Source organism: Cannabis sativa, chromosome 2 (assembly GCF_029168945.1).
Source record: "Cannabis sativa cultivar Pink pepper isolate KNU-18-1 chromosome 2, ASM2916894v1, whole genome shotgun sequence".
NCBI classification, from domain to species: domain Eukaryota; kingdom Viridiplantae; phylum Streptophyta; class Magnoliopsida; order Rosales; family Cannabaceae; genus Cannabis; species Cannabis sativa.
Window position 1 is genome coordinate 32157428 of NC_083602.1, and position 120810 is coordinate 32278237.

The 120810-nt window shown below is 33.2% G+C and overlaps 6 protein-coding genes, 1 long non-coding RNA gene and 1 other non-coding gene across 13 annotated transcripts in view; 4 read left to right on the plus strand and 4 right to left on the minus strand.

Annotated features, from left to right (window-relative positions):
- LOC115721099 (uncharacterized) overlaps positions 1-592 on the plus strand; it is a 1030-nt gene extending 438 nt beyond the window's left edge. The window contains exon 1 of the mRNA XM_030650346.2: positions 1-592. This exon is cut by the window's left edge and continues 438 nt beyond it. Coding sequence (XP_030506206.2) covers positions 1-250 — 250 coding nt within the window. The 3' untranslated portion in view covers positions 251-592.
- On the plus strand, positions 432-592 carry LOC115721460 (U1 spliceosomal RNA). The gene has a single exon (XR_004012482.2). It is a non-coding gene; the product is annotated as a U1 spliceosomal RNA (small nuclear RNA).
- A 1018-nt stretch (positions 593-1610) lies between these two features.
- LOC115720025 (uncharacterized) lies at positions 1611-7100 on the plus strand. 2 transcript variants are annotated; one of them, XM_061110456.1, is made up of 3 exons: positions 1611-1860; positions 6001-6081; positions 6622-7100. In XM_061110456.1, exons 1-3 carry the CDS (start codon positions 1843-1845, stop codon positions 6832-6834), a joined length of 312 nt encoding a protein of 103 aa, XP_060966439.1. In that variant the 5' UTR covers positions 1611-1842; the 3' UTR covers positions 6835-7100. The 2 variants fall into 2 exon arrangements, with proteins under 2 accessions (XP_060966439.1, XP_060966438.1); XM_061110455.1 differs by having other exon boundaries at positions 1614-1866.
- A 19133-nt stretch (positions 7101-26233) lies between these two features.
- Positions 26234-27203, plus strand: LOC115720851 (uncharacterized). Its single transcript, XM_030650036.2, has one exon. It carries the CDS (start codon positions 26483-26485, stop codon positions 27011-27013), a length of 531 nt encoding a protein of 176 aa, XP_030505896.1. The 5' UTR covers positions 26234-26482; the 3' UTR covers positions 27014-27203.
- Positions 27204-27911: 708 nt separating this feature from the next.
- Positions 27912-35381, minus strand: LOC115719002 (serine/threonine-protein kinase EDR1). The gene is made up of 13 exons (XM_030647848.2): positions 34586-35381; positions 33383-33805; positions 33182-33285; positions 31507-32684; positions 31111-31151; positions 30669-30737; positions 30258-30358; positions 29822-29900; positions 29643-29741; positions 29056-29124; positions 28889-28938; positions 28380-28556; positions 27912-28272 (listed from the first exon to the last, which is right to left on the minus strand). The coding sequence occupies exons 1-13, from the start codon at positions 35060-35062 to the stop codon at positions 28134-28136; spliced, it is 3006 nt and encodes a 1001-aa protein (XP_030503708.2). The 5' UTR covers positions 35063-35381; the 3' UTR covers positions 27912-28133.
- Positions 35382-50468: 15087 nt separating this feature from the next.
- On the minus strand, positions 50469-79965 carry LOC115718676 (uncharacterized). The gene is made up of 44 exons (XM_061110462.1): positions 79636-79965; positions 78902-79087; positions 77773-77862; positions 72384-72447; positions 72125-72287; positions 71814-71928; positions 71583-71638; positions 68451-68505; positions 67841-67897; positions 67598-67699; positions 67401-67481; positions 67236-67288; positions 66949-67018; positions 66025-66088; positions 65562-65710; positions 65341-65471; positions 65139-65196; positions 64743-64840; positions 63975-64059; positions 63758-63823; positions 63622-63681; positions 62561-62647; positions 61673-61859; positions 61400-61443; positions 61199-61327; positions 60968-61108; positions 60829-60881; positions 59846-59894; positions 59663-59721; positions 58923-59062; positions 58677-58828; positions 55844-55972; positions 55681-55766; positions 55413-55528; positions 55203-55315; positions 54656-54779; positions 54312-54433; positions 53786-53972; positions 53091-53319; positions 52518-52842; positions 52179-52318; positions 51243-51367; positions 50935-51139; positions 50469-50849 (listed from the first exon to the last, which is right to left on the minus strand). Exons 1-44 carry the CDS (start codon positions 79738-79740, stop codon positions 50753-50755), a joined length of 4947 nt encoding a protein of 1648 aa, XP_060966445.1. The 5' UTR covers positions 79741-79965; the 3' UTR covers positions 50469-50752.
- Positions 79966-94742: 14777 nt separating this feature from the next.
- LOC115698772 (uncharacterized) lies at positions 94743-96636 on the minus strand. 2 transcript variants are annotated; one of them, XR_009686238.1, is made up of 4 exons: positions 96262-96636; positions 95700-95871; positions 95122-95522; positions 94886-95010 (listed from the first exon to the last, which is right to left on the minus strand). It is a non-coding gene; the product is annotated as an uncharacterized LOC115698772 (long non-coding RNA). The 2 variants fall into 2 exon arrangements; XR_009686237.1 differs by having other exon boundaries at positions 94743-95010; positions 95700-96636.
- A 6255-nt stretch (positions 96637-102891) lies between these two features.
- Positions 102892-111165, minus strand: LOC133034925 (cysteine synthase-like). Of its 4 annotated transcripts, none has more exons than XM_061110464.1 (11): positions 111019-111165; positions 105457-105552; positions 105258-105367; positions 105061-105118; positions 104529-104792; positions 104313-104450; positions 104152-104203; positions 103679-103758; positions 103514-103573; positions 103344-103424; positions 102892-103230 (listed from the first exon to the last, which is right to left on the minus strand). In XM_061110464.1, the coding sequence occupies exons 2-11, from the start codon at positions 105493-105495 to the stop codon at positions 103141-103143; spliced, it is 972 nt and encodes a 323-aa protein (XP_060966447.1). In that variant the 5' UTR covers positions 105496-105552; positions 111019-111165; the 3' UTR covers positions 102892-103140. The 4 variants fall into 4 exon arrangements, with proteins under 4 accessions (XP_060966447.1, XP_060966448.1, XP_060966446.1 ...); XM_061110465.1 differs by lacking the exon at positions 111019-111165 and adding an exon at positions 110964-110981; XM_061110463.1 differs by lacking the exon at positions 111019-111165 and adding an exon at positions 105782-105921.
- Positions 111166-120810: the final 9645 nt, after the last annotated feature.

Consider the following 120810-nt stretch of genomic DNA (forward strand, 5'->3'; position numbering starts at 1 on the left):
TTGGGGCCAAGGAGTGGTCACCAAGGCCATGAAAATAGCAGTTGATCAACTATTCAAGGACTTTCCTCACTTGGTAAGGCTCGAAGGTTTTGTTGATGTGAAAAATACGGCCTGTCAAAAGGTTATGGACAAAGTTGGGTTTCGAAAAGAAGGTCTTCTTAGGAGTCATTATTTTCTTAAAGGAAGACTTGGAGATTATTTTATTTATAGTATTTTAGCCACTGATTTTCTTCCTGTCTCAAAGTTATAACTATATGTAATACTATTATTGTTATAAAATAAAGTGTAATAAGTATGCCACTACTTCTCAGTCTTTGTAATAATTTTATTCCGTGTTGTGTAGGATGCAATATAAGAGTCCCACATTGGAAAAGTATAGAAATGGGTTGAAGAATTGGATGTATAGATAGAAAAAATGGAAACTGATTAACATACTTACCTGGACGGGGTTAATGGGTGATCAAGAAGGCCCATAGCCTGAGCTGGTGACCTCCATTGCACTTAGGAGGGGTGCCTGCTTATGGTCTCCCCAAGTGGGAGAGCCAACGTCATAATTTGTGTTAGCGGGGGCCTGCGTTCGCGCGGCCCCTCTCCAACTAAGTTAAATGACTTTAAGTTCTGTTCTTTATATCGATAGAATCATAGTACATGTTTGGCATCATAACTAAAAGACTGTTTTTGTTGAATTTTAAAAACAACAAAATGTTGTTTTCTGTTTTAAAAACCAATTCACTTTTGGTCAATATTATTTTTAAAAATCACTAGCCAAACGTGACTTGTGTTTTAAAAACTTCAAAAACTATTTTTTATTCTCATTTCTAAAAACAATTTTTTAAAACAAAAAACAGAAAACAATACCAAACATGCTCTAATTTTTTGAGTTTTTCATTTTTGTTTGATTTTAAGTCATTAAGATTTAAGAGTGTCTTCATTTGGTGTTAGCCTTAAATGCAGATGATTTCTTTGATCGGAAGATGGGGATGGTAATCAATGAGCCAAATTTCTCTCAAAAAAGAAAGTCTTTATTTGTGTTTTTATTTTTATTTTTTGAATTTCAGTTGTGGCTGATTAAAATTAAGGTTTAAAACCTTACAAAATAAAAATAATTAAGGTTCAATTATTATTTATTTTGACTGAACTTTGCAGTTCTTCTTTTTTCTATAAAGTGCTACTCGCTCATTTGCAATCTATGTATAAACCCAAGTTTGAGAAATTATAATTCAGTTGTTACATAAAATTGAGTTATACATAATATTAATAAAAAGCACGACAAATATTCTAACTTAATCATTCTCCTTAACGACAACTACAACAAATGCTGTGGAGTGGACTTAATTAACAATTTCTTCTAGTACAATACAACATTTCAATTTTTATAAAACAAAAGCTACTTAAAAAGTGTATGAATTTTTTCTATTTCTTTTCTTTATTTTCTGAAGAATTGTGGTTCTCAAGAAAATCGTTCTCATTGAAGTTGTCGTTTCAATCAATGCTGTCGTTTGCATAACATATGTCGTTTTCATAAATACTATCATTTTCACAAATACTAATTCATTATCATTTTTTACAGAAAGTATTCTTTCCAAATAAAGAGAAAAGAAAAGAAAAGAAATTAGGTGGTTACCCACTTTATGTTAACCATTTAACTTCTAATATTATTTGATTTCTACTCACCTAAACCTTTAAAATGGATTTTCCCCATTTCTGCAGCCCAAAACATACATTATTACGCTTTTTTAACTCTGTGACGCTACAGTACCCATCGTATTCTTCTTCACCCCCACTAAATACTAATCCCATCCATCGGAGGATTCTGAGCTTGTATTCGGCAGTGTATTCATCATGGTTCATCCCAACAATGTCAGAGTAAATATATATATCCCATATTTCTTTACTCTTCGTTCATATATATAAAACATTTTTTGAATAACTTGTATTAGTTTTTTTACTTTTGTTTGTTCACCTTATTTTGTTAACTTCAGCATTGAAAGATTCAATAATGGTTCGGTTTGATGGTTTGCTTGAGTTGATTGTCATGCCCTTATGTGTTTGATCAAATTCCTGAACTAAACTTCATGTGTTTTTGCTTCTTCAACACTACGAAAGATGGGTACACAAATATATGTATGAACATAATGTTTTCATGAATTTGAATTTTGGGGTGACCTTGATCGATGGCTGCTATTGGTTGGTAGCAAGTTTGTTGAGACAAGTTTCTCCTTAAATATTTCTTTTTAGGTAATGGAATTTGAGTGGCATTTCAGAAGTTACTGCATGTTTTCGTTGATATTTTTTTTTTATCAAGAATAAATTTTCTATTAATCAAACAAGCCAATTACATACAAATAGAGAACACTCCCTCAAAACTAATTACAAATGCTTACAAACACTTAGCATTTCTAAGAACAATCCCATCCAAACTAGAAAGCTTCTTATCTTGAACAAGACTCAATCTAGTTTTGAGGTTCTCTTTATTGCTTCTATCTGTATGCAATGGAGCTAAACATTTTCCCTCAAATACACACAAATTTCGATTTAGCCAAATCACATAGATTGCACTTGCTAGAATGGCATAGGAAATTTCAATAAACAAACCGCTCGGCCTTTTTTCTTGCAGCCAGCCAAGAAGTAATTGAAATGAATTAGGCCAAAGCCACTCTCCCAATCCCTTCTTGATATTTTGCATCACTCTCCAAGAGAAAGGACAGTCGAAGAATAAATGCTCATGGGATTCCAAATCCCATTCACAAACCAGGCAGTAGGTACTTACAACGAGTACATGCATCTTGACAAGATTGTCTCTGGTAAGAAGATTAGAGTGTACCATTTGCCACGTGATGAAACGATATTTTGGTGTCGAGAGCTTGCACCAAACAGTTGTCTTACTTTCAAAACTTGTCCCATCCAAAATCAGGAATTCATAAGCTTGCCCAATCGAAAATCTGCCATTAGTTCCAGTTTTGATGATAGCTTCATGAGAGAAAGTCTCTTAGCCTCAATATTTTCCTCCAATACCAACTAACATCCGCCTTCAGCTCAAGAAATCACACCTCTTGATCTTTTATCTACAAGTTGTTCACCTATTTTACCCAAAGCACATCTTGCTTTGTAGTGCTAAACCCAAAGATACTTTGCCAAGGTCGCTTTGTTCCATTTATGACCTTCTCGAAATCGTAAACCACCAAGCTTTCTCGGCAAATAAACCAGTTTCAAGTGGCCATGTGAAGCCTACTCCGATTTTCTTTTTCTCCCCAAAGAAAATTCTTGCAAATTCGGTCGATCTCTTTGGCTATTTTTTGAGGCAATTGAAATATGCTCATCCATTAACATCTGATTCCAATTAAGACAGAGTTTATTAGAAGAGCTCTACCTGTGAAGGATAAGTGACGGCTTGCCCAAATATGCAATTTCAGCTTTAGTTTCTTTAAGATGGTATCACAATCTTCATGTTTCCACTTGATAGGTCTAAGAAAAATCCCAAGATACTTGAAAAGAAATGTACCAGTCTTGAAAAAAACAACCTGCTGAATGATAGATACTGTATCACCTGGTATCCCTGCAAAGTAGATGTTCGACTTCTCTTATTAGCCTTGAGACCTGAATAGGAGCTGAAATGAGTTAAAGCCTCCAAAATACATTTAACCGAATCCCTATTCCCTTTACAAAATAGGATTAGGTCATTAACTAAACATAAACTGGAAAGTTTCAATTTTTTGCACATTGGGTGAAAAGAGAAGGCTTTGTCTCTGACTTTCCATTTTAGAGTTCGGGTAAGGTAATCCATGACTAGTACAAAGAGAAGGGGAGACATACGATCCCCTTGTCTTAAGCCTTTTGCACCTTCAAACTGTCCTTGTATTCTCCCATTCATCACCAGTGAATAGCATGAGCTTCGAACACAAACCATTATCCATTCCACAAAAACTCTCGGGAACTTGTATGCTTTTAAAAGACTTTTCAAAAATTGACAATTAATTGTATCATAGGCCTTGCTCAAATCTATTTTCATTAGGCACCGAGGAGAGATTTATTTTCGATAGTACCCTTTGATTAAATTCTGGAGTATCAAGACATTGTGAGCAAGTGAGCGATTTTTGATAAAAGCTCCTTGATTATTACTAAATAGACACAACAAAACCTCTAAAATCCTATTACAAATCAGCTTCGAGATACATTTATAGATTGTATTACAGTAGACTACCGGTTGGTAACCTACAACCTTGGAAGGATTCTCCACTTTAGGAATGAGCATAAGTAGAGTTTCATTTAAGTGCTTTGGCAAGACACCCTCCTTAAAGAAACTCAAAATAGCAGTAGAGAAATCCTAGCCAAGCTCCTGCCATAAACTTTTAAAAAATCTCGAACCAAAACCATCCAGACCAGAACTTTATAAGTTAGGAATTGAAAAAAGCAATTTTTTAATGTCTTGAACTGAGAAGGGTTGAATTAGTTTTACCTGCTACTCCATGGAAACCCGACTGCCTTCTTCAATACAGTGGGGATGGATTGTCTCTGTTGTAGCACATGACTTTCCCATGAAGCTTTTGAAATGAGATAAAAGAATGGTGAACAACTTCTGGATAATCTTCAACTAACATCCCCTGCTCATTAATGAAAGAAGCTATTCTGTTAGAATCTCTTCTATTCTTAATGCATGCACGGAAGTAAGCAGAACTTTCGTCTCGAAATTTGAGCCTATCAACTTTGCTCTTTTGTTTCAGCAAGCTGCCATATAGATTACTACATTTCATTTTCTTCTCTCTAGCTTGGTTTAATTCAATTTGTAAAGACTAGGAATGGGGATCTAAGTTGGAGAGAAATGTGAGTCTGGTTGTAAGTATCCCGATCCAATTCATAGTCCATCTTGACATCCCCAAAATGAGAAGAGTTGAACTTTCTCAAAGCTGGCTGCAATCTTCTCAACTTGTAACACAAGGTTGCCAAGTTACTACCCTTAGCATCTTTCCTCCAAGATTCAAGCACCTTCTCCTTAAATTGGAAACACTACATGTTGAAAAACTTAAATGGCATATACCCCAAGTTTCTCGAATTCAGCTGCTTAATCACACAAAAACAGTGATCTGAGACATCCTCCCACTGAAAGTAAGCTTCTGTGTTAGGATGGAGATCTAACCACTCCTCATTCTTAAAGAGCCCATCAATCTTCAAATAAATTTTCTCTTCTTTACCTAGATTATTAGTCCAAGTGAAGTGAGAAACACTTCATTTCATCAGCCAAACCTTGAGCAAGCCACTGGTTCGTATCTTTTAATTCTCCAGCACTTACAGGTTTCCCTCCTGTTTTGTCACTGTAGTTCAAGACCGAATTAAAATCACCACATAGAATCCATGGTTTGAACGACATATACAAGTTAGCCAGTCTTTGCCATAATAGATTCCTTTCAGCTAGAGAGTTACTACCATACACAAATGTGAGACAAAAAGATTTATCAAGCCCTGCCATCTTTATTCGACCATGAACAAATTGCTCAGATTTTTTCAAAATCTCAACACTTACAAGCTTATTCAACCATACAATTTGAATTATTCCTTCAATTTTGGGACTAGGAAAATGGTCCCAACCTTGTAAGGAAGAAGCCATAATGTCTTTAACTTTATTGCCTCTAACTTTAGTTTCCAAGATTGCTCTAATTCCTTTGCTGCTATCTAGATTGGAGTAATTAAAGAATATAATTGTCTTACTATTAATTCATTATATAAATGGTCCACTAGCAAAGCCTTCCACCTAATAATATCCCCTCTACATAATGAATTCCTAGTAGAAGATGGGAACTGTAGCATTCTATTACATATGGAACTGGGTTTCAGGGTTTCTAGTGAAATAAGATATCACAGCTCCCATAGATGTAGATATCATTAAATCATGCATTTTTTACTTCTTCTTGTGTTTTACATTTTTTTAAGCCAATAGTTTCCATGTAAAATCTATTGTTTGTATTTCGTTTGTACTTGTTAACAATTTAGATATTCTTCTTGTAGGTTATGGAGACTAGAATTCGGATCGTGAAGAAAAAGAGGAAATCATCAAGTTCTCATGAGAAAATATTGGATGTTTTGAAGGTAAAATGCAGAATATTTTTCCTTATCTTAAATAATTTGTTTGTAATCTTCTTGGTGGCTTACCTTTCATACCTATGGTTTACATTTTCAAAAGCATGACTTGCATTTCAGAATTTGGCGATTACATTTTAATGCATGTGATTATATTAAATGCTTCTGTGGTTTACAATTCTCAATGCATGGTTTACATTGCCACATATTTGATTTGTTATTTATTTTTGACAATTGTGGTTTAAATTAATTGATTTTTTACTCCTAATTTGTTTTCTTAAAATAAGTTGAATTTGTATTTTACATTTTAAAACTGTGGGTTACATTTACAGTTTAGAATTAATGATTTAATTTTTACAACATTTACATTCCAGAATTAGTAGTTCAAATTTGAGAACCCGTGTTTCACATTTTAGTATCTTTGATTTACATATTTTGACTTGTGTTTTTCAGTATAGACCAGTAGTTTATCATATGTTTTTACTTGTGGTTTACATATGCAGTTTAACATATTTTTTTTGTTTGTGTTTCTCCTTGTCTATTTTTCAGGAACTTAAAGAAAGAAATGCTGAAATAAGGAGAGATGTTGCTGAAATAAAAAACCAAATAGTTGAAAGTAGAAAAATTATAGACAATGATATGACTGAAATTAAAAATGATTTGAAACATATTGGCCAACTTCTTCAGTCATTTTTTAATCAAGCTTCTGTAAGCAAGGTCAACACTTTGGGAGAGGAAAAGAATAATTATGTCTCAAAATGAAGTAGTGATAGAGGAAAGATGGTGGTGGTGACTTGTGCGGTGGGAGATAGGGAAGTAAATGGCAGAGATATGTATGTTTCTGAATCTGAGTAAGAGTATTACTACAAATACTATGGGAAATGCAACTAAAAAATGAGTATTATTAAGCTAAATGTTTTCAGTAGGTAATTTTAGTCAACTAGTCATAAAAGTGGGTGCTTTTTCAAATTGATGCAGTAGATTTTATTGTCATTTCTATAATTGAAGAGTGGTGGTGCTCTTTTTTCTTTGGGGCCTATTTTGTGTTATATTAATATCACCAACTCTTTATAAAATGACATTTTCCTCTAAAAGAAAGGAAAACGTGCCATATTAATATGGAAAGAATCTATTGACAAGGGTAAAAGCGATAAGCGATATTAATAAATAATAAATAGCAATAAACGGTGTTCCTGAAATACTCAATTCAATTTAATTTACACAATCTAATAAAAATTTTAAAAGTGTGAATTAAATGTTGATTGACATGTAAAATTAACAGATTCAATTTAATCTTTAAATATTTATATATATATTTTAAAAAAATTATATATACAATTAATATTTTAATAAAAAATAATAAATTAAAAATATAAAAAATTTTCACGTCTATACTTATTGAGTAAATAATTATATATTAGTGAAAAAATAATATACTCAAATCCTAAAATCTATTATTATATATGAGTCCATCTAATTGTATTATGTTGAATAAAATATTACACACTCTAAAACTACTCACTATCACCAACAGTTTCCATGTACATAATTTTGTTAAAATTTACATAAAGATCAAGAAAGCAACTTTTATTATAATTTTACCTCTATAAGAGTAGAATAATTTTTATCCCTCTTTTTTTATTTTATTTATCAAAATACATTTTGCACACTCATAAATACCTTTAAAAGAACCTTTACTGCGTCAAGAGAGAAAAAAAAAATAATCAATAAGTGAAAAGCAACCAAAGAATGCTAAAAAAAAAAAGAGAAAAAATATTCTATAGGAATTGGTATCATGATAAATTCAAATAAAATCACCATCTTGAGAAAGCCATAGAAATAGGAACTACAAAAACTTGGATTACACCACCAATAAAAGAAAGATAATATAAAATATTGCAAACCATTGATCCAGCTATAGCAATATCAGATGACTTAATTGTAAAAACAATATTATGAAATCAGAAAAGCAATATTATCTAGATCAATTTCAACATATATGAAGATTAAACAGAATTGTCAATGCAATAAGAAATATTTTAGAACTTCATATTCATGTGTCAAATATAATATTAATAATATTTTATGTTTCTGTAATATTTTAGATATGACATACAACCTTAAAATAACTATTATGCAATTGATAAGTTTCTCATTGAAAATGAGGTATTGTTGGTTGTTGTTGTGTTGTTGGCTATGTTCACACACAATGGATATATTGTGAAGTCGGGTTCTTTCAATTTTTGTTGTATGTAAAAGAATAGGTTCGGATCGTCCTTTATCCTCAATGGTTAGTAACCTTATTTCACTTGGTCTTTCGATTGTTGTTAAGTATTTTCTTGGTTATATTCCAGCACTTGCTTCAATATGTGCACAAGTTCTTCATTTTTGCAATCCCTTGAGATGAATTCGCCACTAGTTTCATAATTCATATAATTCATTATTTGATCAAACTGCCCATTAAATTGTATGAGAAATGAGATTGATTTTGTTTCTTGAATTTTTGAAAAATTCAAATATGGTCAGCTAACTATAAGAAAAATGTAAACAAATTGAAACGCAACAGAGCATTGAAGATACATGTACAACATCAGCTATATATATAGCACATATAATGTCAGGCATCTATTTGACAACTTAAAAACAACTATTGAGTTTCCTCTATACGAGTATGTATTGTCAATTCCGAATCCTGATTTATTACATAATAATATTTTTAGTAGCATAATTGTTAGGCAACTGATAGGCATCGTAGATACAACTATGTATGAACAATTTGCTTGGACATCGTTAAGAAAAAATTTAACAAAGTATTATTGCATTGATGAACAATGAGTTGTAGTTTAAGAATATTTTTGTGAGAAAGAACTTTAAGAAGACTATGAATCAACACGAACTCAACCAATGTTAAAATATGAACACACTGACTATATTGGAATTTTTTTTGAGAGCCTTGTGCTGGTTTGTGTATATGAAAGACCTGCAAATAAGACTAAAAACAGTGTAGCCTTATCATTGCGTTATTATTGATGCATCAATTATCAGGGCGTCAATAATGCAACTACATAGAACAATAAAGACAAAAAGACGTTGACAGATTCATGACACGAGATGAATGTAAATTTAGTTTATTTGTCACTATTGGAATTGCATAAATCTAAGACCAAAATTTCAAAAAATAATGTTAATGCAACAATTAGAAAAAAAAAATGAATTATACATGATTTGGATTGATCGGGAACTCGAGATCTGTTTCTTAAAAATCTACATCTTATTGATCTGTAAATTGAATTGGGAGGATTAGTTGTATAGAATTTGAAAGACTTTTCAGGGTTGAGTTTAATTTCAAATTAGTTTTTTATGCAAAAACTTCTATCAATCGGTAATGGTTGATTCTTGGTTCGATACTTTATTCTTGTCATGTGAATTTACCAGAATTAACAGTGTATCTTAATCTACCAGTGTCGATTCATCATTGCGATCCTCCTTCAATCGCAGGTTGGCTCTGGTTCTCTAGTGCGTGGAATGTGCAACTTCAAAATTAGAGTAAGAGGTATTTTTGTTAACTTTTGTTTGGTTGGGATGTATAAATGTTGATTAAGCCAGCCCATAATATATTTGTAATATTATCTCTTTTTTGGGTTATAACAGAAAAAAAAAACTTTACAATTAATACCACATTATACTAGTTTTAAAGATTGACATTATATATTTATATATATGTTGACCTCAGATTGATCAACTGATAGTAAAGCTTTATTTATAATTGACAATCACCACATGTAAATGATAAAAAAAAAAAAATAAAGAGATTGACACAACGATTTACAGAGGTTCAACCCCCTTATTTTACGAGTAATGACTTACTCCCCCCTTTAGTTGTATTGATTCTAGAGATAACACTACGCAGATTATAGGTTTTTACCTTGTAATTTCTAACTATGACTCTTTTTGAATGTCACAATGGTAAGAACTGAGTGCATGACAGATTCTGAACAAATGAGATGAGAAAACAAACTAAGTGTCTAGTGCTTAGGAGATCATGTGAGAGAGAGAGAGAATGAGGGTGCTCTAGGGTTTCTAGGACTTAGCATTCAGGTTCCTTTTCACTTAGCATAATGCTTTTTATATAGTTTAAAACTTACAAAAAAATCTATATTCAAATAAGCTAATATCACTCAAAAATAGGAGATATTACTCTTTTATCATATATTTAAGTTACAAAAATAACTAACTAATATTCCTAAAAGATAGATAGATAGTTTGAGATTGAATCCCTATTTTCGTAGGTTGTTGGAGTTTTCTCGTAGCTGAAACCGAGTTGTAACCTATCCAGGATGATGGTCGTGGACCCCATGTTGGAACTTATTTTACTAGGATCTTAGATCTACTCACAAGTATGTTGTTTAACACCCTAAATATGAACTTTCTAAAACGATAAAATAAACACATATAAAGTTAAGAAAACCTTACATTGATGCAGCAGAATTAATGTCTCCTTCCACTCAGATCTCTAACCCTTGTATCTTTTCTGTCGCAGAGTATAATCAAGATCTGAGCCCGAATGTCCTTCTTCTTTGAGTTTGATCCTTCACAGTCTTCCAATCTATGATTGAGTTACTGCTTGCTGTGTGTGGGCACTTACTCTTTCACTAGGGTCGAAATATAGAAGAGGAAAAGAGAAGAGGGTTTCAGCCAAGGTATAGAAAATAGGGAAGGCTCAGTTTTTCTGAAGAGAAAAATTTCTGTCAGAAGATGTTATGAAAACTTATGATTTGACTGAGCCATCACTTTCTATTTATAGGCAACTACTAGGTTTATGTTAGGAATTATTTGGCATTAAAATAATGAAAATATTAATTTGAATTTCCACAATTAGTGGTCGGCCATGGTGTGATAATGGACCCCACTTGATTTTGCAGTTTTAATAAATTTCATTTCTATTTTCTCAAAAACGCCAATTTTCCAATTCTAACCATTTAAATGCCAAAAGTAATTATTTAATAACTAAAATAGATTATTAAATAATACTGTCATTTAATTTAATTATTAACTAGACATATAAAGTCCATTAATAAATAAATAAACCTAGAATCTCTTTTCTTTACAATTTCACCCCTACTTAGTGAAAATTCACAAATTAGACATAGTCTAACTTTAGAATTATAATTGATCAATCACGAATCAATTAATGAGTCTTACAAGAAGAATGTTCTCAACTAGAATGGGGACCATGGATCTATATGTTGAGCTTCCAATAAGTGAACCAAATTTACCAAGTTAATTTTTACTTATTAATTCTTCGTTGAATCCACTCTTAGAACTTAGAATTGCACTCTCAGACTTATATAGAGCATATTATATGTTCCACGATATCAATATGCTATCTCATTTAACCATTGTTATAATCTTATTGTGATTTAAAGATCCTCTATATAGATGATTTACATCGAGATGGGATAAATTTTGTTGGAAATTATTTTACCAGGATCTTAGATCTACTCACAAGTATGTTTATTAACATCCTAAATATGAACTTTCTAAAACGATAAAATAAACACATATAAAGTTTAAGAAACCTTACATTGGGTGCAGCGGAATAATATGACTCCTTCCGTTCAGATATCTAGCCCTTGATTCCAAACTGTAGCAGAGCATTATCAATATCTGAACCTGGATCTCTTTCTCTGAATCTTTGATGCTGAATCTCCTTTGCTGATGATCTTTCTTCACGATCTTCCTCACTATGATTGAGGTATCACTTGCTGTGTGTGGGCACTACTCAAATCACTAAGGATTTCGAAATATTGAAGAAGAAGAGAGGGAGTGGTCAGCTAAAGATAGGGAGAGAGAAGGCTCAGTTTTTCTGAATCAGAAAGTCTGAAGAAAAGTCTAATTTTCCTGAAGCCTTCACTATCTATTTATAGCATTCCACTAGGGTTAGGTTTGAATTATTTGGCATTAAAATAATGAAAAAATCAACTTAAAATAGCTACATAGGTGGCCGGCCATAGCATTAGTGGATTGGGCCTTGGGCTTTGCAATTTTGCAATTTTAACACCTTTTGTATCTGATTTTCTCAAAAATGTCAATTTCCTAATTCAAACATTTAAATGCCAATTCTAACTATTTAATAACTATAAATAATTATTAAATAATATTTTCATTTATCATATTTATTAATTGAACCATACAAAGTATCATAATTAACAAATATGCCCCTAAAACTCTTTCTTTACAATTTCGCCCTTACTTAGTGAAAATTTCACAAATAGACATAGTCTAACTTGTGAATTATAATTGATTAATCAAAACCAATTACATGAGTCTTACAAGCAATATTATCTCAACTAGTGGGGGGACCATGGGTCTATATAACCGAGCTTCCAATAAGTAGATCAAGAATTTAGCACTAAAATTCACTAACTTATTAATTCTTCGTTGAATCCACGCATAGAACTTAGAATTGAACTCTCAGTATATAGAATGCTCTATATGTTCCACCATATAGACACATCATCAGTTATCCATTGTTATAATCCTAATGTGATCAATGATCCTCTATATGAATGATCTACACTGTAAAGGGATTAAATTACCGTTACACCCTACAATGTATTTTATCCTTAAAACACTTGACCCCGTATAAATGATATTTCAGCTTATGTGAAATGAGTACTCCACCATTTATGTTCGTTTGGTTAAGCTCGAAGGAGATCATCCTTTGCTTACTATTCGCCAGATAGAAGCTATAGATTCCATGTTTTTGATAGCGCTCCCACTCAATTGCACTACCGTGTTCCCAAAATGTACGTATCACCCTGACCTAAAAGTAGGCTTAACTAACAAATCAAAGAACACGAATAGCCTTTCAAGATTGAGCCTAATCATAACAGGATTAAGAACATTTGATCTAGGATCAACTTGGCGATATTGACTTGAACAGATATTACGGTAAGTTTAATAAATCTAAGTCAAAGTTCAATATCGGTCCCTTCCGATGCATACTCCATGCATCCAACCTGAGCTTTACTTTAACCAATGCTCTGGAAAGAACATAGCACTTCTCCAAATGCAAGTAAACTCTGTTGTAGATTATCATATCAGTAAAACCCTGTGTTTGATAAATCTAGGAAACTTTATTCACATAGTCATGTTTACTTTCCAATGTGTTGACGGCACAATAAACAGGATCAAGTATGTGAGAAGGGTTTCAGATGAATTTATACATTATGTACATATAATCATGAAATAAATCATGTGAACCATGCAACATTAAATGTTATTTCTGATCTATATTAATAAGTAAATCTGATTATATTGAAATGAGTTTTATTTAGGGCATAAAACCCAACAAATTTACCATTCTCACCCCTCAATGTATTTTTCCCCTTAAAACACTTAGCTACCTGTAAATGGTGTTTAGTGATCTAATAATTAGTCAGTTAAACAAGAGCTCATCCATTTACTTCTATTTGCTAAGCTCGAAGGGAATCATCACTTGACTTCTATACACCAGTAGAAGCTATAGATTTCATATTTATGTTCAGTACTTCCACTCAATCATACTATCATGTTCCCAAAATATACGTATCACCCTGACCCAAAAGTAGGCTTAACTAATAAATCAAAGAACATGAATAGTACTCCTGAGTTGAGCCTAAGCATATCAGGATTTAGATTCTTTTAATCTTAAGATCAACTACTGATATTGACTTGGAAAGATATATATAACGGTAAGTTTGTAATATCTTAACTTAGTTGCAATATCGGTCCAGTCCAATGTATACTCCATACATTCGAAACTAGTATACTTTACTAGTGTCCTGGAAAGAACATAACACTTACTCCAAGTGTAAGTACACATCCTCGCTGATTATCACATTAGTGTAAATCCAAAATACTGATGAAACAGGGACTTAGTCTTTTGATTCATATGATCACAATCACATTCTACTGTGTTGACGATACTGTAATTGTGAATAAACATATGATCTGGATTTAACTGATTTTGTGTGTAAATGTAATAAACATATTAAACCATTAGCATGTAAAATTCACGCAAACATTAATCACTTCAAATTTCTTATATTGATAACTAATCAGATCGTAAAGAGTTTTATTTAGGGCATAAAACCCAACAAACTCCCACTTGCACTAATATAAAACAAACTGTGCAAATAGGTCAATCTGATGTCTTGATCTTCAGATCAAGTGTAGTATATTTGAATCCACCCAAACTTCTGGAAACTAGTTCATAAATACACTTATGAAACATCATTTACTATATGTTGTACTCATCAAGGGAAACTGAAATCTTTACTGTTTTAAAAGTACATCTGAATTAACAGAAGACATATTTCTCATATTTTAAAATATGGAATTGAGATAATACAGTGTAGACTTTTCTTCAGTAATATAACTTTCTTGATATTTTCGAATTTACAAAGTTATAATTCTTCTCTGGTAGAGCTTGAATTATTATAGAATAATTCATCTACCCCCAAAGTAAGCACCATCTCATGAATTTCGAAATTAGATGGTGAGATACAAGGACAACTGATACACAGTTCCTTAATATCTAACATATAGATCACTTTCATAAATCTTTCTTGAATATCTTCTAATGTTCCTTATTTGATTACATCTCAGATGGCTCCTACTCAATAGCAGATGTCTGGTTAAATAATACTTTTAACCTCTTTATGTTTGGAGAGTTATCTAGTTGTGACTTTTGTATTAGTCTGAAACTTTAAGTTAAGACTAAGTCATCAACATAGCAGACTAGTATTTGAAGTGAAAAATACATGCCAGAGATAAAGTAATCAAAATTAAGATACCATAAAATTTTATGAGGATTAAGAATTCTTGGTTCAAGTCATTCGAATAGACTGAACTAGGGTTCTTTATCTTATTCTCATAATTCTGATAAGTTATACCTATCCATGTGTATGGTTAGATTTGCTTTTCAGTAGTGTTCTTAAGTACCTATCACAAGTATCAACCTGATGAAGATGGGTATAGAATTTTAAAATTCTCCCACTCAATTAAGGTAGTGGGAAACTTTATCAAAGAACTTTTATAGGTATCAAACTTTTACTTACAACAGTAAAACGAAATGGAACATACAATCAAGATCAAGGATTTATATTGATAATAGCTAACTCATTATATTACTTCCATGTTTAAAGAAAATATGTGTTACATAGGAAATTGTGGAATATATTCCACCCCTAAGTATATACATATAGGGTATTGTGGATAAACTCCACCCCTAAGTATATAGAGATTATGATCCACCCCTAAAGGTTGTAAAGATCATGATTCTCTAAGTGTGATAGAGTTTATGTGGAGTTGAATACTATCCAGAGTTCATTAGATATAAAAGATCGTTGAACTGCATAGTTTTCTTAACTTTTCTCCACCCCTATCAGATCAAAAGATCTTTTTATTAAACAAATTCATAATAATTGTATTAGAATGAACAATTATTAATAAACATAGAAATAATTTCTTGTTTATTTAATATAACTCTATGAAGAGTTGTAAATATTATAGAATTTGCCTCAATAATAAAAACACTTACACATACAAACATATAAATATAATGTGGTAATAATTGATGAAGATAAAGTATATGAAGCTCAATCTCATAAATTGCAATGGTTTGAATTCGAAAATTAAATAAATTTATTAATAATAAAAACAAATTGCAACAATATGAGAAAAACAGGGATAAATATCCCTAACTAAAATTTGAAATCCAAATTGTCTTTAAACTAAAACAATTAATTCAAAAAAAAAAAATTGAAGAGCTTCATCTTCATCTGGACGATTTCACCCTTGGTCCAGCTTTCCGATCCAACTCATCTGAGTTCAAGTAGCTTGGCCTATAAGAAGAAGGAAAAAAATAAACAAAGTTAGTCCAGAATCATAAATCCAATTGGATAATAATTCACTAAAACTCTTAAAGTTTATAAATAGAAATACCTTGTTTCTTTGCAAGAAGTTTAGGACACTGGGGTTTCCAATGACCTTTCTCATTGCAGTAGAAACACTTTCCTTTAAGTGTAGCATCACCAGAAGCAGCAGCCTTTTTCTGTTTCATGGCTTTTGCACGCTTCTTGGTGTTCTTCCACTTCTTCTTCGATTTGGGTTTCGAAGCAGAGGCAACATTTGCTTCAGGTTTCATCGTCCCATTACCATTCCCAGGATTGTGAGGTTTACTCCCTTTCTTCTTGGGTCCTCCAATCAAATTTTCATAAGTTTGAAGGTCATTGACTAACTCATGAAAGTCTATTTCCTTCTTATTCATGACATAATTTGATGTGTATGGTAGAAATGCTGGAGTCAGGCTATTCAAGATAAGGCTTACTTGAGTAGCATTATCCATTTCAGCACCATGATCCTGGGCTTCTTAGAAATAACTTGCCATGAGGAGAACATGGTCACGCACGTTTTGATGAGGTTCCATCCGTGCATTAATGTACTTCTTAGTCGCGTCAAAGCGTGACTGAAGTGATGCCTTACCGAATAGCTCATTTAACTTTGTCATAACTTCAGTAGCCTTCTCGGTTTTAGAAAACCGAGTTTTGAGGGTGTCAACCATGCTGGAAAGCATAAAGTAAAGAGCTTTGTCATTTTCTTTCTGCCAACGCTCATACTTTTCTTTCACAGCTTTGGATGGATTATCCCCAGGCACTTCAGGTGACGGCTCAGTTAAAACAAACAAGGCACTTTCTCCTATGAGAGCAATATTAATGTTCTCATTCCATTTAGGAAAGTTAGATCCATTCAGCTTATTTTCAGTCAACAGTGATAACATGGGATTCATTATGATAATACAGGATACTACAAAATAAAAGAAATCAACAAAAAGAAATTAATAATGGTTTAACACAAAATCAATTCAGAAATTATAAGCACATAGCAAGTAGGAATGATATGAGAAAATACTTAAAAAATTCAATCCTAAATAATTTCCAAGGTTTTTCAATAAACTGATATCAGTGTCCCGTTTAGGCGAGAGTCAAAGCTACCATCTATTGAATAGAGTTGTCAGCTCATCTAAAATGTTAAACATTCTAGCAACCTTTTATTCAATCAAGATTGGAATCTAGCGTTGTCCCGTTTAGGCGAGAGTCAAGACTATTCTATCTTATGAGCTTCTACCATTGTTTCGCAATTTGCAAGTCAAATATGGTCGCCACCATTAGGGTGATCCATACCATATAAAACACTTACAAACTACTTATCTTTCGAGATTAAACGGTGCGAAATTGCTAATGAACGTTCCTCCATTAGGGAGGATTACTCACTAAAACAAACGCGGTGTAAAACCAACAATGGAGATCGAATATCTTAATAATAATAAAGCTCATTCTTTAAAATGTATTTTCTTTATTATTCTAATAAATATATTCATTAAATTCGAATTTAGAATTAAAAATTCAAAAAATAAGAATTTAATATAATATTTATAAAATTATACTTAGATGGTGATTGAAATAAAATTAATTATTTCCATCTTAGTAATAATCTTAAATATAAATATTAAGAAAATTAATTTAAGTTGTATTAATTTAAATTAAGTAGCAACTTAAAAATGGGGTCTTTTAAATATTATACCTAAAATTGATTTTATTTATAAAAATACCTTTAAGAAAATTATTTGCACAAATACTGATTGCCACGTCAGCATAAATACCGAAATATAAAATAATTACCGAAAATTGAAAAAAATAAAAAAATCTCGCTTCCAGAAATTTCAGTGTTTTGCAAATTTTAAAAAAAGCAACCTTTTGGTTGCTTTTGATGTAAATAATATATCAATTAGTTACTTTTTATTAGAAAAAAATTAATTCAAGATAATTTTTTTCTCATACACATTTGGTTCCTTATTTTGATCAGACAACTTTAAAATTAATATATATAATAATTTTCATATTGTAACTAATTCTATTATGTTTTAGATACTATTTGGTAACTTTATAAGTTTTTTTATTAACATATTAAATTCTTTTTATTAAATAAATTTATTATTAGTATACTATATTTTAACTTTTAAATACAAAATAACAAAAGACTTTAAGTTAAGTTATGATGTTACTTGATATGTTAAAGTTTATTAAATTTTAAATTTTATTACTTTTTGTTACAAAATATAAAAAAGGAATAAAAAAGTTTCTTTTAACACTGATCGTCCTTTTTCGGAGTCACTAAAATGTAAGAGAGATATCTAAGTGTTAGAGGAAAAATAAAAAAACTAAGAGAAATAATAAATTTAGAGAAAAAGAATAATAAAAAAATAATAATAAATGAAGAAGATTTTTTCAAAAGAACAATTTAATAAATAAATGAAGAAGATAATAATGTCAGAAAAAGAAAAAGTAAACAAAAAGGAAAAAAAAAAGTAAAAAGATAAATATTGGAGGAGACTTATAATTTCTTGTTTACATTTTAAATTATAGTGTGTTATTTTGTTGTTTAAGAAACCTTAGTCTAACTTTTAATTTTAGTCATTTTTTTTTGTAGCAGAAAAATATATGCTTCTAACATGTCAAAATGATCACTTTAAAAAATAGATTATAATAGTGTAATTTTTGTGTCCAAATAATAAATTGCGTGGCTGAAAAAACTTTTGAAATAAAAAAAAAATAAAGAAAGTGAGAATAATAACAATTTGTGTCGTTTATTCACATAATTTTTTTTTTTTTAAAAAAAAAATCTGATTGTATATCAACTAGGAGAGTCAATAAAATGTAAAATAAAATCATATGATTAATTTTTAATTTTAGTAGGCGTGTAGCGGTATTTAAAACAATAAAATGGTCTAAGAAAATTTCATAAATAATTTACAATTCACGTTGATACATATAATTATTTTTTTCTAAAACTACTAATTAGATTAAAAAACAAAAAAGAATGTAAAATAATAATAAAAAAAAAGAATAGAATGTAAAAAAAAATATATATTTGATCAACCTAGTTTACTGTTATTTTGAAAAAAATAAGATTTTTATTAAAAAAAAAAAAGCTACCGTCTAGAAAAAGAAAAAAAAAACTAGCATGTAGGCAGAGTTTAGGAGAGAGAAGCAATAAATATACATTAGTATACCTATCAAAAAGAAATGCCTAAATTGTGAGTATTAAAATAGGTAAGGGTAAATTCTTAAATAATTTAATAATAATAGTTGTTGGTGCAAATATTTCCTTAAAAATTTCCTTGAGAATATATTTATTGTATTCGAAAAATAAAGTATAAAACTATACAAATTTTCGAAAATAATAAAACTTAGAAAAAAAATACTTCAAGCAAAAATATCACCTATCTAGATTTTCCTTTGACTAATTAATTCAATTTCTAATAATAATATATATTTTAAATTTTATTATTTTAAATTAATCAATATATGAAAAAATCATTGATTTAAGTTGGTCCAAGAATTAATTAAAATAAATAATTAATTTACAACTCAATCTATTTTTCAAGATAAAGTCAAAAAAAATTGCATAATTAAAATGCAATTTTCGAAATTGATTAATAAAATAAAAAAAATATATATTTTGAAAATTATTTAAAATTAAGTTGAAAAATAAATTTCAACCTAAAAATAATTTTCTATTTAATTAAGTGTCATGAAAAATAAATATTTAAGTATCATGATGAGAATCAACTTAGATATTTAAATTTTTCAATTTAATTAAATGTATTAAATTCAAGAAATAAATAATTAAGTGTAGAGAAGGCTTAATTATTAATTTCTAGTTTAATACTAGGAAAAATATACTTAAATAAAATTGTACCAAAATTAATTATTTAAATAATTAATTTCACAATGTATAATATTTTTCCTATTTAAATATTAGAAATAATAAGTAGTCTAGAAATTAACTATCTAGAAAATATATTATTTGACTAAGTATCTTTTCAACAAAAAATTTGAAAAATATCTAATTTAAGTTCTTTAGAAAAAAAAAATCTAAAACTTAAATAATTTCAAATTTAATTTTAATTAAATATCAAAAATTAAGTTATAACCACTTAATTTGAAAAATATCCCATTTTAAGTTTAAAACTAACTTAAAAAATATCTTAAGAATCTTTAATAACTAATGCCTAGGATTCGTCAACTTAATTTAAAATTTAAATAAAATATTCAAATTTAAGTTAGATAAGAAAAATCAGTTGATACAACTAATTTATAACTTAAATAGGAATATTTAATTAAATAAGTTCCAGAAAGAATCTAGTTAGTTAAATTTTTTTATTTAATTAAATACAAGAAAAATACAAATAGTTTTGTCTAGAAATAATATCTAAAACTAAAGGTGTTTTTCTTAAAATTAACTTGAAAATATTAAAATGAAAATAAATTTTCACATATTTTAAAAGTTAATTATGTTGCTAGTTCAATTTTATTAGGTCAAACTAATATAATTAACCTAGTACAGTTATTCAAATCAGGCAAATGGGTCTTCACAATTGGGGTAGTTCATGTGGGGGGTGCTGGGTTCAGTATGTCGTACCCACTTCTATGGCTCCCAACTCTCACACAAGGCTCAAAAGAGAGGAATTTAACCTTAAAATAAATAACTGTTATTAATTTAATAGGTCCAAGAACTAAATGGACCTAAATAAAATCTATCATGGTGTGACATTTTATTTAGCAACAACTTATATGCATCTATATAATAAAATAAACATATAGGCTCACACAGGCACACAATTGGATGGGTCCTATCATGTTGCTAGGTCATACACAGATGAAAGAAGATTGTAAAATTTACCTGTTACAAATTATTAACTTGACCAAGGGAGCCATGAGTTAAAATCAGATCATTGGATCTGTCAACAAGTTAACCATGACTATTTGCAATCAAGTAATAATAGGTTTTGAAAACTTATAAACAAGCTAAAACCATATACTCCTGCAACAAGGTTAGCTGGATAGTTGGAAGTAGGATTTATTTAATTTTAAATAAATAAATTTCGAAAATAAAATAATTAAATAAATAAATAAAATTAATATTTAATTTTTCGAAAAAATAAAATAAAAAAATTTATTTATTTTCGAAAATAAAAAATAAAATAAATAATTAAAATTAAACCTACAATTTTGAAAAATTAGGTTTCAACTAACCTAAATATCATTTCTAAATTTGCTAACTACTTTTAAAAAATTAAATGTTATTTTATAAATAAAAATTAAAAAAGATAAATAAAAATCTTTTTCAGATTTTAAATTTAATTTAAATAAATAAAATAACAAAATTTAAAAATTAGCAAAATATCTTACATCTATTTAAAATTACATGATTATAGTTATCTTATTTTAAATTTAAATAAGGTCAAATTATTTATAAAAAAAAAATTAATTTAAAAAATTTAATATCTGACTTTAAATTTTAAAAAAAAATAAGATATAATCAAATTTAAAAATAAGACAGATAATTAAGCAAAAAGATAGATATCTACTAATTTCAAATTCAAATTACACTAATATCATTAATTAAAATAAAAAAATATTAAATAAATTAATTATGATAATTAGAATTGAATTAGGAATAGTAAATATATAAATACATAACTACACAAAAAATCGGAAGTTAAATCCATGAAAAAGCATGAAAAAACAAAGAAAAACGAAAAAAATTGTGAGCTGTACGGACGGGATGCAGCGCATACCCGTCCGCGCGCGCACACAAGGTGCTGGGCCGAGAAAACTCGGCGGAATGGGGAACATGCAGGATTTCCGCGCGCGGGGAAGGGTGTCTTCAGACACTCGTGCATGTTGCTTCGGACAGGATGCTGTCCGAACACGCGTGTGACAGAGATGCACTCGGTTCCGCGCGCGCGTGTGTGTGTCAGCATCCTTATCTTTTTTTCGAATCTTCAAAAAATCATAACTAATTCAAATTAAATCGAAATTGAATTCTGTAAAAAAGTAAATTGCTTAATTTTTTTCATACTATCCAATAAAAATAATTCCAGAAACAAAATTTCAATTATTTTTCACGAAAATTCACAAACATCAATCAATCATCATATAACACTCAATACAACATGAAACCATCCAAATAACAAATAATCGTTTTAAAGTCCAAATTTCTTGCAAGAAAATCAATTACCATGGCTCTGAGGCCAGTTGTTGGAACTTATTTTACCAGGATCTTAGATCTACTCACAAGTATGTTGTTTAACACCCTAAATATGAACTTTCTCAAACGATAAAATAAACACATATAAAGTTAAGAAAACCTTACATTGATGCAGCGGAATTAATGTCTCCTTCCACTCAGATCTCTAACCCTTGTATCCTTTCTGTCGCAGAGTATAATCAAGATCTGAGCCCGAATGTCCTTCTTCTTTGAGTTTGATCCTTCACAGTCTTCCAATCTATGATTGAGTTACTGCTTGCTGTGTGTGGGCACTTACTCTTTCACTAGGGTCGAAATATAGAAGAGGAAAAGAGAAGAGGGTTCGGCCAAGGTATAGAAAATAGGGAAGGCTCAGTATTTCTGAAGAGAAAAATTTCTGTTAGAAGATGTTATGAAAACTTATGATTTGACTGAGCCATCACTTTCTATTTATAGGCAACTACTAGGTTTAGGTTAGGAATTATTTGGCATTAAAATAATGAAAATATTAATTTGAATTTCCACAATTAGTGGCCGGCCATGGTGTGATAATGGGCCCCACTTGATTTTGCAGTTTTAATAAATTTTATTTCTATTTTCTCAAAAACGCCAATTTTCCAATTCTAACCATTTAAATGCCAAAATTAATTATTTAATAACTAAAATAGATTATTAAATAATACTGTCATTTAATTTAATTATTAACTAGACATATAAAGTCCATTAATAAATAAATAAACCTAGAATCTCTTTTCTTTATGATTTCACCACTGCTTAGTGAAAATTCACAAATTAGACATAGTCTAACTTTAGAATTATAATTGATCAATCACGAATCAATTAATGAGTCTTACAAGCAGAATGTTCTCAACTAGAATGGGGACCATGGATCTATATGCTGAGCTTCCAATAAGTGAACCAAATTTACCAAGTAAATTCCTACTTATTAATTCTTCGTTGAATCCACTCTTAGAACTTAGAATTGCACTCTGAGACTTATATAGAGCATATTATATGTTCCACGATATCAATATGCTATCTCATTTAACCATTGTTATAATCTTATTGTGATTTAAAGATCCTCTATATAGATGATTTACATCGAGATGGGATAATTTTACCGTTCTCACCCCTCAATGTATTTTGCCCTTTAAAACACTTAGCTACCTGTAAATGGTGTTTAGTGATTTAATAATTAGTCAGTTAAACAAGAGCTCATCTATTTACTTCTATTTGCTAAGCTCGAAGGGAATCATCACTTGACTTCTATACACCAGTAGAAGCTATAGATTCCATATTTATGTTCAGCACTCCCACTCAATCATACTATCATGTTCCCAAAATATACGTATCACCCTGACCCAAAAGTAGGCTTAACTAATAAATCAAAGAACATGAATAGTACTCCTGAGTTGAGCCTAAGCATATCAGGATTTAAATTCTTTTAATCTTAAGATCAACTACTGATATTGACTTGCAAAGATATATATAACGGTAAGTTTGTAATATCTTAACTTAGTTGCAATATCGGTTCAGTCCAATGTATACTCCATACATTCGAAACTAGTATACTTTACTAATGTCCTGGAAAGAACATAACACTTACTCCAAGTGTAAGTACACATCATCCCTGATTATCACATTAGTGTAAATCCAAAACACTGATGAAACAAGGACTTAGTCTTTTGATTCATATGATCACAATCACATTCCACTGTGTTGACGATACTGTAATTGTGAATAAACATATGATCTGGATTTAACTGATTTTGTGTGTAAATGTAATAAACATATTAAACCATTAGCATGTAAAATTCATGCAAACATTAATCACTTCAAATTTCTTATATTGATAACTAATCAGATTGTAAAGAGTTTTATTTAGGGCATAAAACCCAACACCCCACCACTCTACCAGGCCTCTTTTGGTGCTCTTAATATGTGCTGGCCGACCTACCTTTTGTTTGGGGCTGGCAGGTACATAGCCATTTTTGGCTGGCGAGGGTGTGGTCCGGCCAGACTCTCCTGGTTGGTAATTTTCTCGTATCTTGACTTGCCCGAGTGTTTGGGTCCTTTGGCAATTAATATGTTGCGCATAGTGACTTTGTTTACCTATTGACACGTTGTATTCTACCTGGCTCTGGTCTTGCCTACGTGAACATGCCACGTCATGTGAACAAAATTTAGAATAATAATAATATATATAATATTTCAATATTATTTTAATAATACCTATTGTAATACTAACTCTTCTCAATATCAATCAAAAAGAGAAGACAAATCTAATATTAGTGGGACAAATAATTACTTTAGGTACTATTTAGTACTAGTAGTAATTAAACTTAAAGCATGCATGAGTAGATACTAATTAGTATTTTTTTATATATTATTTTTATTTGGATAACAATAACTAGTTTACCTAAATATAGATACTAGTACACAATATGATACCGTTAAATGTATAATTACATATTATTATTTTGAATACTAATTAGCATCAAATTACACATGATATTAATATCATAATATAATAACAAACAAGTAGATAAATAAAGAAAAGATTTAGATAATAGTTAATTAAAAAAATAAAATTAAAAAAGAAGATAAAGTAAATGCTTTGAAAAAAAAAAAGTAAAAGTTATTGATTTAAGTAGTTAATGGTATGATAAAATAGTTATTAAAGTTTAAAAGTTGGTTAATTAGGTTATTTAATATTAACATATGAGTATAATAAAATTTGTCTTATATAATTATTTGTATTTTAAAGTGTCTACAAGTAAATTTCTTTTTGAAAGTTTAATACATGTGATATAAATATATTTTAAAATTTAATAAATTAAATATATTTTATTTTTATTTATAAGAAAAATATAATTTAAAATAAAATTTATATTTTTTACATACAATTTTTTTTCTTCCTTTGACTTTATTATTTTTTATTTTATTTATTTTAATTTATTGTTAGAGATATTATACAACAATTTGTTTTATTTTCTTAGTTATGTGAAGAAAAAAAATATTTTTTTAATAAATATTAAATAATAGGATTTTTACACCACATACTAAAATTTTCTACTTTTTTTTCTTTTTTATTGTGGGGCGGAATTTTTTTCAAAAATAATGTGTATTTTTTATACTGTACATTGTGTTAAGTTTTTACTGTTGTTCTACGGTTATTTTTTAGTTGTTCCACTGTTATTTTAATTGTTCTATTTTGTTGTTTTACGATTATTTTATAAAAAAGACAGTATTATTGTAAAAATTTTGTTTGCAATAAAAGTGTAAATTTTTGCCCAAAATCTAATATTTTTATAAAAATCTCTTAGGGTTTTACACCACATACTGAAATTTTCAATTTTTACTTTTTTACTTTGGGACGGAATTTTTTTCAAAAATATTGTGTAAGTTTTATACTGTGTACGGTGTTAAGTTTTCAAAATTGTTCTACGGTTGTTTTTTAATTATTTCGCTGTTGTTTTACGGTTGTTTTATAAAAAGATAGTATTTTTGTAAAAAAATTCCATATGACAGTAAAATTATAGACTTTTAATCAAAATTTAATATTTTTGTAAAAACTCTTAAATAATTCAATAATAAAAAATAACTAATTTTAAATAATTAATCCAATCAACACTTTTTGCATATTGAATTTTAGTTATTATAAAAATTGGATTAGATTCAAAATATAAAATCAACAATTCACCTCAATCGGATGAACACCCATTGCTCTCTATACATTTTTTTTTATTATAAATCGAAAAAATATTATTGTACAATTTAATGATAAAACCAAGAACTGAAGTTTCTTTGCAATTCCACTCATTATTATATATGAATATATTTATATGAAAGATTCAATGGCTGAGAACCTACTCCACATTATAATATAATTAATAAAGTATTATTAGTGGTATAGTAGTACCTTGTAATTACTTAACTATATAGAATTTAACCACTTGAGGCTAGCTCAAAAAAGATGCGTGTGTGTTGAAGGTTTTGAGTTTGAGTCTCAAATTATGCATAATTGTAATATATAAACGCTTAAATAAATAATAAAAAAAAAAATTATATAGAATTTAATATTTAATTACACTAATAAAAATATTATACTGATACATTTTACTAGCATATCTGATTTAATAAAAGTAAAGTCATGCACAATTTAGTAACAAAGTTTGATAAAGCTGTATTTTTAAAGTATAACATAGAGAACTATATTTCTTTCAACTCTTAACAATATTATTAGGTATATTGTCTTTGGTGAGAGTATATGGAGATCAATCCATCAAAAGTCACACTCCGTCCATTCAATCTAACGGACGTGGATGATTTGATGCTATTTGCAGGCGATGATCAAGTGACTCAACATCTTCGATGGAACACGTTGACCTCAAAAGATGAAGCGTTGACTTTCATAAAAGAAGTTTGTATTCCTCACCCTTGGCGCCGCTCCATATGCATCGATGACCGTTCGATCGGCTTCATTTCGGTCTTCCCTGGTAGAGATGAAGACATGTTTAAGGCCAACATAGGCTATGGTGTGACCCCCAACTATTGGGGCCAAGGAGTGGCTACTCAAGCCATGAACATAGCTGTTCCTCAAGTTTTCAAGGACTTGCCCCACTTGGTAAGGCTGGAAGCTTATGTTGAGGTTGAGAATAAGGGATCTCAAAGGGTTTTGGAGAAAGTTGGGTTTCAAAAGGAAGGTCTCCTTAGGAAAAATACTTTCTTTAAAGGAAAACTCAGAGATTTTTTTGTGTATAGCTTTTTATCCACTGATTTTCCTCCTCAAAAGCTGTAATTAAATGTTTTCCAACAGTGTGAGGACTTGGAATAGAAGAGGAAATCTTATGTTATGAAAAATTCGTGATTTGTCATGAAAAATCTTAGAATTAGCCACTTCGAAGTTCTTGCCAAATCATTTGCTCGGATTGTACTGTTGTTATAATTATATTTTTGTTTCCAATGAAAGAAAAAGAGGTTATAATTAATTAATGGTATTTCTTTTAGCGGTAATGAGGCAAAGGGGTATAAAATGATAATACGATTCTACTTCAACTTTACCACACTCCCATCTAGCCTTATTAAGCATCATAATTTTGTTCTTTACTATCAAATCCTAGCATGGAGAGTTTGTGTCCAAGAAGCCTATAACCCCTGTAGAAATTACTCTGCGAGTGCGACCAATAGCCCTAGTGTGGAGAGTTTATAATTTCTTGCATGGGCCAGTGATAATAATGTGGCACTCTACTATCAATAGAATGCTCATTACTGCCAGGGACCATGCTGTGGCGTTCCTCAGGCAGGTTATTGATCCCACTATTGACCTGTTTTAATGACTGTCCGATCAAATCGATCTACATGCATCCCGGAAAAAACTGAGAGGAAAGGCTTGGCTGTGTGTGCAAAGTACTGGTGTTGGACTTGCAACAAAGCTAGACAGTAAAGTTCCTAGTTGGCCATTTAATGAAAGCTGGACTTGGGGTACTGAGTATTTCTTTAAGGTCTAAAGTCAAGATATTACCATGTACAAGGACTTGTATAGGAGAGAACTTGAATCCTTGATGGAATATTTAAATTGCATTATTCTATGAAGCTTTAATCTTCTTTTTCTTTTCAATAACAAGTCGGATTTTGCAAATTAACGAGGCATCACAAGGTTACGAACAAAGCATAAAATGAAACGCAGAGATCATATGTTGCAGTATAAAATAAATTTGTATTTGTATTTATATTTATATTTGTACTTATATTTATATATATGTTTATATTATATATGAGGTATAGACACATGGGTTTATAAATTATGGACAACTATACAAAAAGGCATGCTGCAACGCTTTGGCAACACAAGTAATTACATATGTATATCACACATTCATAATTGTTAATCACACTTGGGAGAATCTGAGGATGGAAGTTCAAGGTGTAGAATTTACTGAGATTTCTTGTGGTAGAGGTGAGCTTGGCTGGTCCTGATTGGATGGTACAGCAGCAAGTCGTTGTAAGGGCTTGAGAGCTACTGTGAGCTGTGCAAACGAGGGACGCAAGTTTGGTTCACTTTAAAGCAACAAGAGAAAAGGAAATAGTTAGTTGGACTAGATATTTGGAACATAATGTTGTAGTATAATATATACTAAGACTTATGCTTAAAGGATTTCACTTACGTCTGCCAACATTCCCATATTATTCTTGCAACCTTTGGATCAACTTCCACAGGGATGTCGAGGCGACGATTCTGGAAACCAACAGCACCAACAACTTGCATTGGGTTCATCCCGCTCCAAGGCAATCTAAGTGTAGCGAGCTCCCACAAAATTACTCCAAAGCTATATACATCGCACCTACACATTTCATAGAATACATGTTAGTTTTAACATTCAAATCATTTGGTGGTGGTCTCGTAGATTGTCACACATTATCAGGTAAAAATTGGATAAATCAATTAGATTATCAGAGAGAGAAAGGAAGGGGGAATGACTGAGCAAAGCAGTTTTTAGCTTCTTGTTAGTAATAAGGTTTTCAGACAAATTTATAAGAAAATTCTACAATCGCCTTCTTGGCGGGCAGATAAATCATGTACTATTATATCAATGAAAAATTACAAACTGGTATTAATAGCACAAGAACAGAAACATACAATAACCAAAACAAAATGCAATACAAGAGTACTTACTTCTCATTTGAAGGTTCGTTGCGGAGGACCTCAGGTGCCATCCACTCAGGCTAAATACACAAAAATGAAAATACATTACAAGACTACTTGATATGGGAATCAAGAAATACTCACGCCTCTATTCTGTCATTCTGTGGAAACTACTAAAAGCTTTGAACAATTCTTACCGTTCCTGCAGTTGACTTGGATGACAAAAATGTATTATGCTTCAAGCGAGACAGTCCAAAATCACAAACCTGTACAATTAAATTACATATTTATATTAAAAAGACAACCCAACCAATAACAAATAAAAATGGTACATTATTCAACTGTCAAAGAAACGCTTTGTATTCTGATCTTACAACACTAATAATAAATCAAAATAAAAGGCATGAGCAAAATTCACTAACTTTTTAGGCAAGCTAAACTTGCCTGATAAGGTTAAATAACTAGTTGCTGGCTATTTATCTGTTTCATTTTTTATTTGACACTAATCCCTAAGTTCCCCTATGCTTCAATCAGTTGGCCTAAAAGTGAGAGTCACTGAAAAATCATAATACAGCACAATAAAGTGCACAAGTAACCAATAAGGTGCATGCTCATTTACAATAATATGTTTTATATATGAACTCATTACTCATGAGTTTCCATACAATCCCCCCCACTCCCACCCAAAAGAAAAAAAATCCCAAAAACAAATAACCAGGGTTAAGAAATTGTAATAAATCATCATCTGCCAATCAACTCCACCATATTGACAAGATATATTTACCTTCACATTCCAGTTTTTATCAACCAAAAGATTGGGTGATTTCAAATCCCGGTGAACAATTGTGGGTATGCTAGTATGTAAGCAATTCATACCCCTGGCCTGAAAATTATACATGTCAATTAGCATTTATAATAATAGAATGTGGGCTGACAAAGAAAATACAACGAACTAGCTCATACCACATCAAGAGCCATCTTAATTCTACGTTTCTCATCGATTTGACAAAGAGGGCGGTGGATAATCCGGTATAAGCTTCCTCTGAAAAACCAATGAATTACTTGATGAGAGAGAACGATGCATGTAATTATGCCTAAAAGCAAAGATAATACTACATATAAATTTTGAAAAAGAGACAAAGGTCAAAACTTGACCTCTTCCCAAATTTATTAGGGAACCTCACTAGCGGAGGAAAACCGTGATAACAATATTGATGTGTTAAAATTTAATACTATATTTGAATAGTACTAAATCAAATTTAATGATGTACAAATGCAAGAAATAGATACCATATTTAAATAGTACTAGACATTGGATCAGGAACACCACAGAAACACACACAGCAAGAAATTATTACTTCAGAAAGGAATAGGATAAAGATGGAGATGAATTTTATACCTAGGAAGAAACTCAGTAATAATAGACAGGTTTGGTGGTCGAGTAACAGCACCCATAAAAAGAACAACATTTGGATGCCGTAACCTACGCATAATTCGTACCTGACAAGATATACAAGATTAGCAACTTCAAAGCATTAGAATATCAATAACAGCAGGACCAATGCCATTAAATCCTATTCTATCCTCACTGACACTTCTGCCACCAGAACAAGACTACTAATCAGCATATCAAACTACCAATGTCACAATGTTCTGTGCATTTTAATTCCTTCCTAATTTTCACATAGCTACCTTATAACTGTACAAGGCCTTCAATTTTTATTATATTTTTCAAAACAAATTTTCGCAAATATGATTGGCCAACATATAGCACAATATTATTAATCCGAAAGACTAACTTATTGCTTACTTCTCTTTTAAACTCATCCAAAGCAGCGCCTGAGAAATCCTGATCCAAGAACTTCTTTACAGCTACCTCCTGCAATTCACCAACACTCCTATTAATTCACAGTCATTCTTTCCTTTATTTCCTTTTCTTTCTTGTTTTTTTTTTTTGTTTTTTTTTCCCTTTCCTTTTCTGCTTATTAGTTTCGATCACACAAATTAAATCATAAATCAGAAAAATCATTCGCTGAAAATGAAATCCTCTATAAGTGAAATAAGAAAAATCATATAAAAAATAGAGCTAGTCATATAAAGCAAGAATTGAGCTATTCTTTCTGACAATAAAGTTTTCTACAAAAATAGATCGTCTAAAAATATTTCTCTTTATTCTTGGAGAATAGTCTGAACCTAAAACGAAATAAAATGAAAAATTGCATAGAGTGAAAATGAGATGCAAAGAAACTCACTGTTCCATTCCAATCTGCATGGTATACTTCCCCATACGAACCTAAAAACCAGAATGGAAGATGGGAAAATAATTAGACTCCAGCATGAAGCATATTTCTATAGCTATACAAAGAGATAAGATTTAATATTAAGAGATAGATTATCATGATTAGAAAACCTTTCAAACCTTACAAAGATCTTGAAAATAACCGATAACATATTTAAAAAGATAAGAAACTATGTTCCAGATGCGAAATATATTTCATATTAAAATAACATAGCACCCAAACAAGATAACGGTCATGCACACACATATGTATTGAACCAAAGATGGAGAATAAAGTTATTAGCTGACAAAAAAGGAAAAAAAGAAAAAAGTGTGATCACTGTTGCACTTGCCAAAAATATTGCATTACCTAGACCAATCCTTTCACCAATAACTAGATCCTCCCAAGGAATTTCACATTCACCTACATCTACATCATCAAATACTTGATCCATCCTATTTCTGGTAGAATTAGCTGCTGTGGAAGGACCTTCCGCGGCCTTCAATTTCATACTGGTCTCCATGAATCTGTCATGTGTGCCTTTTCTACGGTTTTTTAACACATTTTCATTGTTTTCACCTTCTTTATTCACGTATATCCAATCAGTCTGCAAATCTTTTGAATCTCTGGGTTTTTCTTCTGCAACACTAGTGTTTCGATCATCTCCTGAAGTCATTGTTTTGAATTCACTTGTTTGTGCCGCCGACAGTGAACTTGAATTAAACGCAGAATTTTTTTCATCATAATTGTCCTTACTTGGTGTACTTGTATTACCAGATGACTTAAATCCACCATTATTGACCTTTTCAGTTGAACTGCTGGTAGAAGCTGCTAATGATGAAATATTATAATCATTAGGTTCACGATTAATTCTTGTAGAGATACCCTCCAAATAATCACTCTCTTTCTTCTTAGGCACTTCATTACAAGTATAGCGACTTTTCCACATCAGTGGCACAGGAGGACGGCCAGGGACAACATTATTCCTTGCTCTTTGAAGCTCATCAGCTTTACTCTCTCCCGGTTTGTTATACACAGAGTTCTTTCCCGGTCCTTTTATTTGGAATGGATTAAGATCTGCAAAGAGGTTCTTAGGATCCTCTTGGTTTTGATTATATGGAACTACATTAATATTCATCCTCACACCACCATCAACAGCATGAGCTCCACGGCTGCCTTTATAGTGAGTATTCCCCATGGCTGATGATGAAAAATTATCCAACTGATTAGAAGGACTAGCTTTATTGGATACTCTAGAAGGACCGACAATGTTTTCAACACTTGAATCTGAAAATGCAGGCACAGATTCAATTGGTCTTGGTCTTCCATCTTGTACAGAACTATTTTCAACCATAGGATTGTGGCTGCTGCCCTCATCTTGGAAAGGCTTTTGTGTGGAATAAGACAGTCCAGTATTGTTTAAGGAATAGCGAGCTGGGACTTTGCTTATGTTTGGATTGTATGGTCTATATATAGAATCTTTTGCATTTGGGACGTCAACTGGTATAAGTGTTCCAGGATCTGCCATGAGATCAACCAAAAACTCCCTGAAGACAGAAAGTGAATGTTTAAATTCATGTAGAAGATAAAATTGAAAGCAAAAGCAAACAATTAGGTACTGACAAAATTGTAGAAGCTTATGTGCATGTCTTCATCTATATCAGTGAGTTCTAAGTATTAGGGTAAGACTTGAGCACTTTAGGGGCTAGATATAAATAACATATAATAGAAAACACTTGAGATAACACAACAACTAAATCACCTTGAAACCAGTGAACAACTTAAGGTTATCAGTTTAAAGCCACTGATCAGCATAAAATGGTAAAAGAAATGAAAAACATTCTAATTATTATTTTTTTCTAAAGAAAGGTAATTTATAAGACCTGTGAAAATTGAAAGTTAAAAAAAAAAAAACTGTATATACTATATACACAAACAAAGTATGAAGGAAGATAAGCTAACCATATTTATAATAATAAACCAATAGAATATACAAAATCTACCAATAATAAAATTTCCAAGTAAAAAAGCACAAATTTACAACCTTCCATCCTCCAGCTTTATTACATTCACAGCACCATCCTCAACACCTGTATAATGACTGCCTTTCAGAAGTCTACAAGGCATTTTGATATTGTCCGCTAATACCTACATTCTCAAAAATGAAAAGTGTAAGTATACAAGTAGCAAAGACAGATAAAGTGTGGTGAAGAAGCAAAGTCGCAAATAATAAACTGCAGCTTACCTTAAAAAGTAGAGCACGGTGTCTTGAGAGGCCAATAGTTATAGACCCAATAGGCAACACACTTGTGTGTAGAGATTGCCTTGACTCCATGCTTCGTTCCATCCACCTAGCCAACATGACATTAGCATCCTTAACAGGACCACCCATATGACCCGCAACAAGCTCAGCAAGCCTCGGAACCAAAATCCCAATATCACTAACAGGACAGTCTACAGCAATGCATTGTGTAATTTGAATTAACTCTTCAAGAGCCGGATCAATTGTTCGATTAACTAATAAAACTTCAAAGCCAGAACTCCCAATGCTTGTTTCAAGATCTGTTAGAGACGGCATCTTTCCTTGAATTGCTGTTTCTGTGGAGAGTCCATATACATCATAAAAACCATCAACCACTTTCTCTTCATAATCAAGCACATTGTACTCCTGGTAATAAAAATAGCCAAATATATAGAACTTTCAGTGGAATTAAAAGAAAACAGTATCTTTGTTTGAAGAAAAAGTAGCTAAAGTCAGAGTACACTTGGAAAATACTACAACAATGCAGACTGCTATTCAAAATGTCTGTCTGCTAAATGAACCCTACCACCTAGATTCCACCATGCCAATAATAAAAGGAACTGAAGTAAGTAATTAGTGGATCAAATACCAAGGATAAGGGATTACAAAATTAGATTAGTGTTAATCGCACTCAGAAGGTAAGAAATCATACACTACCCAAGGTCTGAGCATTTGGGTGGAAATGATTCTAAATAGTAGCTGATGCGTGCAAAAGAACTGAACGTCCAAGATTGAATTCTATTCACTAAATCAGTACAAACATGTAATGACCAAAGACAACGTAAACGCTTGAACAGTATCAGTTCTAAACTGAGTAATCTCAATCGCAATATTGTCAAAGTAGGAATAAGGTCACGTTATTTCTACCCAAATTAATCAAGAAGTCGAATTTTATGGCATTTCTTGCCTATTCAATAAACAATTCAATAACGACGCCAATGATAAATAATCACCAAGTTAAGTTACACTGTCAAAACTAGCCCCCAATTTATCAGCAGCCAGCCTAATCAACTACAATCCAAAAAAATAATCGGATCAAAACTAGTTAGAAGTATGGTACCAGCAATAATCAATCGTAAAACCCTAAATCACAAGTAAGACCCAAATTCTATTGAATTTTCTTTACAATAATCAACTAATTCTCACCCAGTAGTGCTTCGACAGAGCCTCAGCAGCAGCCTCACCCTTCTCCCTGGCCGACTCGATCTTATGATTGCCCAAGCTCAAGATCGTCGCGGCTCGGATCTGATCATTTTCAGGATCATCGCGAACTTCTGAATTCGAAGCGCTGATCGCCAGGGCAAGTTGAAACTGGAACTCCTCCTCGGACGACATATAATCAGACCGAGCCGTTGACGGTGGAGTGGTGTTGGTAGTGCTCACAGTGTTGACATTGGTAGACGGCGACGGGGAGGGGGAAGATGAAGCACTCCCGGGAGAATTAGCGGATTGCTGAGTGGAGGCGTTGCGATGATCGGAAGAAAATGATGGCGGAGTAACCGGAATCGATGGCGAAGTAGCTGGAATCGAAGTCGAAGTCGAAGTCGAGGTCGAACCTTCGGTGGACGATCGATTGGGCTCGTGGCTACTCCCTATGTGGAGCTTCTTGAAAATGTGTTTCATCTTTATTTACTTGGTTGATTTTGTGAGATTGAATTTTCAGTATTTCACTAGTTTTCTGGGAAACTTTCTCGGCAAATTTCTATTGCACTTTCTCGGCTGAGTTCTCGTTTTGAAGTTTATAAAGACCAGAGTCAATCAACGCTGAGGAAAGTGTTATGTGTAGAAAGGAGGGAAAACTTAAGGGAGTGATGTTATATGGTGTGAACTGTGAAGCCAAGCCAATTAATTAGCCAATTATAATAAAGAAAGAAAGAAAAGGCTTGGTTTTCAAAAGAAACCACAACAACAATGACATAATCTCTTTTTTATTAGTACTCTAGAACTAGATTGACACGCTTTTACTTTGTAATATTATTTATTTTGTTCAGAATTTTCACTTGTAAATATTTTGAAATTATCTTCTAATCGAACTGCCATGCTGGCATTTTATGTCAGACATATTTGCTTACATGGCCTCTGTTTGAAAAAAAGGCATTTTATAAATTAAAAGTTAGACCTCACGGTCAGATATGGACATCACATCCACCCTACCGAAAATAGAGTTAATACAAGCCTACCTAGCCACATTATGAGCCAAGTAATTACAAGTTCTGGGAATAAACGAAAAATTACAACTTAACATAAAAGTAGAAAGTTTTTTACAATGATGCGCATAGTTATCAATTCCCCAACAGGAACTAGTTCTCGTCATGGCCTTGATAACTGTTTCTGAATTACTCTCTACCAAAACAAAACGGTGGTGCTGAGAAACAGCAGTCTCCACAGCTAGCAAGACAACCGCAGCTTCTCCAACAAGGGGGTCCGAAAAGTTGAGCAAAGATGTAGCCACCCACAAAATGGTCTCCCTATGATCCCTAGCAATGGCCACAGCGCACATGGAGTCATAACCAATTCTAACATCACAGTTGATCTTGACCTAATCTTCAGGAGGAGGAACCCAAACAAGAGACCCATCAACCTTCGAATGATTAAGTAAATTAGAGCCATAATCTGCGTAACAAAAAGAGATAGTGTCAATATAATGAGTGATGCTACCCAGACCATTCATATGTACCTTGTCATTGCGCGCTCTCCAAATCGTACCAACCACTATCGAAGCATAAAGGAAAACTTTGTCAATGTCCACCCCTTTAGACTTTAAATTCCACAAGAACTTAACCCAATCTCAAATACGGGCTCCAGAATTCACTTCAGGCATGAGTCCCCAAGGAGAAGAACGCCAGAGGTGAAAAGCAAAGTCGCAATAGAGAAAAAGATGCTCCACAGTCTATTTTCGCCATCTGTCCTTGTATAAGTTTATTGGGTGTTTCATTTTCTTGTGTGAACTCTAAAAAATGAGTGTACATTTATTTGTTATTTTTTTAAAAAAATAATAGAGTACATTTTAGTTCATATTTATTTGTTCTTTAAAAGAAAAATGGAATTTTATCAATTTACTAATTCAAATAATAAATAAGACTGTAAATTATATGAAACGGAACTCTAATTGAAAATTTGATCTAGAAAAGAACAAGATGCCCTAACAAAGCTATGAGCAACCATGTTAGCAGACTGCTTAACAAAAAATAAAAAATATTATCAATAGAATGAAGAATTTTAAAGCTTAACCACCTCAAAAATAGAGAAGATATTTTTTTTATCAAGAAGAAATTGCTTCATTAATCACAAACTATTACAACCAACAAATCAACCAAAACAAGAGGCCACAACCGGCTCACTTACAAATCATCTCTATGTATACTCTCTCATAATCTTTCAACTTTCTATTTTTCAAGTATTGCAATCTATACAAGACAACTTTCTTCACTACATTTACAATTGCTCTAGCCGAATAAGAGTAAGAATTGTATATGCATCTATTTCTATTGATTCATAAACTATAAATCACAGCAACCAATATAAAAACATGAACTCTTTGCTTCCTTCTCGTCGACTGCCAAGCTAGCCAACTCCTCCATCCTTCAAAATCTGTAGGCCAAACTCTGCTGCCAATCCAGTTATGCACTAGATCAGTAACCTTTCGCGACAGATAGCAGCTGAAAAACAAATGCTGCTGAGACTCATTTGTCAACCCGCACATAGGGCAACTGTTGACAACCTGCGAACCATTCGCTCCCCAAGAGCCGGTGGTGAAGTCTCAAGAAGATCTATTAGACATGTCAAACCAAAGATTTACAAAGACTATGTTGTGTATTTATTAGAATTTGATATTGGAATTAGAAATGATCTAGAATTATTTTTACAAGCTATGAACAGTAGAGAATCAAAATTGTGGTACAATGTCATGGATGGTGAAATGAATTCTATGAAGTGCAACAAAGTCTAGGAACTTGTAAAATTGCCTAATGGGGCGAGAGTCATTGGATGTAAATGGGTCTATAAAACTAAAAAAAAGACTCATTAGGCAACATTGAGAGATACAAAGCGATACGTGTTGCTATAAGATTTACTCAAGAAGAAGGAATTGATTATACGGAGACCTTTTCTCCTGTATCAAAGAAAGATTCCCTCAGAGTCATCTTGGCATTAGTTGTTCATTTTGATTTAGAGCTGGAGCAGATGGATGTAAAAACTACCTTTCTGAATGGTGATCTGGAGGAGGAGGTATACATGAAACAACCAGAAGGATTCTCCTCTAGTGAAGGTCGGGATTTGGTATGCAAGCTCAAAAAGTCCATCTATGGATTAAAACAAGCATCCCGCCAATGGTATTTAAAATTTCATGATGTCATCTCTTCCTTTGAATTTGAAGAGAATGTCATGGATCAATGCATATACCTGAAGGAAAGTGGGAGTAAGATCTGTTTTCTTATTTTATATGTGAACGATATTCTTCTTGCATCCAATGATAAAGGGTTGCTACGTGAAGTGAAAATAATTTCTTTCAAAGAACTTTGAGATGAAAGACATGGGTGAAGCATCCTATGTCATATGCATTAAGATTCATAGAGATAGATACCGAGGTATTTTAGGTTTATCTCAAGAAGCCTACATCGACAGAGTTTTAGAAAGATTTTAGATGAAAGATTATTCATCGAGCGTTGTTCCAATTGTGAAAGGTGATAAATTGAATTTGAGCTAGTGTCCAAAGAATGATTTTGAAAGAGAAGAAATGAAGAACATTCCTTATTCTTCTACTGTCAGAAGCTTAATGTATGCCCAGGTGTGCACAAGACCCGACATTACTTATTTTGTCGGAGTGTTAGGAAGATTTTAGAGTAACTCGGGAATAGACCACTGGAAAGCTGTAAAGAAAGTAATGAGGTGTCTTCATGGTACTAAGGATTACAAATTAATGTTCAAACGAACTGACAATCTAGAAGTAGTTGGCTACTCAGATTCAGATTTTGCCGGTTGTACTGATTCACGTAAATCAGCATTTGGTTATGTGTTTATGTTTGTTGGTGGAGATGTGTCCTGGAGGAGTAATAAACAAACTTTGACTGCTACTTCTACTATGGAGGCCGAGTTTGTTTCTTGTTTTGAGACTACATCACATGGTGTATGGCTAAAGAGCTTATTTCAGGCCTTAGAGCTGTTGATTCCATAGCAAGGTCGTTAAAGATGTTCTATGACAATTCAGCTGCTGTTTTCATGGCTAAGAACAACAAAAGTGGAAGTCAAAGCAAGCACATCGACATTAAGTACTTAGTTATTAGAGAACAGGTTAAAGAAAATAAAGTGGTCATTCAACATATTAGTACTAAGTTGATGATTGCCGATCCTATGACAAAAGGCTTGCCACCTCATAAATTTAAGGATCATGTAGAGAACATGGCACTTGGTTCCCCTATGTAATTTGTACAAATAAAGTTATAATTAATGACACTCTTATTTGATATTTTCTCATATTTATGCGTATCTTAATTTTACATTTGAGAAAACTTTAGAGGACCTGAATAAACATAAGATTTAGGGTTTATTTGCTTAAGTACATTGCCACATAAAGTATATTGTTATATAGTAAATATATTATAATACATGAAAGATAATACTCGACTCATAATGAGGACATATCGCTATGATTCGTATGTTTATTATATAATGAAGAACTTGGGTTTGAATATTTTAGTCTAAATACTGATCAAGTGGGAGAATATTAGAATATTTCTGATTATGGAATAAAATAAAGATTGATTTGAGATAAATGAATATTTTATATTCATTAAATCTGGACAAAATTAATTATGTAATATTCTATATATGGTCAGATTTCGATATTCATTATCCGATTTGATTTCTTAAATTAATTGTCAAAATATTCTGATAATTAATGTGGCGCAGATACTGATGGAGTATCTCACTTATAACTATAGGGTCTTAGTCCCCGAGCTCTTCACTCATTTTGTTAAAAACAACAAAAGTTCATCTAAAAAGAGTTGAGAGAGCGAGGAAGCCTGAATTCCCATACCAAAGTTATCGTAGGGATTGAAGCTCAAACATCAATAGCTGGAGATATTTCAGTCCTTTCATCGCATATACGATTTTTATATGTCTGTAGTTTTTTCGCATTACATATCGTTCATATATGATTTATGGTTCGTTTTATATTACAGTCTAACATTGTCAACAAGGTAAAAATCATATACTTCCCTTTCTGTTGTCTCAAAATCGTGACAGTCAACCTCTTGAACTTGTTCATACAAAATTTTGGGGCCCCTCTCATGTTGCATCCAAGACAATTATAAGTATTACATAATATTTGTTGATGATTAACAACAGATTCTCTTGGATATTTCCCCTTACCATCAAGTCTCAAGCTTTTGAAACTTTCATTTAGTAAAAAAGATCTAGTTAAAAAATAATTTAATTTACCAATGAAAGTTGTTCAAGCTGGTGGGGGAGGTGAGTGCAAGCCTTTTGAGAAATTCTTAGTGGATTAAAATATTTTGTTTTAGCATCCTTGTCTACACATACATGAACAAAATGGGAGAATTAGGAGGAAACACATGCACATTACAGATGTTGGTTTAATACTTTTGGCTTAGTCTGGATCAATTTGTCATATTGGTAGTATGCCTTTCAGTGTGATGCATACTCTATTAATAGAATGCCTACTCCTGTGCTTCGTAATATCATCCCCTATTAGTGCTTGTTTCAACAAGTTCCTAACTACAAAATCTTGAAATCATTTGGGTGTGCTTGTTTTCCTCATTTAAGGCATTACCATCATCATAAGTTGGAGTGCAGATATGAAAAGTGTATTTTCTTTTTTTTTGGATATTTTCCAAAACACAACGGACACTTCTGTGAAAATGTAATTGGCAGGTTGTTCATAGCTCAAAATGTAGTGTTTAATGAGCTCTCATTTCCAGCATCCAGACCTAAACCTATTTTCAAGTACATTCTAGTCTTGATACTTGTCCTACTGTTCAACTCTTTACAAATGTTGTCCATACTCATGCTAATTTAGTTTCTTCACCTAGTGTCTCTATTGTGTCTCTTGAGCTTCAAACTCATTCTATAGATGAGTCTACTTCCACACCAAATGCATCTTCACCTATTCTCATGGATGCTCCTAGTGCATCTCCATCATCTACACAAGGATCTCCACTGCCGTATCCAATTCCTAAGATGCCAGCATCTCACTCTCCTCCTACTGCAGCTATGGCACCTGTTGATGAGCCTACTTCTTCTGCTGCTGTTACAGTTCCTAAGCCACAGAGAACTCATAATATGGTGACCAGATCTCAAAGAGGTTTCTATAAGCCAAAGACCAATATGGCTACCAAGCATTAATTTCCTAAATGCCTACTTCCTAGTGAACATAAATCAACTAAAGCACCTCTTCGAAATCTAGCTTTGAATGCATCTATGCAAAAAGAGTTTAATGTCTTAATTGTTAAAGGAACTTGAACTTTAGTTCCTTATGAATCTCATATGGGTCTTATTGGCAACAAGTGGGTTTTTAGGATCAAGTTAAAGGCAAATGGATCATTAGATAAATTCAAGTCTCAATTGGGTTCTAAAGGGTATCTTCAACATCTAGAAATGGACTATGAGGACACTTTCAGTCCTATGGTAGGTTGGTGCTTACCTTGGTTGTCTCATCTAAGTGGGAAGTGAAATGATTGGATGATGCATCTGGTGCTTACATGACACAATCACATGGTTTTGAAGAACCAAATCATGCTACTTATATATGTCAACTTCACAAAACCATCTATGGCTTAAAACATGCACCTCGTGCCTGAATGAGAAGCTCAAAACTACATTACTTACCTAGGGATTTACAACAATTCTAAGGTGGATGCTACATTGTTTGTGTATGGTTCAAGTAATAATCTAGTCATCCTACTAGTCTATGTAGAGAGCATCTTAATTGCATGGCCTAATTCAAGTCTAATTCAGAAACTATAGATGTTGATATTTATGATTAACACTCCCACTCAATTGAAATGATAGTTTTTTTTGAACTTGAAATGATAGTTTCTTTTGTCCTTACCTCAAAGAAAATACATCGCAGTTTTATTAGTCAAGGTTCATTTAGAAGGTGCTAAAGTTTGTTCAAGTCCTACCATTAGCTCTCATAAAAGGGTCATGTTCAGATCAAGCATATACTTGTAATACATGAGTCTCGACTGTTAAAGGAATATTCAAGCAAGAGCATTATAATCACTATAATTAAATATTAATCGAATGATGCTCTTACAACTCTCCAAGATCCAAGCATTTATTTAGAGCATTAATGGTTAAGAAAACATACCTCCCATATTGCTCATCCCATCATATTGAGCCATTGTTGAATATCTAAGTCCAAAACACACTAACAATATGCTAGAGAGTGAAGAGTAATCAAGAGACAATTGTGGAGCAAACCCACTTATGTCTAACCATCAACCTTAACACAAACTATCCATCCTTAATATGTATATATATATATCTCATACCCAGCTAACCCTAAAGGGTTATATAGCTTATTGGGTTAATAAGGATTAATTGATGGTGGACTATAACTCAATGGGCCAATTATTGTCATATGGGTGCTCTCATGTGCCTCTTAATAATTAATAGTTGTTAACCATCCCATTATGGTTGTATGAGAAATATTAGGCACATAATTAATGATTGTGATTATGGTATTATATTAGTCCACAAATAAATAATTCTAACATTCTCCCACTTGGACAATATAATCAATCACCATAACATTGTCTACCACACATAAGGTAACCAATTAAAAACGTACATAATATCATATCAACGGGATACATATATTATGTATGAATTGACCTTGAAGACATTTTAATTCAATAACAATCATTAACAATCAAACCAAACATGCATGAGGTACAACAAAATTGAGACTATGCGCATTCATCTCCTTTTGTACCTGTCACTTCGATGAATAACACATATATGCACACATATGTCAACAATAACTAGAAGTGACTACAATATCATTATGCATGTTCAAAACATAAATCATAAGCATTCCATACAAGATACTTGCATGTCCGATACATAATAATAAAACTCCCACTGAGCTCAACAAGCTAGGCTCCTAACAATCCCATTCGAGCAACATGCTCTAAAAATACACATATGGGTAAGCCTTTCGTTAGTGGGTCTGCTAACATGCAGTACTGGGCGTGTATTCAATAGAAATAAGAGACTCTGTAACTTTCTCTTTAACAAAATAGTACTTGATGTCAATGTGTTTAGAACGGGAAGTACTTCTAACATTTCTAGAGAAAGCTACTGCTGCGGAATTATCACAATATAATTTCAGCAGCCTCAAGATAGAGTCCATAATACCCAATGCTGAAATGAAGTTCCGCAACCATATTGCCTGACAAGTAGCCTCATAACACGCCATATACTTTGCCTCTATTGTTGAGGATGTTGTGAGTGTCTGTTTGACACTTTTCCACGAAACAGCTCCTCCAGCCATCATGAAAATGTAGCATGATGTGGATTTCTTGTCCTCCACGCATCCTGCATAACCGGCGTCACTAAACCCAACTATATCAAGAGTGTCAGCTCGCCGATAAGTCAACATATGATCCTTGGTACCCTGAAGATACCGCATGACCTTCTTAGCCGCTTTCCAATGGCTAAGTCCAAGATCACTCAAGTATCTACCCAACACGCCAACAACAAAAGCAATATCAGGGCGTGTGCATACTTGAGCGTACATCAGGCTACCCACAACTGACGCATAAGGAACCACTTTCATTTCATCTCTCTCTTTATCGTTTTGTGGACATTGGCCCTTTGAGAATTTATCACCTCTTACTATTGGTGCCTTTCCAGGTGAACAAGTGTGCATATTGAATCTTTTCAAAATCCGATCAATGTAAGTCCTCTGAGACAAACGAAGAATACCTTTAGTTCTATCCCGAAGGATCTGTATCCCAAGTATATACGAAGCCTCACCAAGGTCTTTCATATCAAAATGGTCAGATAACAATTGCTTTGTCTCGGACAACAGATTTTTATCATTAGAAGCAAGCAAAATATCATCAACATACAGTACCAGGAAGATGAAGTTGCTCCCACTGACCTTCATATATATACATTGATCAACTTTATTCTTGATGAACCCATTTGCAGTGACAACTGCATCAAACTTACAACTGTCTTGATGCTTATTTAAGTCCATAAATAGACTTATTGAGCTTGCAAACCATATGCTCCTTGTCGGGCTCCTCAAAACTAACAGGCTGAGTCACGTAGATATCTTCATACAATTCTCCATTTAAAAATGTAGTTTTTACATCCACTTGTTCAAGTTCCAAATCAAAATGAGCAACCATAGCCATGATGATTTGCAAAGAATCTTTGGTAGAGACAGGTGAGAATGTTTCTTTGAAATCCATACCTTCTTTCTGGCTATATGCTTTAGCAACAAGTCTAGCCTTATACTTTACTGGCTGCCCACTTGAATCATATTTGATCTTGTAAACCCATTTGCACCCAATGGGTCTACAACATTTCGATAGGACAACTAAATTCCATACTTTGTTTCGTGACATGGAACTTGACTCATCTGTCATTGCATTCAACCATAGCTTAGATTCAGGACTCCTCATGGCTTCCTGATAAGTAACTGGTTCAGAAGCGTCTCCCACATTATAATCATGTTCTTGCAAATAGACAAGGTAGTCATCATGAATAGCAGGTTTGCGAGCTCTCTCTGATCTTCTCAATACAACTTCACCACCCTTAATATCAGGATTTTCATCTTGCATATGATTCTGAGGTTCATCATGAGCTTTTGTTGGAATTTGTTCAATCACAGGATCAATAGTAGGAGCGGAAGCGGAAGCAATAGGTACAAGGACATAAATACGTTCTTCCCTGAACACAATTTCTCTTGACCCTTGACTTGAACCAAATTCATCTTCAAAATAGACAGCTCTATCTGATTCTATCACTCTGGTGGTGTGAGAGGGACAATAGAATCTAGAACCCCTCGAACCAATAGTGTAGCCTACAAAATATCCACTGATAGTCTTCAGATCAAGCTTCTTAGATTGTGGGTTATAGGGCCTTACTTCAGCTTTACATCCCCAAACATGAAAATGACGCAAACTCGGTTTCTTGCCTGACCACAATTCGTATGGTGTCTTTGGGACGGACTTGCTAGGCACTTGATTCAAGATATAAGCAGCAGTCCTTAATGCCTCACCCCATAAAAATTCTGGCAAGCTAGAATGAATCAACATACAATGTACAATGTCAAGAAGTGTGCGATTCCTTCTTTCAGCAATTCCATTTTGTTGGGGTGTCCCTGGCATTGTATATCTTGCATAAATACCACATTCCAGCAAGTATTTGGCAAAAGGCCCGGGGTTCCTTCCAGTTTCATCATAACGCCCATAATACTCTCCACCTCTATCCAAATTGACAGCTTTAATCTTCTTTCCCTTTTGAAGTTCAACATTCGTCTTGAAAATCTTGAAGCATCTAAAGATTCAGATTTTTCACGAATGAGCTCAACATGACCATATCGGGAAAAATCATCAATGAAGGTGATAAAGTATTTATAACCACCCATAGCAGGTGGAACAAAAGGCCCACAAATATCAGTATGAATAAGCTCTAACACATTTGCAGACCTGTCTGACTTACTCTTTCTAACCTTGGCAGTCAACTTTCCTTTTATACAATCAACACAGGCAGTAAAATCAGAAAAGTAAAGATCCTGAAGCACACCATCTTTCACCAATCTCTCCATTCTATCTCTAGAAATATGGCCTAAACGTTTGTGCCAAAGCATTGAAGATTTCAAATCTGATCTTGCACGTTTAGAACCAACAACAGCATTAAGAGAAGAAGAAGAAGGACAAGAGGGAGAAGTAACAGGAACAACATCAAGTAAATCAAGCTTATATAAGTTTCCACACAAAGTTTCATTCCAATCAACATAGACTCACGATACAAAGTCAGTTTTCCAGTTCCAAAATGAAGACTATAACCTAGTCTATCCAAAATAGATACAGAGATCAAATTCCTCCTAATAGAGGGTAAATAAGCAACATCATGCAACTCCAAAATGCCCGGTATTCAAGCTCAGATTAACAAATTCCAGAAAAATTCAACTCTGACTTTAGTATCGTCTCCCATGTATACATACTCCTCCAACCTACTCGGCCTTCTTTGACTTGTCACTGCCTGCAAAGAATTCGTAACATGAATTGTAACACCAGTATCTAACCACCAAGTGTTTGAGGGTACATCAATAATATTGGATTTCAAACAAACCATCACAAGACAATTACCTTTCTTCTCTAAGTGAGCTTTGAGCTTTCGGCAATCAGCTTTCCTATGCCTGAAGCATTGACAAAAGTTGCACTTCCCTTTGAAAAACTCATTCTTATGACCAGTTGAAGAAGAGCTTGCTTGTCCATTTCCCCTAGAATTGGTGGCTTTCTTCTTATGAAACCTTTGGTCACTAGAGTTGTTGGGAGTGAACTTTCTCTTGTGAGAATTGTTTGGATTGGTCACCATGGAGATAATTCTTGCTCTCCCCTTTTTCATGTCCTCTTCTTCTTTGGCAAGAATAGCAGTCATCTCCTCAATGGTCCACTGCTCCTTTTGAGCATTGTAGCTTGATCTGATCGAATCAAATTGAGAAGGAATGGTTTCCATTACAAACCACACCATGTAATCCTCACCAAGATCCAATCCCATGCCCTTAAGCTTCTAGTAACAACCCATGAGCTTGTCGATGTGAGCTCTAATGTCACCTATATCAGCATAGTTAGTGCGATGGAACAAAGTTAAGCACTCATTTTTCTCATTCTTTGAGAACTTCTTATACTTTTCCTTAATGGCAGCAAGAAAATCTTTTGCATTTTCAGTTTGAGGAATACTATCACGAATGGAATCATCCATGTGATACCTCATAACCATCAAACAACAACGATTGGAATGCTCCCAATCCTCATAGGACTTCTTGTCCTTTTCAGTGGCATCATCAGCGGGTTTAGGCGGTGCATCCATTCTCAAGGCCAAGTCCACTCTCATGAGAGTCAAATTTAGCATGAGGGATTCAACCCACTGCTTGTGGTTGGTTCCATTTAGCGTCAACATGGCAGTCTTGGAACGCTTAAAGCTGAATGAGAAACAAGAGCAATAACTATTAAATGCATGTTATAACAAAATTATGTCATTTGTGCTCTTTTCTCATAAATGAATGATCGCAAAATAACAAATGATCATCATGTATGCTAGAGTTCTTTAGACAAAACAATAAAATAGAATTCATACACATGTAAGAATAATCTATTCAATATTATAATCAAATACATTAATTTTCTATCGAAAGGATAGATAAATTGTGATTCATAATATTTAATAAATTTTCTTCACAATAGTAAGCATCCTTAGCAAGCAATTATTATTGATAGGATAATTAAATACTTATAAGGATCTTAATGAAATTTTGGAGGAAATTACAAAATTTAAATAAGTTAATATTTAAATGTTCCTCATGACCAAACAATTCCATGCTTAATCTTACGATAGGTAAGAAAATAAGCACTAATTGTTAGAAAAATAAATAAAGTTTATGCCACAATACAAAAATTAATGACCAAATATGAATAAAATTCATGAATTAGTATTGTGCATACAAGTAAATGATAGAAAAATTAAAAAATGGAACAAAATGGTGAAAAAGGGCCCAAAATAGGCTGTGCACGCGCCACCACGCGTCTGCTCTTTCTTTCCTTTTTTTTAACTTGTGTCGTACGACATGTCGTTTTTGGTAAACGACATGTCCTTTGAAGAAAAACGACACGCCATAGGGTCCAAACGACCTGTCGTTTTCTCGGCTGGAGGCTGAACAAAAGATTTTGCGAACGACATGTCGTTTTTGCCCGACAGAGGCAAACGACATGTCGTTTGGTGTCGTCCCTGTCACCCAAAAACCCATACGCGAGTCCGCGGGTCTGCAACCCGGATCGGCGCGACCCGAATTGTGACCCGGTCGAATAAACCACCTTCGGCCATCAAATCCGACGCCGCTTGAGGGGTTTTGTTCCATTTTCAACCCTCTATCACAATCCAATACCCATTAAATCCAAAACATTCAAAATAATGACCAAGGTACTATGAACCCGAAATGGATTTTCCTCCATTAATGAACTCAACAAAAAATTGCAATCTTACAATACAAACATGCAATAACCGTCCAAAAACTTGAAAAAAAAAACTCATTCTAAAATTTTAATCTCAGATTACCCATTAATAACATATTAATCCGAAAATTTGTTTTTGAATAAATGGGTTAAGCACAACAAATATTAAGCTCTAAAATTAATAGCTTTGGCTCTAGATACCAATTGTTAAAGGAATATTCAAGAAAGAGCATTATAATCACTATAATCAAATATTAATCCAATGATGCTCTTACAACTATCCAAGATCCAAGCATTTATTTAGAGCATTAATGGTTAAGAAAACATACCTCCCATATTGCTCATCCCATCATATTGAGCCATTGTTGAATATCCAAGTCCAAAACACACTAACAATATGCTAGAGAGTGAAGAGTAATCAAGAGACAATTGTGGAGCAAACCCACTTATGTCTAACCATCAACCTTAACACAAACTATCCATCCTTAATTTATATATCTCTCATACCCATCTAACCCTAAAAGGTTATATAGCTTATTGGGTTAATAAGGATTAATTGATGGTGGACTATAACTCAATGGGTCAATTATAGTCATATGGGTGCTCTCATGTGCCTCTAAATAATTAATAGTTGTTAACCATCTCATTATGGTTGTATGAGAAATATTAGGCACATAATTAATAATTGTGATTATGGTATTATATTAGCCCACAAATAAATAATTCTAACATCGACACGACACAAACACGACCTGCAAACATAAATTGTCATCACTATCCCCAAGAGGTTATGAAGTGTTCTTAGGGCCAAATTTAATTTCTTGATCTGCAAAGAAGCAACAAGTAGTTGCTAAATCATTAACTGAGTCTAAATTCAGGGCCTTAGTTAATACTGCTGCTGAAATTAAGTGGCTTTAGTCTTAGTTTATTGAGCTCCTTGCTACCTTAGTTGATATTCTTGTTATTTGGGTTGGCAATAAAGGTGTAGAAGTCGTGGCTCTCAATCTTATTTTTCATGCTCGCTGCAAGCTCATAGAGATCGATTATCACTTTGATAAAGATAATCCTCAATCATGAACTTTCATTCGATGTGTCCCTTATGTTGATCAAGTTGCAAATGTGTTAACCAAGTCCTTGCCTAAGAAAATCTTTACTACTTAAAGGCCAAACTCAAAGTGGTATCTACTCTCCTTTCGTTTGAGGGAGATGATAACTAACAAACTAATTAGTTAGTGGGTAGTTAGGCTTAGTTGTAATCTTGTTTCTTAATGTTTGTTTTCATTCGCTTGTAACATAACTGTATGGAGAAGTAAGTCTAAAAATAGTGAAATAAAATCAAAGGCATGCTATGATTTTCTAGCATCATTTTGCAGCTCTCTCTCTCTCAAAATTCCCTCCCCTGCTTCTACTTTTTCACAGGGAACTAGAGAGGAAACCAAACTACAAAAATCTAGTTGGATTGAATCTCCTCATCATAAGTTAAAAGCTCACATATACATGCCAAGTCCATTTTTTGGAGTCTACATTAATAATATGTAAAAGCTTAATACTATATATAAAATACATATTCTGTAAAGATAAAATGTTGAATTCAAATAGTTAACATTGGGATAGCTTAAGTGGCCATGGAGGGTATTGAGGAGTGTGGGGAGATCATGGAATCCAATCAAATATGTAAATCTTCAACTAATATATAAAAAGATAAATATTTATATTTATTTTGAGATTTGTTAACATTCATTTATTTTATGTTTGCAAGTTAAATTTTGGTAGGGAAAATAATATGAAAAATAATAAAACCAATACTCTCATATTTAATATGAAATGAAAAATTGTATGGAAAAAAAAAAAAAACTTAATTCAACCAAAATTTTCATACCAAACATGATGAATTGAATTTTCTTTTTATTCTCCATATTTTTCTTTCTTTTATTTTTTCTTCCTCGCCAAAAATCCAACTTACTAAAGAATTATTAAAAAATAGAGAATTTATCACTAAACTCAAATTACGAATACTTGATTTAGTTCTATCAAGGAAAGAGAGTAACAATTTCAGTAATGATGTTCAATGGCGCGTTTACTAAACTGTAACTGAAATCAGAATAATCAATAGGAAAAATGAATTGGTTTAAAATAGAAAATAATCAGAAATAATATTTTATTATGCTATTTACTAAACTGTTCGGAAAGAAAACTAGAATCATATTATTTTATTTACATAACTAGAAAAGACAATCGGTAGAACATGTGATTATTTTCTGTTTATAGATTTTTAAAGAGCATGTCTTTTTTATTTTTAATTAATAAAATTAAAATTAAATTAAATTAAATTAGAAAATGGAAAAATATTCCCTATAAAAATAGGAGAGAATCTTGTCCTTTATTTTCTCTTGGACTCCACCTTTCTCCCTTTCCAAAATCTAATAAACAGTTATATGGGAATCAATACCGTACCATTAATTCTCAATCTCTTTAAATAAATATGCAAAAGTAAATAAATAGATATGATATTTTTTTAATTAATTTAGTATTGATAAATGATTTAATATGGATGGTTAGATTAAGTTTCATCTAGGCCCATAATGTGTTTAAAACAATTAATGCAATCATGTAAATATTCTAAATCTTGTATAACCTAAACTACCTTCTATGATATCTACAGTAGAACAAGTTTATGTAAAGACAAACACACACAACACCACCAAAAATAAATAAATATAGTGAAGAGAACAGTACGCTTTGGATACGTATACCATCTATGCATGTTTGTATGTCATGTAAAAGTAAAACTACACTACCAAGGCAGGCCCCAAATGTTTATATTGAAAGTAATAACAACACATTTTATTGCCGGGCAGAAAGGTAAGCGCATATACACCTTATCTTGTACATGAAATCTTCAACAAAATGGAATAAAGCATTGGCACAAGAATCAAAATTGACACAACCAGAAAAGCTATATGGCTAACAACAGAAAGATAATGTACAAATTATTTACTCTCTATCTACTAGAGGATTAGAAAATAATCCACCAGTAACCCTTGTACAATGAAAACATTAGGATTGGTTTTTGAGAAAGAAAAAAATAATAATTATTATCTTATTGAATGTGTTGACTAGTTATGGAGGCTTCTAGGGCTAGTTCTTTGGTAATTAGTCTCAGCAGCACTTGCACTGCTTCTCGTACTCTAGCGTCTCTGTTCATCGAATTCACATAGAGAAAACAGTAAGGCCTTAGTCTTGTTTGACTAAAATATTATATGTTAGTGTTATCACTCATACCTTGAAATAACAAGTTCGCAAAGGGAAGGAAAAAGAACAAGTAGGTGAGGGCGCCTGTCACGATTATTTTTCTCCACCAGGCCGCTTTTCAAATAGGGATGTAAAGGAAGAACAGATGCTGTGTCTGTATGAATTACCAGACCAGCCAGTTCATTTAGGACATACATAATTTCATCTAGTCTTGCAGCTGGTAGAGGGCGATCGCCTGCACACAGAAGCATATATGATTCAAGATGGCATCACACATCAAGTGAACTTAAAAAGAAAATTGCTGCAGTTAACTTCATTCAGTTGCAGATGATACGCACCCAGGTTATTCTCATCAATTGGAAATCTCTTTAAAATGTCTTCGCATCTGATCATAAGCAGCAAAATTGAGATCTTGCTAACCTCAGATCGTTCTGAACTCCACGTGTCAGCTTTCTTCTCGGAACTGTACATGACATAATCATGTGAGGTTTTTTTGGGAGGGAAACAAATTGTATTAGTAAAAGTGAAATAAAACAATTAAATGCTACGTGGAACAAGAAATCCACATGTTTATAGCACATTCCAAAACTAAGGAAATCTAAAAAACTTTATATAGGAAACCCACAAAGAGCTCCAATATTTAAATGATATCCCACAAAACCCACTTCCCCAATGTTTGGTGTAAGAGTTTTACTTAGTGGACTTTAATTGGGAATGATTGAGATTAAGGGAATCTTAAACTCAAGTGTTTAAAGAGTTTGAGAATACCTTAAAAATAAATTTGAAAATGGAATCCACACAATCATATACCTTCCACTAAAATCATATCAAACCTTACATTCTCATTCCCAAGAATTTAAACCCTCATAACAAACACAAAGAGCTCACTTGTAGATATATCAGCTAAACTAATACCAAAATTGCAGCTTTTGGTAAATTAACTGCTCGATCCTTCCTAGTAAATCACCCATCTAACTCTTCACTCCCCATGCATAAATAGATTATCCAAACTCTCAGCATCTTCTTAATGTATTACACACCAATCAGAGGATATAATCAATCATATATGACTTTCCCCTACAAATTAAATTAAGGATATTTAACTTACAATACACTCATGGCCAAATAAACTATGGTGGCACCATGAACCTTCCAAATAGTTCTATAAGGTTAAACTGATAAAAGCTAATTCATTCATTAAACAAAGTAAAACAATTTACAACTATCTGAATACATAAAATAACTATGTATATAAAGGGTGTGTACATACGTACCTGCTCAGAAAAAATAACTTCTGCAAGCAGGACAAGGAAAATCTGCTGCAATGTAAAGGCATAAGTTCTACTGTCTCAACAGGTAAAGAGCAGGTTCGTGATGCACAGCGATCCAATGTGGTAACTAGTCTTTGCAAAATCTATGGAAAACAAAGACGGAAATTATTAAATGGACATAGACATACATTGAAGCCGTACGACTCAAGTTTAAGTGAACAAGTACAACAAGATATAAGCTGCACTAAAATGGTTATATCTAAACATTGTTTGACGGACAATTTTATTATATTCACATTTTACCATGAATTGAGCATTAAAAGAATAATAAAAGAACATTACATCTTGAGGTGCATCAATTGGTGACTTGAGAATCTTGTCACCAAGAATGTCTAAAGTGGTCATTTCAAGGGACTCATCAGCTTTCACTACTGCAGTAGAGAGAGAATCGGAAGAAAGAGCCCGCCCACAATAACCCACAAAGAATATTTCGTACACATCTGCAACTTCCTTCCATACGCGTGTTCTTGCAGGCTTACTAATACTAGAATCCAGTCCTCCATCCAAGGCTGATTTGCAAACATCATCAACAACAATGCGATTAAAGCCTTCAACAGCTAATCTCCAAAGTGCACCATTAGGATTGTCTCTTCTAGTAGTCATAGACCTAAGAAGAACAAGGAAACAAAGATGCTAAGGATGTGCCTTTGTAGTGTTAACCACGTCTATGTATGACTTATTGTAGTACCAGGAACACGTCCTCAAAAGTGGTGTTACATGAATACTAATATTAATTGGTCTAACAATTAATCATCTGAAGTTTTTTTTAAACTAACATAATGGCTTATCTCCAGGTTTTCAAAAAACAGCTAGGAAGCAACAGAAGTTTACAAACAGAAAATCAAGTATCTGTACCTTTCTAGACTTTGAATAATTTCAGGATATATAATATACTTCTCAACTGATGGTGCTTTTAAGAAAAGATCAACCAACAAAGGAATAAGCTTTTCTGCAAACAAAGAACTGGGGACGCCGACTGTGACAGCTGTACTTGACCGTGAACTTGAAGTTTTAGCTTCTCTCTGATGTGAGGATATGGACACTGTTCCATTTGATCTTCCATACTTGAACCCTAAGTTAGCATCTGCAAAAATTATTAATCATTTTGAATTTCTGTTGTTAGATTTAATAATTTTTTTAAGACTAATTAGGATTTTTGCCCCCTGAACTTTTAAGGTCGTTAAAAATGCCCCCTGAACTATTGAGATTATTGGATTTAAAGATTTTTGTCTAATTTCATTCAATTTTACTATTTTAGTAATTGTTTATATACTAAACTATGATCCTTAGACTTTAATATCTACCAAAACATGCCCCTCGAACATTGACATGTACTAAATTATGGCTCCTGAACTTTCATCCATGTTAGACTTTTTTACTAAAATTAAAAAAAAATCCTTAAATCTAACAATCTCAATAGTTCATGAGGCATTTTTAACGACCTTAAAAGTTCAAGGGGCATGATTTGGTACATGTCAAATTTCAGGGAGCAAAAATTTCAATTAGCCTTTTTTTAAAAAAAGAAAAGTAAAATCAAGGTAATCACATACCTGGAATTTGGTCAACAACGCTGGTTGGCCCTGCCTCATCTTCCTCATCCTGTACTGGGGTGTCTGATCTTGGCAGATATTGCAGAAGATCCCGAAGAAGAATTAGCCACATTGAAGAAAAGTGCTCAGTTGGAACCAGCAGAGGTATGATCTCAAGTATTGTGCGTAATACGTGTGAAATGTGTCCCTAGTGAAAAGCAAACATTAAATTATAGAACAGAGTTTTTATCAAGAGAATAATACAATGATTGTGGTATCCTTCTCGTTACTACAGCTATAAGTATAACTATCTCAAGAAAATGAGGCTTGGTTCATGATCTATTTAACAGCAATACTGGAACAGCCTAAAATAAATAATATTCTGAATGCAAAATTATACTGGTAAACGCACATGCACACGCTTTATAGGTATGTCAATTTCTCCTTGTTGCATAAATAACAGCAAATTGGCCAAGCAGTAGCACTATTACTTAATTTGGCCAAAGGGGGGCACACAGAAAAGGGTTGAGTGCAAAAGCTCACTTACAAATTCACTCTCGAAGCTTTCATTTGTAGCAATGGCCTGCTTGATGGAAAAATCTACGATCCCAAGCAATTGAGTATACAAACGAACATCAAACATTGTTTGTGCTTGAACATATAACTCCCCTGCACATTTCCAAAGTAGACAAAAAATTATTTCTCTAACATCAAATAGGTACAATAACTAAAGCTGAAATTTATGCCAAATAAAGTCATCAATTGATAGATAACTGCAAATAAAAAGTATTAACAATATTTACAGGGTATTTCAGATAATGCATGTATCTCTGCATCATAAAAAAGATGCACAGGTAAATGATCAACTATCTTGCTCAATTAAATCATTACCAAGACCATGTAAAATCTCCTGCTTCACCTTGCTAGCTGTGTTACCACTGTAGTTTGTTGACTTCTGAATAACATGCTCGTAGGTATTAAGTACTGATGTAAGGTAAGGCATCGGTAAGTTTCCCTGCATGACACAAACTTGAAAATTTTACCAAACAATAGAAGGGGGAGAATAAAAGAGTACAAGAACAAGAAATAACATATTCACAAACAAGACATCCTCCAAAAACTACAACAAAGCATATAAACAAACAAAACACTCAAAACTAAATCATTCAAATTATGCATTGATAAGTGCAGAGGTCTCATGTCTCCAAGTACACAATTTAACATGTGAACAAACAACCCTAAAATTTAATTCTTTTCAATATTAACTCAATGTCCTTCAAACTTTCTTAAGCACAGCACAAATTTCAGCACTATTATTAGCATAACTGGTACACCATATGTTCTCACAAACTAGCCAAAAAATTCAAGGATGAAAAAACAAAATAAAACACAAAACCAGATGTATTCAGGGAAAAACAGAGCCAAATTTGATAATTACCTTGGAAGAGTGAGAAAGAACAGTTATTTGCAAACAGCTTATTGCTGCAAGAGCAACCTCTTTACTATCATTTAGAATGCTATTGTTTACAAATTGAACCAAACATTCCCATCCTGAATAAGTGCAATTTTTGTGTTATTTTCATAATTGAATTTCGATTTACTGAAAACATAAAAAAGCAAGAGCATCAAGATCTGTTAGTTGGTCTACCTGAGCAGAAACTCTTCAAGCTTCTGAGTAAAGGGAAGAAAGAACGTAGAATACGAGCTATTCCACCAAGAATAAGTACAAGTGTTTCATCCCACTGTTTCTGAGCTGTGTTGCGACTGAATTCATTTAACATAAAAACATTTAATACTAGATGAGAGAAATATAAAAACTTTACTAGATCCTTCTCTACTTTTTTCTTTCAAATGCGTTTATTTTTTTCAAAATGAGGTTTGACAGAGATCAGGATAATAGGATCTTAACTATGTACCTATGATGTATGAGCATGTGGACAGCTTTTCCTTGTCGAGTTCCAAGTTCTTTTCCTTGCCATTCATCTTTAGATGAGGTTGCAACCTAAAATAATACATTCAGATCACAACAACATATGGGAGGAAAGACCCCTTAATCTTTTATAACCACTTTTCACCAACCATGTGAGAAGCAAGATCCAAAGTAGAAAAAACATAATTCTGCAGGCAATCCTCCCACATGCTTTCGGAAAGTTTCTGTCCATGACTTCCAAGAGTCTGAAAAAGTGTCCTCACCGCAGAATTCCTCACCTGAGTATACAATAAGATCATACATTTTTTGTTTGACTGAATTTAAAAAAAAAAAACACGGAACGATATATATATACACACAATAATGTAAGCAGAAACTGGAGTGCCAGATTAAGTTTCAGCCTAAAATAACGCTGAAAGTGTACCGTAGACAGTAATATAAGATGTTATGAGTTAGAATATATTTATCTCCCACAAATGTAATCATGAACAACATAAATAAAGTACAAACTGTAGACCAATTAGCCTTATAACAAGTGTGTATAAGATCATTGCTAAAGCACTCGCTATAAGGCTAAAGTACATTTTGGGAGACACAATATCAGACACACAATCTGCTTTTGTGGAGGGGAGACAAATACTGGACTCAGTATTGATTGCTAATGAAACAGTCGAAGATTATAGAAGCAGGGGTAAAAGTGGATTAGTGTTCAAGATAGACTTCGAAAAAGCTTATGATAGAGTCAAATGGGATTTTCTGGATTTGGTAATGCTCAGAAAGGGTTTTGGAGAAACTTGGAGGAAATGGATTAGAGGGTGCCTCTCAACCACTTCATTCTCTATATTTGTCAATGGCAGACCAAGAGGGAAATTCAGAGGATCGCGAGGATTGAGACAAGGAGATCCTCTTTCGCCTTTTCTTTTCACTTTGGTAGCTGACATTCTAGGCAGAATGGTGGATAAAGCAGTTGCTTCCGGGTCTTTATCAGGATTCATTGTGGGGAAAGATAAAATTCAGGTCAGCCACCTGCAGTTCGCTGATGATACTTTACTTTTCGCGAATGATAAAGAATCTCTTATGAAGTTTGTTAGGATTATCGAAGGTTTCTGTGCAATATCGGGACTTAAAGTTAATCTAAGCAAAAGCCAATTGTTGGGTCTTTGTACGGACGAACAAGTGATTTCACAATGTGCCGCTCAAATTGGTTGCGAGGTGGGATGTTGGCCAATGAAGTATCTAGGAATGCCATTGGCAGGGTCACAAAAAATAGGAAGAAAGTTTTCTGGGATCCTGTGTTGGAAAAGTGTGCTAAAAGACTAGATGGGTGGAAATGCGCTTTTTTATCTAGGGGAGGTAGATATACACTTATTCAATCAGTCCTATCTTCTCTCCCAATTTACTTCTTGTCCTTATTTAAGGCACCCTCTTCAGTAATCAATTCCTTGGAGAAAATGATGAGAGATTTCCTTTGGGAAGGAGGAGACATAGCGGGTGGCGATCACTTGGTTGCTTGGGACTTGGTTAGTACACCAAGGTTGGAGGGCGGCTTAGGCATTGGAAGATTGGCATTAAGAAACAAAAGCCTGTTGATGAAATGGCTATGGCGATTTCCTCTAGAAGCTGAATCTTTGTGGCATAGGGTGATCTTGAGTCGTTATGGGATGGCAAATAATTTCTGGGATTCAAAAAAGGGGGATCGAATGTCCCCGAGGGGACCATGGAAGGACATTGCAGATCTTTATGATGAATTTTTAAGCCTAGTAAAGTTTAAGGTTGGAAATGGAGACAAAGTTCGTTTCTGGGAAGATGAGTGGCTAAACGGTCCACCGTTACTACACACTTATCCGGACTTAGCCCTGATCTCTAGAGCTAAAAACGTAAGTATAAAAGATCTTGTAGTTGTGGAAGGTGCAGCGGGAGAAAGTGTGGGAAGTTGGGATTTCAAGTTCAGAAGGAACTTATTGGAAAGGGAATTGCCTAGCCTTATAGGATTGTTACAACAATTGGAACAGGTTAAATTACTGAACGTTAATGTTGATAGCAGAATTTGGAAACCTGATGCCAATGGAATCTTCTCAAGCAAATCGGCATTCGTTTGGTTTACTTCCAACCAAAGTGTAGCTAGGCCCTCTTGGTCCAAACCTTTATGGAAAAGCACAGCTCCGTCCAAGGTCAAAATTTTTGCATGGCTAGTTGTGCTCGGGAAAGTGAACGTGCACGACGTTTTACAACGAAGGCGACCTTTTATGTTCATATCTCCGGGGTGGTGTGTATGCTGCAAGAGTAGTGGAGAAGAAGTCGATCACCTATTTCTACATTGGAGTAAACTACAAGGAAGCAAACGTAAGGATATCCTTTGGAAGACGGCTGTCCTAGCAACACTCTGGGCTATCTGGTTGGAAAGAAACACCAGAATTTTTGAAGATATAGAGAATTCAGCAGAAGTAGTGTGGGACAAAATTAAGTTCTGGACAGCAACATGGGTTTTTAGAGCAAAGCATTTCGAAGACCTGTCCTTTCTAGACCTGAGCAGAGACTGGAGAGTCTTCTTGTAACTTTGATATTGCTTTGCAATTTCTTGTATCTTCTGTATTTCGTTTTGACTTTGCTTTTGTTTTTTTCTTTTCTGTATTTTTTCTATGTTCCTTGTTTATTTGGCTTTCCTCCGCCTTAAGTGAGGGCATTAATCTATGTTAGAGGGTGATCAGTCTTTAACTCTGATCTCTCCTCTTTTTTCAAAAAAAAAAATATTTTTATTAAAAAAATGTAGGATGACGATCAACTAAATCTAAAAACTTTCTGTCACCAATTATAACCAAGTTATGAATTCATCATGCATTGAATTGAAACCAAAAAAGAAAAATCATTTAGAAATGGTAAGTAAAACACAGATGTACAAATCTGAAATTTGTGACATTTATGTTGAAACCTTCCACTGGCACTGCAATAATATTATCAAATACCAAAACTTAGTCGCCCTACCTCTGGTCTCTCATCAGCTCCAAGGTTTTTAAGCAATGAGAAAACTGAGAAAAGCAACTTGTCATGTTGAACAAAGGAAGCTTGGTCCAACACATTGAGTGATTTTTCTTCGGGTTTTTGAACATCCATTTGCTCTGAAACAGAGTGCCCATCTGGTATACCATTATAAAAGAAAAGCATTAGGAAAGAAAATTATGTACACAAAACATTTACAACAGTAATCTGCAATAACAAGAATTCCTATACCTGTTTCCGTTTCTTCCATGGATCCATGTGTAATGCCCTTTGCAATAAAGTCAGTTGTAGTCCACAAAAGACCTATGGCTGTCAAGCTTATGTTAAGCTCTGTCTTTTGAGCACTGTAAGCTCCAGTCACATCTACACAGCTGCAATATTTGAGTGTAATAATGGAATCAGACCAACAATTATTTGAAGCCGTAGTTCTAGGTCTTTTTTAATATATATACATAAATTGCCTTGTATCAATTAAAAATGTAAAGAAAATGGTAATTCTAGGTTTCCATGTTCCGAGTAAAGAAATTATTAACTATTACTCATCAATGTTTGTAAACATATATGTACTTTAGACATCATTGTCCACATCTATGTATACTTGCAAAAGCACCAATCAAGCAATTACAGAATATGTACTGTTATTGAATAGGAGAGTAGAACCTAAGCATGAAAATCATTCATAAGTTTAATGAGTAGATCAATCATATACAGCCTAGCCTATGAATTCAATGCAGTAATGTGTATATAAGGAAGGATAGAAAAAGGGTGATCAAAGTGAGATCCTCCAATAAGCTGTCCTGATTTTTGTAACAAAGGAAATTGTTATTGTTATGAACCTCTGCTTCAATGACCATTTGTTGGAATGTATAGGAAGAGAGAAATCAAAGATTTTTGTGTAGATTTGACATGTTAGAAGAGGAATTTTGGGATTATCAATAACATCATTGTGTCTTGTCAAATAAATAACTTACACTGGAAGACAGTCCGGTGGTATATTAGAAAGCCCATCATTCATGATCACACGTAAGCTCTGCAAGAAACATTTAATTTGAGCTGAAGATAAGGAAGTAACAAATCTATAAAAGAAGTGGTTTCATATACGTATATGATAAATATAAATCCCCAAAGCTGGATATCTAAAGTCTTTTTCTAACCTGGAAGCCCAGAGTGACAAGTTCCTTCTCTGAAGCATCAGCTACCGACCTTGGAAATGAAAGGAAGTGGAGAGGATCAACTTTTGCAAATAAGACTCGCAAAGAAGGAAAAAAATGAAAAAATGACACGAAATATGGTTTTTTCTCTATAAGTTTATTAAATATGGGATTAACATTGTCCATTTTTTATGGGGTTTTTCCTATATTTTTGTTTAGAATCACTGATGAGGTACTAACAGCTTACCATTATATAAAAAAAAAAAAAAAAAAAAAAAAAAACTAATTTGTGGCTACCACTCTGTTTTTAGTAAACTTTACTAAAAAACAGTGGTTACTGGTTACTACAACATTACCAAAAAAGTTATTTTGATAGCCGTAACCAGTTCCTATCACATCAATTTTAAAAAGGGGTTATTGGCGGCCAAACCTCTTTATGTTTTGATTTTATACACTTAACCCCTTTATCTTTTTTCTTGGTGGCAAAATCCCTCACGTATACTTTTTTTGTAAATTTGAGGCATCAATCAAAAATCACCGTTAAATATCAATTGAATTACTACTGTATTGGCTTCGAGGTTTTGTTGTCACGTATATACAGATATTTAAGTGTTGTCTCAAATTTCCAAAAAAAAAAAGTAAATTTAAAGGAATTTTGCCGCTAAAAAAAATAAGAGGGTTAAGTGTATAAAAATTAAAGTATAAGGGGGTTTCACGCCAATAACCCTTTTAAAAATAACTAATTCGAAACTATTAACCGAATATCATAAAAAAAAAAAAAAAAAAAAAAAAAAAAAGATAAATAAAATTAACATTACCATAATATGGAAAGAAAAAGAAAACCATAAAGATGAAAAACAAAACCACATTTTGGTGATATGTATATATAATATTTAAAGAAACTAAGTTTACCATATTATTGTACGTTCCCCAACAAAAAAAAAGGAAAAAGAAAAATTGAGCACTGAAGCTTAAATAAGATAAACCTCAACATCTCAAGAATATTTGGCCAACTGTAGTGTAGTTTTTCTCCATGCCTCTGCAATTTATTTATTTCAAAAATAATACGTTACATTTATATGAGTAATGAAAAGCAACTTTAAAAACTTAGTAATATAAGTTTACCTCTAAAACATGCAAAAGAATCTTTAAAGACCCGGCACGTGCATCCACACTCTCAGTAGAGAAATATAGAACTCTCAACGGAGAAATGACAGCACATTCAAGTGATTTCATTTCTCTAAGCGTGGTTTGATTGGTTTCCATCTAGAGAGAGAATATATCAATGATAAGAAATGTCAATTCTTATTTCACTAGTTAAACAGCTACAAATTATTAGGAAGACAGAGTTCTCACATTCTGTGATATCCCTTTGGGTCTGGTTGACAGATCCTGGAAGTGATCTGAACCTAAAACCGCACATATAGATTGATCTAATGCATCTAGTGCCATGTTTCGTAAATTCTGGTTAGGTTTATCTGCAAGCTGTAAATCACAGAAGGATGTCAAGGAGAATGCAGATGGACCTAGAAGTACAAGAAAAATAGAAGAAAATACCTCAAGAAAGTGGCCCACAACTTGATCCCATAAGGGCTCTATTCCTGTTAAATGGCAAAAATATCACTAATCCAAACAATTATTAAGAAAAAAAAAACATGAATCATGCATCTTTAAAACCTATACGCATCTCTCAATGCCTAATGAGTATTAAGGGAAGTCTTCAACAAGATTATAATCACATAAAATGACTTAAGATGGTTCATGTACATGTATCAGGTGTTAAAAAAATGTCATTACTGTGACAAACTTCTGCAAAAACACATTACATACTGTGAAGATTATTTACAAGGATGGATATCATTCTTTCCACTGAAAAAGTGATGCTTCCAAGTTTTTGACTCGATGATGGCCCGGCGCCACTTGAAGATCCAGATATGCATTGTTCTGAAAGCTGACGTAATGCAGAAAGAAGGGATTTCACGGCAGATATATGCATCAGAGCTGAGCTCTCGAACAGCTTCACAAGGAAAAAAAGTCAGAATATATAGTTCATTTTTTTTAAATAACAACAGCTTGGATTTATGAGAGAATAATACACAAGAACAGTGAAACAACATAGAAAAAAAGGGACAGAATTAATACATATCACATTATATTAATTGTTTATGCAAGCAGATACAGACATTAATATTTACGCAAGCAGATACAAACATTAATATTTACAAGTACAGAAACAAGAATGATGAAACGCTCACATTTTTTCAAATGCAAAGTTATTATCCTATTTAAAGTAGAAAAAATTGAAGAGTGGCTAATAGTTTTAGACGTCCCAGAAATCAGGTCATTTTTGTAATTCCTTCCCACAACAGAGTAACATCAACAGCTGCAACCAACAAGAACAGGTAGCATCTAATATTTTCTAAGAGATCTTAAACAAGAATGATGAAACGCTCACATTTTTTCAAATGCAAAGTTATTATCCTATTTAAAGTAGAAAAAATTGAAGAGTGGCTAATAGTTTTAGACGTCCCAGAAATCAGGTCATTTTTGTAATTCCTTTCCACAACAGAGTAACATCAACAGCTGCAACCAACAAGAACAGGTCGCATCTAATATTTTCTTAAAGATCTTAAACCAATTTTCACCTAAAATATCATTTAAATATGTGTACGTGTATGTATATATCCTACTAAACAAACAGTGTGTTGCATGATTTACCTGAGAGTTCAATGAAGAAAGAATACTGAAGTCACTGTACTGGCCAGATGATTCCCTCATTAACTTCTTTACGCCAGTAGAGACCTCCTGTCAAGATAAACTAAAGCTTAATATACTTAAACAGTTAAACTCTAGAAGAATGCTGTAAGAAAGCCCCAAACAAAAATACTAGTTTCCAGTTACCACATGGCAACCAAAATCAACTTTTCCTGCCTTCTTCAATGTTTCTTAATTCTTTCCAATTCTCTACTTAATCAATAATCATGTGTTTTTTCACTTAACTTCGGAAGACATTTCTTATGCAGCCTAAGATTTGATGTTTAGACCAAAAGGCCAACAGTCATTTATGCGCATTTTCAAAGCTTAGAAAATTCTAGATATCTGTGTTAGTTCCCATGATTAAATGAAAAGGGCATTTGAGTCATTGTATTAAGGGTGGTTATTGAGAGGAGAAATGGATAGTTATATAGGTGAGAAGGGGATAGTTGTGGGTATGCAAGAATTGAGATCAATTTCTCTGCATCACAGTGGCCCCAATGGCCAATTTTTAAACTTAACCCCCCAAAATAGATTATTACATAAATATGCAGAGACCTCAGATGAGATTTAGCTAGCTTGGTTTTTTTTTTTATGAGAGATAGCTAGCTCAGTTTTGTTAGACTAAATCTTTAAACTCCAACCACTGTGCATGCATCTCGAATCCATGTGACATTGGCAAACTGCCAATTGTTTTTCTATTTGGTGTTTTTGTAAGGTTTGGGATTCACCCCTTATAAGCCATCTTACAAGTATGCACAAAAACCATACCACTGGCTATTTTACACAGCTTCATGATTATATGTGCTAAAGACAAAACAAATGGAGACACTTAAAATTTATCAGAGATTTGTACAAGATTTCATTAACCAGCCACTTGGAATCCAAACTAACATGTATTTAACCAAAATTAGAAAAATTGTCTAGCTATATTTATCCAAATAATATAATTCAAAGCCCTGTTAGATCAAATATGCTGCAAACCTGAGCTACATGATGTTGCATTAGTATCTTTTCAAGATTACCTGTGTGCTGGCATGTGGTGAGTGGATTGCTCGGTCTAGAGCTGCCAGGGTTTCCAAGACCTGCCAATTTTCAATGGAAAGAATCAGGGAAAGAATTCCAGGTTTTTAGTCAGATATCCAAAATCAAATGACATACCAGGACCCAAGATGGACCTAACACATTATGCAAGCGATGAGAAATGTTGAAGAGAGTTCTCAAGGCCTGGTAGCAGAAACAAACGGAATTAGAAATACTGATCATCAAGAAAACCAAAACTTTATGTACAGACATTCAGAATAAAATTAAAGCAGATAAAGATGATCAAAGTAAAGGCGAAACAGAAGTACCACAATAACAAGACCAAAGAAAATACCTGCACATTTTTCGGGGTAAGAACAATGCTTTCCTTTTGATCAACTGACAATTCAGAACGTTTCGAACCAGGAGACTGTAAAGCACTGCCAAAATCTCAAATTAAACCCAAAACTTCTATATTGTCTGGTCACTGGAAAAGATTAGTCATAACTACATTTAAGACCTGAAACCTCTTAGAATGGTTACAGCAACCTCCTCAAGTCAAAGGTTTGATGACGTGTCTAAGAACAAAAATTATGTGAAAGAAAAGCAAATCACAGGTTTTATTCATAGGGTTTTAGCATGTTTTTGAATATGTTCTTTTTTCTTCTTCTCTTTTTTTTAACAAGGATTCCTTGCCTAACTTTAAAATATATGGGACTAGAAAATTTTAGCTAAAATTTAAGCAAATCATATGCCTGGCCGTTTGAGCTACTCCTCTTAGGTTTTATTTTCCCTTGTTATTAATGAGTTGGAAAGACTTCTTGTAATGAAATATCTCAGTTTGTGGCTCTCAAAAACAAATTTTTTAGGTAAATAAAAAAAGATATTAAAACAACATCACAGAGGTGAAACTCATGCAAGCAGCATCTACAAAAAATATTTTCTTATAAAAAATAATAGTAATAATAAAACAAAAAGTCCCAAAATGATAAAATTATACAAGATTACTATAGTACTTCACGAAATTAAAATACAATTATCATAGAAATAAGCTTTTTTGTAGAAATCTGACCATTGTTGATCATAAAACATAAGAATTTCAAAGACATTTATTATTTAGTACCTTCTTTTCTCTGCTTCATTTGGAAAATTTATAGTAAACTTGCAAAGTGATGCTAAAAAGGAGTTTAAAGGCTCAATGGCGTGAAGAACCCCACATGCCTGGAATCATCATTTACATTGGTCAAGAAAGAGGAAATAGTTTAAGCCGGAAAAATCCTTGCAACAACATATACAACATGGAAAATATATTATGTGGCATGATAGAACCCGTATATTCAAACTGCAACTGCATTCGAGACCTATATATGTATGTATTTTTCTGAAGAAACGACACTTGTATTAATGATATTGTAGTACAAGGAAGAAGCTATGGAAAATACCACATCAACAATATTGGTGGTATTTTCCATAGCTTCTTATCATTAATACAGAGATGATATGTAAGAGCAATGATTACCTGTGTGAATGCCTGATATCCCTTTAGTATTTCCAACACAATAGCCTCTCCTTGTGACCTACGGAAGTGACTCAAAGCTAATTAGAAAGAAAAGAAAGAAGGAAAAAAAAAAAGCACTGCTGGACCTATTAAATAAAAAGCACTACTAGAAGACTATCTTTATAATCCTAGTACTAATACATTGGTACAATGTTAAACCAACCTTGACAAAATAAGAGACAAAGCATCCAGTATAGTCAACCAGAATGAATCAACCATTGACAGACAGAGATGTGCTGTTTTCCCAGTAGCCTTAATAATATGTAGATCAGAATCACATCTAGGAGATTCAAGCTGGTACATAAGACAAGCCTAGTCAACCCTCAGACGAACCGCTTGCTCTATTATACAGAAGAAATCTTATAAAAAATAAATAAAAAATACCTCACCAACATCCATTGCTTCATCCGTTAATGCAGCCACTGTAAAGACAACTCCTAATAAACCCTCGACAGCCAGAGTTATAGCATGAGCTTCGCTAGCAACTAAGACTGCAGTATTGGACGCATCGTTATCAAGGCTCCACTCAATTCCTGCAGAAGGAACATGGTCACTGTTATTCAAAAATCAAGAATACAATAGATGAATCCCCCTATAATTCTAGGAGTACATCTTAAACTACTTACAAACACAAGTATGAGGATCACATCGCCTTAAATTTCCAATATAAATCAAAAGAAAAACAGTAAAAGTTGTATAACATATGCTAGATATACAGAACTCCTGACAACCAATCCTCAAACCCAAGGTGCCAAGATTTCAACACAAACACACATTTAGAAAACCTATTTATCTTGATCAAACAAATAAGACTATTATATTTGATCTTAGCCAAGGAGGTGATTACCTTTAGCTTTGCTACTGAACATCCCTGCAACAGCTGCCAGGCTCTCCTCACTAGTCTCTTGACCCTACATGTCAAAGTTTCTTCAAGTCAAGCAAATTACAGTATGCAAATTAATTACCATCCGATAAAGTCTCATCAATTACATGTCAAAGTTTCTTCAAGTCAAGCAAAGTCCACACCGCCCATAAAAGTGCCATAATGATGTGTTTGTTGCAAGACTAGTTATGAATCAATTGAGCATTTATTCCTAGAATGCATATATACGCGGAAAATATGGTCGTTATTGTTCAAAGAATTTTGCTTGGATTGGGTCTTACATGGCTTGGTTTCTGCTGTCCTAATAAGCAAACCGATGGAGAACAAAAGGAAAGTTAAATTGTGGAGGACTGCCATTATGGCACTATTATGGGCGGTGTGGACAGAGAGAAATAGCAGAATTTTTGGTGGACTGGAAAGGTCTGTGGAGGATGTTTGGGAAAGAATCAAATTCTGGACTACCACTTTGATCTTCAGAACTAAACATTTCGAGGATCTCTCCTTTTTAGACATAAGCAAGGATTGGGGTGTGTTGTTGTAATAATCCTGGGATTTTGTGACTGCTGTCACAATTTTTTCTACAGTTTTTTAAGTTTTTTTTTTTTTGCTTCATGTTTTGTTTACTATGGTTTTCCTCTGCCTTAAGTGAGGCTTGCAATTTACACCGGGAGGAGGCCAGTCTAAGACAAGTGGTATCTTTTTCCTTTTTCAAAAAAAAAATAAATAAAAAAAGAAATGTCCTCGAAGTTAAGATATTCATGATGATAATTTTTTATTGTGAGGAAAAAAAAAACACCAACTTTAAAACTAAACACCATTAGCATGAGTTTTTCCAGCTAGGATTAATAAAAAAAAATATTATAAAATATATACATAAACATATCTTACCTGTACACTGGAAACAACTCTAGCCAGAGCCTTGACCATGCCCTCAACAATATTGGTGTTCTTAGGATGCCTATATAGCAGATACGATAAATTAGGCACGATAATATTTCTTTTATAAATCTGACTGCTCAGAATAAGGAAACAAAACTTGTTGATGACAAACATTTCATGTAAAAAAAAGCCAAACATAAGCTGGAAAAAAGACATCCTGATGAAAATTCTAACAAATACAGCTACATAATAAAATATCCTAAACAAAAAAAGAAGACTGGTACAAGTGATCTTACATATCAAAGTTTTGGAAGAGAATCCGCAAAGTTCGTGCCTCCAAACAAAAACCCTGTCAAAGTTCCACATTTCTAATTATTCAAACAGCTTAACAAGGCTCTACCATAATCTTCTATGTCACATATACTACATAAAAAAGGAGTGTGTTCCAGTTCTAGAGTTACCCTCAGCACTTCAAGAACAAGAATGCGATGCCATAATGGCAGGTCAAGAATAGTTGCCTTCAACAACATACTGAGGAAAACCTGCATTTGGAAAACCCCGGAGACATTATGTTCCTTTCACCTCATAAGACATGACGTTTCTTAGTGTAAAATTAGAGAGGGTAAGAATCCATGTGGTAAAATAATAAAACACACACCTCACATTCTGTGATAAGGGATGAACTGTAAAGCCTGATAATATGAGCAACTGACCGCAAAACCAAACGTCTGTAAGAAGGCTCTCCTGCTTCTCCCTCAGGCTGATTGAGCATTGAAAAAGTTTAGGGGAGCAATAATGAACAGTGAAAACTGTCCCTAACTTAGCCACACTCAAAAAAAATTGCACATGATGGACAAAAAGACTTGTGGCAATCACACATTTAAGGAACAAAACCAATTACCTCAGCATCAAGACGGAGTGAAGTCATTAAAAGCGAACATATCTGGTGACGCAAAACCTGTTAGAAATTCAATAAAAAAATTTCAGTCCAAACATACAATGTTGCATGAAGAGATCAAAAGGCATAACAACCAAGTGAACCTGAGCCTATTTTCCTTTTAAATGTATAGAGAATCCCTGTGCTTTTTCCCCCTTTTTTCTCCCTTTATTTTGGTAAGAATAAAATAGTGCATACTTTAGGAAGATTACAAGTTTAAAGTAAAAGGAATCCACCCAAAGGAAGAGCCTATTTACAATCCATGTGCCTCTCCAGAAATGAGTATTTCTGGACACAGCCTGAATAGAATGAATTACATTTAAATTAAAAATCACATCAACCTTTCCTACTTCACCTCAAAATCCCACCCCAAACCATATACACATGCACCACTTCACATATAATATCACTTAATTTGGTTCAGAAAATCATCATACTAATTTATACGGGACATTATTGTATTCAAAACTGTATTCAGACACTTAGGTCAAATTCGATCTCTTTTCTTTGTATTTTTGACAAAGAAATTTTTTTAAAAATATTAAAAAAAAAACATATACTTAAATTAAATCACCTGCTGATATGGAAGAAGAATTTTAAATACAGCCACATAACTGGACAAGATGAACCTGCATGATAAACATCAAATGTGAGTTAACATAAGGACCTCTTGATTACAGACAAGTGGAAGAAAAATCTTATTTAAAATACAAAAACTAAAATGGCCTAAAATTTCCAGAACATAATATTATGCTGTCGCTTATGGATCCAAGACTTTCAACACATGTTCAATCTTGTTAGGACTCAGGTGCCCTACACTTATGCTAGCCAAGGCAAGAGCACTGCTGCTCAGGGGAAGAATTGTCTTTTACTACTGGTGGGGGTAATTGTGCAATTGGTGAGTTAGAGCAAGGTGATATAGGTCAGTATCACCAATTTGGTATTATCAGACAAAGCAGGGAAGGGAATGGTATTTCATTCTATACGAGTCGTGTTCTGATAAGACCCGAGAACTCCAACTCAAGAACCAATAGAACAGTAGCAAAAGTACGAGTGATATAGTAGCAAAACAATAAGAAAGTATATTGGATGTATGAGAAACTCAATTACAAAAGGTAGGAGCCCTTAGGCTCCTTTGGTGCAATTAGAGTATTTACTCAAAACATTGCATACCACTCAATTCCCCTTAATATTCTATATATACTATTCTATTCCCTCTAAAACACTACCCTCAATACAAGGACTCAATTACCCTTTTATTTAATATATGCTAGCCCACCATACTAATCCCAAGGCCTAACATTACCGGCTGCCCGAAATTCACCTTGTCCTCAAGGTGATTGATCAATTCACTCAAGTCTAGAGCCCTATGTTGTATGCGACCTCTGTCAAAGAACCAAGTTAGTAATGTGGTATTTTGACATGTCCTTGATGCACCCTTGGCTGGCTGGAGTAATGTTTGGCGCCCTCTATCAAAAACCCAATGCTTGAATGGCACTAGTAAAGCACCAAGGTTAAACTTCTCATCCACCAAAGGTATTTTATTTTTGCCTCCAATAACATGACAACTTTCACCATTTATGAGCAAAAAAGTCACTTTCAAGTGTTCTTTCCCATCTCTTGTTTCATGATTGTGAATGTAACATTTTGGGTAGGACATCCAAAGTTGCACCCCTTTAAAAATAAAATGGCTTATTTCTTTGTTTAGTTGGGCCATGACCACAACTTGGTCAAAGCAATATAAACTTTGAAATGTCTGGGCCCAAGATGGAGTAAAGTAAGGAGTTTGGTTCCCAAAATGAGCCTCACTTACTAAACTAGACATAGGAATAAAGTGGGTGGGTTCCCATTTAAGTAAATCAAAGTGACCCATTGGGTTAATTTTACTCTTGTGGGCCAAAGCTGAAGTAAGTCTTAAGGAATTGGGCTTGGGCCTTACTTGGTAGGGTTTGAGTGCAAAGAAGCTCCTCCGCACCATCATCATCTTTGCCAGCCGACCCTCATGTGCGACTGCTCCTCGGGAAGATGTCTTCAAGCTCTGAATCTCCGGCGAAGCTTCCAGCGTCCACGCCTCCGTCTTCTCCGACTCCGGCGACGACTTCCGTTGTGGATTCGGCTCCGTCACTGCCCACAACGTGATCGGCCTTGGCATCGGCGATGAAATCCATCCCAACGACGCCACCAGCAGTTCGTCCCTCTTCTCCGGCGACGTCTTCAGCTGCTGGTTTTTCTCCGTCGCTTCAGGAAATGGTAGTGCTGCCGTTCGTTGCCGAGGTGCGAGCGAACCCCATGGAGCAACTTCCAGATCTAGTGCCAGGGCTAATAAATCCTTCTGCTCAGAAAACTCCTCCAGCAGCCACGCCTCTTCCTTCCTCTTCTCGACGATGTTCTTCGCAGCTTCGAATGGCACGGGCAATGATACAGAAGGTAGATAATCTTCATTTACGAGCTCTGATTGTATAGCTACCTGCCCTTTGTGTTTTCTGAAGCTGTCGAGTCTAGCAAAGGCTCTTTTGTGTTCTAATATTGCTATTTCCATCTTACCATCACATTCCCCCACCGTTTCTATTGTTGAAGGAGATCCAGGAGTTAGGTTCGGCGCGTGGCAATTTCGAATTCCTTCTTGGTTGCGAATACGAACAGATTGCACAGCTTGGTGGATCCACTCATTGAGATCGTTGTCCTCCGATCTTGTTGTGACATGACTTCGGAGATCGCGGGAGAGGCGGAGTAACCTTACTTGCCCGAGAAGTACTTGATCCAAAAGCGAGGCAAGGTCCTCCAGTGTATTAAATTCAGAGGGATAATCATAAGACTCCGATCTCCATTGATCCTCTAATTTCTCCATTCAAGTCGTCGACGTCCATCGGAATCGTTCGCTCTGATACCAATTGATAAGACCTGAGAACTCCAACTCAAGAACCAATAGAACAGTAGCAAAAGTACGAGTGAAATAGTAGCAAAACAATAAGAAAGTATATTGGATGTATGAGAAACTCAATTACAAAAGGTAGGAGCCCTTAGGCTCCTTTGGTGCAATTAGAGTATTTACTCAAAACATTGCATACCACTCAATTCCCCTTAATATTCTATATATACTATTCTATTCCCTCCAAAACACTACCCTCAATACAAGGACTCAATTACCCTTTTATTTAATATATGCTAGCCCACCATACTAATCCCAAGGCCTAACATGTTCCTTAGCCACGCTCGGTCAATTGAAGGTTTCATGAGCTCACCAATTTTGTATCAGCACACTCAGCAGCAGGTAAGGGTCAAAATTACAATGACAGTCTATTAACAATGATGTGTTCATTATTAATTTTGGGAGGAGGTCAGTCTAAGACAAGTGACCTCTGTCTCATTTCGAAAAGAAAAAAAAAACAATGATGTGTTCATTGTCAGACACAATCTGCCTAAAAACAATGTGCTTAAGTCACGTAGGCAGTGGGCAATTTGACATATACAACCTAGGAACACAAAAGGGATAGCTTATAATATTAATTAGCTTTATCAGCTATGTATATACATAAATACCTCTGAGGGACATGTTTTTGACAAATTACAAAATAATCTAATAACATGATTACAAATAGTTCAAAAAGAAAATACAAAATACAACACAACTTGGCCAATATAAATGTTTATTAAGATTTAAAGATGAATTAGAGGAGCATAAGCTACAAGGGAAATAACTTCTTACTCGAGTATATCAAGTACGAAGGAGCGTTGAAGAGAATTGACATGTAACCAAATTGCCTAGAAGAAAAAGACAAAAAAGTATCAGTTTACTGACATAACTGCAGTTAACTTTATATGGAAAATGACATAAGACATAATGGAAAACTTTCCAAAAGACCATGTACAAGTTCCACATAGAAATCTAGTTGATATTCCACTCTATACACAGTAAAACTTCATAAACAATACATACAGATCCAGATGCAGAAAGAGCTGTCAAGTCTTCAAGCAAACGAAGCCCAAGCTTTCCAGCTTTGGTTAGGTTTTCTCTCATCAACGGTGACCCTCTAGAGTCATGCTCCAATGACCTGTTCATGTGTAAAGCGATTATACGACCAAGACCATGAAATGTTACGAAAAAAATATGATACCCTATCAATGTGCAGAACTTTTCTACTTATCTACTTAGATGAACAAAAAATTACAAATGCAGATCAGGAACACATCCTCGACACATATAATACCAAAAGCAACTGATCAGTAATGTCTAGGAAAACTACATACTCTAAAAGATTGATGCTGCGACTAACTTCACTAGTAACTGAACTAGCTCGAGAAATGTAACCTCCAGAACCAAACTTGCCAGAAGGAAGAGATTCGGCAGAAACTACATGATCGAAAATCGGGGCCCTTTGCTTGTACGAAGGTAGGCTGGACGATCGGAAAACTTACAAATTAAAATAGAATTCTAGATGATAAAAAAAGCTGTACTGGTATAATATATTCACTGACAAACTAATAAAAAAAACTTACCTATGCACGCTGTCAGTGGATCGACTGTTTTCAAGAAGCCGAAGACAGATATCAAGAGCTTGAGCCATATTGTCCTGTAAATAGCAAATCATTAGTGCTTACAAAGATCATTACTTGCAATATTCCATCAAAATACAGAGATCATTGATAAACTAAAATAGTAAAATATGGCTTATTTGCAGCAAAAATCCATATTCTAACTCACCTTTTGCACTTAGGTATCCAACCTCAAATTTTTTGCATTCAAATCCCCAACCCCTTAAAAGGTTAGCATCATTAGTCCTTTTTACTTTTCCATCCAATCTTTTTTGTTAAAAAGTTAAGGTTTCGTGATAAAAATCCCTAACCTATACACATTCATTTGCACTTCAACCTCAAACTTTAATATTTAGCATTATTTTTTTTCCCTTTAAACAAATATATCTTCAAATTTATTGAAAAAAACATATTTCATAGCTACTTTCAATTCATAAAAATATAAGATTTATTTTAATGTGTCTAAACAATATTTAATTTTTTTATATGTATGTTTAACATAGTTACAACGTTTAAAAAGGCATTTTTGAGGCGTTTAAAGATTGCACCAAGGCGTGCGCCTTGCTGAGGAGAAGAGAGGTGTACGCCTTAATGGGTGAGGCGCTGAATTGAGGGGTGAGGCGCTGATGTGTAAGAGGCGTGCGCCTCAAATTTTGAAAGTTAAATGGGCTATTTAAGCCTAAAAAAAGCCCAAATTGTAATTTTATATTTGTTTTTCTGCTGTCCAACTTAAAAAACCTTTAAAAAGCCCCATAAACATTAATGATTGTTGCGCGTTATTATTAATGGTTGTTCCTGTCAACTCTTTTTTATTATTATTAAGGTGTTCCAAGCAACTCTTATTCCTCAAAAAGTCAAATAAAAAAAATGTTAGCTTCTTAAACCAATGGCTGCTACTCAACTTCTTCAATCAACCAAGACCACTTCTCAACCAACTGCTCCAATCACCAATTCTTCTCACAGTCATCCACTTCTTAAAGGTCAAAATCGATGCAACTCTGACATCTCTTAGGCAGTTTATGCAACAGCCAAACCCACGTCCAACAAAGGCAAATGTTAGTATAATGTGTCATCCAGGTTCTACATCTCACACAATGACTACAACCTCCAACACAAGTACAGGAGCTTCTAACCACATGATGGGTGATTTACAAATCTTTAGCACCTTCAAACCATGTGCTAATCTCACACACTCAAAATTGTCGATGTATTATTAGATGATCTTCTCCTTTCATTTATTCTATTTGTCCCTAAATTAAGGTGTAATCTTCTCTCAATAAGCAAACTTACTCAATATTTGAAGTTTATCCAAATCTAGATGAATTTCAAGTTGAGGGCACAGAGAAGGTGTTATGCAGTGCTAAAATGCATGATGGTCTCTATATTCTCAGTGATTCTTCTAAAAGTAAACAAATTTGCAGATCGAGTTGTGGTAAACATTCCAATTTCTGTTTTCAATTCTGTGTCTATTTTGAATGAAAATACCATCATGTTGTGGCATTTTCGCCTTGGACATCCAATTTTTGGTTATCTTGAAAAACTATTTCCTCAGTTATTTGTCCATAAAGGACCAGAACTCTTTCATTGTGAAGTCTATCAACTTGTTAAACATAATCAAAACTCTTACCCAGTTTTTCCTACAAACCTTCACAACCTATTTAAATGATAGGTAGTGATGTTTAGGGACCCTCTCGAGTAACAAATATTAATAGAGCTAGATGGTTTATATCCATGAGCACACCAAGACAACAGGGATTTTCATATGAAAGAAAAATTAAAAACTGCTTCATCTTTAAACTTTTCCATTCCATGATTCAAAACCAATTCAACCAAAGATCAAAATTCTGAAAACAGACAATGGAAAGGAATATTTAACCCCATTCTTGGTCCTTACCTGTTAAATCAAGGAATTGTTCACATTAGTTCATGTGTTGATACTCCTTAACAAAATGAAATGACGGAGAAAAAACGGACATCTTCTTAAAGTTTCTAAATCTATTATGTTCCTTAATAGTTTTGGGGGGAAGCTTTACTCACCACCACCTATCTCATAAATCATATGCCTATAATTCAAAACTCCAAGAAATTTGTTAGTAGCAACATTTCGTCATATCTGGGCCTTCTCCTCAAATCTTCCATTCAGAGTTTTTGGTTGTACAGTTTTTGTGTGTTTATGATCTTAGAACAAAACTTGATCCAAAGTCTAACAAGTGTCTCTTCATTAAGTATTCCAACACTAAAAAAGGGTACAAATGTTACTCCCCAGTTACAAAAAGGGTTTATAACACTAGGATGTCACCTATTTTGAACAACAATCTTTCTTTCCCAAACCTGGTATTCAGGGGGAGCATTCACAGGAATATCAACTTTGGGAAACACTTCAAGATCATGAGGCTGCATTCCTCAATCCAACATCATGACACACGATGCTCAAACTTTACATGTGTTCTCAAAGTCAATTGGTTCTTCCTTGCCTATCCAGCTAGATCTCTCACTGTCAACAGGTTCTTCCTTGCCTTCTTTGACTATCCAACCACAGTACACCTAGTGCAACCTCCTCAGAAAATCCAAACACTCTTTCAAACTTACCGCCACTTCAAACTCAAGCACAAGTTGATATAGGTAACAAAGAACTTCGTGTTTATAGCAGGAGAAAAGTATGGAATAAAGTGGTCGACATGCAAGACAATAATTGTTTTTTTTTTTTTTTTGAAAAAGAGAAAAGATCCTTTTGTCATTGACAGGATCCTTCCCGATCAAGACAATAATTGTTCAAACACTCATCAAAACCCTCTCGACCTTGAAAATCATGATGTTGAGGATTCTATAACTCATGAGATAGAGAATGTTGAAAGAGTTTGGTATACTATGGTACATGCCACAAAATCGCAAACAGGTGTTGTCTTGCAAGGTAAGAGGATGGAATAGGATTTCTAGACTACAGTCGACAACAGCATTAGCTATTTTGTGGGTGTGGTTAGAAAGGAATGGCAAAATTTTCAAAATCATAGAAAATAAAGTAGACGACTTGTGAGATAAGGTTAAATTTTGGGTTGCAACGTGGGTTTATAAAGCAAAAGGTTTTGATGACCTGTCGTTCCAAGACCTCATCAGAGAGTGGGGTTGTATCCTATCCCAAGACACTATTTTATTTTTTCTTTGACATATGATGTGTTATAATGTTCTAGTACCTTCCCATATATGTTTTTATGGGAAACTAACATTTATATACTGAGCCTTTGTCTCTTTTCTTGATCTTGTTCAGATTCCCATACATTTATGAGACAAGATCTTGAATGGAAGATTGTAGTAAATGAAGAAATAAATGATCTTGAGAAAAATAGCACTTTGGTCCTCACTGAGTTGGCTTGAGGAAAGTGGACAATTGGTTGTAAGTGGAATTTTACAGTCAAGTATAATTCAAATGGGATTATCAACAAATTTAAGGATTGGTTGGTCGCCAAAGGGTTTACTCAATCATATGGAGTTGACTATCATGAGACCTTTTGCTCCTATCGCCAAACATAATACAGCAAGAGTTCTATTATCACTTGTTGTAAATTGTGATTGGCCTTTATATCAGTTGGATGTGAAAAACACATTCTTAAATGGAGAGTTGGAAGAAGTCTATAGAAACTTCACCAAGGTTGAAGAAAAATGTCAATGGTTGATTAGTTTGCAAACTCCAAAAGTTACTTTATGGCTTGAAACAATCACCTCGAGCATGGTTTGATAGGTTTGCAAAGTCAGTTGTAAAAGTAGGATACACTCAATGCCAAACCGATCATACCTTGTTAGGGCAAAACTCATCACTAAGGAACCTTACTATTCTCATTGTCTATGTCGATGACATAATCTTAATTGGAGATGATTCAGAAGAGATTTCTTGCATCAAAATTTGAGATAAACGACCTAGGAACTCTAAAATACTTTCTTGGAATAAAGGTCCTCCGATCCAAAGAAGGAATTGTTATATGTCAATGAAAGTACATCCTAGATCTACGAACTCTAAAATACTTTCTTGGAATGGAGGTCGCCCGATCCAAAGAAGGCATCGTTATATGTCAATGATAGTACATCCTAGATCTTCTAAGCGAAACTGGAATGATTGGGAGTAAACCACCAGACACTCCCATGGACTCTAACTTAAAAACAAATCAGTAGAGATAAGAGTTATCAAAGATTTATTGTAAAGCTAATCTATCTCTTCCACACCAAACCAAATATTGCTTTCTCTGTCAGTATAGTCAATCAATATATGCACAATCCTAGTGAGGATCATTTGGAATTGGAAATCGTATCTTGTGATGCCTTAAAATGACACCAGATCTTGGTTTGCTCTTCAGAATTGAGATACCTTAAAATGACACCAGGTTTTGGTTTGCTCTTTAGAAAACATGACAAGCGAGACAAAGAAGTCTACAACAATGCAAGTTGGGCTAGAGAGTTAATTGATAGATGTCCAACCAGTGGCTACTGCACCTATGTTTGGGGTAATTTGTTTACTTGGCGTAGCAAGAAACAGTCAGTGGTCTCTTAGAGCAAAATAGAATAAGAGTATCGTGCACAGTTACTGGGTATTTGAGTGGGAATGTGGATTAAAAGGATTGTAAATGAGCTAAAGGTTGAGGTTCCTACATCCTTCAAAATGTAAAGCGGCAATCAAGCTACCATCAACATCGTTAAGAGTCCAATTCATCATGACAAAACAAAATATGTTGAAATAGACACATTGCATTTTTGAGAACGTGAAATACACTTCATTTTTTTATTTAAAAAAGAAGGTAAATTTTCTAAGATTTTTCAACTTGACTTCACAAGGAAACAGATTGTGGACATCCTAACAAAGGCCCTAGCGAGAACAAGCTTTGAAGAATTCAATTCCAAGCTGGGTTTTTATAACATATACACGTGTAGAAGTATAAGGATTATTTGTTAGGATCTGAAATTAGTATTAGAGTTATTTCCTTGTGTAGATTGTCTTTGTATTTGTTTCCTTGTTTATAGCTGATTCTGATATTTCCCTTCTGTATAAATGTATAGGCTGTAATATAAATTTTTATCAATGAGAAATATTATTCATACACAAACTACAATATCATATAATGATTAATGAGACTTGTCCCCAACATGAAGCGAGATTAAGGTTTGTGTGTGTATTGTCTTATAAATGCAATACAGCACAAACAATGAGAAAACCAGCTAGAATTATATTAATCTATAGGCCACGAACAAATTTTATACTTTTGAAAAGTAACACTTACATGGAAACCCAGCCATAAATATATACCACAGGTAAGAAAGCACATCAAGTGGAAAAGTAAAAAAACTAAAACAGAAAGACTCAAAAGATATGAGACTACCTCATCTTCAGGATGTAAACGTGACTGCAATATTGTTAATATTGTCTGAAGTGTCTTCAGCTGAATAATTTCATCTGCCATTTCAGCATGCTGCAAAAAGAAGAGGAACAAGTTGAACTACCAGGGGTATAAAAATAAAAACCTTCACATAAACTAAAGAAAATGTAAGCTACGTGCTTAAAAATAGGACTATCACATCAGAAGTCTTATAAGTTCTCTATATGCCATGGTTACTCTTCTAAGAAGGAATCCTATTGAAAGCTTTATCATCTTAATCATTATTAATTTATGTCTGTTATGAGAATTCTAACTTACAAAAAATCAGCACAGTAGTAGTTCACTCAAGAGCTTCTTATAACCTATCTGTCTGAGATTGTGTAAATTGAAAGGGGGTAGGAGAACCTCCCAACTGGGGTGTTTGGTTGGAGAGAAATGAGAGGATCTTCGAAGGCTTCGAGAATGGGGTTGAAGAAGTATATGGGGAAAGATGAAATTTTGAGTGGCAACTTGCATTTTCAAGTCAAAAGGATTTGAAGGGTTGTCTTTTCAAGACCTTACCAGAGAATGGGGTCTCATCATACATCAAGACTTTAGCTAGCTCTAAGTTTTTATATATGTCCTCAATGCTCTTATCTTTACGTTTTATTTCTCTGTATTTGTGGCTAGCTTGTAATCGGTGTTCCTCCGCCATAACCAAGGCTCCCCTAATAAATTTGGAAAGAGGCCAGTCTTAGAGATTTGATCTCTGTCTCTTTTATATATATGTCCCGAATGCTCTTATATTTACGTGTTATTTCTCTGTATTGGTGGCTAACTTGTAATTACGGTGTTCCTCCGCCATAACCAAGGCTCCCTAATAAATTTGGAAAGAGGCCAATCTTAGACATTTAATCTCTGTCTCTTTTTCAAATTAAACAATGAACTATATGTCCCAAATTTAGTTTGAAAATGCTCAATTAAATAAATTGAATGTTTTCCCTAATTTGAATTATTAAGGAAAAGACCCTGTAATTTATGAGAATAATTTCATGTGAAAATCTTCTACCTTGCCTGCCACTAGAAGTGAAATTCAAACAAAAGTAGAAACTAATAACCGGACAAGCCCAAGTACTGAAAAATATAAGCTTACTTCTTTTAGTGTTGATAATATCTCTTTTAAGGCTGATACAGAAACTGCATCATGAGATATTAACTTCTGCAAACACGAAAGTCCAATAACGCTAAGCTTGACAGTCTTGACCTCACAAGCCACCAGAAAGATTCGCAGAATGTCTTCATTTTGCGCAATCTCACTGGGACTTGACAACGAACGAAGCTGCAGATTATCATTAACAAACGCATGAGTCTCAATCAAGCAATTTACAGCGACAGGGGATTCCCCTACTGAATAAATAATGCAATTCAAAATTTCTGAAACCGCCCAAAAGCTCTCTAAGGCAAAGGAAAAAATAAAACAAAAACAAAACATAAGCTTTTATTGGATTGGAAAGAAAGAAAACGGCAAAAAGTACGTTTCATCTGTTTTCACAAAAGTGAAATTCAACTATAATTTTCCACAATTTCAGCATTTTGATGACTACAATGGTAATTCCAAACTTTTTTTAGAATAATTCAACGTCTTGCCTAATGCAATTCAACAATTCAATTGTATGTGTCTCGGCTCAATATCATAACTGAAATATGACACACTCGCATACTTCGTTTCTGGAAAGATGATAAGAATCCATCTTCACTCGCATATAAAGCTCACTCATGTCAACGAAAATTCCAAACACATCTCCCAGCTCACCAAAAGTTCCAATTTTCCAACAACATTTTCACTAATCAATTCTATACACTGACGATGCATAAGAAAAGGCATACCTTCAATATAGCGTGCTCAGCTCCGTCCTTAACAGCCGGGTAACGACGGCGAGCTTCAGCACAGAGCGCACGAAGATCTGATTCCAAGACCGCCATGAAAGCCATCGCTGACAAGCGTTCATGGAATGGTTGAGCCTAGGGTTTGAAACAAGTAGCTAAAATGTGATCCAAAACGCAAATTTAGAAAGTAAACATCGAGATCAAAACGCCTGATCAGAAAGCGCGGGGGTATGGCGTGTGGTGGTGTGACTGTAGTGAAGTAGATCTTGGAGCCTTCAGCAATGTGGAAGAAGGAACCGTTGTAGGAGCACGAGGGTGAGCAGCCGTTGCCCATGGAAGTCGTTTGGGCTTGGGCCTTCAACAACGGATAATATATGGTATATTTACAAAATCTTTACCACTTTTGTGTTATTATTCCAAAAATAGAGTACAAATATGTCAAAGAGCACGAAAGTTTTTCTTTCCTCTTTTTGCTTTACCACAGGTTTATTTTAGGATTATTTACAATAAATTCTTAATTTTTTTACTTTTATAGCGTGGGACAAAATTTTTTAAAAAATATTGTGTAAGTTTTATATTGTGTACTGTGTTAAGTTCTCACTGTTGTTTTACAGTTATTTTTTAGTTATTCCACTATTGTTTTAAGTTGTTCTGTTTTATGTTCTACTATTGTTTTATGAAAACATAGTATTTTTGAATTTTTATAAAAATTAATCTAAATTACAATATTTTTTTAAGTTGCCATTTATTTTAAGTGAAAATCACTATATGGCTTTTTTAAACATTTTTTTTTTTTTTTGAAAATATAACTTTGTTATTATAAATTACTGAGGAAAGTCATTTACAATAACAGAGTAAATTGAAGGAGGAAAATTCTCCAACCAAAAACAAGTCTCATCCAACCCTAAGACATATCTTGCCAAACTATCGGCGACTACATTGGCAGTCTGTTTAACGTGAGTTACAAATATGTTAGGGAAAAAGAATAGGAGACTTGAGATGTTTATGATTAAATCTTTGAAAGAAGAAGTGGCCACCATATTTGAATTTAAAGCATTCGAGACCATAAGAGCATCCGTTTGATGGGTAGCTGCATTTGAAGAACCCAATTTAGGCTGAGAAACATGGCTTTGGCCTCCATTTCATGCGATGGAAAATGACCAACAATAGGCATTGAGAAGGCAACAATGGCATGTTCTGATGAATTCCTGACTACGACACCCACTCCTATGATATGTCGATATTCATCAATAGTGGCATCTACATTCAGCTTCAAGTGTCCTTAAGGTGGTGGCTGCCATAGTGCAAGGGCAGCAACTGAAGCAGGTGGCAGAGAGGAGGTCGTAACAGGTTGCCTGTATTTCAATTGAGCTGTTAGAAAAACATTCAAGTAATTGGAGGAAAAGGCAGCAAGAGAGACAACAGATTTTGCTGGATTTCCATGAACCACTTAATTTCGCTCTGTCCAAATGCACCAAAGAGTACAAATGATGTGCTCCATTTCAGCCTTTGAATATGTAAAACAAAAAGTGCAGAACACCATACAGCTTTTGCATATTGACATCCAAAAAATACATGTCCTATTGATTCCCAAGCTTTACGACAGACGGAGCAAGTGGCATCAGTTATAATCTTCCTTTTGACCAAGGATGTAGCAACGAGGAGTGCATCATGGATGACGCCCCAAGTGAATATTTTAATTTTTTCTGGTAACTACTGGGACCAAAAAATTTCCACTAGGTTGTGTCTTTTATTTAGCTCCATGAATGTGTCTGCTCTGCTAATTTTGAAATAAAGTGGTAACCCGATTGAATAGTATATATGCCATTGTTATTATGGTGCCAAATCAGCCTGTCATTACTAGGAAAAAAAAAACTCAATGAGATGGTAAGTATTCTGTCAACATCAACTGGGTGAAAATATTGTTGGAGTAGTTCAACATCCCATTGGTGCTCATCATTAATTAGATTAGCAACAACGACATTTTGGGACCCTTATAGTGAAATGGTAAGAAGGAATCATGACCAGGAAGCCAAGGATCAATACACATTCTGACCCTCTCCAGTTTTCCATCTCAAACCAGCCAATAAAAGTTCTCTACCATAGATAATACCTTGCCAAGATAGTGATGGAGAATGACCATGAGGAGCATCTTGAAAAGAATTGAAAGAAAATATCTACTCTTCAAAAGTCTGCATATCATTGAGGATGGGTTTTCAAGTAGTCTCCAAGCTTGTTTTGCTAACAATGCTTGATTGAATTGCTTAAAAGATCGGAACCCCATACCTCCTTCTAATTTGGTTTTGCATATCAATTTCCAATTACGCCAATGGATTTTTGAGCCAGATTCAATTCGTCCCCACCAAAAGTTAGACATCATCGATTCCAGTTTGTTGCATACATCGATAGGTAAACAGAAACAACTCATGGCATAAGTTAGGATTGATTGAACCTCAGCTTTGAGCAAGATTTCTTTTCCTCCAGCTGAAAATATTTTTTCATTCCAAGTATTCATCAGCCTCAATATTTTTTCTTTAACATCACTAAACATTTGTTGTTTATCATGTCAAGAGTAATCCGGAAAATCTGGGTATTTTTCATGGCAATCACAAATCGGCATGGATAATGTTCTATGCAAAAAAACTTGTGCAACTAGAGTAGTGTTTGGTGAAAATGACACAACTAATTTTTCAGCATTAAGAGATTGGCCAGAAGCACGGTGATAAATGTCCAAAATACGCTTGATGGCAAGGCACGATTCTTCATTAGCATAGTAAAAAAGTAAGATATCATCCGCGAAAGTGCGAAATGGGGTCTGATCTCCTAGTGAGCTTATTAGGTTGCCTAGGATCTCCTCATGTTGCAGCAAACGAGAAAAGCCTTCCGAACAAATTAAGAAGAGATATGGTGATAAGGGGCAACCTTGTCTCAACCCTCTAGTAGGCGTTAGCGAACCAGTAGTTTCTCCATTCAAAAGGAAAGTGAATCGATTTGTTGTCAGACAACTCATGATAAGTGAGATCTAGTGGCTGCAAAAACCCATTTTCTCCATGACGCCTTGAACATAACGCCATTCAACATGGTCGAATACTTTGCTCATGTCTAATTTCATTGCAGCAACCCCCTTGCGACCAGATTTTTGGAGCTTGATTCCATGTATAAGTTCAAAAGCTACCAAGATGTTATCCGTGATGAGACGGTTCAGCAAAAAAACACTTTGAGTTTCAGATATGACATGAGGAAGAATGATCTTGAACCGAGCCACCAGGACTTTAGTGATGAGCTTAGATATGACATTACATAGACTAATTGGTTGGTAGTCCTTCACATAGAGTGGTTTCTTCTTCTTCGGAATTAAAGTGATAATTGTAGAGTTTAGTGGCATTGGATCAGCACCATTATTAAGAATATTCAAGATTACCACCGTAATTGAATCACCCATAATATCCCAGTGTTTTTTATGGAACATTGCCGACATACCGTCAATATTAGGACTTTTGTCAGAGCCCATCGAACACAAGGCATCTTCCACTTCAGATAGAGTAAAATGCTTGACAAGTTCACTATTCATTTCATTGGTCACCGTACAAGGGAATAGCAATCAGAGTAGCTTGAAGAGCAAAATTATCTACTGGTTGAGATTAAAAGATGTTTGCAAAATAGTCTTGAATTATCCCTGTCGTGTCTTGCTTTGAAGTTACTTTAACCCCTTCCTCAAATGTAATGGAACAGATCTTGTTATTGGCTTTTCTTGCAGAAGCTTTAGAGTGAAAAAACTTAGTATTTGGATCTCTAAGTTGAAGCCAATCAATGCGAGATCGTTGCTGCCAGTATATTTCTTCTTGTACGAGAAGATCATCAAGGACTGATTCATGATGTTTGAGGAGGCAGTCGTATCACTGGAATGAGAGCTGGCATTATTAAGGGCTGCAACTGAAGTTTGAGCATCAACAATTTTCTATTTCATATAGCCATACTTTCGGACATGCCAATGTTGGAGACTTTCAACACATGAATCCAACTTTTGAATCACATTGGAGATGGGATCATTGAGGGAATTACTAGACCAGCAGTTATAAATAATTTCTTTGCTTTCAGGGTCAGCCAGCCACAACTTTTCAAAGGGAAATCTTGTGTGTTGTTTAGTAGGGAGGGATTCATTAAATAATGGCATGACTGTTGCAGAAAGGGCATAATAGTCTGAAGTAAAATAATCCAGATGAGTTACTACTGAAGTTTCAAAATATTGATCCCAAATATCATTAGTTAAACACCAATCCAATCGTTCTTTGATTGTTGTAATGGATGACCTATTTTTAATCCAAGTGAAGTTATCTCCTTCAAAAGGCAGCTCTTTTAAATGACAGAAATCCAGTGCCTAACGAAAAGCTTCAATTTGGGATTCATTACGTAAAGAACCACCTGATTTATCCCTTTGAGACAATATTTCATTAAAGTCAGCAATTGCAATCCATGGTAGTGTCGGGGCAATGTCATGTAATCGTTTTAAAAGTGTCCAAGAGATAGATTTATTAGATGTTTCTGGGGCTCCATAGAAAGCAGAAAAGTGGTAGCTTGGGCCATCCTCAAAAGACATAATACAATCAAAATATATAGGCCCAAAAATATTGAGTGCGACTTGAATATTTTCTTTCCATAGGAGCATAAGTTTACCACTAAGACCGACTCGTGGTGACTCTAGGCCATGATTGAAATTTAAAGACTGTAGAAAATGTGAGATAGAATTATTACTGAGACGAGTTTCCATGAGAAAAAGAACTTGGGGTGACTGTTGAGATACAAGCAGCCGGAGATGTCTGAACACTTTAGGATTCCCCAACCCCCTAGCGTTCCAACTTAAGATTTTCATTGTGAAATGTAGGGTTTGCACCACAACCTCCGCTGAAACGTCAATGAAACCTTCTGAATCCATCATGTTCGTGGAAACATATAGGTTAGAGCCATCTCCTTGTGATGAGGAAGGAGCAGCAAGACCATCATTTTGATTATGACAACGCTTTAACATTTGTCTCATTGAGAGTTGATCATGTTGCCTTTTTGATTGCTTGTTGGGGTTCGTATTTTCTTTATTCACAGCAAAAGTGGGAGTTTTGGAGGAAAATGAAGTGATTGGAGGAGTAGTGTAAATAGGGTTGTACATCGGTCGGTTTGGGCAGTTTATCCTATATATTTTCTAACCCAATCTAAAGTTCGGGTTGCTAAAATTTAAGTGCAACCCGCCCAATTTAAAAAAAAAAAAATTCTATAAACCGACCAACGGTTTGGGCGGTTTGGTCGGATTGACCCGCCCAAACCGGCCAATTTTTTTTTTTCAGTTTTAAAGTCAAAATTAACAAAAATTTTAAAAATAAATTAAAAATATCACATTCCACCAAAGTACAATACCATATATATGACTTTAAAACTAATAATTAAGTATATAACTTTATATTATTATATATTTAATCATTTATATTATATATAATAAAAACTAAAAAGTTTAAAAAAAATAAAAATGCAAAATCGGGTTGGTCGGGTTGGTCGGTTAAATTGGGCGGGTTGGACCTATTTTCAACCCGCCCAATTAACAGATTGGGCGGTTTGTAATTTTTTCGGGTTATTTCGGTTTGTAATTTTTATCGGTTTTTTCGGTTCGGTTTGGGCGGGTTATTCGGTTTAGGCGGTTTACAAATTTTTTTGTACAGCCCTAAGTGGAAATAAGAAAAGTTTGATTTGGCATAGTAAGATTGTTAGAGAGATGATTTGGTAAGGGAAAGGTTGTTGTTGGAGGATAGGTGGCTACAAGGACAATGGAGGAATATGTTGAACCAATGTCAGGAGTGAAAACATTAGTGAGGTGTATGGTGAAAGAATTGTTAGGTTGTTTTGGCTTAAATTGACTTGTAGGTTGTTTAGGCGCAGCAGGGGAATCATAGCTTTTAGCATTTGTAGAGTGTGCAATTGTCTCAATTTGGTAAGGAACATCAGTAATTTGAGGGGTGTTGTACTAGATGGTGTTTGGTCTTTGCTGAGGAAGTATAGCAGGAGCAGTTATGCGATTATTGGTAGAGATGGCAGAGTTGATTCCCTGGTTTAAAGCAATAGGAATGATAAGGGGATCAGGGTTAAAGGGAGTGGCAGGGGGTTGGTTTGATGGAATGGTAAAGGATGCTGACAAGTTTGGGGTAGAGGAGATTAGGTTAGAGGTTTCCCCTGGTGCTAAGAACTTTGGCTGTGGAAAATTCATTTTGTTCAGTTGTGGGATTGTTGTGGTGATAAAGTTTCTGGCCAGGCGAGTAAGAAAAGGCCAAGCATTTCCATTAGAGAAATCTTGTCAATATTTATCGTAACCATTGTTGGGTAACTTTGCACCCTTCATCCAAGGTCCATACTCAAAATCCTCATCATTCCTGTTGTCCATTCTTTCCATAAAAGCAATGCACTTCTCAAACGGGTAACCAAGACGCCCATATTCAAAATAGAATTCAAGCAATCTCTCATATCTGAAATCAACCCAAAAATCATCCTTGACTTTTGGTAAGCTAATCATTCGGCCTCTAAGCAAAGGTTTAGAAACAGAGAGTTTCACATGTATCGGCAAGAAAGGCCCCCAACCTTCATCAACGGAATCTTTATGAACATCAACATATTCACCAATAATGTTTCCTAGAGCCTTAGCAAGTGACTTTGATTTGTTGAGGAATGGTAAACGATAAATTTGAACCCAAAAAGGGGTGAGGGCCAAATCTAAAATGGAGACATTTTGCAGAACATCCGGCGTGTATAGGACAATGAGATGGTTTTGAAAGTGTCACAGCTCTTTATTAAGTACCCTGAGTTTATCACCTGCACAAACGAAGGTGATTTTGAACATATCATCTCAAAATTCAGTAATAATGGTGAGATAGTGACCCTTCCAATGACCCGACATTTGGTTGATAAAGGTTGGCTTATGGATAAAGGATTCAATAACGACTCTGGCTAGTAGGACATGAGTTGAGTTTGCGTTTGGCAGAGGGGTGTCCTCATCAGTGAGAACGAAAGTTGATCTTTCCTCATCAGTGAGAGAAAGATTATTCTGTATAGAATGTAAAAGAGGATCCATAGTAGGTTGGAAAGGTAATCTATGTAGTCGGCTAAGATTGGGAATGTAGCAGAGATCAGGAGAAAGGAAAGAGAGTTGATTATCGAAGCCCAAAATTAGTTATATGGAATAAACTATCTTAGATCAAAAGAAAAAAAGAAGAACATGGAAGTTAAAGAGAGAAGAAGGTGGTTAAAAACAATAACTGCAACAGACCTATGAAAGACACTTATGATATAAAAGTTAACCTAACCTGGCTTCTTTTAAACTTTATCACAAATATATGGCAGATTTAAGTTTGAGCACTTTTTATAAAATTAGGTATTTTTTTTATTTTAATGGTATATATTATGTCATATTTATATCTATGTTATAATTACTTCCAAATATCATATTTATCTTCTTTATTTGTTTTATTAAAAAACTGAAACGAATGAAGGAGGGTCCTTTCTCTTTCTTCATTCAGCTCTCTGATCGGCTTAACTATAGCTGCCACCCCCCATTGCAACTCTGACCAAAGCTCCACCGTCGTTTACAACTCACTATCTTTTCCTCTTCGTTCGATCAACGGAAAAGGGCATCAATTCCCTTCTCTTACAGCGTCGGCACATTGGATGATGGAGTTGAGATGCGAGGTATCGATCCCCATACCTCTGGCATGCTAATCTAATTTTTATGTTTATTGTTTGTTAGTTACGGGGTGGTCCAATCTGATTATATGGAGGAAGTTTTGACAAATCCTATAGTTGGATTCTATATTAACCGAGATGTGTTTGGAGCAAAAGGTGATTTCATCACCTCTCCTGAAGTGAGCCAGATGTTTGGAAAGGTAATTTGCTTTTTTGAGATTCATTCTTGTTAGTTCACTTGAGTATTGAAGGTTGGTTATAATGAACTACTTTGTATATTGAACTGTTGTTGTAGATGGTTGGTGTTTGGGCAATTTGCTTGTGGGAGCAAATTGGGCAACCAAAGAAAGTGATACGAACCACACCAACAGTTGTGATGAAACCCAACACCAAATATGGCACTCTAAGAATTCTCGAAATTTGGATGTGGAACCGCGACCCAATGCTTAGTTAAGCATGAACCTTGGTATGAAGGAAGACGCCACAAACGGTGGTGGAAATCCGTTTGATAAGTCAGGTTGAACGCCACAAGGAATACTCCTTGATAAGTTCGAATAGTTCTCTCAAGAACTCAAGAAGAAAACCTCTCAAAATTTTATTCCCAAAATATTCTGATTTTTCAAAGTGTTTACAATGCTTTATATAGCCAACTTACAACCAAGAAAAAAAAGGAAACTAAAAGAAAGACAACTTTCCAAATAAAACAAAGACAAAATAAAGGAAACAAAATTAAAAAAGGAAAGCTGCCAATTGCCTTGGAAAACGTGATAAGCTCAACTTGGGTCTAAATTGAGTCCACTTTAATGAGAAACACAAATTTTTGCTCTCCTTCAGTGTTGACTGCGGTCTCCTCTTGTTTTAAAATTATGTTGACTAAGTTGTTGAGTTCTTCTTTGAATCTCTTGGCTTGCACCCTTGTCACCGGGTCAACTGAAACTTTACTTGTATCTTTATCCTTAGTGTTCTCATCATTCCCCCCCTCTTGAAAAGGATTTGTCCTCAAATCTTCACTTGCATCAAAAGGGCTCAAATCAGAAACATTAAAAGTAGCACTAACATTATATTCTCCAGGTAAATCGAGTCGGTAGGCATTGTCATTGATCCTTTCAAGCACTTGAAACAGAACATATCTTGGAACGTCTTTGGGCTGGGAATCGTTCTTTCCTCATGTAACCATACCCAATCACCGGGCTAAAAAACCTGCTTGTGACGTCCCTTGTTAACTTGCTTTATGTATTGCTCGGTCCTTCTTTCTATGTTGAGTCGTGCCCTCTCATGGATTTGCTTCACAAATTCTGCTTTCTTTTTGCCATCTAAATTCAAATGCTCAGAAACAGGTAAAGGTGATATATCTAAAGTAGTCAAAGGATTAAAACCATAAACAATTTCAAATGGTGAAAATTTAGTAGCAGAATGCATAGAACGATTATAAGCAAATTCAACATGTGGTAAACAATCCTCCCAAGTCTTAATATTTTTTACTTATGATAGCCCTCAATAAAGTAGATAAAGTTCTGTTAACTACTTCTTTTTGACCATCGGTTTGAGGATGACAAGTAGTAGAAAACAAAAGTTTTGTCCCAAGTTTTCCCCACAATGTTTTCCAAAAGTAACTTAAGAACTTAGCATCCCTATCGGATACAATGCTTCTAGGCATACCATGTAATCTCACAATCTCCCTGAAAAACAAATCTGCAACATTAGAAGCCTCATCAGTTTTATGACACGGGATAAAATGAGCCATCTTAGAAAATCTGTCTACCACCACAAAAATTGAGTCCCTCCCACCTTTACTCATAGGTAAACCCAACACAAAATCCATTGAGATATCAACCCATGGCGAACTAGGAATAGGTAGGGGTGTCTAAAGACCATTTGGTTGAACCCTCGATTAAGCTGACACCTCTGCCTTTTTCCACTCATATTCTTCTTTCAGTTCTTTAAAAACTAACCAAACAGTACAAGAGAGGATTCAAGCAACAATTCCAACCAAACAAACCAAACGAACACCGATGAAAACTGAAAAAAATAAATGATGATTTTTGGAACACTTGTGTGGGGTTTTGGCAAACAAGCCTCTAGACTATGGAGACTAAGAAAAAAAAATTGAAGAGAGGTTTCCAGATTTTTTTTTTCTAGGTTTCCTTTTTTTTTTTTTTTTGCTCTATTTTCTTTTATTTTTTTTTTCTTATGAAATTCGATTTTTTTTTTTACTTGCTAATGACACAAAGAAAAATAAAAAAGAAACCAAGTAGACAAGCTTTATGAAACAATTTTGGGAAACCAATGAGAAACTAAAATAAGGAAACAGATTTGTGACACAAACATGGAAACTAGAATTCAGCAATAACAAATTGGAGTTTTTTTTTTTTTTGAATTTTCGAATTTCAATTAAAAAAAAAGGGGAAACTAATTGACAGAAAAATTTGGAGAAAAGAAATCAACCAAAAAAATTAAGAGTTTTGAATTTTCGATTTTTTAAGAAGAAAAGAAAAGCAAAGACACGATGTTTGACACAAGAATATTATCATAATGTGGTTCTAACAGTTTTCGGATTTCATAAAGAAAAACAGAAGAGATGAAACACGAATTGACAAGAAAGTAGAACACAAGTTAAACAAAATTATAGAACATGAATTGAAAAGAAAAACACAAAAGATAGATAGGCCAAACCCGATGATCCTAAGCTTTGATACCAAATGATACGAACCACACCAACAGTTGTGATGAAACCCGACACCAAATATGGCACTCTAAGAATTCTCGAAATTTGGATGTGGAAACACGACCCAATGCTTAGTTAAGCATGAACCTTGGTATGAAGGAAGACGCCACAAACGGTGGTGGAAATCCATTTGATAAGTCCGGTTGAACGCCACAAGGAATACTCCTTGATAAGTTCGAATAGTTCTCTCAAGAACTCAAGAAGAAAACCTCTCAAAATTTTATTCCCAAAATATTCTGATTTTTCAAAGTGTTTACAAGGCTTTATATAGCCAACTTACAACCAAAAAAAAAAAGGAAACTAAAAGAAAGACAACTTTCCAAATAAAACAAAGACAAAATAAAGGAAACAAAATTAAAAAAGGAAAGCTGCCAATTGCCTTGAAAAACGTGATAAGCTCAACTTGGGTCTAAATTGAGTCCACTTTGATGAAAAACACAAATTTTTGCTCTCCTTCAGTGTTGACTGCGGTCTCCTCTTGTTTTAAAATTCTATTGACTAAGTTGTTGAGTTCTTCTTTGAATCTCTTGGCTTGCGCCCTTGTCACCGGGTCAACTGGAACTTTACTTGTATCTTTAGCCTTAGTGTTCTCATCAGAAAGTTAATCTAGTTGAGCTAGGCCTAGGAAGAGAAACTCTTATGGTTGATCTTCTTCATGTATGAATCGCCGATTCTCATTTCAATTTTTATATATTGAGGTAGAAATAGAGAAATGAGAGTGTATCTTTAATATAATGCTTGTAATATAGGATGTGTCAAAGTTTAAAAAATTCATTGAGTCATTGCATGTACACTTGGTGAAGTGTAATCCAAAATTACAGAAACTTCACGATAACTTGATATGTGTTGATGAAGATATTACAAACCAGATTGATAAAAGGACAATTAGTACATTGGCTCAAACACTGGTATCATGTCATGCTGCATTGGAGCAAGTTCCTTCATGAGGTAAAAAATTATCTTCTTGTTGATGTTGTGTATTATAATGTGTATTTTGTAATTGAATAAAATAAATTGTGTTCTCTGATCTTCTCCCTTTTTATGCTTGTGAAACGTTTGTGCATAGATAATTAATATTAACTTTTAATATGATGAATTGAAAATCTTTGTCAATTTAATTTCTCAAATAAATTTATTCTGCTTAGTAAAGCTCTTTATTATTGTTTCTGAAGAACCAAAGGCAAGATGGGAGTTGTGTGGGTAGTTCTTCCAATTTGAATATTTTACTTTCATTAGCTTACTTGATGTTGCGAATTTGAAAATCGGATTTTAGTGTTTATCAAGTTTTGCATAAGGAATGATTCTTGTGAAAACTAAGTTGTAAAGTTTATTAAATTTTATGTTGTAACATATAAATATCATATTTTAAGAGTTTGCCTGCAATAACTTTTGTTTTCTTAATTTGAAGACAATTTCTTAATAAATTTACTAACAACAATCATAATTGCTCATTAATTTGTAAAATTAAAGATGTACATAGCTTATCTCTACATGTACACATTTACATTTATAAATTTAAATTTAAAAAAGAGAGTAAAATAAAGTATGTCTATTGAGTTTCTAATATTTTTAATTTGAAAACTAAAGACAACAATTTTATTTTCATTTTCAATTGATTTATACAGCAAACTTGTGTTCATTCCAGCCCTTACAATATGAATTTTTTTTTTCTTTTGATAACTACAGTTATTTTCCTTACTTTGTTTTTTTGAATCCTTTTGCTAGTGCCAACAATCATAATTGCTCGTGAATTCTACGATGCTTTACCAGTTCATCAATTTTAGGTATGATATTTTTCACATCTTTTGGTCAAATACATTTCACTCTATAATCAATGTATGTTGGATCAAGAAATTAATTTTTATGCATTTACATGAAATAAAAGATCTTTTAAGGCATGTTTTCTTTTTCTAATAAATATTGTAAGTGTTTTTTCCTTATTATTTGTTCTAATCATTAATATGTTTTCTACTATGTTAAAGTTATGTTTCTCCATTTTCCATATCAGTATGTTGATAATATTTGTTGTTATCTTGTTCCTGTCTGATTTTTAGCTCTTCTACAGAGGGCTTCTCCAGATGGAGTGAGAAAATAGCTTGGTTGATGCTGCAGAAGATTCAACGTAAGGTTTTATACTTTTGATATAATTAGGCTATTTACTGATCAATTTTATTAGTAGAGTTATTTGATACGCTTAAATATCGACTAGGTTTTGTTTTGTTTTATCTCCACATCCTACACCAGCAACTCTTTATCTGACAGAACGTTGCAAATGGGCCTCAAACATTAGCTTTACTATTTAAATGATCGATCTCTTTAAACTGTTCTTGTTGAATTGGTGGACATTCTTTTCTTGTTCTCTCAAAATGCTAACAAAACATTAGCTTTACTTATAAGTCGTAAGATAATGTTTGTGTTATATTTATGATTGTAGGTGTGTTTTCTGACTAGAGTTATGAGTGTGGAGGTTAGTGTTGAAGCTTTCAATACCGTAAGAAATATAGAAGTGATATTTGAAGATATTATTTTACAAACCCTCTCAAAGAAGCTTCTTAAAATTGTTAAAAGAAAGAAATTGCTTGGTCGGTGGTTTCGTGAGCAAATTGAAATATTGGCATCAAGTGATGCTGAAGCTTTAATGAGGATGAATCTCCTGAGGTAACATTTAGATGTTTACTTCAGATTGATTATGAGTTGTGACAGTGACATTGGGATAACATATACAATGAACCAAATATGATACGACCACCTCACCAAAATTAATGGTTCCCATAGTATGTTATCATTCTTATTTCTTAAAGATTTGCATTGATCTTATAATGATAAAGTTGTTCGATTTAAATATATTTTTAGAGTTTTTTGTCAGTTATGTAATAGTAATGCTTTGATACTTTTTTTGTTTGCGTATTAATTTTTTATTTGTTTGTTTTTGTATTTTGCTATAATTGGACTACTTTATTTTTTTTGTAGTGTTTTGTCTATTTTTTATTTTAAGTTTGGCTTATTATTTTTGTATATGGTTGGAACTGATTTTGTAGGCTTTGTTATTCACAAATTTTGTTATGATTTTTTATACGGTTAAAACTTAAAACCAATTTACCAGGGTTCGAAACTAGTTTTCACAGTTTTATTTTGTTTTAAAATTTTTGTTGTATAATGGGTGTTGTTTTGATTATATTTGTGAGTATTTTTTTTGTGTGTATGCTTTTTTTTTACTAATAAAACTTGTTTTAGTTATCTTTGTTGTTTATCATTTATATTTTGTTATGATTTTTTATAAGGTCGAAACTGGTTTCATAGGGTTCACCAGTTCGAAAATAGTTTCACGGAGTTTATAGGTTTTGAGGCTTTTGTAATGTAGTTGCTCCAATTTAAGATGTTATTCTATATTTTTTATTTTAAGCTTTTTTAATATTTTATTTCTAGGTTCAAAACTGGTTTTCATACTTATATTTAATTTTTAGATTTTTGTTGTGTGTTGTTTTAAATATATTTGTGAGTTTTTTAATTTGTTTGTCTGTGTGTATGTTTTTTTTTCATTTGGTTGTTTGATGAACTAGTTTCAATTATCTTCATTATTTATTATTTTAGGTTTTGTTATGATTTTGTTACGAGGGTTTACAGGTTTAAAATGTTGGAAAATTATTGGTTTGGTATTTCTATTGGAGCACAACAATTTCCAACAGTCAAAAGCTTATCCTTTCCTACCCTGCTTCAATGGAAGGTAAGAAATCAACATGTGATAATACAAGAGTGAAAATTGTGATATTTTGTGATCTAGTATTTTTTTATAATAGTAAAATTTATATTAACATATATTTTCCTATGTTGAGATATAGATTTTTATGTTATTGTATATGAGATATATATATACGTTATATATGTATGGGAGTATATGTCATATTATTATAGTAATATATGATATGATATTTGAATATATTACATGTTAATCTGTATATGTGAGACACATAATATATAATATGTATATGAGTTATATATATTATATATGTTGAACATATGATAATATATATTTATGTATGTGATACATATATAATATATATTATGTAGAGATGATATATATTATGATGAGTATATGTTATATATATGCATGCGAGATAAGTAACATGTGTAACTAATTATATTTAGTGTATATCACTACAAGAAAAAACATTTACGATAACACTGAAAAAATGTAATTAAATGTATTTTATAACATTTTAGCAACTGTTAAGACAGCCCATGTAATTAAAAGTATTGACATTTAATTACATTTTTTAAATGTTATTAAATAGTATTTATAACATTATTTTAGTGTTATATATTATAAATAGTTAACATTAATTTAGTGTTATGATTTTATGTTACATTTATTGATAACATTTTCAAAATGTAATCATATAAGTTTTAATTACAATATTATTATGTTATATATAAAAAAATATTACATTTTAATATTGTTATAATTTTTTAATAATAACATTTTTTTAATGTTATCATTCCTCTTATGTTATATTCATTTAATAACATTTTAAAAATATAATCATATACTTTTTCATTACATTATTATTATTATGTTATATATTAAAAAATATTATATTTTAATATTGCTATAATTTCTCAATAATAACACTTTGATCGAAGTACAAAATAAGATGATAAATCTAATATATTTCTTATACCATCAAAATATTCAACACATGTATCACAAATGAAATTTGGTCCAAGTACAAAAAAACATGATAAAAGCTCATGTAATGTTTAATAAGTCTAATAAAAATCTATTTGTAACATTTATCATTAATTACTAATTGCAGAAAGAAAAAAATGTATACAGAGAATACAGAGTCCCCCCATGAAATCCATCTGGTGATGCTTCCTTAACAATAACACAAGTACACCTTCCTATATCCATAGGCAATGGTCTGCACATTCAGGACCTGAAACAACAACCAAATAAGAACCCCAATTCATATCTCAATCAAAGAAGAAATCATCTTTTTCTTCTTATACTTTTTGTATATTTATTTAAAGAAAAAAAAAACACTGACTTATTAGGGAGAGTAGACCAAGAAGAAGCGGGGAGCAGCCTCAGAATCAGAATAATCCCATATCTTCAAAGAACTAGAGTGTTCTGACTCACTAGGCTCCCATGTTTTGAAAGCACCAAAGGACTTGTCATCACAGCTCACAACCAGAAATTAAAAATAAAAAATAAAAAGTCTTCCCACAGCATTAAAATGTATACAACTGAGGCTCTCTCCCCATTACTTGAGTATAAAAGAGAAATACCTCTCTTTTAGTCACGTACATGCCTGTACCGGATCACTAGAAACCACTTTTAATCTCTCACAGGGGTATATTATCAAATTAATGTTATTTTCAGCCTCAGTTCCATTGGCCTGAGAATACGAATTCTCAATCGATGATCTTGTGTCTTCTGTTGGAGAACCTGCATACGTCAATGAGTATAGCACTATATTCAGTTGTCACTCTCTAAATTTTTACTATGCATCAAAGTAAAGCAGTGTATTTTTATGCTAAATCTAATCATGCAAGTGAAATCAGCTTCTTCTTTTCTTTTTTAGTTAGAACTTAAATCAACAAACTTAGGATCATAATTAGTTACCAGGGCTACTACCACTACGAGGAGATTCAGAAAAGAGTTTCCTGGCAGTTGGAGTTGAAGTGGACTGGGAGCGACTGACAGGAGACTTCCAATTTGAGCTTGAACAATTAGGTGCAGGAGATGGACTTCTTCCCTGGCTATGCGAACAATTTGAGCTATGCGAACGATATTCCTAGATCATCAAATCAATTCAATTCAACAAATTTTGTTCTAATTAGTATAATAGAACAATTTAACTTTGATGAGCAATTCAATACAAAATACTAAAAATTAATATGAACAGAGAGTAAAGCCATATATATACATACATATGTAATACATATATGTATATAAATCTCTGACCTTTTGACTATAAAAAGTCAAATAATCTCTTACCTTTTGACCTTCAACCAATTTAAGCTAGGAAAATCTCATCTTCATCAATGAAATCAAATTAACTCAACACAACAGAAATTGAGCAATTTTGTTAGTAAATTCTGTTCTAAATTATTCGAATTAGCATTAATGTAATGCTTAACAGCTTCTCTAATATCATCAAACTCATAAGAACTCTCAAACTTACTCAGTTCACAATCGCCGCCGACATCGTCAACGAAGGCCTGAACAAGAACTCCATTCTCCGGCTGCAAAGAGTATTCTCTGTTTCCGTCTAGTTTATCGAGAACAAGAGAAGCGTATTCTCTCAATCCAGCCGTGAAAACAACAACCTCGAATTTATCGTCGTTTTCCCTAAGGTATTCGAGCAGTTCATCAACTCCAGGTTGTTTCAATACGTAGAAATTCAGATTTTTGGAGGCGGATTTGGCATGGAATGAACCAGAGTCTCGTCTAGACTTGGCCGTACGACGAAAATCGAAGAGAGAGATGGGGAGAAGAGAGAGAAAGAGAGAGATTGACAAAAATTGGGGTTTCTGTGATTTTGTCCAACTATTCATTTATTTTTTTTTAGTTACGTCCTTAACATTTATTAATTTTTTTTAAGAGGTGGTAACGTTTTTTTTAAAGTGTTATTGTTAAATGTAATAAAATGGTAAAAATGTTGTAGTGTATATGATAATAATAATAATATTGTTAATGATAGAAAAGATGTATTCATCATTTTTTGAATGGAGTTTTGGAATTATTTTTCCATTAGTAGTTTTTATCTCATTTTATGAGATGAGAAAGTAAACTTGTCTTGTCATAATAGCAAGAACAAATGGATCAAAAGTGGATCCAAACTTATAAAATGAGTCATAATTGGAAGAGCGATTTTTAGACTCAAATCAAAGTGAATCAAGGTGGATTCGAAAATTGTGAAAAGATAACAAAGTTGGAAAAGTAATTTTGAATCTTAAATAACTAAAGTGGTGAACAAATTGATGAGAATTTTGTCAACTTTGGTATAATTTTGGGCTAATCTCAATGAGGAGACAACCTTTAAATTTTGAGAACAAATCATCACATTATTTTTTAAATGGTGATGTGAGTTTGATATTTTAGTTTTGTTGAGAAAACTATAAATGTCAAATGATATTTTAAAGTGGCCTTATAGAGTCATTTCAAGAGAAAAATATACAAAAGTAATATTTTATATACACTTTATGGTGGAAATGTGGGAGTGAGTCACAAACTTAATCAAAATGTGATGATTGTTGATTAGTTATTTGATTTGGAACTCAAATTCTAAATCAATTTTGATTATGTGCATATGCGAAAATTTTGACATATTTTGGTGTCAAATTTTAGTGAAAATAATTTCAAGAAGGAAATTAAAGAGAAATTATAAAAACAAAGTGGTCATCTATATTTAAAATTAAGATATTATCTTGATAGTGAAATGTGAGAAAATGTGGGAGTGATATCTTATATTTATCAAGCAATTTGGTAAAATAATGGATGATATGTGAAATTTAGGCATGCTTGGTGCCTAAGACTTGAGTATAACTTAGACATGTTTGGTGTCTAAAGTTAGTGTATAAATTTTGATATGCTTGGTATCAAAATTTGTGAGAAATAGAGAAAGTGTAAAAATTTATCTTCTACGATTAAGTTTTCAAAGCTTAAGTATACTTAAGGAGAAAAGTGGTCATGTAATAATGGACACTAATTTTGGCTAGCAAGATTCGCTTGAAATCGAAAAGTATGTGGTTATAACAAATCGCTTAATCTCCGTACAAGATTAAAGCATGAAATTTTGAGCGATGGAACCTAAACTCCCATAGAGTTTTACTCATTAATGGTAACCTATCTTAACACTAGTAAAAATCTAGTCTTAAGTTCAATAGGTAATAACAAGTCAATAGAGTAAAAAAGTAGTACTCAACTTGTCCCATCTATGAATGAGTACTAATGGTAAAATTTGGAGGGTTAAAACCGAAAGGTTTTTCAATGGAATGATGTGTCTAAAGAGAAGTTGTGAGACACTAATTTCCACCTATATGGACTAGAGGTGGTGCCGCCTCTTATGAGAATTGGGAGTTATTCTCTAGAGAGTCCATAAAATGGATGTTGCACATGGCGATTAACGGTGCACAAGCGAGATCTAATGAGGTCTCAAGTGAACTCTAGCAACGATGTGTGTGTTATCACCGGTTTGTATTAAAGAAATAGTGGTTCAATGCTACGGCAACTAAAATTTCAACAAACTTTGTGGTAACTACACTAAGGTAAAATTCAAGTCGAAAGACATTTTACTTTATGCATCTAAGTAAGATCTCTATAAAAATGTTTGATTTATTCAATCAAAGTGGGGGATATATGTAATATTTGATTGATTAAATAATGTTACAATGGTGTGTCACAAATTTTAATTTAGTGGGGGAATGTTATACTATTTGTTATAATATAATATAGATTAAAATATTTAAATGTGACATATTATATATTAATATGAGATTAATATATATTATGTGTTGGATGATGTATTATATCATATATAGTATAATAATACACATAAAAGTTGTAACATATGAGGAGTTACAAATCTGAAAATAGATTGTAACTTAAGGATTACATGTAATTAAGTGAGTTATTACATGTTACAATACCCAATTATATCATTTAAATGAGTATTAGGACATTGGAGGAATATTTAATTCGCAGAGGAGTTACAAAAACTAAATTTGAGTTTTCTGGAAACAGTTGTTTAATGGCTGTTTTACGAAAACCTGATACCCAATTATATCATTTAAATGAGTATTGGGACATTGGAGGAATATTTAATTTGGAGAGGAGTTACAAAAACTAAATTTTGAGTTTTCTGGAAACAGTTGTTTAATGGTTGTTTTTATGTTGTTTTATGGTTGTTTTATGAACACCTGGAACTAGTTTTTGAAAACCTTCATAAACGTACATAAATTAATTGAGCATATTTCCAGCTCTCTTGTCCAACGTTTTTATCCCATTAAACACCAATTAAAGTGTTGGTAACAGCCATGTGATGAAAGGATTTGATTTTCAAATGTGATCCTCAAAACACTATAAATAGAGGTCTTGGGTTCACTTTGGGAGAGAAGAAGTTTCTATCAAGAGAGCACATTGCTAAAAACACTATAGGCTTGATAAATCCAGAAAGCTATTTCCATTCTTTCTTTTCCCTAAGTGCTTGTGGTAGGGGGAAATAAGCTTTTGGACAAAGGTGTAAGACCTTGTTCAAGTTTGGTGATTCTCCTATTATACACTTGTGGTGTATATGGTGTTGAGATTGCTCTCACATCTCTTATATATATATGCTACTTGTATATTGTGTTTATGTGTAGCTTATTACTTTGAGTTGTAATTCTTCTCTTCTCTCTATATTCTCTGTTTTATGTGTATATTTTTTTTAGTATTGTAACGTTATTTAATACGTGATTTTATCCTTTGTATTATTTGTCATAGAGTTGTAATCTTGTTGGTTTGATATTTCTATTAGAGTACAACAATTTCTAACATGAAATTGGTTTGTTGTTGTACGTAATTAAGCCTTATGTTTTTTTTTTCTTTTGTTATTTTAAGAAACTGGTTTCACAATGTGAAATTTTTAACTAGTTGATAAGTGAAATTGGGTTCTGATAATTTAATTTGACAAGCTATTTGTTAAAAAAATGTGTTATATATTTTTTTTTTTTTGACTAACTTGTTTTTGTGTTTTAATTTTTTTTTTATTGTTTCGTTGTTTTATGTCTGTTGTTTTTAATTGATTGTTTAATATATCTGTTTTTTTTTTTTTTTGTCAGATTTTTAATTATTTGTTAATGTAATTAGTTTCTTTTTATACGATATTCCATTGGTTGTTTATTGTAAATGGTTTCTCTGTGCCAATTTTTTTTTATTTAATTAGTTAAATGCAACTCGTTTCAATGATTTAAGTTTTTTTATCTTTTAAGAATTCTCTTATTATGGTGGTATGCTTTTTTTTTTTTTAATTAACTAGTTTTTCTGTTTTAATATATCATTTCATTATTTTAGGTTTCTTATGTTTTTGTTTTAATTTTTTTAGTTAATTGTATTAAATAACTAGTTTTTGTATTTAATGTTTATTTTAGTCATTTAGGTAATTAGTTTATGTGGGTTAATTTTTAATTTAATTATTTTACGTAATCGGTTTCTCTATATTAAATTTTTGCTAAGTTGTTTAATGTAACGTTTATAGGTCACTGTTTAAAATTTCTTTTATGGTGTGTATTTTTTTTTTAAATAATTGATTTTTGTAATTGATGTATCATTTCATTACTTTAGGCGTCATACATTTGTTTATTTTTTAGTTTGTAATATGAGATTGGTTTATGGATTAAATTATTGCTTTTTATTATACGTAATTGACTTTAAGATTTAGTTTTTAATTTGGTTAATTTACATAACTTGTTTCTAGGTTTTATTCTTTTAACTAGCTAATAAATATTAGTGATTTTTCTTTGTCGAATAATAAGATTTAACTTTAGCAACAACTCCAACGTCTAACATCGATCATTGACAATTTCAATCTCTAACTACGGTGATTCTTTGATAGCGACAACTTTTTTGACAATGATAGAAATTTTGTCGAATATTCTCACTCTAATTTCTACTTTTATTTCGGTTAATATTTTATTTTAGTAGATAGTGACTGTATTGTGTAATGGGTTGATGGTTGAATCTTTGAGCTTCTAAGAAAATTATAATTGGTTTTAATTTTGGTCTTGTGTTAGTTTTAGTTTTGATAGTGGGTTGGTGGTAAGTCTTAATTAGAAACATATAAAATTTATATATAATATTTGGTATTTGTAACTTTTTTTTTTTGTTAAAAAATCAATTTTTGATTATATAGAATTAATTACTTTATTAAATTATTGTCCTACAAAAATTATTTTAGTACTATTGTTTTTTTTTTATTTAAGCGTTTATATATTACAACCATATTTTACCTGCGACTCGAATCCAAAACCTCCAACACACACCTATTTATGGCCACTTGAGCTAGCTTCAAGTGGTTTTTAGTACTATTGCTTTAGTTTCTGTAAAAAAAAATTCAGTTGAGATTATTTTTGTTCTTAATTTTAGTTTTTTTTCTTTTTTTATTTTTTAGTTTTTTTATTGCATTTATTTTTATACACAATAATTTTTTCAATATTTTTAAGTTATTTTTGAAAAAATATCATATTGAATTGGCTAGGTTGCTATATTTGGAGCGGTGTAGTATTGTTTCTGATTGCAACATGACGGTGGCGATGCTTGGTAGGCCGCCAGAGCTGTGTGGGGAGTGGGATTTAATGTTTTGTGATATTCGCAAGTTAATGGTTGAGAATGGTATTTTAGGTGTCCTTTTTCAATTGAGATCGGCGAATAATGCAACACATTTAATAGCTAAGAATGTTTTATGTTGTAAAACTTCTTGTTTCTAGGATGGAGGAGTTCCTCCAATGGTTGCCTCTGTTATAGTGGAGGACAGGCCTATCATTTTGTAACTGTTGGTTTGCTTACTATTAAAAAAAAAAAGTTTCTATGCCATATACATGATCTCTTTATTTGGTGATGTAATTAAAGAGTGTCAAAACTTGCTTGTGAATTTAAGGGGTGTTACTATTTCTTTTGTAAAACGGTCAGCAAATTTAGTAGCTCACACAATTGCTAGAACTGCTATTTCTTACCCTGATCGTACTTTCAGTATGGGGGATGTCCCAACTGATTTGCTACCATGTTTGGTGGCTGAGTTTGAAAGTTAAATAAAGTTTGATTACTTTCTTCAAAAAAAAAAAAATTATTCCTTTTTTTTCTTCATGTTTTTGTAAATAACCTGTTGTATAAATATTGCTATTATTCTCATTTGTATAGGCACTACGGTGTCCGACACCACTATAAAATAACGTGGGAGAAGTTGAAAAATACTCACTTTTTTATACACTAATCAAATTTATTTATAAATAAAATTTAATTTAAATATCTCTTTTTTATGAGTATTGTACTTAAATTATCCTCATACAGTCACATAATTTAAATATAATTTCAAACATAATAGATTACTATTATTTGTAAATAGATGTGTTGGTTTGTGAGAAAGTTAAGGCAAACTTTTGATTAGAGAATAATGGAAATTATCGTAAAATAATAAGGGTAAAATTAGTACAAATATTAAAAAAATGAGGTAAACATGATAGATTTTGAAAAAAAGAGTAAACATTAAAAATATCAAATTAAACTAAAGAGATATATAGTGTAATTTCCTTTTATAATTCTCATTTTGTATTCGACCCACCAGTGCTGACCTCAATGGTTTGTTTCAATTAGTTTACTAGGATAATCCTTTTTCCCTGATATTGTTTTGTAATTCAATAAAAAGAATCACAGTACATACCTCACTATTTGTAACAAAGTTTTTGTTTCACCATTTACCTTAAAAACTCCTCAGATAAATTAAATTTTGGAAACAATAATTATACAGTAAAATATTCTCTATTCAAATTAAGTATTTACGATTTTATAATTTATTTATTAAACGAAATCATTACAGCCAAAAAGTATGAATGAAATTATGTTTAAAAGCTTCATTATTAATATGGTTATAATAAATGAGCAAGGAACCAAAACATTATAACAATATAAAATATGTTTATATCAACTGACTAGTGACCATAGTTCAGTTGTCTTCCTATCAGAAACTTTTCTCTTCAGGTCGGTTGGAGCTTTGAAAACATTCATCCCTTCCTAAAAATTACTTTGATAATAAGTTTGTTTATGATTATCACAAACTCAGTGATAGGAAAAATTTACATCCTTACATTACATTTATTTATACATGGACATTCTATGCAACCAAAATGGTTCCATAGCTGGAGTTCGATGGAGTTTTATAAATCAAAGAAATTCTCATATTGATAATTTGTTTTGTTTAACAAGTTTAAAGGTATTTATAAAATAGTTCAGTCTAAAGGTTTGTTCTGAGTCTCACTCAAAAGAGTCAAGAATCAGTAGCAATAGCAGTCTCCTGGAACCTCTGTACAGTTTACTCAAAAGTCATGTTTTCAGCCTCATGCCTTATGGAATCAAAAAGAGTAGTTGATAGGTAACGTTCTCCGAAGCTTGGGAACAAAACCTGGAAAGAGAGTGTAGAAGAAGTGAAACGATAAACAGTATGCAAGTTTTAACCGATCTTGGCTTCTTATTTAATTCTATAGTATATCACTCGAGGGAAAAAATAGAACTTACCACGATGAGTTTTTCAGCATTTTCGGGCCTTTTTGCCAACTTAATGGCGGCTGCAGCTGCAGCACCAGATGAGATTCCTACCTGCAAAAGAAAATGCTACCACAATCAGTACTAGAAAGTCAAGTCTCATAAATTCATACAATAATTTGCAGTCATCATAAATGCCATACCAGCAAACCCTCTTTTAAAGCAAGCTGTCTAGCGGTTTCAATAGCTTCGGCAGCTGATACCTGAAATGTTGTGATATCAGTAAAGAGCTCCTAAACCATTATAATACTTTGTAACAACCAATGCTTAAAAAGCTATTGAGTTACTCAAATGGCTTCATAACTTACTGGAATAACCTCATCAAGTAGCTTAACATCCAGAACATCTGGGACAAAACCAACTCCAATTCCTTGGATGGAATGTTTCCCTATGACATGTCCGTGGGATACATGTCTAGTTAGAGAATCAATAATTTAAACAAGTACAACTTATAGGCCAATGAATAGGATAACATGCATGAGAGAAAGAAACATCAAAATTTCTCAAGTTTCTCTCTCTCTCTCTCTCTCTCCCTCTCCCTCACTCTCTCCCCCTCTCTCTCTCTCTCTTTATTCATAAATGGCAGGCTCAAGATTCTAATTTTTATTATTCTATACTAGTAATTGGACATTGACATTCAAGCACACTAGGCCATTCCTCATGGCTCATGCTATACTTTTTATCCTTAACAGTTAACAGGCACCCATATTCCATAAATATAAGAGAAGGTAAACAACAATGATGAACAAGGAAATTGAGTGTATTATGAATTATTACTCACCTGGTGATCCACCGTTCAAGATTGCACTTTCAACTGGCTCTACCCCATAAACCTATAAATAAATACATGGAAGCTTAATAAAACTGATAACACTTACTCTCTCCCTCCCCAAACAAATAAAAAATAAATCTAAACTAGGCACAAGTTATAAAGTATGACACCTTGATGTTTGGGTTCTGTTCCTTCAGAAACTTCCCTGCACCTGTTATTGTACCCCCAGTCCCTATCCCTGCTACAAAGGCATCAACTTTCCCGTCAGAATCTCTCCATATCTCGGGGCCAGTGGTCTCATAATGTATCTGCATAAACAAAGATAACAGAATTCAAAAAGCCTGATCATGAAGGCAACATCAAGGCCCATTGTTTTTGCATAATACCTTCGGATTGGCAGGATTTTCAAATTGATTGAGCATGTAACTGTTGGGGGTATCATTTAGCAGCTCGGAGACCTTATCTAAAACCCCTTGAAATCCCTTTTCAGGGTTTGTGAGGTACAACTCAGCTCCGAAAGCTAGAAGCACAATTCTTCTTTCGACACTGTAAGAACTTGGCATAACTAATTTAACCTTGTAGCCCTTTGCTGCTGCAATGAACGCCAACCCAATGCCAGTGTTGCCACTGGTAAGCTCAACAAGGACAGTCTTTAACCCACCCATTGCGCAAGCATACCCAACCAGAAATAGATGTTAGTTGAGTGTTCAGAAATTTACAAATCAATTACATATGTGGCAGTCTCTCTTGCATGAATGAGCAAAGAAATATACATATGACAAGGAATGAACTTCACTTGAACTTGTAAGAAGATTTCATCAACATGACAAACCGTGAAAATGAGCTCTGGTCATATCATCCTATATGAGTGGCCAACTATTATCATATCTCAAGACATAAAGAATCTTCATGGCTAACCTTCCCTGGCGTGATTAGACCCTTCTCCTCAGCATCTTGAATCATACTGTGTGCTATCCTGAATACCAGAACAGTGAGACAAAATGCATTGTAACTCAACCAATTAAACTAAAACAAACCCAATTGACTAGAATTCTCATACCAAATACAATTAATGCACATAAAAAAGAAATAGAAGAAATATAATATATCTGTGCCTGTCTTTAACACTGGAGCAAGGTTCCATCATTTCTAGCTTTGCAGCAACGCGGGCTACACAGCCATCCACAACATTATTGAGATAAACTATTGGTGTATTGCCAATCAACTACAAAATAAGAAGAGAAGATCATTAGTGAAACAGCATACAAAGCAAAAGAAGAATCATAAGATTAAGTTCTGATAAAGACATATTACTTCAGTAACATCTTTCTTGATTCTAGACTTGCCCTCCATGTTTTTTCTATTCCAAACACAGTGAATTTTCTCCTCTATATGCTCCAATTGCTAGAACTGCCAAAGACCATTTTGTAAACATGAAATGTACAAATGGTTAAAAGACAGGAAAATAAAAGGAAGGCCAAGCATCTATCATGAATTAACTTTATCACAAGAACTGAGAGGCCTGAGGACAAAGTCAAAACCTCAATCCAGTTTCTAAACAATTTGAATCAAAGAAAATAAAGATTATTCACACAGTATAATAAGTAGTAGAGAAAGGGCACATGAAAGTTTCAAGTACCCAGTAATTGAAACAGATTTGTGAAGATGAACACACCAATTCAGAATGTTTTAAGAGGATTTTAGAACTAAAACAGTAGAGAGAGAGAGAGAGAGAGAGAGAGAGAGTTAAGTGAAGAAAGTAGACAATTGTATTTCTCAGCTCAAATGAGTCTGAGTACAGACTTTTCATTATATAGGCAAAACAGAGTACAAGCATTCAATCACACCTTGACAGGTGGCAATACAAAGGAAAAAGAAAAGATGCTTTATAACAGAAAAGGGTACAAAATAAAAAGGGAATCAATTACATAGTAGAGAGAATCTTCCCAGTTTGTTGGAGAGAGAGGATTGAGTGAGGAGAGGTGCACAGCAGCTATCAAGAGGACACATCAGTAGAATTCAGGTTCTTAACACCACCCCTCAAACAAAGGGGTGACACTTTCATCCCGAGTTTGTCAATAAGAAACCTGAATCGAGAATGTGAAAGACCTTTTGTTAAGCAATCAGCTATTTGATCTGAGGATGGCACATAGCAGACTTCAAGTTTCTTTTGCAGCACTTTGTCACGAATGAAGTGGACATCCAATTCAATATGCTTAGTTCGGGCATGGTAGACAGGATTTGAGGCCAAAGCACTTGCTCCTTGATTATCACACCAGGTTATTGGAGTACATGGCAGTTTAAAACTGATTTCTTTTAACAGAGACTCAACCCAAGCTATCTCAGAAGCAACATGAGCAAGGGCTCTATACTCAGATTATGTGCTTGACCTTGAGACAACAGCTTGTTTCTTTGAGGACCAGGCAACTAATGTTTCTCCAAAATAAACACAATACCCAGCAATTGATCGACGATCATCTGGACAACAAGCCCAGTCAGCATCAGAATATCCAACAATTGCTAACCTGTCACTTGGGCATATATGAAGGCCTTGGTGAATAGTTCCTTTTAAGTATCTCAGGATTCGTTTGGCTCCACTCCAATGACTTGTGGTTGGGCATTGCAGAAACTGACTAAGCTTGTTAACAGCAAATGCAATATCGGGTCTAGTGTGACACAGATATTGAAGAGCTCCAATCATACTTCTGTAGATGGTTGGATTTTGAAGTGGTTCACCATCAGCTTTTGATAAAGGTTTGCCAGATACCATTGGAGTAGGGCAAGGTTTAACATTAGTCATGTTGAATTTTTCCAAAAGATCTGTAACATACTTTCCCTGAGAAAGATATATGCCTGTTGTGTCACGGTGCACTTCTATGCCTAAGAAAAAGTGTAGCAATCCCTGATCTTTAAGAGCAAAATTCCTGTTCAGATCAGTAATAAACTGTTTCAGCTGACTAGTGTCATTACCTGTGACAATAATGTCATCAACATAAATAAGTACAAAGATGGCAGCTTGTTCAGTCAGTTTAAAAAACAAGGATGTGTCGGCCATAGAATTAGTGAACTTCCAGCTAAGCAGAGTTTGTTTCAGCCTATCAAACCAAGCTCGAGGAGCTTGTTTTAGGCCGTATAACGCCTTGTTTAATTTGCATACATAGTCAGGTTTGCTGCTGTCTTCAAAACCTTGTGGCTGCACCATATACACGTCTTCTTCAAGCGTTCCATTTAGGAAGGCGTTGTTTATATCCAGCTGTCTTACTTCCCAATTTTTGCTCACAGCAATAGTAAGAATGACACGGATGGTTGAGGACTTGATCACTGGACTAAACGTTTCACTGAAATCAACACCAGGCCTTTGATGATAGCCTTTTTCCACAAGGCGAGCTTTCAACTTCTCTACAGACCCATCAGCGTTTCTTTTTATCCTATATACCCATTTATTACCCACCAGGTTGTAGTGAGGCAATCTAGGGACAAGGATGTAAGTTTTCTTGGCTTTTAGTGCACCCATTTCAGTTTGCATGGCACGATTCCAGACCTTAGACTTTAAGGCTTGCTCAACTGTTCTTGGCTCTTCTTCCATTGGATTCCAATCTGTGTGTCCAACATAAACTTTAGGCTTAAAAATCCCAGCCTTTGAACGGGTGATCATAGGATGAGATTGAACTTGAATCGGTTGTTGTTGTTCCTGCTGCTGAATTTCACACTCAATGTTCTGCTGCATATCTCCCTGTTCCACATCAGTATTGCCAACAATATTAGTGTGCTCAACAACTTCAAAAATGTGATCACTAACCTCATGTGAATGGTCAGAAAGTGCTGGTCCAGGGAATGTATCTGTTGCAGCAGTACTGCTGGTTTTTTCTGGTGTAGTAACTGTGTTTGACATGGTGTTTTGGTTGTGAAGGTTAGGTAGTTGAGACCATTGGGAGGTTTGTATAACAGCTTGTTTTTCTGGTGAGTAGTTATTTAGAAAGCCATTTTTGAAAGGAAATTCTTTTTCATTAAAAATGACATTCCTAGAGATGTAGACTCTACCATTAGAGCTTAGACATTTATAACCTTTATGATGATCACTATACCCTAAGTTGACACATTTTAAGGAGTGGAATTGAAACTTATGTGTTTGGTAGGGTCTAATGCATGGAAAACAAGCTGAACCAAAAACCTTTAAAAAAGCATAATCAGGTTTTCTTTTAAATAATGCTTCAAAAGGTGTTTTAAGGTTCAAGATAGGTGTGGGTAACCTATTTATAAGATACACAGCTGTTTGAAAAGCATCAACCCAAAATTTTAGAGGCATGTTAGCTTGAGCAAGGAGAGTTAATCCCATTTCAACTATATGCCTATGTTTTCTTTCAGCTCTCCCATTTTGAGCTGAAGTGTGAGGGCAAGAATGTTGAAAATCAATTCCATTTTCAACAATCAGATCTGAAAGAGCTTGATACTCACCCCCTCCATCACTCCTAAGACACTTAATTGACTCTTCAAATTGTTTCTCAGCAAAAGCTTTAAACTGAACAAAAGCTTGTAGAGCATCAGACTTTTGCTTTAAAGGGTAAATCCAAGTATACCTTGTAAAGTCATCAATAAAGTGTATATAATATTGAAAATTAGTGTTGGACATGACAGGAGCAGGGCCCCAAAGATCTGTATGAATAATTTCAAGAACTTTAGAGGCTCTATTGGATGACAATTTAAAAGGAAGAGCATGAGATTTCCCATATTGACAAGCATCACAGAAATGAACCATATTTTCATTACTTGAAATTTTTACATTGTTTGACAGCAAAATATGATTCAAAACTTTAATTGAAGGATGCCCTAATCGTCTATGCCAAATATCAGTTTGAGAAACTAACTGCTCATTATGAGCTACAGATTGTTTTTCTAGAGTCAAAACACCAGTGAACTTGTGAGAATGATGAGAGTTACTTGAGTCTTTAGGAAGTTGGAAAGGAGAGTTGGACTGAGGTAGGTTGAGCTGATACAAACCATCTTTAAGCATCCCTTGGAGCAGCACTTTCCTTGTTGCTTTGTCCTTCACAAAACACACATTTGAGTGAAATTCAACAACCACATTATTATCAGCTGTTAGTTTAGACACACTAATAAGGTTTTTAGCAATTTTTGGAACAAGTAATAAATCTTTGAGCTCAAGAATATCATCAGTATTAGTTTGCAAATAGCTAGAGCCAACATGAGAAATATTAATCTGATTTCCATCACCCACTGTGAGTTTTTCCTTACCACCATAATCTGATTTTTGGTTCAGATTTGATGCAGCAGAGGTGACATGATTGCTGGCACCACTATCAGCATACCACATGTCACTGTCCACAACCTCAGGTGTAGCCAAATAAGCAGCATGACCACCAGTTTGCTGGTTTTGTTGAGAACCTGGTTCGTGTCCCATGTAAGCTTCATTGTACCTGTTGTAACAATGAGCAGCACTATGACCATACTTGCCACAAACTTGACAAGTTGGTCTAGTGTTGTTGGATCTGCCCCTGCCTCTGCCTTGAGTGCCTCCACCACGATGACTGCCATTTTGAGATGAGCCCCCACGATTGTTGTTGTACGAGTTATGATTGCCCCTGCCACGATTTGCACCAGATGGCTTTCCTCCCATGTTAGCAGCAGCTAAGTTTGCAGATGGTCCAACATTTGGGTTTCCAGCAGCCGAAGTCATGCCTTTGCTGGTAGATCCAGCAGCATGAAGTCTTGAGAGCTTGTTGTCAAAACTAAGTAACATATCTTGAACCTCCTGCCAAGTAATATTAGATCTAGCTTCTATTTGAACCACAATAGCAAGATATTCAGCATCCAAACCAGATGTAACATTGGAAATTAAGTGTGCTTCTGGATAAGGATCTCCAGCCAAAGCAAGACTATCAGACCACATCTTCTTTTGTCTTAAGTATTCTGTCATGGGGGTGTTACCTTTTCGAGTAGTCTGGATTAATGTCCTTGTATCATCCATCTTGGCCCTTGAGTGTGCACCAAACAGATTCTCCAAGGCACGCCAAAGAGCAGCTGATGTAGCACAGCCCATAACTTCAGTGGCCACGGTTTCAGTCATGGAGCTGTAGATCCAACCCATTAGAAGTTGGTCATTGACTATCCAGTGCTCATAGTCAGGGTTCATGATAACTCCAAAGCCAGGCTGACCATCAGCAGCTGTGGTAGCAGGAATATATTCTTGGGGGCAGATTCGTGAGCCATTGATGAAACCATCTAAACGATGGCCTCGTATGATAGTAGATACCATGGTTTTCCATAAGCTATAGTTATTTCGGTCTAACTTTAGGGAAAATGGCTGATTTAAAGTACTGAAAGGCTGTGTGAAATTTGTGGTAAAAGTGGCAGAGCTGTGAGTAGCACCAGTTCCTGTTCCATTGGAATTTTGAGTAGCTGCTGCAGTAGGGGCAGGGCGAGGCTGATTGGGCTGAGGTGTGAAGGGAGTCTGAGAATTGTCAGTGGACATGGCGTGGGCCGTCCTTGCTCTGATACCAAGTGAAGAAAGTAGACAATTGTATTTCTCAGCTCAAATGAGTCTGAGTACAGACTTTTCATTATATAGGCAAAACAGAGTACAAGCATTCAATCACACCTTGACAGGTGGCAATACAAAGGAAAAAGAAAAGATGCTTTATAACAGAAAAGGGTACAAAATAAAAAGGGAATCAATTACATAGTAGAGAGAATCTTCCCAGTTTGTTGGAGAGAGAGGATTGAGTGAGGAGAGGTGCACAGCAGCTATCAAGAGGACACATCAGTAGAATTCAGGTTCTTAACAAGTTAAAGTCAATTCATACATTATAAATTCAATTTGCTTCAAATCAAAAAAGGGACCAGTCTAGTAAACCTGACCTGAAATGACTTAAGAACTCCACATACAGGCGATAACAACAACTATCAACTGGGTGTGGATAAGTAGCTTACAGTAAAAATCTCATACCACCCTTTCGTTTTCTCTCAACTTGTTTCGGCCACAGTGGTCACCGCACTTATTGTGTCGACTGTCGAGTTTAGAGTGTTTTGGACTGCTATGGCTTCTTTTCTACCCTCATAAACGGGTAACTCTAAGTTCTAAACATTTTTATTTTATGAGTCTAGGTTGTAAAGATTATAAATTATGACATTTTTTTTGTTTAGTGTAAGAATTGTAATAGAATCGTTATAATCAGTTTGTTTTTATTTTTAAATCTTTATAATGGTTTTACATTGTAATGTTCATTACATTATTTATTGTAATCCCTATTATATCATAAAACCAATGTAATGTGATTACATTGTTAGAAAATATCTCTTTTACTTTTTTTTATTACTTTTTTAAAATTTGAAATATTAAAAATAATAAAACTAAGAATATTTTTGTCAATATACAACTTATTAATTTGATCACAATGTTCATTATAGAGTTAAATCAAACATCATAATACCATTCCTATTACAATTCTTATTCTATTATATTACAATTACCATTCACATTATATTACATAACATCAAAGCAAACACCACCTTATATTTAAACTAGAAAACACGCTTAGCGTGCCTTTGTATTTTGTTTAGTGAGATATCAAATTTCAATTTTTTTGATATTTTTTTTACTAATATGAGTAATTATATTTTTTTATTTTTATTCCAAAAGTAAATTTAAATATAGTAAAAAAAATTCATAACAACCGAAAAAGACAACATTAATAATTAATAAGTGTCAATTTTTTTTAGGGTAAATACCATTTTGGACCCTCTGTTTCACAAAAGTTACCAATTGGACCCTGTGTTTTGTTAAATGACAAAATGGACCCTGTATTTTCTAAAATAGTACAAATAGGACCCTAAATTGATTTTTTATCAAAATAAAGTTTAATTATAATCCAATCTAAAAGTGCTATGACAAAACTGTTTACATTTTTTGTATCTGTTCGTATTAAGCATTGTCTTCAAGTTGGTTGTATTAAAAAAAAAAGTTGTCAAAAATTAAGCTCAGGGTCCTATTTTTACTATTTTAGAAAAAACAGGGTCCATTTTGTCATTTAACAAAACACAGGGTCCAATCTGTAACTTTTGCAAAACACAGGGTCCAAAATGGTATTTACCCTTTTTTTTTACCATAAGTCTACCTTTATAGTTACATGTCATAAAGTACTTATATATTTATATATTCTCATTCTTGATACAACAATAGAGATGTATACATATATATTAATAATAAGATAAGATAGATAAAAAATTTACAATCTTAAAATAACAAAAATGTGTATGACAATAGGAGCAAACTTGTTCTCTTTCATCTAGTTTTGATTTTATTTTCCAAGCGGCTGAATGAAAGTGAAAGAACTTATATTGTTATGTTGGTAGATATTTTTGTAGTTTTTTTTTTAAAAAAAAAAATTAAATAATTATTAATCGTGTAGCATTTTTTTTAATAATAAATAATTATAAATTACAACTGATTTGATTCATAAAAAAATAATTATAAATTATTATTTGGAAACAATTTTATAGTTAGAAGATTATTTTTAAGCATATGATTTTTCAAAAAATATATACGTGTGTATATTTTTTGGTTGATGATATTTTACTTTTTTTTAAAATAATAATTATTAACTTAAAAAAAATAATTAATAAATAAAAAGGTTTAATGAGTGGGAGAGAATTAACAACAATTTTATTAAATTATAAATAAATATTTTTATATTTTAAATTTTTGTAGTCACTAATTAGTAAATTATAATTTAAAAGTACTATATAGGTTCATAGTATTTAGTGTTAGACATTAATTAAAAAATTTCTAAATTAAAAATTTTTTGTTTGGTATATATAGTCAATTAATATTTTTTAGTCAATAAGATAAAAGAAAATATTAGTTCACAATAATATTATTTAGTGTTAGACATTAATTAAAAAATTTCTAAATTAAAAATTTTTAGTTTGGTATATATAGTCAATTAATATTTTTTAGTCAATAAGATAAAAGAAAATATTAGTTCACAATAATATTAACATATATTATTTAAGGTTTCTAGTATTTTTTTAGGCTAATTAGAATTTTTTTTCCCCCGAACTTTGACATGTACCAAATCATGCCCCTTGAACTATTGAGATTGTTAGATTTAAAGACTTTTGTTTAATTTTAGTAAAAAAATTCTAACATGGATGAAAGTTCAAGGGGCATGATTTAGTATATATTAAAGTTTGAAGGGCATGATTTGGTAGATATCAAAGTCTGTGGAGCATGGTTTAGTACATAAACAATCACTGAAACATTAAAATTGAATAAAATTAGATAAAAGTCCTTACATCTAACCATCTCAATAGTTCAGGGAGAATTTTTAACAGCCAAAAAAGTCCAGGGGCATGATTTGGTACATGTCAAAGTTCGGGGGGAAAAAAATCCTAATTAGCCTATTTTTTATTTGCTACAATATAATACCATACTTATCTTTTTCTCTATTCTTACTCTTATTCACTTTGTTTAGTGAGATATCAAATTTCAATTTTTTTGATATTTTATTTTAATAATATAAATAATTTTTTTTTTTATTTTTATTCCAAAAGTAAATTTAAATATAGTAAAAAAATTCATAACAACAAAAAAAAAAAACAACATTAATAATCAATAAGTGTCAAATATTTTTACCATAAGTCTACGTTTATAGTTTACATGTCATAAAGTACTTACATATTTATATATTCTCATTCTCTTTCAGAAATATTTCGAATGATACAACAATAGAGATGTATACATATATATTAATAATAAGATAAGATAGATAAAAATTTTACAATCTTAAATAAAAAAAAAAATGTGAATGACAATAGGAGCAAACTTGTTCTCTTTCATCCAGTTTTGATTTTATTTTCCAAGCGCCTAAATGAAAGTGAAAGAACTTATATTGTTACGTTGGTAGATATTTTTGTAGTTTTTTTTTTTTAAAATAAATAATTATTAATCGCGTAGCATTTTTTTAATAATAAATAATTATAAATTACAATTGATTTGATTCATAAAAAAAATAATTATAAACTATTATTTGGCCGGAAACAATTTTATAGTAAGAAGATTATTTTTAAGCATATGATTTTTCAAAAGGCTAATTAGTAATTTTTCCCTCCAAACTTTGACATCTACCAAATCATGCCCCCTGAACTTTTTTGGCCGTTAAAAATTCTTCCTGAACTATTGAGATTGTTAAATTTAAGGACTTTTGTCTAATTTAATTCAATTTTACTATTTCAATGATTGTTTATGTACTAAACCATGTTCCCTAGACTTTGATATCTACCAAATCGTGCCCCTCAAACTTTGATATGTACTAAATAATGCCCCTGAATTTTCATCCATGTTAGAATTTTTTTACTAAAATTAGACAAAAGTCCTTAAATCTAACAATCTTAATAGTTCAGGGGGAATTTTTAACGGCCAAAAAAGTTCAGGGGACATAATTTAGTAGATGTCAAAGTTTGGGGAAAAAATTGCTAATTAGCCTTTTTCAAAAAAAATATACGTATGTATACTTTTTGGTTGATGATATTTTACTTTTTTTAAAAAAAATAATAATTATTAACTTAAAAAAATGATTAAGAAAAAAGAAAAAAAAATAAATAAAAAGGTTTAATGAGTGGGAGAGAATTAGCAACAATTTTATTAAATTATAAATAAATATTTTTATATTTTAAATTTTTGTAGTCACTAATTAATAAATCATAATTTAAAAGTACTATATAGGTTCATAGTATTTAGTGTTAGACATTAATTAAAATTTTTATAAATTTAAAATTTTAGTATGGTATATATAGTCAATTAATATTTTTTAGTCAATAAGGTAAAAGAAGAAAATATTAGTTCATAATAATATTAATATTATTATGAAATATTATTTATAGATGTCTAAATCACCATATTAATTATCATCATTAATGCTTGATTGTATTTTCATTTATTACATATTAACTTAGTTTCTCATTTCTTTAGTCCATACTTTTGTATAAATTGGGGTTTACCCCATTAGAATAAGCAACTGAGAAATTCTCATTCACTTTCTCTTTCTCTCTTCATCTTCATCTTCTTCTTCTTCTTCTTCTTCTTCTTCTTCTTCTTCTTCTTCTTCTTTCTTCTCATCTATTTTATATTATTTTATAACACGTTATCAGTACGAGTCTCTGCCCAAGTTTCAAGCACGAGTCTCTGCTCAAGCCTCAATGTAAGTATTTTGTTAAAGTTCTTAAATTATTTCAAGGTCACGATACACTAAATATATATTTATATATATACTCATCTGACTGAAACAATGTCAATAATTTTTTTTCTTCCTTTTCTTTTTATCTATATTTCTGTATATTATATATGTATGTATATTATAAATTATATACATTATGTTTTTATTATTTATAATATTTACAATATATGTGTGCCTATGATATGATAGATAAAATTTATATAAATTATACATATATCCAAAAGATTATGTCTCCTCAATAAAATATTTCATATATCTTGAAGATTATACATCCTCAATAAAATATTGCATATATCCTGAAGATTATGCATCCTCAATAAAATCTTGCATATATCCTGAAGATTATGCAAACGTAATATTCATCATATAGTTGACGGATATATAATGAAAGAGATAAATACATATTTATGTATATATTTTTGTATTCTTTGAGGACAGTGTAAAGTAATCTAATATCGATATAAATTTTGACAATATTTCTTGAAGTAAATGTTTTATATTTGTCAAAAAAAAATATATTGTATTTATGTGAATACAACTAAAGAATCATTAAAAACGATTATTATTGATGCAATTTTATAGAGGGTTTTGAATACAAAAAAGAAGAATGTTAAGAAAATTGCATTGAAACATCAAAATATAAGAATAACAATGAACATGACTAATGTTATTTAAATACATGATACATGTATTTATTGTTCATCATTCCCTGCAAAGAATGATATGAATTGAATTCAACTACTTTTAAAGATTGTTCGTATTAGTCATGTTATTATACATTGTTATTACTTGCAATGTTGGAAATTATTGCATGTGACATATATTAAATATCAAATTTTGCACACATCTTGAAGATTATGCAAAAACTGTATTCATATATTCTTTAAAATATCGTAAAAGAGATTGCTGAATAATTTCTTATATTTTTATGGATGAACAAGTAATAAATTTTTACGAAATTTATAATAATGTTCTACTTGTTCAACGTCATTCCCCGAAATGAATGTAATGATTTTAAATAATCAATGACATTGCTTGCTACTCAAATATTTCCAGAAGAAATTAGAAACAAACAAAAGATGAGATACCACACACAATCAAAGTGCATGAAATCTATATATCATGTGTGGAATTGAATAATAGTAGTCGCGTACCTGTAGTACGAACACACTTATAATCTAGATAAAAATATATTTGATTATTGAAGAGAATGTGAATTGTACAAATTTATTGTACATTTAGGATATTTAAATATCATTCCCTGAAGAGAATGAATAGACATGAAATTCTATTTCAAAGAATATAGATTTTACATATATTGATAATGCCAGAAGCAAATTAATATATACATATTTTATTATTTCTTGAAATCAGTAGTTTTAAATTATTGTTGGTACAATTATATGTATATATACAGTTACTATTTAATTCAGTTTCCATATTCCCAAAAGTGAATATATAATTTACTAATATTTGTTAGTGATCCAATTGTTGGAATTAATTTTACCAGGATCTAGATTTACTACCATGTATGTTGTTTAACATCCTAATATGAATTTCTAAAAACAATGAAATAAACACATAAAGTTTAAGAAACCTTACAGTGGGTGCAGCGGAATTAAATGATTCCTTCCACTCAAATCTCTAACCCTTGTATTCTTTCTGTAGCAGAGTATCACCAAGATTTGAGCCCGATTCTCCTTCTTGTTGATTGGATTTTTCACAGTCTTACATACTATGATTGAGGACCAACTTGATGTGTGTAGGCACTTACTCAATCACTAATGGTTGAATATTATTTGGTAAAGAAAGACTAAAGGCGTTTGGTTGGAAGGAATGAAAATATAGGAATAGGAATGGGAATGGGAATAGCAATAGAAATGGAATGGAATAAAATTTAAAATGCATAAAAAAATTGATAAAAAAATAATTAAATTTTTTTCCTTGTTACATTGGAATGGTCATTCTTTTCTTTTTAAAATGGAATAGCCATTCCACCAAAATGGTGGAAAGAGCATTCCATTGGAATGTCATTCCAATACTTTAAAATGCAACCAAACAAAGGAATGGAATGAAAATTGTTTCCTTTCCATTCCATTCCATTTCATTACCTCCAACCAAACGCCACCTAAGTGTTTTGAATTGAAGAAGAAAGAAGAAGGAAGAGATCTCATCAAAAGCTAAGTTATTAGCTTTGGAGGCATTAGTTTGGATGAAGAGACCATAGCCTTCCTTTTATACTATTCTTCAATAGGGTTAGGGTTGAATTATTAGGAATAAAAAATTAATAAAAATAGAGTAAAATGAGCACCCTATGGCCGACCACTTAATGGGCCTCACATTGGTTTGGGCTTTGTCATTTTTCTCAACTATTTTACATATTTTTACAAATACCACTTTTTGAAACTTCAACCCTATAAATGCCAAAACTATTTATTTAATAATTAAAATAATTATCAAATAAAATTTTCATTTATAATATTTATTAATTAGACTCCATAAAATCTCTTAATTAACAAATAAACCCCAAAACACTATTTCTCACAATCAAGCCATAACATAGTGAAAAATTCATAAACTAGACATAGTCTAATTTTAGAATTATAATTGATTAACTAAAATCAATTAACTAAGTCTTACAAGCAATTTGTCTCAACTAGTATGGGGACCATGGGCCTATATACCCGAGCTTCCAATAAGAAATTATTAATTCCTCATTGCATCCCCCATCGAACTTGGAATTGCACTCTCAGTTATATAGAACGCTTTATATGTTCCACGATATAGATACGATATTAATTATCCATTGTTATAATCCTAATAATCAACGATCCTCTATAAATGATCTACATTGCATAGGGATAAAATTACCGTTACACCCTTTCAATGTATTTTATCCTTAAAACACTTGGCCACCCATAAATGATATTCTAGTGAACTAATATAATCACTAAAATGAGATCTCAATCATTTATCTCTATTCAGCCAAGCTCAAAGAAAATCATTATTTCACTTCTAAATACCTATAGAAGCTATAGATCCCATATCTATGTTTAGCGCTCCCACTCAATTGTACTTTCATGTTCCCAAAATGTACGTATCACCCTGACCAAAAAGTAGACTTAACTAACACATAAAAGAACACGAATAACACTCTTGAGATCGAACCTAACCATGTCAGGATTAAGTGTTGGGTTTTATGCCCTAAATAAAACTCATTTCAATATAATCAGATTTACTTATTAATATAGATCAGAAATAACATTTAATGTTGCATGGTTCACATGATTTATTTCATGATTATATGTACATAATGTATAAATTCATCTGAAATCCTTTTCACATACTTGATCCTATTTATTGTGCTGTCAATACATTGGAAAGTAAACATGACTATGTGAATGAAGTTTCCTAGATTTATCAGACATAGGGTTTTACTGATATGATAATCTACAACAAGAGTTTACTTGCATTTGGAGAAATGCTATGTTCTTTCCAGAGCATTGGTTTGGGTGCATGGAGTATGCATCGGAAGGGACCGATATTGAACTTCGACTTAGATTTATTAAACTTACCGTAATATCTATTCAAGTCAATATCGCCTAGTTGATCCTAGATCAAATGATCTTAATCCTGTTATGATTAGGCTCAATCTCGAGAGGTTATTCGTGTTCTTTGATTTGTTAGTTAAGCCTACTTTTAGGTCAGGGTGATACGTACATTTTGGGAACACGGTAGTGCAATTGAGTGGGAGCGCTAACATAAACATAGAATCTATAGCTTCTATCTGGCGAATAGTAAGTAAAGGATGATCTCCTTCGAGCTTGACCAAACGAAAATAAATGGTGGAGATCTCATTTCACATAAGCTGAAATATCATTTATACGGGGTTAAGTGTTTTAAGGATTAAATACATTGTAGGGTGTAACGGTAATCTAATCCTTTTACAGTGTAGATCATTCATATAGAGGATCATTGATCAAATTAGGATTATAACAATGGATAACTAATGATGTGTCTATATGGTGGAACATATAGAGCATTCTATATACTGAGAGTGCAATTCTAAGTTCTATGCGTGGATTCAACAAAGAATTAATAAGTCAGTGAATTTAGGTTGTAAATTCTTGATCTGCTTATTGGAAGCTCGGTTATATAGACCCATGGTCCCCGCACTAGTTGAGATAATATTGCTTGTAAGACTCATATAATTGGTTTTTTTTTTTTTTGAAGAAAAGCGTACTTGTATTAGATGAGAAACTGTTAGACCTCGCGGTCATTACAAAATATAATATCAGGCATAGAGGAAATTGGCAAAGAGCCAAACCTCTGATGGGAAAATGCCCAGTTAGCCACATTATGGGCTATAAAATTACACTGTCTACGAACAAATTGAAAAGTACAACCAATAAAAGAGGTGGAGGTATTTTTACAAAAAGAGACATAGTTATCAAGCTCCCAACAGGACTCCTTCCCATTAAGAGCGTTGATCACCACCCTCGAGTCACTCTCCACAATAAGGAACTCAATACCACGAGTTTTAGCCTCCTCTATAGCCAAACAGCAAGCCGCCGCTTCCCCACAGAGAGCATTAGAAAAATCCAGTCTTTTTGTAGAAACCCAGATCACCTTGCCGACGTGATCCCTTGCAACCACAGCAGCGCACATGCTATCCATCCCCACTCTAACGTCGCAGTTGAGCTTCAACCAATCCTGTGGGGGTGGACTCCAAGATTCCGTCAGGCAGCGGGTTGGACAAGGGAGCAAGTAAGCATGATGATCTGCAAAAGAAAAACGAACAGAGTCTATACATTTAAAGATATCCACCGGACTACTATTGTGTACCTTTTCATTCCGGGTCCGCCAGATTGTGTCAATGATGAGCGAAGCATATAAAAAGGTCTCCTGCTCATTAATTCCTTTGTTTTTGAGATCCCATAAGAACTTAACCCAATCCCACATTCTTATACCAGCATCACAGATAGGGAAGATACCCCAAGGAGAGGACCGCCATAGGTGAAAGGCAACATTACAAGAGAGAAATAAATGCTCCATAGTTTCACTTTCTGTTCCGCACAGGGGGCAACTCTCATCCTCAATAGGAAACCTTCTACCTAACACCGATCGAACTGGGAGAGCCTTGGACAGAATACACCACCAAAGGACCTTGAGTCTCTCTGGAATTTTACTATTCCAAAGCTTGTTCCACATAGAGGGAGCAACCTCTCTAGGGCTCGAACTATCCACAGTCTGGGCCAAGTACGCTGATTTGCAGGAGAACCGACCATTACTTTCCAAGGTCCAAAACCAGCTATCCTTGCCTCGACCAGCAGGAACACCCTCACTCAGGATAGCAGAGATTGTTTCTTGATTAAACAAATGGTGGAGCTTTTGGATATTCCATCCACCATTCTGT

What these genes read in the sequence shown, in the direction of transcription:
- LOC115719002 (XM_030647848.2), bottom strand. Translation starts at nt 35,062, where the DNA reads ATGAAACACATTTTCAAGAAGCTCCACATAGGGAGTAGCCACGAGCCC. An exon ending in ACCGTGCTCTACTTTTTAAG is followed by an intron (nt 33,286 to 33,382) that starts GTAAGCTGCAGT and finishes TTGAGAATGTAG; the next exon opens with GTATTAGCGGACAATATCAA. An exon ending in AACGAACCTTCAAATGAGAA is followed by an intron (nt 28,557 to 28,888) that starts GTAAGTACTCTT and finishes TGAAATGTGTAG; the next exon opens with GTGCGATGTATATAGCTTTG.
- LOC115718676 (XM_061110462.1), bottom strand. Translation starts at nt 79,740, where the DNA reads ATGGCTTTCATGGCGGTCTTGGAATCAGATCTTCGTGCGCTCTGTGCT. An exon ending in AATATTCTTGAGATGTTGAG is followed by an intron (nt 59,895 to 60,828) that starts GTTTATCTTATT and finishes TTCATTTCCAAG; the next exon opens with GTCGGTAGCTGATGCTTCAG. An exon ending in CATGGAAGAAACGGAAACAG is followed by an intron (nt 58,829 to 58,922) that starts GTATAGGAATTC and finishes ATGGTATACCAG; the next exon opens with ATGGGCACTCTGTTTCAGAG.
- LOC115720025 (XM_061110455.1), top strand. Translation starts at nt 1,843, where the DNA reads ATGGTTCATCCCAACAATGTCAGA. An exon ending in TTCATCCCAACAATGTCAGA is followed by an intron (nt 1,867 to 6,000) that starts GTAAATATATAT and finishes TTCTTCTTGTAG; the next exon opens with GTTATGGAGACTAGAATTCG. An exon ending in AAATATTGGATGTTTTGAAG is followed by an intron (nt 6,082 to 6,621) that starts GTAAAATGCAGA and finishes TCTATTTTTCAG; the next exon opens with GAACTTAAAGAAAGAAATGC.
- LOC133034925 (XM_061110464.1), bottom strand. Translation starts at nt 105,495, where the DNA reads ATGGAGGGCAAGTCTAGAATCAAGAAAGATGTTACTGAA. An exon ending in TGCTCCAGTGTTAAAGACAG is followed by an intron (nt 105,119 to 105,257) that starts GCACAGATATAT and finishes TCTGGTATTCAG; the next exon opens with GATAGCACACAGTATGATTC. An exon ending in CTTGAACGGTGGATCACCAG is followed by an intron (nt 103,759 to 104,151) that starts GTGAGTAATAAT and finishes GACATGTCATAG; the next exon opens with GGAAACATTCCATCCAAGGA.
- LOC115720851 (XM_030650036.2), top strand. Translation starts at nt 26,483, where the DNA reads ATGGAGATCAATCCATCAAAAGTCACACTCCGTCCATTCAATCTAACG.